This window comes from Ziziphus jujuba, chromosome 5 (genome assembly GCF_031755915.1).
Source record: "Ziziphus jujuba cultivar Dongzao chromosome 5, ASM3175591v1".
NCBI classification, from domain to species: Eukaryota; Viridiplantae; Streptophyta; class Magnoliopsida; order Rosales; family Rhamnaceae; genus Ziziphus; species Ziziphus jujuba.
In genome coordinates, this window is record NC_083383.1 from 32311800 (window position 1) to 32455978 (window position 144179).

Below are 144179 nucleotides of genomic sequence, written 5' to 3' on the forward strand. Positions count from 1 at the left end.
GAACATAAGATATATGGATAATTGGCACATAAGTATCTTTTAGTGAAGACCATGAAAACCAAATTTTATATGAGATTATGATGTTATCTTCCAATCTTGGTGCATTTTTCTTAATCCCAAGTTTCACAATTATTAAATTAGAATGATTTAAGATTTTTTCCTTAATGCCTTCCCACATGCCAACGAAAGCAAAAAGTGGTAGGATGTTTTTAAAATTTTCTTATAAATTATGTTGTAATATTATGAGATGCTTTAAACATTTAATAAATTAAAAGAAGGTTCTCTGATATTCACATTTCTATTTGACAGCAAATTTTGATTTTCCTTCTTGTGTTTGAATGTACTGGACGGTCATAGTATTTTAATGATATCGGTTCTTTGAGAAAACTGCTCTTTTATGATGTTCAAACTTCAAAGTAATCTTTGCTTGATACTTATGGTAGTAAAACTTCTATATTGGGATGAAAAATATATGATTTTTTTTCTAGTGACATCTTTTGACATGTCCATTCAGGCTCTCCTGGTCATCGGAAAGCTAAAGTAGTAGAATCCAAATATGGAAGGGAGGTAAGAATATCTGCATTTGAAACTTATTTTTCATATGCTTTTCTTTTATTTCAAAAGTTGTTTAATTCATTGTGATAAGCTATTACATTAACTGCTGACATTTTGTTATTGATCATTTTCATGATAATCTTCCTTTGCTTGAGATGGTGAGATTGGATGGAGAGGTTTAGGAATCAAAGAAAATATAAGGAATTTAAAAAGCTTACCGAAGAAAAAAAACAACCTTTTTGGCTCTAGGAATGAAAGGTTTTCATTTGAAAGGCTGGTTTATCTTAATATTTCAGCTCATATTGTTGTGCTGCAGATATTCCTGTGTCTCGTGGCTGCTTTAGTCTGAATATCATCTTATAAACAATTTAATTTTCTAAATAACCGACACACTGGCATTTTTATTTTTATTTTCCTTTTTGAAGGCTAAGATGAGGAGTTCATCCTGGTGGGTCAAGTATTTTGTTCAGACTAGCTTGGAGGAGAATGAAGCTACTATCAAGAAGTTTAAGCATGCAGCGACAAAGATGTCATATGTCTCAAAATGCCAAATTTTTTACCTTATGCCATTCCATTAACATTTTGAATATATTTTTTTTAAATTTTTTTATCAGTCTTGAAGCACTTGGAGGTGCTATTTTTGATAATTCATCTCAGACGATTTTTTCTGTAGGAGACTATCAATCTTTCCCCTCAGTTGTATTGTTCACAAGAATATGAATTGTATTATTTTATTTAAGTTATTATTTTGAAGTTAAAGCAAGAATGAGTGTGGTATGTGTTCAGAAGGGTCCTATTTTGTTATCTGAGTACGCTGATTGTTATATAAACAGATACTTTGGTACTCTCAGTATCCGCTTGGTTTCTCAAGTTGTGAAACAAATTTAATATTGCATCCATTCTTAATCTGAAAGGGGAGAGAGCATATAGAGACATTAGAAGGAAATAAAAACCAGCTGTTAAATTTTTGCTTTTTTTGGAAGGGACTATATCTTAAGTGAATGAAGAAGTGTTAATATATAGGTTAGAAGGTACTTGAAGAGGTAATTTTTCTGGAGAGGTAATTTAGGTTAGCAGGTACTTGAAGAGGTAATTTAGGTTAGAAGGTACTTGAAGAGGTAATTTTTCTAAACCTGTGAGATTGCAGAGAGGGAAAAAAAAAATGCGAACCATACAATAATGTATATATATTATAGATGTTGGTAAGTACTCTTTTACTTATTTGCTCTTTTCTATTATGGAACAAAAAGAATGAAAATGAAAATTAGTGTCTCTCATTATATCTCTATGATGCTTGCTTTTATCATCTTCATTCTTTAGCCTTTCCAAAACAAAATAATTTTAATTTGATACAAGGACTTTTGCTTAGTTGTGGCATGGAACATAAATGGTTCTTTGTCCCCCAACATCTGCTTAATTAAGGTGGGACCTCTGTTCTTTGCCTCTTTTTTTTGGCATTACTAAGTTTCTATAAAGATCTAAACGAGCTCTGCTCCTTGTGTGGACAGTCATTCTCCTTCAAACGTAACAAAATCCAATTGTCATTTGTTGTAGGGGCCAGTTGGAGATAATTTATTGGGCCTGGATGACAAGGGCAGGTTTGTCTATTAACGTACTTATGTTTCATAATTATCTGCTATATTTATTCCTACCCTTCGTTTGAACAAGCCACTTTTACCACCAGCGCAGCAGAAAAAAGCCAATTCAACTATGCTGTGTTTTGATTTACCTTTTTATAGTCTCGTAAGGTCCTATACCTCTGTAATGGCCATGTGGCATATGGGACCATTGATATAGTGCCTATAGTACTAATAGTATCTAGCAGGAGATATCTTTTTAATTCATCATTTAAAAAAAAAAAAAGGCACTTTTAATGCTTAAATAGACCCCATCCGTATAACCATATGCCGTTATGATATAAAATCTCAAAGCCCCAAACTTAATCATATAGATGAAAGATTAAAATTCTTGGGACTATTTGAACTTGTTTTAATAGTATGCATTAAAATTTAGTTAGTTTTAGATTGGAAAATATTCACAGCTTGAAAGCTTCTTCCAATCTCTTTTAGATTTGCATTTCTCCTTTTTACAAGTCATCTATCGTATTGTGTTAGTAAAATATCATTCTGTGTTCAGTATTTTGTAAGTTTCTTACTGTTACAAGGATGCTATTAATGCCCAACGGTAATTACCGATGCATCATCGGTAATTAACATTTGTCCATCGTCACAAAAGAATCACCACAATTCCATCTGACAGCTTCGATAGTGTGTGTTAAATCTAGCTTTACTAATGATAACCATTGACAAAATTAAAGAAAAAAGACATTAAGAAGTGAAAACATTTAAATAGTGTTATCCAAAACCAAATACGAGAGAAACAAACCTTAAGAAGTGAAAACATTTAAAAAAAAAAATCAATATGGATGGTGCATCGGTAATTACCAATGTCGACGGTTTCATCAGTAATTACCTAAGGCCCTTCGGTAATTACAGTTGACAAATTTTTGACTCCCACAAGTCCCCTAATGTGTGTTTTGTGCAACAACATGCAAAATATACATTCATCAATGATCCTAAATAGCAAAATCCCCATAAAGTTCAAAAAAAGTTCTAAAATTGCCAAAAAAAAATTGATTACCATAGGGCCTTTGGTAATTACCGATGAAACCATTGGTAATCAAATTGCCCTTGCTGAAAAAATTACCGAAGTTTTCATCGGTAATTATCGAAGGCCTTTCGGTAATTATAGTTGATAAATGTTTTGACTCCCACAAGTCCCCTAATGTGTGTTTCGTGCAACATATGAAGAGAAATAAAGGGTTTTCCACTTTTAAATGAACTTTGACATGGATATGTTAATTCATACTTTATCAGCCACTTTTAAATGTTCTTCTTAAAAAGTGATATAGTTGAAAATGTTGGGGTACCATTCCTCAAAACAGTTTTATGCTTGTTACTTATCTTATGGACCAAATAATGATAATTTTGATAGATTTTCTAGTTAGCATAGCATGGGTCTGATAAAAAATCCTTTGAAAATTGAAGCTAATTTAATTATACATTACATGTCAGGGCTTTGCTTTAATTAGCAACTGAAATTTGAATTATGTAATACACTAGAGGAATATGCTTTTCTTACAAAATTTTTCATGATAGAGATATTCTTTTTTGTTATATCTGCAGCATTTTAGAGGCTTAAGTTTTCCTACTATTTCGTTGGTTGGTCCAAATGCTGCAATCATCCATTATGCGTCACAAGCAGAAACTTGTGCTGAGTTTAATCCAGATAGCATTTATCTTTTTGACTCAGGAGCGAAGGCTTGTTAGCTATAATTAACTATTATATGTACTTGACTGGTAACAATTATGTAAAAATTACAAACTACATTCATGCACTTATTTTTATTAAATATTTTAGCTAGATAGACTATGTTTTCTATTGATACATTTTTAACTTATAAGTGGTTATCTTTATGGGCATTCATTCAATATTTACATCGAACAACTGATATAAGAAGGACAGTTCATTTTGGAAAACCATCAGAACATGAGAAACCATGCTATACTGCAGTAAGTGCTAATCTATTTTGTTTTTCCTTTTTATTATCATTATTATTATTATATTTTTTTCAAGTATTGCAAAGTAATTTTGTTTGCTTCATTTTGCAGGTCCTCAAGGGTCATAGTGCACTTGGGAATGCTTGATCCTAATGGAACCAATGGTATTTTATTTTATTTTTCAAATAATGTATTTCATTTTAGGTGAAATGTATTGACCATATTCTTGTAAGTTTGTGATAGGAAGGTACATGTGCATTTTCCTATAGGGAATGCCCTAGACATTCTTGCTCGAGTTCCACTATGGAAAAATGGTCTTGATTATCGGCATGGTACAGGCCCAAATGGAATTGGGTCTTACCTTAATGTTCATGAAGGCAAGTGTGTTTTACTACTTCTTTCCTCTATTATTTGTGTTTTGATTTGTTTTACTACTTCTTTCCTCTATTATTTGTGTTTTGATTTCAAGGCTGTAGTAAGTTTTCCTTCTTCTTCTTTTCCCCTGTTTAATTCATTTTACACATTGAACAGGACCCCATTTAATTAGTTTCAAACCATATGCTCGAAATGTACCACTATAAATTGTGGACTTCAAATTTCTTGTTCCATTGGAGCTCAATTGTGGACTTCAAATTTCTTGTTTCAGAACCTCTTTACTATGAGGACAGGAGTTCTAGTATAAGGTTGGAGAATGTCCTTATAAGGTTGGAGCTCTAATTGTGGACTTCCATTTTATTTTATCCAATAAATTTTATTCTACATCTTCATAGATCGAGTATGATACAAACAAGAACCGAATAACATTACTACTAGGGTCAGTCTTAAACGACATTGTTTTGGCCTTCGAAGACAAAGAAAAATCACAGTTATAGTGTCTTCCCATTCAATTTGTTCAAAGATATGCCATAACACATAATCAGCTCTTAACATGTTATTTTTTCTTCCCATTTAATTTGTACTTAAGTCTCTCATCCGCTATGACAATCTGCAACTCCCTTCATAGAGAACCCTTAAGAATAATGCAATGGAAAGAATAGCTTAACAATCATTCTAATTGCATACTACATAGATTGAGTATGATACAAAATTGTATTCGAATTTTGTTAATGCTAACTTGTAATTTTTTTGTCATGTGTCTTTTAAATTCGAATCAATAAGAATTTGTTATCATTATATATTTTTTTGGCCACTGTGTTGTTGGTAGTATTTATATTTATACCATATATACATATGTTTGTCCAAATATTTATATTTATATTTTAGCCTTTTACATATATGGTATATTTGATGGTTTGTTGTCAACAAGAAAATAATGCTATGGCAAGAATATTGTATTGGTGGCCTCAATTTATATTTGTTCAATTTTTTCAAAGCAAATCATCACAATTCAATCCGACAACCTTCAATAATGAGTGTTTCTACCAAGAACATGTTAAATATAACTTTCTTAATGATTCTGACAAAAGAATTGGAAAAAGTGAGAAAATTACAAACAAAGTGGATTACCGAGGGTAATTTTTCCAGCAACTACAAATTGATTACCGTTTGTTTCATCGGTAATTACCGAAGGCCCTACGGTAATCAAATTTTTGTGCCAAATTGAGAACTTTTTCAGAACTTTTAGAGTTTTTTCTCCTTAGGATCATTGAAGAAAGTATTTTTGCATGTTTTTGCATTTAACACACATTAGGGGACTTGTGGGGGCAAAAAAATTGATAAATTATAATTACCATAGGAGTTTCGGTAATCACCGATGAAACCTACAGTAAGTTTTCAAGCAAGGACAAATTGATTACCGTAGGTTTCATTGGTAATTACCGAACGCCCTATGATAATCAAATTTTTATGCCAATTTGAGAACTTTTTTCATAACTTTGTCTTAGACTCACCCACTTTGAATCCCTCATATGTTTAACTCATGCAACCTTGCCTCATTCCACCGTCACCATGCAATTTTCCAAAGACTCATATACTAATGTAACATGCAAGGTCAGGAAACTATCAAATGACATATTTAACAACCAAAGAATTAAATAGTGGGCCATTAAATGACATATTTACCAGGGGAAAAAAAATCAAAGAGTTGTGCAAATTTATGGTTCAAATTATGAATATATTAAATACTCTAAATTATGCAGGATTGTAGAGTTTCATTAATGATGTTTAACTCTCAATATCTGGCTAACATTGAAAATGAAAAGATCAGTCGTGTTTTGATACTTAATTCCCTTAAAAATGGTGATCTATGGAAGGAAGGACCTAAGTAACCGTATGATCATTTTTATAAACAAAAAATACCAGAACAAGCATGACAATTATGAGGAATGCATAAAAAGTTGATTCCAAGTATCTGGAAGTCCAGCAATACACCAATGGTTACAGTCCATGCGCCTAAAGCCATTATAAAAGCCAGGATGTGCATCTTTTCTGAGTCGTGATAAAGTTGTTATGTCCAGCAGATGAACATGTTTTCTCATTCCAGTTAATACATCTTTCACCACATATAATGCCTTGGGCAATCCACCTCGATAACTGATCCACTTAGGAGTTTTGTCTCATTTCCACAATTTGTCACCCCTAGCTCATTCCAATCCCTTGCCATTAAATATGAAAAGAAAAAAAAAAGAAAGAAAAAAAAAAGCATTAGAGAAATTCACAAAATTAATTTTTGGTTTTCAAAAAAGAAAAAATTGGTGATGGGAAAGAAGTAAACTTAATGGCAGTGGGTAAGAGAAATTCCTTGGAAGATGACTTTGGTTTTACTATGATTCATAGTAGAATCCACCCACTTAGCCCATGTTGTCAAACCCTTATGAAAAGCAACCATACAATTCATGTCTTTGAGATTTTGGTTACCATATTGAGAATTTAAATGCTCTCTTTCTAGTCCTCAGGAACTAAAGTGAAGGCAGTTCATAGGGATGCAGATTGGAAAAAACAGGAAAACAAACGTAGGAGAGAAAAGAAGTTAATCACATGTTTATAGCAACTTCATTAAAACCTCTATGAGCAACAGAGCATTTAAATTCTTTTTTAATCATATGCTTATAGCAATTTCATTAAAAACTCTATAAGCAACAGAGCATTCAAATTCTTTTCCTCTTTTGTTTTCTTTTACCTGGTATCACCTCTAACTAGACCCCATTTGTACCCAACAAGGACTGATTCCTTAAAGCCAATATTAAATCCCTCTTGTGCTACAGCTTCTTCTCTTGCTGTGAGACCATCACGATATCCACTCTAGTAATACACCAATTGTTACATGAAATTCACTGAAAGGGTGTGGGGCCAGCGATTATTACTTCTAGACCAAAACAAAAAAACAAAAAAACCACAACTTCCATATGTTAAGGAGGGACACTACATCAACCTCATAATCAAGTGCACAACGATAACAATATGCACCTGACCTAAGGCATTTTCAAGCACATTTTTGGAATTGTAACCAATAATATGGGTTTCTCAATCTGTAAATATCAGTTTATCATGGAAGTCTTGAGTGCCATTAGCCTACAATACAAAACCACAAGCAAACTAATACCACATCTCCGCAACCAACCTCAAATTCATAAAATAGGAGTAAGTATAAGAAAGTTCACCTATCCTATCCCCAACTGCATATTTGTAATCAACTTGAAAATTAATAATGTTCCACCAGTCAAGCCTAAGAAATTCCAACCTTGGCTGAAAACTAAACAGAAAGAAATTAAGGCAAACTAAACAACATAGATAATATACCTCATGGTCCATATAGTAGGTATAACGTCTTTTTTAAATATTAACTAATTGTAAACAAAAAAAGAAGAAGTTAACTTATATAATTCGCCATAGAACATATAACTAAAAGGATACCATAAGAATCACTTTGGTCACATCGGGCACTTGGCATAAGATCACTTTCTATTTGATGCTGCAAACTTTCCAAGTGAAGCTCCTCTGTAAAACTATCGCTCACCTTCACAACCATAAACAAGAAACCAACATAAAATCAAAATGAAGTTATGTAATTAAATTATGATATCTAGCAGGATGGTGAGTGTCATATAAACAAGAAAACAAATGATTCAACATTTGAAGCAGATTTTAACCATAACTGCTTTCTACTTATTCTTCAATTTTGTTTTTTTGGGTTTTCTTTTCTTTCATTTCCTTTAATATTCTATTGCAATCAGAAAATTCAACAAACACTTGTGAAGTGTTTCTGACCTTAAAGCAATATAGAAACTGACCCTAAAGCATACTCATAATATTTAATCACACCACTACATTGTATAACCTACTACTACTTGATTTCGACTAGTTTCCTCCATTCCAATCATCGTCTTCTCTTTTCACCAATTAAGCAAAAACCCAAGCTAAAAAAAAAAAAAAAAAAAATCAAAATACACAGATCCTTACCTCAAACGCAATTTTTCCTTAGGCTTTCATATGTTTGCAAGAGAAGAGGTAAGAGATGCAGGGAGATGGAGCATGGATTTTTTTTTTTTTTCTTAATGAGATTGTGTGTGGTTTTCTGGGGAATGAAGAAAAATAGAAAAGCTGAGTGCAGAAACTAAAGACTGTGGTTTTCTCGGACCGAAGGAATGAAGAAAGGAAAGTAAAGTAATTTTTTACTTTCATTTGGGATAAATTGGGAAGCAGAGGGCAGATAAAAAAAAAAACTAAGAAATGAAGGGTATATTTCATTAGAGGCCTTGAAAGAAGAACATTGGGCCAAATTCCCCTTTAAAATAAGGGAATTTGGCCCAATGTCCCTTTTAGAAGGGCTATGATGATATATACCCCTTCATCCGTCAACCTTTTTTTTTTTTGCCCTTTAACATCCATTACATCCTTAAAAAAATTTTAAAAGATCTGTATGTCCTTTATTTTAGATTTAATATAAGGAAACCTTTTGTGGATCCTACGATTTGGCTTCTGGGATCTCATAAAAAACCAATGCTGAGATTAGAAAGAGGACCAAATCTAAAGACAAGATGTTTGAGTTCGAAGAAAGCAATGTTCAGATCTTCAGGCTAATGCTTGACGATGCCCATCTTCAATCCTGCCTTTATTTCTACGAGTATCAGAATGCTTTTACCTTCTCACTTGTGGTTGTTTCTTCTCTGCTGCTTCAGAATACTTGAATGGTGGATCGGAAGAATCTGGATCTTTAGCAAATGGTGGTTTTGTTCCAGTTCTACTAGGATTTATGGTTGTTTTTAAGTTTCTAACGTTGCTCGCCAAGGTTTCTTTTGAAAAATTAGCGTCAAGGAGGCCGGAGAAGCGTGAATAGAATCACCAAAAATTCTAAAAACATTATCAAATTAGCAAAAAAATTTGATTACTGTAGGGCCTTCGGTAATTACAGATGAAACCTATGGTAATCAATTTGTCCTTGCTGGAAAAATTACCGTAGGTTTCATCGGTAATTACCGAAACCCCTTGTGGTAATCACATTTTACCAATTTTTTAGTGCCCACAAGTCCCCTAATGTGTGTTAAATGCAACAACATGCAAAATATACTTTCTTCAATGATCCTCAAGAGAAAAAATCCCAAAAGTTCTGAAAAGGTTCTCAAATGGGCACAAAAATTTGATTACCGTAGGGCCTTCGGTAATTACCGATGAAACCTATGACAATCAATTTGTTGTTGCTGGAACAATTACCATAGATTTCATCGTTAATTACCGAAACCCCTATGGTTATCACATTTTACCCATTTTTTGGCCCCCACAAGTCCCCTAATATGTGTTAAATGCAACAACATGCAAAATATACATTCTTTAATAATCCTAAGGAGCAAAAATCCAAAAAATTCTGAAAAAGTTTTCAAATTGCCAAAAAAATTTATTACTATATGGTCTTTGGTAATTACCGATGTAACTTACGATAATCAATTTGTCCTTGCTGGAAATATTACCGTAGGTTCCATCGGTAATTACCGAAACCCCTGTGGTAATCACATTTTACCAATTTTTTGGTGCCCACAAGTCCCCTAATGTGTGTTAAATGCAACAACATACAAAATATACTTTCTTCAATGATCCTAAAGAGAAAAAACCTCAAAAGTTCTGAAAAACTTCTTAAATGGGCACAAAAATTTGATTACCGTAGGGCCTTCGGTAATTACCGAAGGGCCTTCGGTAATTACCGATGAAACCTACGATAATCAATTTGTAGTTGCTGGAACAATTACCATAGGTTTCATCAGTAATTACCAAAACCCCTATGGTTATCACATTTTAACAATTTTTTGGCCCCCACAAGTCCCCTAATGTGTGTTAAATGCAAAAACATGCAAAATATACTTTCTTCAATGATCCTAAGGAGAAAAAATCCCAAAAGTTCTGAAAAATTTCTCAAATTGGCACAAAAATTTGATTACCGTAAGACCTTCGGTAATTACCTATGAAACCTACGGTAATTAATTTGTCCTTGCTTGAAAAATTACAGTAGATTTCATCAGTAATTACTGAAACCCCTATGGTTATCACATTTTATCAATTTTTTAGCCCCCACAAGTCCCCTAATGTATATTAAATGCAACAACATGCAAAATATTTTCCACTTTATTTGACAGTTAATGAGAAATGAGGGTAGATGAGAAATGGAAGATGGTTCCATTTATTCGACACTTTCATATCCATTTATTTAAATATTTTCCACAACTGCACAATTAATTCCATCATGACTACTCTCTTTTGGACATACTACCATGGAGTCGCATTTTAAAAGAGATTGGAAGAAGCTTTCAAGCTGGGAATAGTCTCCAATTTAAAACTAACTAAATTTTAATGCCTACCATTCAAACAAGTTCAAATGGTCCCAAACTAGAGAACCAATATATGAGAACTCAATTACCATCCATTTAAATTCTCATCCTTCTTATTTCTTGCTTTTCCACATCTCAAACAATATGGAGAATTTAATAATAAAATTGGATCCTTACACTTCATCTTGACATGAGAATCAAGTAGAAAAACTAAAAACTAAATCTGAATTAGCAAGAGAAAAATATACAAGTGTTTTGTGAATAAAATCTAGAGAATATTACAACTCCTACAAAAGGTTCTGTTGGTATCAGTCCTAATTTGACCCAAAGTTCCCCATTAATGTCAAAATCTTGAACACCAATTGGCACCACAATTGGTATAATGCCAAACTTTAGTGACAGCATTAAAAGCATACGGGGGCACCTCCACTATAACGGAGACCGATTTGATACCTGGATGAAATCAAATGAAATATCTGCGGTTAGTTACAATATTTAGCATACAAGTTTCAAAGAAAATAATTAAATACCTAGAGTATCCATTAAGAAGTATAAAGGTTCAAATCTAACAATTGGGACAACAGCTCATACCCAGTAATAATAGAGGAAAGTAGTAAAACACACTTGCCTTCATGAACATTAAGGTAAGACCCAATTCAGTGGCCTGTACCATGCCAATAATCAAGACCATTTTTCTATAGTGGAACTCAAGCAAGAATGTCTAGGGCATTACCTGAAGGAAAATGAACATGTACCTTCCTATCGCACAGTCTTACAAGAATATAGTCAATACGTTTCACTTAAAATGAAATACATAATTTAGAAAATAAAATAAAATACCATTGATTCCATTAGGAAATTGACCATTCCCAAGTGCAATATGATCCTTGAGGACCTGCAAAATGAAGCAAACAAAATTACTTTGCAAGACTTGAAAAAAATATAATAGTAATAATGATAATAAAAAGAAAAAATAAAATAGATTAGCACTTACTGCAGTATAGCGTTTTCAACTATATCACTTTTTGACAAGAAGTATAAAACATTGGGGTATTATTATTTTATTTTGTTTAAGAAGTTATAAAATTCTTGAGAATGGTTCAGATTATATTAGTAACAAAAATTCTGTGTATGACATTGGAATTGGATTGCACCTTGTTATTTATTGTTTCTGGTGTTGGTTTAGCCATCGCATTAATTAACCATTTCTTTTATATATAAATAAATTATATGTTTATTTTCCTTTATAAGTACTTCTTTATATCTATTTATGCATAAAACAAAATAATGGGAAAGGCAAGTATCAAGAGATACTTTCTAATAATTCGATGATAATATATTCATAATTATCATGATTAGGTTCATCCTCAGTTTTCTTAATTATACAATAATGATAAAAAAAAAAAAAAAAAACTTTGATTTAGAAAGCAAATGGTAAGGTCACGCTTAAAGCACCACAACCACAAAAGAAGCTGGGAGTGTCCAATTGGCTGCTTTAGTACTTCACCAATCAATACAAGAGGATGATAAAACCTAAAAACATTTTTGGCACAAATTTTTCAATCACAGCCATATAACTTCCATAAGGCTTTAGGTTCCTTAACCTTTTGAGTGGATGTGGGAATATGACGTCCAAATTTATAGCATCTTCTTTGATAATGTTAGAGAGAAAAAGAAATTATTCTGATAGGGGCAGGAACTCCGTCAACAAGGCAACCTGTCCTCGTCGGTCTCTTTTACTTCAATCATCTTTTTATTTTTATTTTTATATTTGCTGCTACAAGCAATTCCTTTTTCTATATGCCAAGAGAACTTCTCTTTTTATTCCCTCCATAGAAAGTGTCTGCGTAACCATATAACATAGAAAAAGATACGAAGTAACTTTACGACCTCACACTTGTTGGAGAATTTAAGTATAAGTTGATAAAACGCTTCCAAAGATGAAAAAAAATCAAAAACCACCACAGGCTTCAAGACGTATCATTCTAGTACTAGCCAATACTCAGATTGAAAATCAGATAAGACATAGCATCAACATTCAAAAATAGTGCTACTGATCCTCTGATTTGCAGGTCCAACCAACAAATAGTACACGGAAAAATCGACAAAGACGCGTCAACAATGATGAAATAAAATGTCAATGCATAATAACCAGCATGGCAGGTGAACCATACCTATAAAAAGGTAAGCAGCACTGTTCCAAGCCCCAAGAGACTCCAACCTATTCCAGAAATCACCCACATCAATGCTGCTAAAACCTTCAAATGCACCTTTGAAAACCATAAATGTTGCTGATGGAAATCCCATAAATTGCAAAACAAGATTACGAGATACTCTTGAAAAGTTTCTCGAACTCGGAACTCTAAGATCAAGCATCAAGGGATGAGCCAGTAAACACATTGGGACAATAAGTAAACCCCAAATTTCTGCTGTAGCAAAGTTAATGACTAACATGAGACATAAACCAATGAAGGCAACTGAGATAGTCAATGATTTCAACATAATCAGCTGCTGGAATACCAAATTTCCAGAGGGGGTTTAAGGATCTAGCCACTTGTCCTGCTGTTTCGAATAATTCTCCCAAAATCTTTAGCCATTTGGAGTCAAGTACAGACCACATCTTGTCCACCTTTGCCCACAACCCTTGCCTATGTACAGCTAAATAGTTCACAATATTGATGAGGTCAAGGTTTGGCATCTGCCCATTTGATGCCTCGGCATATATGCTAAGGCTGTCCCCAGATTGTTCCTTTTTATCCACAACCTTAATGACAAGGGCTGCAGCCATAGTCCCAGCACGTCGAAATTCATCGTATATCTTCCTTTCAGCAATTGGGTTCTCTTCCACTTCATGCACATTATTGATTTCAAGACATATTTCCACATCTGTTGTGCGCAATCTGGTAAATAGTGGTGTGTGATATTCTCTTAGCCATGCAGCAACTGCTGCATATTCTCCATGCTGGGAATCAGCACCCAGCCAAATAAGATCCTTGGCCAGCCAAGTGACACGGGTGAGCAAGGAAAATACCGAGTATGCAATGCCCAAAGACAAAGCCTCGCCCTGATTAATTTTCGCTGAATTGAAAGGTGTTACAAGGACAATTGCTTCCTTCCCATCACCACGTGGTGCTTTTATTATTCCAACAACATTGGTGCTGAACAACTGATATTCTGTTCAGTTTTTCCAGAATCTGGACCAGAAAAAAATGTAGCGGATGAAACTGAACAGCCTGAGGCCGGAACTTGTGATAGTTAACTTTGGCACCCAAGTCTGACATATACTGTGCTATCAATCTTTGCCTCTCTCTGAATCAAAAGATTTAAGAGAGAACCAAGTAAGAACACACTTGCATAGGATTTCTTCTTTTCCTAGATTATCTACATTATTAAGTCAAGCTAAGGGAAGCAATAAAAACGCATTTGCAACAGAGAACATAAAAAATATCCCAGGAAATAGGAGAGGTCCCATAGTGCAAAGTGCATATAATTTCCTGCAACTATTTTGCTAAATGTCTTGAGAAAGTTGAATAACAACGTATTAGAATCTCTAATGCACTAAGTTACAGCAATAACACCTTTAATATACATCAGCAACACAGAGAAAGAATTAAAAAGAAACATTAAATTTGTTTAACCAAATTTCCAAAGCATGTAAAGAGAAACACACTTCAACTCACATCAAATCCCCTAGATACATGAGCTTGGCTACAACAAGTTGATCTAGATACTTAGAAAACCAAGCTAACTTCAATCTTATTGTTCAACAATCTTAGAGGTGGGTACCCTTATATATATATATATATATGCATGTCCAGTAATAATCATATAAAAATTTAGAAAATTTGCTAACATAGTATAGAGGATTATTCAGTGCTAGAGCTATAAAACTATTTTAAAGTAATTTTCTAAAAAAAGGAACTAGCATTGTTTCATACTGCAGATACAAAATTGAAGCGGTTAAATTAGAATTCACAGAATTAAACCGAATAAGGAAGCACATACATTCCTGCACCTCGAGATTTGGAATTGAGAGCAATTACGTCCTTCACCCATTTATTTGCCTCCGATACATCCTGACTGGAGAGCATGGGATTCCCAGTACCTGTTCAAGTTCACATTAAAAATAATTCGAAACAATCACCACAGTTAAGCAAACTTTAACTGCACTTTGATTTTTATTTTATGGTTTTTACAAGGAATTGAAATTGACCTGGCATGAGGGCATTTTCGAATATGTAAGTGTTCTTGGCAAGAAGTGGGAGCAGCAAAAGAGCCAAAACTCCAGCAGTACAGAAAACAATGCTGAAAGCACCCAAAAAGGAGGAGGAAAAATCCCACGTCTAATCAAAATATTTCCGGCACCATATTAAAAATTGGATCTCAGTCGATTAAGAAAACCAACAACATACAAATAACAAAGAAGAAGGAGTACCTGAAGAGGAGGCTGTGTGAGAGAGGAGCAGGCTCTGGGTTTTTTAGGAGAAGAGAAGAGCCAACTCTAGGAAGGAGAAGATAGGAGCCGGCTCTGAGGTTTTTTGGGGAAGGATGAGGAAGGAGAAGAGAAGAAAAGCACTTCGAAGGAAGTGAAAGAAAGACAGGCAAAAAGTAAAATTTGATATCAAGGGTACTTTAGGAATATTCAAAAAGAAGAGGACAAAACAAAAATAAATCATGAATCGGTGGTATATATTGTTAACCCCCTTTCAAAAGGGGTAATGGACTAAATTCCCCTTCAAAATATAAGGTTGGCGTTTGCCCATTGGAATTTTAATTTTTAAAATGAAGTCCCAAAAAGTTTTAAAAAAAAAAAAAAAAAAGTTTGGTTATGAAAAAACGAATAGCCACTTTTTCATGTGCCTTGTCTATTCCGTACAGAAAATATGTGTCCTTGATCTCTCATGGCTGTCATTTTCTGGCTCATAACTGCCAATTAATTAATTATTATATGTATCCTTGAGGTTAAGTATCGACAATTAATTATTAATTAGTGAAGATACAATTTATAACTAGTGTTAAGATATATAGACATATAGATAAATATATAAAGGAAAATAATACTCACGAGGGTGTGTAAAGGAGGTACTTAAGGGGAGGGAAAGTGGAGAAGAAGGACTTGGGAATGAGCTCAAAATTGCAATGTCCCAAGTTATTCATGAAATCAATAAAGAGGACATAACCATACATGGATGCCATTGATGAAGTTTTAGTAAGAACTGTTGTTCGGATAGGTACTGCAAACAGCATTGCATACGCTATGTGCTCGGCGAATGGATGAACAATAGCTGATGATAATTAATTAACTTCATTAGTAATTTTCATTAATTATTAGCAGAAAATGTTTGGCGGTGGATTATGAGTGGATACTCTTTCAGGAAATGGGCTCGGTGACAATGGAGGAATGGTGGTGGGAATGGTAACGAGAGTAGAGAAAATGGTGGTGAAGAGCTCTGTGAAACCAGTAGTAGACAAACTCCACCGGCCCCACATAAAGCAAAGCTGTGATTACCACTCCGTCTGTTCTTCGTACTGGTTGTATTGCTCCCCATGGAATTATTTTGTATCCTATGTAGAACAAGATCGACGCGAACAATATTTGATCACCCCTGTCCATCCATAAAGAAGAACATATTTATATATATTATATAGTCTTGCTATGGTTGGCAAAAATATTACCCATCATAACAAAATTATTATTAGCTTTCGAATTTAATTCAAAAGTTAAAATTTAAAAATATAGTTTTGGATTTAAATTGAGTTTAATGATATACTAAAATTTTAAAAAGTCAAATTTTACTATTTCTAGACTTATTTAAACTTTTAAATATATTTTTAAATATATCAATGGTTAAAATAATAAAGCTAATAAAGAAGGTTATGAAAGTTACATTAAAATAGTCCTTATATGAGAATTCATACATATAATGTGCATCGAAATATGCTAACATGAGATGCAATGTTTCCCACCAAATGGTAAGTGATAATCACTTATCATTGTCTAATCATCATTATTACATATAATAGAATGATTGCTCGATGCCAAGAGATTGGTTGTCCCCCATATAAATTGGGTGACATTCCTGGAAGTAGCAAAATTATATATAAAAATATATAAGAAATTTCTCTTATATAAGAATTCATTTTATTAGTATTAAAAGACGTTATATATATTATTGGTAAGAGGATAAATTCTAATTGGATAAAAAAATCAATATGTATATATATATATATATATATACGGTTTTGACATGGTAAAAGATTTATGATGAAAGACTGTGAAAAACAGTTATTTATAGTCATCGTCAAATCAAGCAATCATGAAAGACAATAATTTATAATCATCAAATTGAACAAATCATATAGGTCTAATAACTATGAATATCTGTATTTTATAGTTTTCTTCTTTAAATTCTTTAGTATATCGTTTTTATGTGTATATATATATATATATATATAAACTAAATCAATTTTCATGCATGCAACTGTGAAAAAAGATGCATGCATGCAAATTTGATTATATAATAAGCATATACATAATACATATGCATGCATCCATACATGTATACTTATATATAAATGTAAAAGGAATTAGGATTTAATTGTTTTTACGTACCAATTGCTTTCTCTGTCAACCTGATGAAATTCGAGAGGTCTGTGAAGAATCCTAGTTTTGCCTTTGGCAGTGCGATAGCGGGAAAGAGAAATCCAAATCTGGTTGTGAAGCATCCTTATTAAAGCCAATGGTAAAACCAGCAAATACACAAGGTGGAGTTCTCTTTCTGATCCCTTCATTATGTTTATACATAAATAAGCGCTGTGGACCATCCATGGGGCCAATATCACGTATTTTGTATTTCCATCAAAACCCACATGTAACCACACAATCAACATTAATTAATATTCATCAAATTAATTTCCACAATTCATAATTGAATAAATATAATTAATTAATTAATGCAATTCTTGTGATAATGAAAAAGATATAGGCATGCATGATGTAATGTTTTCCATCAAAGATATAGTTTATTTTATTTTTTGCAATAAAAAATATACATGTTATTATATAAATATATAAGATATAAAAACTTAACTACCTTGAAGCTTCCAAGAGGCTTCCATGGCCAGTCACTTAAGATTTCTGGTTTAGAAGCCATACTTGTTATAGCGTCCCACAATGCTTCTGTAGCTTTATCAAGTACTGTCTTAACAATAGGTGCTCGCTAGCTCTACGACTCCTATACATACATACATACAAATGTACCTATAGATATAGGCGTATATATATAGGTGTTTAGCTCCTTGACTTATTGATATTGATTAAAAGTGTAAAAGATGACCATGAATGCCATAGATGGAAACAAAGTAATTTCCCAACGCCCAATTGCAAAAAGGAACGGCATAAATAATGGTGTTAGCTCTGTTCCAAGTATTTGAAATAATATGGTTCTCACATTGCTTTATCAGAGACAAAAATTCGAGGATTCAATATATTTATTTGAAAGGCAAATTAGGTGCCACCTAAATTATGTATTAAAAAAAGGTTAAAAATATTGATGCTATGAAAATAACGTGCCAAATAAGATATTATATATAAAAGTAATCCGACCCATTCATTGAACATATTCCATCTTAGCCACCCATTTTCATGACTGACGCCCCCATCTAGCCTCAAATTTTCAGCTAGATACCTAACTCCAGCTAGGTCTTGGTTGGGATTGTACACCTGGACAATTTGTGATGGGTCATTCAAGCATGTTGGATTTCTGGCCAAAGCATTGGAAAGTCACGTGCTACAATACTCTGCTTGATCATCAACTTGGCTATCTAGCATAAATGTTGTTTCAGCACTTCTAATCCTCTCACTATATATATGCTTAATTTATTTCACCGTATTCAAATTAGTCTCTCTGCTAGTACTTCTATCTTTAAGATCAGAAAGACAACGTTGGTAATTGGGTTAAAAATGTTACGTTCAGTAAATAATTTGATATAATCACTCATTTAATTGTCCAAATTTTGACTATCGTTAGTATGTCCAAATGAATGGATGTATAATCCAACTGGTATGGTTATATATACATATAGAATTGAATAGCACATATGGATGTGCGTTTTTATATTTATGTTATCATGGTGTATTTATAGACCTTGCCCCAGCTTAATCATCCAAGAACAATAAAAAAGTTACTTGTATTGTCCAAAGAAATATCTGGTCCTTTTTTTTTTTTAAAATATATTTTTTTTACTTACGAAAGCTGGGCCTAGACTTATGATTAACAGGCCAATGCCGAATCTAACATTTCGAGGCCTGGCATGTATATAAACTTTTCAGTGCAATTAGCCTTCCATTTTGATGGATGAGGAGCCATCTTTGCTTTCTTTCCTTGCCGTTCATGATGTTATGACTAGGGCATAAAAAAATATGAATATATCCATTCAATAATTTTACCAAAAATATTATACATCCATTCAGTGAAAAAAAAAAAAAAAATCATGGCAAAAAGGTTTGACGCCCAATTTGGACATGGGTTTTTGAAGCTTAAAATAAATATGGTCCAATTAGTCCACCATTCAAGGACTTAAGCCGAGTAATATGGGTGACAAACCAATATGGGCTTAGAGATGTGGATGTTCTGAGCTAGAAGCTCATTTAGAAAACCCATAAAGCTATTCAAAATGGAATATACATGCCATGGAAAACCTACTACTAATTATTACACAATAAATAAATAAGAACAAATAGAAGTCTACTACTCATTTTGTATAAAAAATAACAGAAAACATACACGTACGAAAGCGAATATACACAGAGCTTCATCAAATTTGAAAGGACATTGATTAATTTATATAATTTTGATCCCCTTACAACTTGTAGAGTCTTCAACAGCTCAAAAATTACTAAAAGCACGTAGTAAACTAATAATTATGGTATACATATCACAGTATAATATGCAAGCATATATATAAATATAAATTATGAATAGAAATTAATTAAGACTTATTTATAATTTGTTCAAGTATATAAATATAAATTATGAATAGAAATTAATCAAGACTTATTTATAATTTGTTCGTCCAAAGGATGAAAGCCATGTTGAATGCTTGCTCGCCAAACTTGGTCAATGTTGAAGATGGTGTCCCCACACTCATTTATGTTCCACCCTTCTAAAACATGCAGTATCCCAGCTATGCGCCAGGCACTCATCACTCTTCTTGGCAACCAATTCTGTGTCGAGATATTTTACAAATTAAATAACATATCAATATATATATAGTACAATTTTTATTCTTATTCTTATTCTTATTATTATTATTATTATTATTTTTTTTTTTTTGTAGTAACGATCAATTCAATTTCTTGTCTAAATTTGATCTATATGTAAGTTGAAGAATGGGTCCATGTATATGGAAACAGTTTAATAACAAAATTACCATTTACTCATGCAATAATTCCAATTAGTATGTTCCCATACTTCGATGTGTACATATATACATATATATATTATAATAATAATAAAAATAAAATAAAAGTTGAAGGGTGGTAATTACCTCACAAGAGTGCATGTTTTTTAATGAAGATGGAGTTACCATCGCAGGAGTGGTGAAATAGAAGCAGTCTTCGCGCAATTTCTTTGGAGGAAACTGAGAGAATGGAATGAATATTGTTCCTTTCTTTGCCATCATTTGCTCTTCTTCGTTCCATCCATCTCCCACCAACCATATCTGCATAATTCATTATTCATAATTGGATGTCATCAATTTTCTCATAATTATGAGTACTAATACTTACTGGCATTAAATTTATTTACTGACGTTTTATATGATACCAAAGAATGTGGCACCATATTATTTGTTATCAAAATAATAAAGTCTGACATACAAAAAAAAATGAGATCTTATAAAAGAAAGAGTACGACTTTTAACATATTTTTTTATTATAATTAGATATTTTTATAATTTTATAAAGATATTTAATTGTAATTAAAAAAACTTTAAGGATGTACAATGTAATATTACCTAAAAAAAAATTAATTGAGAACGAGAAGAAATTAATTGAGAAACTCGAGATTTGTTGGTGGTGATGGACGAGTGAATTCAAAGAATTCGTTGACTAATCTTGCATGAATTATCATGATCATATATAATGAATTTAGGTGTGCCAGAGAGAAAAAATAAATAAATAAATAAATAAACCTTTTCAGCATAATTTGTTGAAAGGACCAAACTGCTGGTATGCTGTGGACCAAGCTCTTGTTTTAGCTTCTGCATGGACTCCTCCCTATTAATTGTTGCCACCTGCAGACAAAATCATTTCACATATTTATTTGTTCATCCATCACTATGCTTGAAAGAAACTTCATATCCATTGACCAAAAATACAAAAGTTAAAAAATAAAAACCCTTATCCACATATTTGTCTCTTACTATGCCTACACTACACATTCTCTATGTTCTCATACTCATTTCATCTTTTCACTTCCTCTAGTTCCATTTCTTAGTTTTATGTATTCAAATATAGATACCATTGTAAAGTATAAACCACTCAATTAATCTTTTTTCCCCGCCCTTTAAGTTCATTTTCTGCATTTATAATCTAAAAAACTGACATGTCTAATAGAGGATGAAGACGCTAATTACCTCAATGCCCCTTTGACATAAAGAATTGGCAATGGCAAAAGCAACCTTGTTAAGGTTGCCTCGGAGGAGAACCTTAGTTGTCCCTTTTGGAATACTGTTCAGAACAACAGCCATTGCTAAGCTACTACCATCCACCACTTTTATCTTCAGCTGAGGGTTCCTTTTGATATATAGTTCACCATTTCTATTAAGTTCCTCACCCTGCAGCCAATCCAAAGCAGAGCATAAAACTATATATAAAAAATCAAGTGCTAATTGAAGTGAGAATTAAGAAAAGTAGAAGATAATTTTGTTTAATTAATTAGAGAAACTCTTGCCTGATTTAGAAGACCTAGACTTAACACCTTAACTCCCTTCTTATCGGCATCCAATATTGCTTCTTCAATCAACTTATTGATAGCTTCTTTTCTCCATGGTAATAGACACTAACAAAATTTAAAGGCAAATTTTTGAGATACATGTCAAATTAATTGAGAAAATGCAAATTTTTAAGTTACGTCTAATCAAATCAAGAGCCCAGTTACTGTCGTGTACAATCACTGCGAACTGGGTTGTCCCCTGACCAATTGTTAATTAACTAACAATTAAAAATACTGATTTAAATCTTACTTGTAATTTGTATCTTGGTACGACCCAAGAGTGGACTTTGAGGTTTTTGAAAGAGTTGGACTCAGAAATAAACGCACGGCCCTTGATCCAATTGATGATGACGACAAACCAACAAGTGAGGGGCCAGAGCAGCCAGAGATACCATTTACAAGGGGAAGAAGTATTAAAAGGGTTGGAAGCCATTGATGCCAATCCAAGGCGCAAGTGATAGATAGAGTCTGGCGTGGTTAGATGGGTTAAATGCACCACATCTCCACTCTCTTCTTCTCTTTCCAATGATGATTTGTATACGCCATCCGTCGACTCATCCACTGTCCCATAAATGATATCATAAATTGGCATGAACAGTGAGTAATTGCTTCGAAATTGGGTGTGATGCAGTGAGTGAAACCTGATCAACAACACAATTAACAATATTAATTATTAGACCTTTGCTTTTTCTTTTTTTCTTTTTTTGGTTAATAATTAAAATTAAAATATTAGATATTCATAGGGCCTTAAACGATTGTAAAATGGATGGCATCTAGCTTATATAGAGTGTTTCAATATTACCAATATGCTGTCCAAATTAAGCATATGGTTAATCATGTATTTACAAAATTGAATTAATACTTCCGTCACAAGTCTCTCTACTTTAAAAAAAGTTAACTAATAACATTCTGCTATGTCGCTTGAAAAAAGTTCATTGTTTGTACATGATCGTGTGCCATGCTCTTTTAAGTATGATATTTGTTAAGTTTAGAAAAATTGTTCAAGCTAATGACATTCATAATTTATTTGTTTTCTCTTATGATCAATATTTTAATTAGAAGCAGTTAACTGTAAATCTCTCTAAAATACATAACGCTAGTGCCAGGCAAGAACAGAAAAAATCTTGCATCTAGGATATTTGTTTCATTTATTTACGTATATGGGTAGTAGGTAGACATACTAATTATTACATGGAGGAATAATGGAATTTGAATAATTTACATATATATATATATATATATATATAGCTACCACTATTTAGTATGAACCAAACATAAGATAACTAAGTGGCCCACAATTAATTTCGTTCTGAGAAAGATATAATGTGGTGTGACTGATATATAAGACATCCATGTCGTGACACAAAAAAAAAACAAAAAGTTACTAAATAAATAAGAATTCCTTTCTATGACGTTCTTTAAGTATTAACATGTTTTATAGCCAACCACAGAGCGTGATTCTATTTAAAATAATATATTAATTGTTATGTCGATTCGTTTTCCTTGAAGGATCCAAGAGGTTGAGTCTATTTCCATCCAATTAGAGTATAAATATGTAGAGTATAAATATTATGAAAAACATTAAATATAGCACATTCCTTGTATGAAATGAAATGTCATACCAAAAGGTTAATGACTATCATTTTCTACTCGGTTTAATTATAAATTCGATGTCGACCATTCGGTTATTTGTTCATTTCGGCTCAGCTGGTTTATGCTGTGTTATGTTCAGATACATAATTCATGCCCCTTTTTTTTTTAAAATATAAATTCTTCATATAATTTTATTTTCTAAAACGTGGATAATATATATATTATATATGATTCAAAATAAGATTGTGAATATATTTTGTTAAAAGATTGTGAATATATATATATATATATATATCAAAAGTGGTTCATAAATTGTGGTTGACAATGGGATGTTTTGTTAAAGTTGTGCTAAGATAGTATGAACTAGTGTTAGCGTAGGATTTGATAAATATGAACTAGTGTTATCATAGGACTAAAACGGAAGAGATAATAATAATTTTGTTTATCTATTTATTTATTTATTCAGTTATTTATTTGTTTACTTGGTTAAACTTCCAGCTATTTAATTGTTCATTATTTACTCAGCTAAATTATTGTTCATTCATTTATTTATCTATCCATTTATTTACATTTTTGATTAATTAAATAAATTATTTATTTATTTTTGATGGTTTAGGTTTTAAATGTACTACTAAGTAGGGATGTTATAGGATGCTTATCATCCACTTATCTAATGTAATATATATATATATATATATGTATGCATATGTGTGTATATATATAGAGTGTCAGGTTATATGTCAGGACCCCTTCAAAATTCCCCACCGGAACTCTAGACAAGTCCTAATCCCAAGGAAACCTTACCAGACCCTCCAATGGGAAATCCGGCAGAACCTCCCCTAAGAGTTGGACTTACCACAAATTTCCTGCACTGAAAACACACTTCTATATTCATCTCCTTATTCCTCCCACATTACTACAATTTGATTCCACAAATTACAGCACTTCAAAATAAATAATAGTAAATCAATGCGTAATTAATAACTAAATGTCCAATACAGTATACAGAGCATTATACAAATAAATATGGAATTAATACAATGACAGATAAAGAATTAATATAGGATGGAGAGGAAAAAGGAAGGAAATGCTTCTCGGACTTTCGGCAATGAACTGAGGCATCGAGTTCGTCCCGGACGATCAACGTCTTCCAACCTGGACCTAGGGGAACGGAATTTAAAAACGTAAGATGCTAATCATCTCAGTGAGTGACCCTATCTACTGCACAAATATAATAGTAACGATAATCACAGTATGTTTGATTAATTAAGAATAAATAAATAAATAATAATTAATTGGAAGTAATACTTTCTCTCAAAACCCTCACTATTCACTCCGTTGGAAAGGTTCCCCTTTTAAAATATTTTCGTAAAACCCGTTATTCGTATTTCCTGAAAACCAAGGAATCAATTAATTTAATAAATAATAATTAAATAATCCAAATATAAATAAAATGTAATAAAATATAATAAATAATTCTAGAACATTTTAGGGTTTGAAATTTCTATCTGAAAATTTATACTTGATGCACCACACCATAAATCAGTGATGCCCTCCGATACCCAACGTCCCGAGCATCGACTGGCGAGGAGGTTAAAGAGAGAAACTTGCATACGGCGCTTAGGCGTCCCGACAGCGCCGCTGCTGAAACCTCCATCCCAACCATGGAGGCGGACGGCTACGGCCAATATTAAACTTGCCTACCCTTGGTCCAATAGCAACTCACGGAAGACATAATAACTTGCGCGCTAATCCACATATACAGCTAGAACACCAATACTGTATGAGTGCGTCTAAAATAATAACCCAATTTTTCAAAAATTTACCGTGGGAATTATACCATTTTTCAAACTCACCATCCCACATTTTTCTTTAACATTTCCAGAACAAAACCACCGATAACAATATACAAATAATTTTTCTCGTATCACACGGTCCATCAATTAATACTCCACGGGCATAATTATAAAATTTGAAACTACCAATTTAAACCAACCATGCCCAAAAATAATATTAAAATCCAAATATAATTAATTAAATGAAACCACCTTGCTCATGCGTAATAAATACAATTAAATCACAATAATAATAATAATAATAATCAGGAATTTCTTAATAACCCAAAATTCCGTTTAGCATCAATGGGTACATATATATATAAAATAATATTTTTTTCCCAATTATATTTAAATTCCACCACATGAGCAAATTCTAGATATCAAATTAACATGACATAAATATAATTAATCACCCCAAAATAATTTTAAAGGTGGGTCACTCACCTGAAGCACGCAATTAAACCAAGATCCTCCATGGGATCAATTCCACGACGCATCCGTGCTCCTAAAACAACAATGTTACACAACCCAAATAAATTAATATTTTATTCGGATAAATAATACCCGGTACCCAGGGGGTTAAGCACAAACGTTAACCAAAATTGATGAGTAATATACCGAATCGAAGCTTGAGTGACGAGGATTACGACTCCAGTCTTACTTCCTGGAGATCAGACCCGAGGTGGCCGAAATCTCGCCGGAAAGCTTTCGGGATTCAACTCTTCGATTCTCTCAAACCGTCGCGAATTGGAGGAAAGGGACACCGGATTTGGATTCAGGGGGTCAGAATTAGTGGGAAGGGACCGGCGATGCAACTGGGTACTCGCCGGAACTGGATTTTCCGGCGAGTCGCGGTGGTCACTGGCAACCATCGCCACCGGCGGTGCGTCCGGTGTCCGATGGCTGAGATTTTTGGGAGTTTTGTAAATCGAAGGGAGAGGGTTCCAATGGGACCAGCGGTGAGGCAAACGGAGGCCGGACGGCGAAGAGATGTGGGTTTGAAGATTTTCGGCCCTTTGCCGGAAAATACTCCGATCCCGGCGCGTTGAAGGTCTGGTGGCCGTGAAATTTGGTGGGCTGGCCGGAAATGGGTCAAACAGCGGTGGCCGGTGGTGGAGGGGAAAAATTGCAGCCACTGGAAAACGCTCCGATCCCGGTGCGTTACCGGCCGGTTGGCCATGAGATTTGGGTGGCCGATGGGAATTGAAGAGGCGGAGGCAGTGGGGTGGCGCGTGTGGGCAAAGGGTGGCCGAAAAACGGCTAAGTGGTGGTGGTCGGTGGTTTTCTCTCTCCCTCTCTCTCTCTCTCCTCTCTCTCTCTTTCTCTCTCCTCCCCCCTTCCGGTTTTGCCAAAATAAAAGCCACCGAGGGTGACACTGTTCACCCACGTGGAGCTCTCAGATGTCGACATGTGGCATAACTGTTCACTCAAGCCAGATATATTAAAATATTACGGCAGTCAGAAAACTTCACACGTCCATAACTTTTTAACCAGATGTCCAATTTAAGCGTGCCGCTAGTCTGTGAACTCGTATCGACGAGCACTTTACAACCATACAAAAGTCAAAGCAAAATTCTACAACCATAAAAAGTCAACTCCCGGCTCCTTTTGGATAATTTGAATCTCGACTTGTTTTGCCCATAACTTTCAAACCGTAGCTCCGTTTTCGACGTGCTACTAGTCTACGAACTCGTGCCAACGTGTACTTCGTAACAGTACCTCAGTCATCCTAGAATTCCAACTGGAACAAAAAGTCAACTTTTGACCGACTCGGTCAACGGTCATCCTCGATCAAAGTTGGAAAACTTCCGTTGTACTTTGGGACGGGGTGTTACAATCTTCCCCCCTTACAAAAATTTCATCCCCGACATTTTATACATCACTAAAACGCATAAGAATATTGGTTGCGGATTTATGCCTCGAGCTTCCATGTCGCTTTCTCAACTAGATTAATTCACCACGAGACTTTTGACTTGAGAAAATAGTCTTATTGACCCATACGCATTCTTCATGACTTAAAATCTATCTTAGTTGCTCCTTACGTGATAGGTCTTCGATGCCCTTTCGTAGCAACAATACGTGAATTACGCTGCATACACATGTCTGCTTTTTCGAAAATACTAACTTGCCCACCACCAAACCAATTCTTCCAATAACCTCGTAGAAACTAAGGTAACGAGAACTTAGCTCTCTCTGTCAACCAAAGCGTACGACTCTCTCCTACGGAGATAATTTCAAAAAAACTCAATCTCGGACTTCGAATTCAAGATCTTTTCCATGCACATCGGCTTAACTCATTTGTTGATTCCTGAGCGGTCTTCAAACTCTCTTGGATGACCTTCACCTTATTTATAGTCATCCGTAGGTGTTTGCATCCAATTCACGTTAATCGTCCTGTGGTGCTTCTCCTTACCTACTTCACTCCAATATAGTGGGGTTTGACAATGCCTTCCATATAGAATCTCATACGAAGACACCTCGATGCTCGCTTGGTGGCTAATATCGTAACGAATCCTATAGATGGAAATTGCTCAATCCAGCTCCTTTCGACATTGCATAATGCACGGTCTCAACATAACTTCCAAGTGTGAATTCTGCACTTTGCTTGTCCATTGGCCTATGGTGAAAGGCGATGCAGTTGTTAAGTCTCACTCCAAGTGTATCTGTATACACACAACTGTATAGCTCTTCTTCCGAACCTGAGCAGCTTAACTTAGCAAGTATGATAAAGACCTCATCCACTATCACTACACTACGATCACGCCTAATAGTGAATTTTAACTTTCCTCTTGTGCAACTATCCTCCTCATGACCCCTAACTAAGGATATTCAAACTAGGCCACGAGAACACAATCTACAAGTCTTGGTCATAGTCGAACGCTAACAATAAAGTGCTTCTGAAGCATGCATCCCCAACCAGCTGCAACATGTCTATTCCAAATATAGTAAAAACTGGCACATGGTTTTGAACTAAGTTCCTATTGTTTAACTAGTTTGGGTAAACAACCAAACTAGCTTCACCTACTTAGTTCCCCTTTGTATCTGCTTATGAAACTTGGTTTGAAGCATCTTTGGTCATCAATAAATATTGTTCCAAGATCTAGGAAAGTTCTGGAACCGGATCATGGGCTAAACAGCTCCAAAACTGGCCCATACTCTGCATACTGGGCCCATCAGATACAGCAATCTGTTTGGAATAGAAAATGGACTTTCCCATGTCATTTTGACCTGAAATTTAAACCATAGACTTCTATATATGTCTGTAGACATCCCTAAAAATTTCATCCCAAAACTCCATTTGCAACCTGAGATATAAGATAAATAGTGGAACTATGTTGCTGGAAATTATGAATCCAGCACCATAGGCATTTCAAGCATAACATTCCTACTCTTTTGTGCATAATCTTGCCTATAATTTTGCATACATAACTTAGGCACAAAACATTATCAAAATATACCTTGCATAAATTAAAAACATACAAAAAAAATATAAACTCATAAAAGAAAAGGATTTGATACCAAGGTGTACATGCTAGCCGGTGACATGCACCATCAAGTGGCAAAATTGCCACACTTCAACACCTAGTACTTACAATTATAAAACCCTTGCTCTTCATTGATTAACCAATAATCTTAACCTCGACAAACATCAATCTTTCTTTTAACTAAATTCATCAAGGTCATGAATAAAATTTTTCAACATCCAGATACCATTCTTGAAAACCCTAAGTTCTCCCAATTTCAAATAAATTCCACGAATCCACACTTCAAGCAATAAGGAATTTAAATCTTAATTCTAGCATCACCACCAATACTATGAACAAATCACTAGATCCTTAACCCATAAAAGTATTCCACACTTCTTAAATTCTAACTACGTGCCAAAAATCATACTCCTTATCATTGTAAATTATCACCAACAATATCAACCACCTTGAATCGAATAAGCACCACCAATACGAACCTTAAATCTCCAAGGAAATAAGATATCACGATCTTAGCTTCTAGAATGAAAATAACCATGCTTAAACATCTAACCGTGCCTAAGGAATCATCCTCATCTCATTAACCTCATTAACAACCAAGTAGAACTTTAATCGCTATCCGGATCTTGTTTGATTCTCTAAACGCTGTCGTACCTTCTCTTTGTGAACGATAGTTTAAGCACAAAATCCATGTTTACATCTTCCCACTCGACATGGAAATGGGAAAAGATTGAAACTACCTCAAACGTTTCTATTCCCCACTTTTACTTGTCGGTGACTTAAGTACCTTTATTTGAATCCTGCAACTCCCTTTATCGTGCCAAACCATAATGTCATCTAGTGAGCATTCCATACATCTTTGTATCCTTGGGGTGTATCGCATACATTGAATCATGTGCTTCCTTTAGGATCTCCTTTTTGAACTCAATGATATCCTACTTTGGATTCTCAATTGGCGATACTTAAATCTTAAGTCGCTCTTGGAAAAATATAACATAAAACAAATAATAAAATATATTTTTCAAATATACCACCAACATAAAATATACACAATTTATCAACCCAAATTAAATTTCCAAACTTCTTTAAAAATCAAAATATAATTTATGAAATTTACTAATTAAATCAATGAAATAATAAATAATAAGAAAATTATTTTAATTAGTTTAAAATACCTTAACTTGCATAGGCAATTGTTAAAACTCCACATTGGAACAATAATAAAAACATGCATAAATGCATAAAATCATATCTTAAAATCCATAGCATAAAATGAAATGTGCACGCTCGTAATGGAGGTACGTATGATACCTTCTAACATGCTATGTGATCCATGATTCCAACTGTCGTCGGCACTCCGCTACCAATACAAACCAGGGTGGTTGCCTATATTGGCCGTCCGATCCCCTGGACTCATAGGTGACATGATTATGGGGCTAGCTCTACATGGACCACATTGGTTCGCCGCCTCCGTATGATGCAATATATGCAGTATAATATCAAACAATATAACATACAAATACATGTACAAACATAAACAAAAAATACTTGAATAAAATACCTTTAATTTCAAATATCACTTTGAAAAGTATTTAATTTTTAATAATTGATCGGAAAAAATATCTTGACACCTTGAGGTTGATCGACACACATCCGTACTCGACAACAAGTATCGATTATGGATGGTGACCTTGCTAAATCGTTGATAGCTGATACACACCCTTAGGCAATCATCCTTCTTCTCCATGAATGAAACAAATGCCATTCACGATGATAAGCTTGACCTAGTGAAGCCTTTTATTCACCAAATCTTGCAGCTAAGCCTTTAAGTCCTTTAACTTTAATGAAGTCGCACGGCATGGCGGTACTGAAACAGATCGATGTCCAAAGCCAAATCAATAATGGTTCGATATCCTTTTTACGGTCGTAATCCAGATAACTTGCTGGGAAAAATGCTTTCGAATTGCTTCCCACTATTAGCGGTTCCAATGCTCACCATCTTCTTTGGCATCAACCACCTGGGCCATAGACCCTTAACAACCATTCTCCGATAGCTCCTTACAATGAGAGCAAAAATTAACCTCCGTAAAGGCTTCCTAACTCCTCCACGAAGCACCACTTCAGGTAAGCTGAATCACTTTAACTTTACTCATTTATGCCAGCGGTCCATAAACATAAGATGCATAACTACTCAATCCATATCTAGGGTTGCTTTAGATCCCAAAAAGATTCAAAGATTGGATCTGCCCCGATTACTTGACCTTCAAAAGAAAAGGCAATCCTCGACCATTGACTAGGCCATAGGAATTCTCTGTTAGGATAGATGATTCTAATTGACACCCTCGAAGATTAGAGTTAGTCAAACTCGGGCAACGAATTTGCTTCGAGACAAAGGGAAAGAATGCTTTAAGACAGGTAAAACGAGAGAAAAGACGCGGATGGGATGCACAATAATGCACAGTTCCTTAGGAATACTAAAACCTAGAGCTCTGATACCAACTGTCAGGACCTGTTCAAAATTCTCTACCGGAACCCTAGACAAGCCCTGATCCCAGGAAAACCCTACCGGACCCGCCAATGGGAAATCCGACAGAACCTCCCCTAAGGGTTGGACTTACCAAAAATTTCCTGCACTGAAAACACACTTCTATATTCATCCCCTTATTCCTCCCACATTACTAAAATTTGATTCCACAAATTACTGTACTTCAAAACAAATAATAGTAAATCAGTACGTAATTAATAACTAAACGTCCAATACAGTATACAGAGCATTATACAAGTAAATGTGGAATTAATACAATGACAGATAAAGAAGTAGTACAAGATTGAGAGGAAAAAGGAAGGAAATGCTTCTCGGACTTTCGGCAATGAACTGAAGCGTCGAGTTCCCCCCGGACGATCAACGTCTTCCAACATGGACCTAGAAGAACGGAATTTAAAAACGTGAGATGCTAATCATCTCAATGAGTGACCCTATCTACTATACAAATATAATAGTAACGATAATCACAGTACGTTTGATTAATTAAGAATAAATAAATAAATAAATAAATAATTAATTGGAAGTAATACTTTCTCTCAAAACCCTCACTATTCACTCTGTTAGAAAGGTTCTCCTTTTAAAACATTTTCGCAAAACCCGTTATTCGTATTTCCTGAAAACCAAGGAATCAATTAATTTAATAAATAATAATTAAATAATCCAAATATAAATAAAATGTAACAAAATATAATAAATAATTCTAGAACACTTTAGGGTTTGAAATTTCTATCTGAAAATTTATACTTGACGCATCACACCGTATACCAGTGATGCCCTTCGATACCCAGCGTCCCGAGCACCGACTGGCGGGGAGGTTAAAGAGAGAAACTTGCATACAGCACTTTGGCATCCCGACAGCACCGCTGCTGAAACCATCATCCCGGCCACGGAGGGGGGCGGCTATGGCCAATATCAAACTTGCCTGCCCTCGGTCCAATGACAACTCACAAGAGACATAATAACTTGCGCGCTAATCCACATATACAGCCAGAACACCAATACTGTATGAGTGCGTCTAAAATAATAACCCAATTTTTCAAAAATTTACCGTGGGAATTATACCATTTTTCAAACTCACCATCCCACATTTTTCTTTAACATTTCCGGTACAAAACCACCGATAACAATATACAAATAATTTTTCTCATATCACACGGTCCATCAATTAATACTCCACAGGCATAATTATAAAATTTGAAACCACCAATTTAAACCAACCATGCCCAAAAATAATATTAAAATCCAAATATAATTAATTAAATGAATCCACCTTGCTCATGCGTAATAAATACAATTAAATCACAATAATAATAATAATCAGGAATTTCTTAATAACCCAAAATTCCATTTAGCATCAATGGGTATACATATATATATATATATAATAATATTTTTTTCCCAATTATATTTAAATTCCACCACATGAGCAAATTCTAGATATCAAATTAACACGACATAAATATAATTAATCACCCCAAAATAATTTTAAAGGTGCGTCACTCACATGGAGCATCCAATTAAACGAAGATCCTCCATGGGATCAATTCCACGACACATCCGTGCTCCTAAAACAACAATGTTACACAACTCAAATAAATTAATATTTTATTCGGGTAAATAATACCCGGTACCGGGGGGGTTAAGCACAAACGTTAACCAAAATTGACGAGCAATATACCGAATCGAAGCTTGAGTGACGAGGATTAGGAATCCGGTCTTACTTCCCGGAGATCAGACCCGAGGTGGCCGGAATCTCGCCGAAAAGCTTTCAGAATTCAACTCTTCGATTCTCTCAAACGGTCACAAATTGGAGGAAAAGGACACCGGATTTGGATTCAGGGGGTCTGAATTAGTGGGGAGGGACCGGCGGTGCAATTGGGTACTCGCCGGAACTGGATTTTCCGGCGAGCCGCGGCGGTCACCGGCAACTGTCACCACCGGCGGTGCGTCCGGTGGCCGATGGCTGAGATTTTTGGGGGTTTTGTAAATCGAAGGGAGAGGGTTCCAACGGGACCAGCGGTGAGGCAAACGGAGGCCGGACGGCGAAGAGATCTAGGTTTGAGGATTTTCGACCCTTCGCCAGAAAATACTCTGATCCCGGCCCGTCGGAGGTCCGGTGGCCTTGAAATTTGGTGGGCTGGTCAGAAATGAGGAGGTGGTGAGGGGTGGTTGGCGCTTGTGGCCTAAAAATGGCCACAAATGGGTCAAACGGCAGTGGCCGATGATGGAGGGGAAAAATCTCTGCCACCGGAAAACGCTCCGATCACAGCGCGTTTCTGGCCAGTTGGCCGTGAGATTTGGGTGGCCGGTAGGAATTGAGGGGGCGGAGGTAGTGGGTGGCGCGTGTGGGGAAAGGGTGGCCGGAAAACTGCTAAGTGGCGGTGGCCGGTGGTTTTCTCTCTCCCCCTCTCTCTCCTCTCTCTCTTTCGCTCTCCTCCCCCCCCCCCCCTGTTTTGCCAAAATAAAAACCACCGTGGGGTGACACTGTTCACCCACGTGGAGCTCTCAGATGTCGACATGTGGCATCACTGTTCACTCAAGCCAGATATATTAAAATATTACGGTAGTCGGAAAACTTCACACGTCCATAACTTTTTAACCAGATGTCCAATTTAAGCGTGCCGCTAGTCTATGAACTCGTATCGACGAGCATTTTACAACCATACAAAAGTCAAGGCAAAATTCTTCAACCATAAAAAGTCAACTCCCGGCACCTTTTGGACAATTTGAATCTCGACTTGTTTTGCCCATAACTTTCAAACCGTAGCTCCGTTTTCAACATGCTACTAGTCTACAAACTCATGTCAACGTGTACTTCGTAACGGTACCTCAGTCATCCTAGAATTCCAACCGGAACAAAAAGTAAACTTTGACCTACTCGGTCAATGGTCAAAGTCAACGGTCAACGGTCAACCTCGATCAAAGTTGGAAAACTTCCGTTGTATTTTGGGACAGGGTGTTACATTATAGTTAGTCATATGCACATATACCTATATTTATGATTTGCAAGATATATCTATTTATATTCACCTACATATATATATATATATTTATACATATGTGTGTGTAGGTGTGTATAATTAAATATGTATGTATATATATATATGTGTGTGTGTGTGTGTGTGTGTGTATTTATTCATTTAATTACTTATTGTTAAAAGTTGAATTTAAAGAAGTTATTTAACCAATTATTTTTAATTTGGTACTTTATAGAATTTCAAAAAGGGTTTAGATACTTAGGTTAATTTAAAAATAAAATAACTTTCGATCTATAGTTTTATTTACGAAATAGGTTATCATAAATTTCAATTCTGATATAAGTGAATATGTCATTAAAGTACGTTTATATATATATACACATTTATCTATGAGAGATAAAAGACTACGTGTATATGATTTTTCATAAAGCTAATTGTTATAAATTATTGATGTATTTATTTGTTTACTTATTTATTTATTTATCTATACTAATCTAGTAGAATTAAAAGTCATAAAAATGTTTTAATATTAAAATGATGTTAATGTTGTCAGGATCCATATAGGATCCCTTTTTGAAACCTTAGATAAGCATTGATTCTAAGGGAAACTCTATCGGACCATCCTACGAAAAATTCGTCAATATCTCCTCTAAGGGTAGAGCATGCTCCAAAAATTATATACATGAAAACACACTTCTATACAGTACTGCCTTATTACTCCCACCTTATTACAACTAATTCCACAGATGGTAGCACTTTGATAACAAAATATAAATATAGATGTACATATATCATAAATAATTTAATAAATGAGGAATACATTTAATTATTCACATCCCCCCACACCACCCACTTAGTGCCGTACTACACCGTATATCATTTTACAAACGTACCAATGCATAATGTAAATAGGAGGGTAATAAAACAGCAACAATAATACTGATAATAATCATAACATCAATAACAATAATAGCACAACTTGTCTGAAGGCTTTCACACTTGCCTAAAGGCTAACATAATTGTCTGAAGGCTTCCACACTTGCCTAAAGGCTAACATACATGTCCGAAGGTTATTGTTTCTATCCGCAAGCTATGATACTTATCCGAATGCGGTAATATGATAATAATGATAATAACAACAGTAAATGATAATGACAATAAAAATAATAATGATAATAATAATAAAAACAAGTAATAATAATGATAGCAATAATGAATAAATAAATAATAAAAACATTAATAATCACAGTAACAATATTAATAACAATAATAACAATTACAACAATTAATAATAGTGACTACAATAATAATTAACACCAACATCAATGCTAAATAATAATAATAATAAATAATGAAAATAACAATAAAAATAATCATGATAGATAATAATAACAAATACAATAATAATAATAATTGATAATAACAATAATAATAATAATAATCACAAATAATAATAATGAGAATAATAATATAAAATAATAAATAATAATAATGATAATAACAATAGTAATAACAATTATAATAGTCTCAATAATTAATAATAATAACTACGATAATAATTGACAACAATTTTAATAATAAATAGCACTAGTAATAAATATGGTAACAACAATAATTATAATAATGATAATAAAAATAAAAATAATAATGATACTAAATAATGGAAATAACTATAAAAATAATCATAATAAATAATAATAACAAATACAACAACAATAGTTAAAAAAAAAAAAACAATAACGATATTAATGATGGTGATGATAATAGTAAATAATAATTAATTAATAAATAAATAATAATAACAGTATTAGTAACAACAATAATATTAAGAATAATAATACAATAAAAGCAACTGAGGGTAATATTAGAAAATCTAATTATAGATGGATGAGATAACATAAAGTAAAATAAAATCTTAAAATCCATAAATATACTATGAAATAGACACACTTATATCATAGGTACACACGATACCATATAATAGGCTACACGATCCATGATATCAGTTGTTGCCAGTACCTTACTACCAATACAGTCTGGAGTGGTTGCTTATAATAGCCATCTGATTTCTTGGATAAGTAGGCCACAGAATTACAAGGCTAAGCTATTCATGGGCTAATCAAATCGTTGCCCCATGCACGGTGTGATACATACAAACATAGTATAGTATATTTATATATATACACACGTATATATGAAAAAGATACTTGATGCACTATATGATATACCAGTGGTGCCAGACAGTACTCGGCATCCTGCATGCTACCTGACAGGGAGGTTAAAGAAAGAACTTGCAAACAGTCGTCTGGACATCCCAACAGCACCAATGCTAACAACAGTCATCCTGGCCATGGAGTAACTGATGCTAACTATATAATATTTGCCAACCCTCAAGTCCATGGCATCCCACAAGACGATCATATATACTTGTGCACTAATAATAGATATAGTACAGAACACCAGTACATATATACCAGTGGTGCCAAACGGTACCCAGCATCCCAAGTACCACTCTGATAGGGAAGTTAAAGAGAGAACCTACAATGGTTGCCTTGGCATCCCCACAGCATTGATACTAACAACGGCCAACCTGGTCATGGACGGGAGTGGCTAATATTCACTATGCATTATACCTGCCTAGCCTTAAGTTCATGGCTTCCTATAAGATAACCATACAAACATGCGCGCTAGTCAACAATACAGTATAAAACACTAGTACTACATGCTGCATCTTAAAAACTATAAAATTTTACAATATTATAAATATCGAAATTTGATAAAATACAATTGAGTTTTTACATTTTTAGTAAATCCATAAAATTTCATACTTTTAACTATCGCATAAATCCAATGACTTTACAAAATTAATTATCTTTACAATAATCTCAATTTCACAATTTCTCAAGTATTCAAATATATTTTTAGGTACTGAAAATTATTATCTTTCTTAAATCCTTAAAATTTAACTTATACAAAATTATATTTCAACCACATAAAATCCACAAATAATTAAAATTCACAAAAATACATTTTGAGATACAAAATAAATCCATTAATAAAGTTTAACCATCGTTACTTCTTAAAGGCCTTAGGAAGAGTTTTCCACTGCTTATGGATGGTAAATAGCTGGTTATGCATGTCACGCATGGGCAATTGTTGTACTGACCTTCCTTTCCACTTACTAGAATCTGTCTCGAAGAACTCACTATAACACCAATCAAACCACACCAAGTGCCCCTCAGCACCCTGCCAACCAAATGCATAGGGTGAGCAAGGTGCTCACCTACAACCTCGTCTGCCTCGACTCAACCATACTATCGGTTCCCATCCGATGGACATAGATTTGGAAAATATTAATATGGGAAAGGGATGGTCGTTAAAACCCAAAATATAAATTTGATGCAACGCATAGACTAGATCAACATAAATTAGCATCATATATTTAAATAGCAATTTTTCATAAATATTAAACACACATATAATATATTTTTTATAACTCAATTAACACAATATATATATATATTTTTACAACCCCAAATTGGTTTTGAAAGGGGATCACTCAATAAAATCCACATATAATTTAATTTCACGTAAATATAATTTATTATGCAAAATAAGCATAACAATAAAATTTACCAAGAAATTCAACAATTAATAATTACAAATGAATTCTCCAAACCCATAAAAATAAAATTGATCTAACAAATATATTTAAATCACTTACAATGGCACAATAAGAATAGTTAACTGTTTTTCTTAATTGGTAAACAAACACAATATTTTTTAAATATTGAGTAATATAGAATATACATAATAGATATGCAAAAAGTATGCGCGTGCACACACACACACCCATAAATAACAAGGTTTATGATAAATATGTTCATAATAAAATTGTATAACAAATATACTTATATATATACAATTTACTTATACTCAATTACTCATTCATATATCTTCACACATACACACACACACACACACACACACACACATATATATATATATACACACACGCATACATATATCTATACACAAATATATATATATATATATATATATCGTGTGTGTGTGTGTAACATCCCGTCCCAAAGTACAACGGAAATTTTCCAACTTTGACCGAGGTTAACCGTTGACCGTTGACCGTTGACCATTGATTTTGACTGTTGACCAAAGGGGCCAAAAGTTGACTTTTTGACTTGGATGGAATTCTAGGTTGACTGAGGTACCGTTACAAAGTACACATTGGCACAAGTTCGTAGACTAGTAGCACGTCGAAAACGGAGCTACGGTTTGAAAGTTATGAGCAAAACAAGTTGGGGTCCAAACTGTCCAAGGGTGCCGGAGTTGACTTTTTATTTATGGGAAATGAGCTTTGACTCATACATGGTTGTAAAGTGCTCGTCAATACGAGTCCGTAGACTAGTGGCACGTCTGATTTGGACATATGGTTTGAAAGTTATGGACCTGCAGAGTTTTTCAAATACTGTATTATTTTAATATTATTTTTAAACGTATAACAATGTGCCACGTGTGACTTAATAGATGTGACCATGTGTCACCATGTTGAGATGTCACATGTCAACCATGGTTAATATCATATTATTTTATTATTGTTATTTTATATAATAAAATTATTTTTAATATTATTTAATTATTTTATTTTATTTTATTTTTATTTCTTTTCTTTTTTCTTTTTTTTCTTTTCCCCACGTGGGAAAAAAGGGCACGGGCCCCTCCTTCTTCTTCTTCTTCTTCTTCTTCTTCTTCCTCCTCCTTCTTCTTCCTTCTTCCTTCATTTTTCTCCCTCCCGCCGATACATCTCTCTCCCTGCTGCACATTTTCCGGCCACCGAAACAACTCACTCGCCGGACGACGTGAAAGCCCGCAGCTAGGCGACATCGGCGGCCAAATCTCCGGCCGAATGGCCAGCGGACGCGCCGGGATCGGCCTCCAACGCCGACGGCGGGTGTGTCGCTGGTTTGTCGATTTTTCAGCAGCCACCGGTCGTGCAACCGGCCCTTTCCCACTAATTTGGACCCTCTGATTCCGATTCTAAGCTCCAATTAACTCAAATCCCATCGATTTGCAAGATACGAGCAGATAAAGACCGGCCGAAGCTTTCCGACCAAATTTCGGCCACCGCCGGTTGAATTGAGCTCAATGGAGGTCGGTAATGTGATCCTCATCTCACAAGCTTTCCATAGACATATAATTTGTCAATTTTCGTTAACGTTTGTGTTAGACCCTCCGGGTACCGGGTATTATTTACCCGAATAAAATATTAATTTATTTGAGTTGTGTAATGTTGTTATTCTAGGAGCACGGGTGAGTTGTGAAATTGATCCCATGATGGATCGTGGTTTAATTGCGTGCTCCAGGTGAGTGACCCACCTTTAAAAATATTTTTGGGTAATTAATTATATTTATTTGGTGTTTAATTGATATCTGCAATTATGCTCATGTGGTGAAATTTAATTATAATTATGGAAAAATATTATTTTATAAGTACGTGTATGTTTATTGGTGCTAAATGGAATTTTTGGGTTATTAAGAAATCCCCGATTTTTATTATTGTGATTTAATTGTATTTATTACACATGAGCAAGGTATTTTCGTAAATTAATTTTGTCCGGATTTTTATATTATTTTTTGGGCATAATTGGTTTAAATATTTTAAGGAAATTATTTGTTTAATTGGTGGTTTAAATTTTATAATTATGCCCGTGGAATATTATTTGTTGGACCTCGTGTTACAAGAAAATTATTTTTATATTGTTATCGATGGTTTCGTACCGTGTATGTTAAAGGAAAATATATGGGATGGTGAAATTGAGAACTGGTATATTTCCCACAGTCATTTTTGGAAAATCGGTACGGTAATAATTAAATTAATAATTATTTTAGACGCACTCATACAGTATTGGTGTTCCGGTGTATATGTGGTTAGCGAGCAAGTATTATGTCTCCCGTGAGTTGCCATTGGACCGAGGGCAGGCAAGTCTTATATATTGCGCATCAGCCGCCCCCCTCCTTGGCCGGGATGACGGTTTCAGCAGCGGTACTGTCGGGATGCCAAAGTGCCGTATGTAAGTTTTTCTCTTTAATCTCCCGCCAGTCGGTGCTCGGAACGCTGGGTATCGGAGGGCATCACTGGTATATGGTGTGGTGCGTCAAGTATAAATTTTCGAATAAAGAAATTTCAAACCCCAACGTATTCAAAATTTATTTATTATATGTTATTACATTTTATTTATATTTGGGGTATTATTTGTTGTTTATTAAATTAATTAATCCCTTGGTTTTCGGGAAATACAAATATCGGGTTTTGTGAAAATGTTTTAAAAGGGATACTTTTCCAACGGAGTGAATAGTGAGGGTTTTGAGAGAAAATATTACTTCAATTGTTATTATTATTTATTTATTTAATTGCTGGTATTAATTAAATTCCTTTATTTGTTATGTTATTAATATTAAAAGTGTTCAGTAGATAGGGTCATTCACTGAGATGATTAGCATCTCACATTTTTAAATTTCGTTCCCTTAAGTCCAGGTTGGGAGACGTTGATCATCCGGGACGAGCCCGACGTCTCAGTTCATTGCCGAAAGTCCAAAAAGTATTTCTTCCCTTTTTCCTCTCCATCTTGTATTAATTCCACATCTATTTGTATAATGCTCTGCATACTGTATTGGACATTTAGTTATTAATTACGCACTGATTTGCTGTTATTTATTTTGAAGTGCTGAATTTGTGGAATCAAATTGTAGTATTGTGGGAGGAATAAGGGGATGAATTTAGAAGTGCGTTTTCAGTGCAGGAAATTGTGGTAAGTCCAACCCTTAGGGGAGGTTCTGTCGGATTTTCCATTGGAGGGTCCGGTAGGGTTTCCCTGATATCAGGGCTTATCTAGGGTTCCGGTGAGGAATTTTGGACGGGTCCTGACATGTGTGTGTATATAAAAATATACATTTATAGATATTCATACATATATTCATATATATATATATATATATATTCATACATTTAAATATATACATACAACTTTCAACAAGCATATTTTGAAAAATATAATGTCCACAAACACACACACACACACACACACACATATATATATAAATATATATATATATATATATTATTTTGATGTGTATATACAAAAGCTTTCAACAAATGTATATTTATACAAAAATATATATACATGTATATATTCATACATCACCATAAATATATATACATATATATAAAATATGTAAAATGCTTGTGTTTACAAATATACCCATGCACGGGGTATACATAAAAAAAAAACACACACACACACACACATATATATATATATATACAATTTAATTTAATTTTCCATTTTTCCACATTTATATAACAAAGCCAAGAGGGGAGAGCACTTGGACAATTCACTTTGGGTACAGGGTGGTAGGAATCCCTCCGGGCGTATTACGGTTTTTCACCGGATCGAAGCAATTTGCAGCAAATTATTTAACAATGACAATTTTTCAAATACATCACCATAATTCACAAATAAGATATCAATGGAAAGCTAAAGAGATTAGAAACACATTACCAACCTTCTTTGGTCTCAACTCAACCGACAATCTAGAAAATGGACAGAAAGTTTCAGTCGAACTTCAACTTGTCATATCTCTCAAACGACAAGGAATTAAGCTGAATAGATTTCAAAATTGAGCTCAGGAGGCAGTCAAGAGGTGGTCGGATCATCAAAAAATCAACCTCGTCGTTGCTGGAGACGAACACCCAATCTGGGCACAGCAGGCGATGGCTCGTTGTGCCATCTAGCTGCCGGTTGAAAATCTAATGGGCACCACCCATGGCCGATGCCTACCATGCCCAAATGGCCAGAATATGGTTTTCCGACGAGGCTCGAGAGAGAGGAAAAGAAGAGAGAGATGGAGAGAGAAAGAGAGAGAGTCGATCCCCCTGTTTTCGTCGCCCAGGGGGGGGTGTGGGGTGGGGTTGGAGAAAAAAGGAAAAAATAAAAAAGAAAAAAAGAAAAAGAAAAATAATAAGTAATAACATAATAAAATAAAAAAAATATAATATAATAATATTTTATTGAAAATGACACATGGCTCTTTCTTGTCGTGTCACATGGTATCTTTATGAACATGACACATGGCATATCCCAATTGGTGACACGTGGCACAAATTAAATCTTTTTTAAATATTCCACTATCTGGTAAAATCAATATCGGGAAAAATAGATACAACTTTACAAACCCATAACTTTTCAACCGCAAATCCAAATTAAGCATGCCACCAGTCTACGGACTCATATCGATAAGCACTATCATATAGTATAGAATTCCACATCAAAATCCATATAAATAAGAAGTCAACTTTGGGCACGCTAATTAGTCTGGGTCGCATCTTGTTTTAACCATAACTTTCTACTTTGAGCTCCGATTTTAGCATACTGCTAGTCTGTGAACTCATGTCGACGAGTACTTTACCATGATACCTCGATCAACATGATATTCCTCCCATAATAAAAAGTCAACCGTTGAGTCCACTTGGTCAATCTCGATCAATCCTGTCAAACTCGATCAAAAACCCAAATTCGAGGCATTTTCTCGGGTCAGGGTGTATAACTATAGTAAATTTCTTAAAAGTTATGTTATGGTTTCATAAATATTTATTTAAATTATTTATTTATTCATTTATTTAATTATTTGTTTATTTGTTTAGAACATTTAATTACATTTTAAAAATATAATTATGGGGAGTCGACGTTTTTGTAAGTATATATATTTTATGTGACCAGTTAGTCTGTAGATATACCATACAATATTGATGTTCTATATTGTTATATTATAGATTAGCGCACAGATTATTTTTAGCCGTCCTTTGTGAGATGTGGTAAGTAAAAGTAGGCAGGTATTTCACATTGATGGCATAGCCACCCTTCCCACGACTGAAGGACTTCAAGTTTAGTTATTTCTATAGGCGTTAAGGTGAGCAAGGGTAGGTAGTTATTTCTACTATGACGAATGTTAGCCAATCTCCTTTAGCTGAAGGAAGGCAGATTATTTAGCATTAGAACCATTAGGATGCTAATAGGGTTGTATGAAGGTTCTATATATTCTCCCTTCCCTATTTGTCAAGTAGTGTTTAGGACACCAAGCATCATTTAGCAACACTGGTATATCGTATGGTGCATCAAGTGCCCTTTCAAATTTATAAATATATATGTGTACATATTATGTTATGTTAGAGTGCATCACACTATACTAGGGTAACAACCTAGTTCAGCTCGTAAACGGCTTAGTATTGTATTTCTCTTGCTTATAAGACCAATGGATTAGATGGCTATTATAGATAACCACCCCTAACCATATTGGTAGTAATATACCTATAAACAGCTGATATCAATTGTAATGTATTTATCAATTGTAGTTATATTTTACCTATTTATGATTATGATTATTATTATGATCATTATTATTATCATCATCATTGTCAAGTGCACAATTGTTGTATTTATCTAAATTAATAATTAAATGGATTTGGAGATATTGTAGCCTTCAAGCAAGTACAGTAGCCTTTGGACCATTATTGTAGCCTTAAGGTAGATATTGTAACCCTCAGTCAAGTATCATAGTATTCATGTGGGTTTTGCTTGGCCTCTCTAATAAAATGCCTGCTCTGTTTGCTTCATTTTTCCTTTTACTTTTCGATTTGATTGGTTTCTGGGATTTTTTTAAAACATTTGTGGGTATTTTTTTCTGATTAATTTTGGGATAAGTTAGAATCGAAATTAGGGTTATGTTTTTTTTTTCTTTATGGATACTCTAGATATTTAATTATTTTCTTTTAAACTAGTATGCTAAATATTTTAACTAACTGCAGATATTTCGTTTGATTTCATGTAGTTATCAAATCGATCTCCGTTATACTGGAGGTGCCCATATGCTTTTAATGCTGTCACTAAAGTTTGGCATTATACCACTTGTGGCGCCAATTGGTGTTCGAGATTTTGACATTGATGGGGAACTTTGGGTCAAATTGAGATTGATTCCAACAAAGCCTTTTGTAGGAGCTGTTTCATGGGCTTTTGTTGCACTTCCAAAAATCAAATTCATGTTGTCACCATTCCGCTTGTTCAATTTAATGGGTATGTCATAAATTCTCAGTCTTTTCTATGCCATATTTGACAGCACAACTGTCATAAAATACACTGTCTTAAGATACTGATTCGTATCTTAGTATAGTTGTTTTTACCTTGTCACTATCTATGTTAACTTATCACACGTACGTGTAAGCAAAACAGCCATAAAGAGCTGATTTTGATAATGGCATCTTATAATTCTGCACTTTAGGAATATGAACTTCTCTGGAAATGATTGTCTGATGGTGTATTTCCTAGTTTCTGTTATAGACCACCACAAATTTTCATTATCTAAACCCTGTAATCATATCTTAAAGTTTATGATCAATTTGTTATTGTCTGTAAGAATTAAGAAATAACATACATGTTGGTTTAATAACGAATGGGTTTTATCATTTTCCTTTTTTCGCCTTAGCAACTGGCTTCTATACTATACGTGATAGAATTCTTACAATTTGTTTATCAATCACGTTTTGGCTAAGAACTACTTTGCGGGATATTTTTGTTATACTCGCTATGCTTGACTGCAATTCAACTTTAATATGACAGGTGGATTTGTCAACATTAGGGAGGCTGTTGGCAAGGTTGAAGGTAAATATTTTTTTTTTTTGTCTTTTTTCTTGTTTGTTTGACATTTTTGTTTTCAATCTGTATGAACATTGCTGGTGATTCGTATGTTGGTTGCTGCATATTTTGTGTTACTTGGAATTTATTCATGAATTTTGGATTTTGAAATCAAAGGTGGAGTGATTATGGATGCATAACTATGTATTTGATGATTTAGTCTCGGATGATATTTTTTTCCCCACAGCTTTCCTTTAGCTATTCCTGTGTAGTAAGGCTTCGACCATGCTTAAACCATATTTTCCATGAACAATGTAGCCTATGATCAATCAATTCATAATGTATTTCACTATTGAGTAACTAACTTTAAAATGCATATTTGCTGCTTGCTTGTTTGAACATTGTTGAAGTGTCAACCCAATTGCAGAGTTATATAAAAGTTCATGGTAGATTAAGTCGAAATTGTTCCTTCTGAAAAAGAGCTTAACTTTCCATGCTGTCACCTCTATTGAGGATTTTAACTTCCTTTTACTTCCAGGTGATTTTTATGCACGGTGGAGGTCCAACGAGCAATTCCCATTCTAGCAAAAGCATATGGTGACAGCATGCACAAAATTCTGCATGTTGGCCCTGATACTTGTTCAGTGGTTTCTAAATTGCTAAAGGAGAAAGAAACTGAAGCCTCGGGTGTGGAACCATATGACATAGAGGATGCTGATAGAAACTGCAAAGCTCTTGTGAAGAAAGGCATTATGCCTATTGCCGACATCAAGTTTCCACTTCCATGAAGTATTTATATCGAACAACTGATATAAGAAGGACAGTTCATTTTGGAGAACCATCAAAACATGAGAAACCATGCTATACTGCAGTAAGTGCTAATCTATTTTGTTTTTCCTTTTTATTATCATTATTATTATTATATTTTTTTCAAGTATTGCAAAGTAATTTTGTTTGCTTCATTTTGCAGGTCCTCAAGGGTCATATTGCACTTGGGAATGCTCGATTTCCTAATGGAACCAATGGTATTTTATTTTCTTTTTCAAATAATGTATTTCATCTTAGGTAAAATGTATTGACCATATTCTTGTAAGTTTGGGATAGGAAGGTACATGTTCATTTTCCTATAGGGAATGCCCTAGACATTCTTGCTCGAGTTCCACTATGGAAAAATGGTCTTGCTTATCGGCATGGTACAGGCCCAAGTGGAATTGGGTCTTACCTTAATGTTCATGAAGGCAAGTGTGTTTTACTACTTCTTTCCTCTATTATTTGTGTTTTGATTTCAAGGCTATAGTAAGTTTTCCTTCTTCTTCTTTTCTCTGATTTAATTCATTTTACACATTGAACAGGACCCTATTTAATTAGTTTCAAACTACATGCTCGAAATGTACCACTACAAATTGTGGACTTCAAATTTCTTGTTTCATTGGAGCTCTAATTGTGGACTTCAAATTTCTTGTTTCAGAACCTCGTTACTATGAGGACAGGAGTTTTGGTATAAGGTTGGAGAATGTCCTTATAAGGTTGGAGCTCTAATTGTGGACTTCCAATTAATTTTATCCAACAAATTTTATTCTACATCTTCATAGATCGAGTATGATACAAACAGGAACCGAATAACGTTACTACTAGGGTCAGTCTTAAACAGCATCGTTTTGGCCTTCGAAGACAAAGAAAAATCACAGTTATTGTGTCTTACCATTCAGTATGTTCAAAGATATGCCATAACACATAATCGGCCCTTAACACGTTATTTTGTCTTCCCATTTAATTTGTACTTACTAATGTAACATGCAAGGTCAAGAAACTATCAAATGACATATTTAACAACCAAAGAATTAAAGAGTGGGCCATTAAATGACATATTTACCAGGGAAACAAAAAATCAAAGAGTTGTGCAAATTTATGGTTCAAATTATGAATATATTAAATACTCTAAATTATGCAGGATTGTAGAGTTTCATTAATGATGTTTAACTCTCAATATCTGGTTGACATTGAAATGAAAAGATCGGTCGTGTTTTGATACTTGATTCCCTTCAAAATGGTGATCTATGGAAGGAAGGACCTAAGTAACCATATGATCATTTTTATAAACTAAAAATACCAGAACAAGCATGACAATTATGAGGAATGCATAAAAAGTTGAAAACAAGTATCTGGAAGTCCAGCACTACACCAATGGTTACAGTCCGTGCGCCTAAAGCCATTATAAAAGCCAGGATGTGCATCTTTTCTGAGTTGTGATAAAGTTGTTATGTCCAGCAGATGAACATGTTTTCTCATTCCAGTTAATACATTTTTCACCACATATAATGCCTTGGGCAATCCACCTCGATAACTGCTCCATTTAGGAGTTTTGTCTCATTTCCACAGTTTGTCAACCCTAGCTCATTCCAATCCCTTGCCACTAAATATGAAAAGGAAAAAAAAGAAAAAAAAAAGCATAAGAGAAATTCACGAAATTAATTTTTGGTTTTAAAAAAAAAAAATTGGTGATGGGAAAGAAGTAAACTTAATGGTAGTGGGTAAGAGAAATTCCTTGGAAGATGACTTTGGTTTTAGTATAATTCATAGTAGAATCCACCCACTTAGCCCATGTTGTCAAACCCTTATGAAAAGCAACCATACAATTCATGTCTTTGAGAGTTTGGTTACCATATTGAGAATTTAAATGCTCTCTTTCTAGTCCTCAGGAACTAAAGTGAAGGCAGTTCATAGGGATGCAGATTGGACAAAACAGGAAAACAAAAGTAGCAGAGAAAAGAAGTTAATCACATGTTTATAGCAACTTCATTAAAAACTCTATGAGCAACAGAGCATTTAAATTCTTTTTTAATCATATGCTTATAGCAATTTCATTAAAAACTCTATAAGCAACATAGCATTCAAATTCTTTTCCTCTTTTGTTTTCTTTTACCTGGTATCACCTCTAACTAGACCCCATTTGTACCTAACAAGGACTGATTCCTTAAAGCCAATATTAAATCCCTCTTATGCTACAGCTTCTTCTCTTGCTATGAGACCATCACGATATCCACTCTAGTAATACACCAATTGTTACATGAAATTCACAGAAAGGGTGTAGGGGCAGCGATTATTACTTCTAGATAAAAAAAATAAAAAAAATAAAAAAAAAACCGATAACTTCCATATGTTAAGGAGGGACACTACATCAACCTCATAATCAAGTGCACAAGGATAACGATATGCACCTGACCTAAGGCATTTTCAAGCACATTTTTGGAATTGTAACCAATAGTATGGGTTTCTCAATCTGTAAATATCAGTTTATCATGGAAGTGTTGAGTGCCATTAGCCTATAATACAAAACCACAAGCAAACCAATACCACATCTCCGCAACCAACCTCAAATTCATAAAATAGGAGTAAGTATAAGACAGTTCACCTATCCTATCCCCAACTGCATATTTGTAATCAACTTGAAAATTAATAATGTTCCACCAGTCAAGCCTAAGAAATTCCAACCTTGGCTGAAAACTAAACAGAAAGAAATTAAGGCAAACTAAACAGCATAGATAGTATACCTCATGGTCCATATAGCAGGTATAACATCTTTTTTAAATATGAACTAATTGTAAACAAAAAAAAGAAGAAGTTAACTTATATAATTTGCCATAGAACATATAACTAAAAGGATACCATAAGAATCACTTTGGTCATATTGGGCACTTGGCATAAGATCACTTTCTATTTGATGCTGCAAACTTTCCAAGTGAAGCTCCTCTGCAAAACTACCGCTCACCTTCATAACCATAAACAAGAAACCAACATAAAATCAAAATGAAGTTTTGTAATTAAATTATGATATCTAGCAGGATGGTGAGTGTCATATAAACAATAAAACAAATGATTCAACATTTGAAGCAGATTTTAACAATAACTGCTTTCTACTTATTCTTCAATTTTTGTTTTTTTGGGTTTTCTTGTCTTTCAATTTCCTTTAATATTTTGTTGCAATCAGAAAATTCAACAAACACTTGTGAAGTGTTTCTAACCTTAAAGCAATATAGAAACCGACCCTAAAGCATACTCATAATATTTAATCACACCACTAAATTGTATAACCTACTACTACTACTACTACTTGATTTCGACTAGTTTCCTCCATTCCAATCATCGTCTTCGCCTTTCACCAATCAAGCAAAAACCCAAGCTAAAAAAGAAGAAAAAAAAAACAATCAAAATACACAGATCCTTACCTCAAACGCAATTTTTCCTTAGGCTTTCATATGTTTGCAAAAGAAGAGGTAAGAGATGCAGGGAGATGGAGCACGGATTTTTTTTTTTCTAATTGAGATTATGTGTGGGTTTTTTGGGGAATGAAGAAAAATAGAAAAGCCGAGTGCAGAAACTAAAGACTTTGGGTTTCTCGAACCGAAGGAATGAAGAAAGGAAAGTAAAGTAATTTTTTACTTTCATTAGGAATAAAATGGAAAGCAGAGGGCAGATAAAAAAAAAAAAACTAAGAAATGAGGGGTATATTTCATTAAAGGCCTTGAAAGAAGAACATTGGGTCAAATTCCCCTTTAAAATATAAGGTTGGCGTCGACCCATTGGAATTTTATTTTTTAAAATGAAGTCCCAAAAAGTTTTTTAAGAAAAAAAAAAATTTGGTTATGAAAAAACAGATAGCCACTTTTTCCTGTGCCTTGTCTATTCCGTACAGAAAATATGTGTCCTTGATCTCTCATGGCTGTCATTTTCTTGCTCATAACTGCCAATTAATTAATTATTATATGTATCCTTGAGGTTAAGTATCGACAATTAATTATTAATTAGTGAAGATACAATTTATAACTAGTGTTAAGATATATAGACATATAGATAAATATATAAAGGAAAATAATACTCACGAGGGTGTGTAGAGGAGGTACTTAAGGGGAGGGAAAGTGGAGAAGAAGGACTTGGGAATGACCTCAAAATTGCAATGTCCCAAGTTATTCATGAAATCAATAAAGAGGACACAACCATACATGGATGCCATTGATGAAGTTTTAGTAAGAATTGTTGTTTGGATAGGTACTGCAAACAGCATTGCATACGCTATGTGCTCGGCGAATGGATGAACAATAGCTGATGATAATTAATTAACTTCATTAGTAATTTTCATTAATTAAATTAAGAGTTAATTAGCAGAAAATGTTTGGCTGTGGATTATGAGTGGATACTCTTTCAGGAAATGGGCTCGGTGACAATGGAGGAATGGTGGTGGGAATGGTAACGAGAGTAGAGAAAATGGTGGTGAAGAGCTCTGTGAAACCAGTAGTAGACAAACTCCACCGGCCCCACATGAAGCAAAGCTGTGATTACCACTCTGTCTGTTCTTCGTACTGGTTGTATTGCTCCCCATGGAATTATTATGTATCCTATGTAGAACAAGATCGACGCGAACAATATTTGATCATCCCTGTCCATCCATAAAAAAGAACATATTTATATATATTATATAGTCTTGCTTTGGTTGGCAAAAATATTATCCATCATAACAAAATTATTATTAGCTTTCGAATTTAATTCAAAAGTTAAAATTTAAAAATATAGTTTTGGATTTAAATTGAGTTTAATGATATACTAAAATCTTAAGAAGGCAAATTCCACCCTTTCTAGATTTATTTAAACTCTTAAATATATTTTGAAATATATCAATGGTTAAAGCAATAAAGCTAATAAAAAAGGTTATGAGAGTTACATTAAAATAGTTCTTATATGAGAATTCATACATATAATGTGCATTGAAATATGCTAATATGAGATGCAATGTTTCCCACCAAATGGTAAGTGATGATCATTTATCATTGTCTAATCATCATTATTGCATATAATAGAATGATTGCTCGATGCCAAGAGTTTGGTTGACCCCCATATAAATTGGGTGACATTCCTGGAAATAGCAAAATTATATATACAAATATATAAGAAATTTCTCTTACATAAGAATTCATTTTATTAGTATTAAAAGACGTTATATATATTATTGGTAAGAGGATAAATTCTAATTGGATAAGAAAATCAATATGCATCTATCTATATATATATATATATACTATTTTAACATGGTAAAGGATTTATGATGAAAGATGGTTATTTATAGTCATCGTCAAATCAAGCAACCATGGAAGACAATAATTAATAATCATCAAATTGTACAAATCATATAAATCTAATAATTATGAATATATGTAACACCCCGTCCTAAACTACATCGGAATTCTTGCACGTTGACCGAGATTGACTGTTGACCGAGTGGGTCAAAATACAGTTGGATCTGAGTATTTACGGATGACCTTGGACAAGGTGAAGATCATCCGGGATCGGTTGAAGATTGCCCAAGATCGATAGAAGAGTTACGCCGATGTGCGTAGGAAGGATTTGGAATTTGAAGTAGGAGATTGGGTATTCCTAAAGTTATCTCCATGGAAAGGAGTAGTATGCTTTGGTCGACGAGGTAAGTTGAGTCCTCATTATATTGGACCTTACGAGATTACGGAGAGGATTGGCCCCGTGGCTTATAGACTAGCATTACCGGAATAGCTAGCCCGAGTGCACAACAAATTTCGTGTTTCGATGCTACGAAAATATATTGCAGGCCCATCACACATACTCGAGACACCTGACATCGAGTTAAGGGAAGATTTTTCGTATGTAGAGCAACCAGTGCAAAGTTTGGATCGCAAGGAGCGGGTGCTACATAACAAGACTATTCCTTTAGTTAAAGTTTTATGGCGGAATCATTTAATCGAGGAAGCAACGTGGGAGCCCGAGGCGCAAATGCGTGACTAGTATCCCTACCTGTTCTAGTGAAGTGCAGAATTTTGAGGATGAAATTCTTATTAGGGGGGAAGGTTGTAACACCCCGTCCCAAATTACATTGGAATTCTTCCACGTTGACCGAGTGGGTCAAAAGTTGACTTTTTGTTCCAGTTGAAATTTCTAGTTGACCGTGATTTCGTAGCGAAGTACATGATGCTCCGAGTTCGTAGACTAGTAGCACGTCGAAAACGGAGCTACGGTTTGAAAGTTATAGGCAAAATAAGTCGAGAGCCAAACTGTCAAAAGGTGCCGGCAGTTGACTTTTTATGGTTGTAGAATTTTGTTTTAACTTTTGTATGGTTGTAAAATACCCGTTGATATGAGTTCATAAACTAGTGGCACGCTTAAATTGGACATCTGGTTAAAAAGTTATGGACATGCAAAGTTCTCTGAATACCGTAATATTTTAATATCTTTGTCTTGAGTGAACAGTGTGTGCCACATGTCACAATTTTTGCCAATCCCATGAGTGAACAGTGTCACCCATGGGTGGCTTTTATTCAGGCAAAAATGCACAAGCCGGCGGAAGGAGAGAGAGAGAGAGAGCTAGAGAGAGAAACCGACTGGCCACCGCCACTTAGCCATTTTTCGGCCACCCTTTCCTCACACGCACCACCCCACCTTGAAGACCACCTGAAAACCAGCCAGCCAGCCAAAAATGACGGCCAACCGACTGCCGATGCCCCCGGATCGAGGCTTTTTCCGGCGGCGGTGCCGATTCCTTCAAACCCTGATTTCTCCCTATTCCGGCCACCGTTTGCCTCACCGCCAGTCCCATTGAGTTACCCATCACCAGATCTACCTTCCCACCAAAAATCACGGCCAGTGACCACCGGACGCGCCGCCGGTGGTGATGGGTTCCGATGACCACAGCGAGTCACCAGGAAAATTGACTTTCCGACGAGTTTCCGGCTGCACCGCCCCTCTTTTTCCACTAATTCCGACCCTCTGAACCCAAATCCGGTGTCCCCTTTCCTCAAATCTCAACGGATTGAGAGAATCGAGGAGTTGAATCCCGAAACCTTTCCGGCGAGATTCCGGCCACCTCGGGTCCGATCTCCGGGAAGTAAGATCGGATTCGTAATCCTCGTCACTCAAGCTTCGATTCGGTATATTACTCGTCAATTTTGGTTGTCGTTTGTGTTCGCTCCCCAGGTACCCATTTGGGAGTTATCTGATTAAAATATTAAAATAATTAGTTTTGTGTATTGTGGATATTTTAGGTGCACGTGTGGGTAGTGGAGTTGATCCTGCGGAGGATCCTGATTGATACACGTGCTTGAGGTGAGTGACCCCCTTCAAAACTATTTTGGGGTGATTAATTATATTTTATTTGTGTTAATTTGATATCAAGAATTATGCTCCTGTGGTGGAATTTAAATATAATTGTGGAAAAAATATTATTTGATATATATATAGATATATATATATACCCATTGATGCTAAATGAAAGTTTGGGTTATTAAGAAATTCTCGATTATTATTATTGTGATTTAATTGTATTTATTACGCATGAGCAAGGTGTTTTCATTAATTAATTGTATTTGGATTTTAATATTATTTTTTGACATAATTTGATTTTGAAATATTTCAAGGAAAATATTGGTTTAAGTTTGGTGGTTTCAATTTATATAATTTTGCCCATGGAACATTATTTGATTGATTTTGTGATTTTGAGGAAAAATCATTTGTATATTATTATCGGTGGATTTATGCTGGAAATGTTAAAGAAAAATGTGGGAGGTTGAGTTCGAAAAATGGTATAATTCTCACGGTGAATTTTGGAAAAAAAAAATTATGTATTTGTTTTATAATAAAATTTGGTTATTTATTTTAGACGCACTCATACAGTACTAGTGTTCTGTACTGTATATGTGGATGAGCGCGCAAGTTATAATGTCTCCCGTGAGTTGCCATTGGACCGAGGGTAGGCAAGTTTTATATAGTGCACATAAGCCGCCTCCCTCCATGGCCGGGATGACGATTTAAGCAGCGGCGCTGTCGGGACGCCGAAGCGACCGTATGCAAGTTTCTCTCTTTAACCTCCCGCCGGACGGTGCTCGGGATGCTGGATATCGTAGGACATCACTCGTATATAGTGTGGTGCGTCAAGTATTAATTTTTAGATAGAAATTTCACATCCTAAAGTTTTTAAAATCATATTTAAATTAAATGTATTTTATTTGTGTTACCATCTAATTATAATTATTTAAATTACATTTTTTGACATTGTTTATTTTGATTAATTAAATCAAATTTTGTGAATTAGATATATTGAAAGTTTTTTCTTTATGTTATATTTCTTCAATGCAAGTGTTCTAATTTATTTATTATATTTCATTACATTTTATTTATATTTGGATTATTTAATTATTATTTATTAAATTAATTATTTCTTGATTTTTGGGGCATAAAAGATGGGGTTTTGCGAAAATGTTTTAAAAGGGGAACCTTTCCAACGGAGTGAATAGTGAGGGTTTTGAGAGAAATATTATTTTCAAGTAATTATTATTTATTTACTTATTTTTATTCCTAATTAATCAAATGTGCCATAATTATTGTTACTTTATAATTGTACAGTAGATAGGGTCACTCACTGAGATGATTAGCATCTCATATCTTTAAATTCCGTTCCTCTAGGTACAAGGAGTGGTAGATGTTCTTCCGGAGTGAATCTAATCTCCATCGCTATCGTAATTCAAGAAGTTATCTTTGTCTTCATTTATTTCAATTGTAATATTTCTTTCATCCTTGTTGTATAATTTCTATACTTAATAGTACTTTATGAAGCTCTGTATACTGTCTTGGACATTTATATATTAATTATGCACTGATTTCTTATTATCCTTTTGAAGTGCTGCAAATTTGTGGAATTAAATTGTAGTAATGTGGGAGGAATAAGGTGGTGTTTATAGAAGTGTGTTTTCAGTGCAGGAAATTTGTGGTAAGTCCAACTCTTAGGAGAGGTTCTGTCAGATTTTCCATTGGAAGGTCCGATAGGGTTTCCCTGGGATCAGGGCTTATCTAGGGTTCCGGTGAGAAATTTTGGACGGGTCCTGACAATATATGTCTTTTATAGTTTTTTTCTTTAAATTTTTTAGCATATCGTTTCTACATGTGTGTGTATATATATATATATATATAAACTAAATCAATTTTCATCCATGCAACTATGAAAAAAGATGCATGCATGCAAATTTGATTATATAATAAGCATATACATAATACATATGCATGCATCCATTCAAGCATACTTATATATAAATGTAAAAGGAAGGAATTAGGATCTAATTGTTTTTACGTACCAATTGCTTTCTCTGCCAACCTGATGAAATTTGAGAGGTCTGTGAAGAATCCTAGTTTTGCCTTTGGCAGTGCGGTAGCGGGAAAGAGAAATCCAAATCTGGTTGTGAAGCATCCTTATTAAAGCTGTCAGAACCCGTCCAGAATTCCTCCCCGGAACCCTAGACAAGCCCTGATCTTAGGGAAATACCACCGAACCTTCCAACGGAAAATCCGGCAGCACCTACCCTAAGGGTAGGACTTACCAAAAATTACCTACACTGAACACGCACTTCTATGTTCATCCCCTTATTCCTCCCACAATACTACAAATTGATTCCACAATTTTCAGCACTTCAAAATAAATAACAGTAAATCAGTGCGTAATTAATAACTACACGTCCAATACAGTATACAGAGCATTATACAAATAAATGTGAAATTAATACCATGATGATAAAAAGCAATACAAGATAGAGAGGAAAAAAGGAAGAAATACTTCTTGAACTTTCGGCAGCGAACTAAGATATTGGGCTCGCCCCGGACAATCAACGTCTCCAACCTGGACCTAGGGGAACGGAATTTAAAAAACGTGAGATGCTAATCATCTCAGTGAGTGACCCTAACTACCGAACACCTTTAATATTAATAATGATTTAATTAATACCAGCAATTAAATAGATAAATAAATAATAAACAGTTGAAGTAATATTTTCTCTCAAAACCCTCACTATTCATTCCGTTGGAAATGTTCCCCTTTTAAAACATTTTCACAAAATCCGATATTCGTACTTCCCGAAAACCAAGGGATCAAACCATTTGATAAATAATAAATAAATAAATACCCCAATATGTAATTAAAATGTAATAAATTATAATAAATAATTTTTGAACACCTTTTGTAACATCCCACATCGGTTGGAGAGGGGCACGAAGCGGTCTTTATAAGGCTGTGGATACCTCTCCCTTCAGGACGCGTTTTGTGAGCAAAACCTTGAGGCTAGGGGGGAGAGAGGGTGTGAACCCTGGGCCAAAGAGGACAATATCAGGTGGTCTGGGCTGTTACAGTGGTATCAGAGCCAGTACCCGGATCGGTGTGCCAGCGAGGACGCTGGGCCCCAAGGGGGGAGGATTGTAACATCCCACATCGGTTGGAGAGGGGCACGAAGCGGTCTTTATAAGGCTGTGGATACCTCTCCCTTCAGGACGCATTTTGTGAGCAAAACCTTGAGGCCAGGAGGGAGAGAGGGTGTGAACCCTGGGCCAAAGAGGACAATATCCTGATGCAGGTGGTCTGGGCTGTTACACCTTTGGGGTTTGAAACTTTATCTGAAAATTTCACTTGACGCACCACACCATATACCGGTGATGCCCTCTGGTACCCAGCGTCCTGAGCACCGATTGGCGGGGAGATTAAAGAGAGAAACTTGCAAACGACACTTCGGCGTCCCGACAGTACCGCTACTGAAACCATCATCCCGGCCAAGGAGGGGGGCGGCTGTGGCCAATAACAAACTTGCCTGCCCATGGTCCAATGGCAACTCACAGGAGAAATAATAATACTTGCGCGCTGAACCACATATACATATACCAGAACACCAATACTGTATGAATGCGTCTAAAATAATTATTAAACCAACTGTACCGTTTTCCAAAATTACCGTGGGAAACATATCAAAATTTCACACTTACCATCCCACATATTTTTATTTAACAAACTGGTACGAAAACTTCGATAACAAATAAAACCATAATTTTCTAGTAATACGAGGTTCAACAGATAAAATACCGTGGGCATAATTATAAAATTAAACCACCAATTTAACAAATATTTTCATAAAATATTTAAACCAATTATGCCCAAAATAATACTTAAAACCACGTACGACTATTACCGAAATATACTTTGCTCATGCATAATAAATAAATTAAATCACAATAAAACCATAACTAAATTGTACCACATGAGCATAATTTAAATACCAATTAAACATAATTAATTGCCCAAAATATTTTTGAAGGTGGTTCACTCACCTGGAGCACGCAATTAACCTAAGATCCACCATGGGATCAATTCCATGACTCACCCCGTGCTTCTAAAACACAATTCACACACAGTCAAATAAATTAATATTTTATTTGGGTAAATAATACCCGGTACCCGGGGGGTTAAACACAAACGTTAACCAAAATGGTCGAATAGTATACCAAATCGAAGCTCGTGGAATGAGAATCACAGATTCGGTCTTACTTTCCGGTGATCGGACCGAAGGTGGCCGGAATCTCGCCGGAAAGGTTTTGGAATTCGACTCCTCAATTCTCCCAAACCGTCGCGAATTGAAGGAAAAGGATGCCGGATTTGGATTCAGGAGGTCGGACACAATGGACAAGGACCGGCAGTGCGACTGGGTACTCGCCGGAACAGTAACTTCCGGCGAGCCGCCGCGGTCGCCGGCGGCGGCGCGTGCGGTGGCCGTTGGCGGAGATTTTTGGTGGTTTTGTAGATCGAGGGGAGAGGATTCCAACGGGACCGGCGGTGAGGCAAACGAAGGCCGGACGGCGGAGAAATAGGGGTTTGAAGATTTTCGACCCCTCACCGGAAAACACTCCGATCCCGGCACGTCGGAGGTCCAGTGGCCGTGAAATTTGGTGGGCTGGCCGAAAATGAGGAGATGGTGAGGGGTGACTGGCGCGTGTGGCCGAAAAACGGCCGGAAAGGGGTCAAACGGCAGTGGCCGGCGGTGGAGGGAAAAATCGTCGCCGAACTTCGCTGCCTCGATCCGGGCATGTTCGGCGACCAACGGCCGTGAAATTTTGGGGTTTCGCCAGAAATGAGGAGAGGCTTCCGTCTGGCCGGCGCGTGTAACGAGAATCGGCCTGAAAATTTGAAGATTCCGGCGGCCGATCGGTTTCTCTCTCTCTCTCTCTCCTCTCTCTCTTTCTCTCTCTTCCCCGAGATTTTTGTCAAATAAAAGCCACGTGGACCAATCAGGTGACGACACGTGGTATTTCACTGTTTATCGACTCAAAAACATTAAAATATTACGGTATCCGGCAAACTTCATGCGTCCATAACTTTTTAACCGGATGTCCGTTTTAAGCGTGCCGCTAGTCTATGAACTCGTATCGACGAGCACTTCACAACCATGCATGAGTCAAAGCTCATTTCCCCACAAATAAAAAGTTAACTCCGGCACCCTCTTGGACAGTTTGGACCTCAACTTGTTTTGCTCATAACTTTCAAACCGTAGCTCCGTTTTCAACGTGCTACTAGTCTACTAACTCGTGCCAACGTGTAATTCGTAACGGTACCTCAGTCAACCTAGAATTCCATCCAGGTCAAAAAGTCAACTTTTGACCCCTTCGGTCAATGGTCAACGGTCAAAGTCAACAGTCAACATCGGTCAACGTGTAAAAATTCCGACATAGTTCGGGACGGGATGTTACAAAAGCCAATGGTAAAACCAGCAAATAGACAAGGTGGAGCTCTCTTTCTGATCCCTTCATTATGTTTATACATAAGTAAGCGCTCTGGACCATCCGTGGGGCCAATATCACGTATTTTGTATTTCCTTCAAAACCCACATGTGACCACACAATCAACATTAATTAATATTCATCAAATTGATTTCCACAATTCATAATTGAATAAATATAATTAATTAATTAATGCAAGATGTGATAATGAAAAAGATATAGGCATGCATGATGTAATGTTTTCCATCAAAGATACAGTTTATTTTATTTTTTGCAATAAAAAATATACATGTTATTATATAAATATATAAGATATAAAAAATTAACTACCTTGAAGCTTCCAAGAGGCTTCCATGGCCAGTCAGTTAAAATTTCTGGTTTAGAAGCCATACTTGTTATAGCGTCCCACAATGCTTCTGTAGCTTTATCAAGTACTGTCTTAACAATAGGTGCTCGCTAGCTCTACGACTCCTATACATACATACATACAAATGTACCTATAGATATAGGCGTATATATATATAGGTGTCTAGCTCCTTGACTTATTGAATATTGATTAAAAGTGTAAAAGATGACCATGAATGCCATAGATGGGAACAAAGTAATTTCCCAACGCCCAATTGCAAAAAGGAACGGCATAAAAAATGGTGTCAGCTCTGTTCCAAGTATTTGAAATAATATGGTCCTCACATTGCTTTATCAGAGACAAAAATTCGAGGATTCAATATATTTATTTGAAAGGGTTATTAGGAGCCACCTAAATTATGTATAAAAAAAGGATAAAAATATTGATGCTATGAAAATAACGTGCCTAATAAGATATTATATATAAAAGTAATCCAACCCATTCATTGAACATATTCCATCTTAGCCACCCATTTTCATGACTGACGCCCCCATCTAGCCTCAAATTTTCAGCTAGATACCTAACTCCAGCTAGGTCTTGGTTGGGATTGTACACCTGGACAATTTGTGATGGGTCATTCAAGCATGTTGGATTTCTGGCCAAAGCATTGGAAAGTCACGTGCTACAATACTCTGCTTGATCATCAACTTGGCTATCTAGCATAAATGTTGTTTCAGCACTTCTAATCCTCTCACTATATATATGCTTAATTTATTTCACCGTATTCAAATTAGTCTCTCTGCTAGTACTTCTATCTTTAAGATCAGAAAGACAACGTTGGTAATTGGGTTAAAAATGTTACGTTCAGTAAATAATTTGATATAATCACTCATTTAATTGTCCAAATTTTGACTATCGTTAGTATGTCCAAATGAATGGATGTATAATCCAACTGGTATGGTTATATATACATATAGAATTGAATAGCACATATGGATGTGCGTTTTTATATTTATGTTATCATGGTGTATTTATAGACCTTGCCCCAGCTTAATCATCCAAGAACAATAAAAAAGTTACTTGTATTGTCCAAAGAAATATCTGGTCCTTTTTTTTTTTTAAAATATATTTTTTTTACTTACGAAAGCTGGGCCTAGACTTATGATTAACAGGCCAATGCCGAATCTAACATTTCGAGGCCTGGCATGTATATAAACTTTTCAGTGCAATTAGCCTTCCATTTTGATGGATGAGGAGCCATCTTTGCTTTCTTTCCTTGCCGTTCATGATGTTATGACTAGGGCATAAAAAAATATGAATATATCCATTCAATAATTTTACCAAAAATATTATACATCCATTCAGTGAAAAAAAAAAAAAAAATCATGGCAAAAAGGTTTGACGCCCAATTTGGACATGGGTTTTTGAAGCTTAAAATAAATATGGTCCAATTAGTCCACCATTCAAGGACTTAAGCCGAGTAATATGGGTGACAAACCAATATGGGCTTAGAGATGTGGATGTTCTGAGCTAGAAGCTCATTTAGAAAACCCATAAAGCTATTCAAAATGGAATATACATGCCATGGAAAACCTACTACTAATTATTACACAATAAATAAATAAGAACAAATAGAAGTCTACTACTCATTTTGTATAAAAAATAACAGAAAACATACACGTACGAAAGCGAATATACACAGAGCTTCATCAAATTTGAAAGGACATTGATTAATTTATATAATTTTGATCCCCTTACAACTTGTAGAGTCTTCAACAGCTCAAAAATTACTAAAAGCACGTAGTAAACTAATAATTATGGTATACATATCACAGTATAATATGCAAGCATATATATAAATAGAAATTATGAATAGAAATTAATTAAGACTTATTTATAATTTGTTCAAGTATATAAATATAAATTATGAATAGAAATTAATCAAGACTTATTTATAATTTGTTCGTCCAAAGGATGAAAGCCATGTTGAATGCTTGCTCGCCAAACTTGGTCAATGTTGAAGATGGTGTCCCCACACTCATTTATATTCCACCCTTCTAAAACATGCAGTATCCCAGCTATGCGCCAGGCACTCATCACTCTTCTTGGCAACCAATTCTGTGTCGAGATATTTTACAAATTAAATAACATATCAATATATATATAGTACAATTTTTATTCTTATTATTATTATATATATATATATATATTTTTTTTTTTTTTTGTAGTAACGATCAATTCAATTTCTTGTCTAAATTTGATCTATATGTAAGTTGAAGAATGGGTCCATGTATATGGAAACAGTTTAATAACAAAATTACCATTTACTCATGCAATAATTCCAATTAGTATGTTCCCATACTTCGATGTGTACATATATACATATATATATTATAATAATAATAAAAATAAAATAAAAGTTGAAGGGTGGTAATTACCTCACAAGAGTGCATGTTTTTTAATGAAGATGGAGTTACCATCGCAGGAGTGGTGAAATAGAAGCAGTCTTCGCGCAATTTCTTTGGAGGAAACTGAGAGAATGGAATGAATATTGTTCCTTTCTTTGCCATCATTTGCTCTTCTTCATTCCATCCATCTCCCACCAACCATATCTGCATAATTCATTATTCATAATTGGATGTCATCAATTTTCTCATAATTATGAGTACTAATACTTACTGGCATTAAATTTATTTACTGACGTTTTATATGATACCAAAGAATGTGGCACCATATTATTTGTTATCAAAATAATAAAGTCTGACATACCAAAAAAAACGAGGTCTTATAAAAGAAAGAGTACGACTTTTAACATATTTTTTTTATTATAATTGGATATTTTTATAATTTTATAAAGATATTTAATTGTAATTAAAAAAATTTTAAGGATGTACAATGTAATATATCCTAAAAAAAATTAATTGAGAACCAGAAGAAATTAATTGAGAAACGAGATTTGTTGGTGGTGATGGACGAGTGAATTCAAAGAATTCGTTGACTAATCTTGCATGAATTATCATGATCATATATAATGAAATTAGGTGTGCCAGAGAGAAAAAAAAAAAAAATAAATAAATAAACCTTTTCAGCATAATTTGTTGAAAGGACCAAACTGCTGGTATGCTGTGGACCAAGCTCTTCTTTTAGCTTCTGCATGGACTCCTCCCTATTAATTGTTGCCACCTGCAGACAAAATCATTTCACATATTTATTTGTTCATCCATCACTATGCTTGAAAGAAACTTCATATCCATTGACCAAAAATAAAAAAGTTAAAAAATAAAAACCCTTATCCACATATTTGTCTCTTACTATGCCTACACTACACATTCTCTATGTTCTCATACTCATTTCATCTTTTCACTTCCTCTAGTTCCATTTCTTAGTTTTATGTATTCAAATATAGATACCATTGTAAAGTATAAACCACTCAATTAATCTTTTTTCCCCGCCCTTTAAGTTCATTTTCTGCATTTATAATCTAAAAAACTGACATGTCTAATAGAGGATGAAGACGCTAATTACCTCAATGCCCCTTTGACATAAAGAATTGGCAATGGCAAAAGCAACCTTGTTAAGGTTGCCTCGGAGGAGAACCTTAGTTGTCCCTTTTGGAATACTGTTCAGAACAACAGCCATTGCTAAGCTACTACCATCCACCACTTTTATCTTCAGCTGAGGGTTCCTTTTGATATATAGTTCACCATTTCTATTAAGTTCCTCACCCTGCAGCCAATCCAAAGCAGAGCATAAAACTATATATAAAAAATCAAGTGCTAATTGAAGTGAGAATTAAGAAAAGTAGAAGATAATTTTGTTTAATTAATTAGAGAAACTCTTGCCTGATTTAGAAGACCTAGACTTAACACCTTAACTCCCTTCTTATCGGCATCCAATATTGCTTCTTCAATCAACTTATTGATAGCTTCTTTTCTCCATGGTAATAGATACTAACAAAATTTAAAGGCAAATTTTTGAGATACATGTCAAATTAATTGAGAAAATGCAAATTTTTAAGTTACGTCTAATCAAATCAAGAGCCCAGTTACTGTCGTGTACAATCACTGCGAACTGGGTTGTCCCCTGACCAATTGTTAATTAACTAACAATTAAAAATACTGATTTAAATCTTACTTGTAATTTGTATCTTGGTACGACCCAAGAGTGGACTTTGAGGTTTTTGAAAGAGTTGGACTCAGAAATAAACGCACGGCCCTTGATCCAATTGATGATGACGACAAACCAACAAGTGAGGGGCCAGAGCAGCCAGAGATACCATTTACAAGGGGAAGAAGTATTAAAAGGGTTGGAAGCCATTGATGCCAATCCAAGGCGCAAGTGATAGATAGAGTCTGGCGTGGTTAGATGGGTTAAATGCACCACATCTCCACTCTCTTCTTCTCTTTCCAATGATGATTTGTATACGCCATCCGTCGACTCATCCACTGTCCCATAAATGATATCATAAATTGGCATGAACAGTGAGTAATTGCTTCGAAATTGGGTGTGATGCAGTGAGTGAAACCTGATCAACAACACAATTAACAATATTAATTATTAGACTTTTTCTTTTTCTTTTTTTCTTTTTTTGGTTAATAATTAAAATTAAAATATTAGATATTCATAGGGCCTTAAACGATTGTAAAATGGATGGCATCTAGCTTATATAGAGTGTTTCAATATTACCAATATGCTGTCCAAATTAAGCATATGGTTAATCATGTATTTACAAAATTGAATTAATACTTCCGTCACAAGTCTCTCTACTTTAAAAAAAGTTAACTAATAACATTCTGCTATGTCGCTTGAAAAAAGTTCATTGTTTGTGCATGATCGTGTGCCATGCTCTTTTAAGTATGATATTTGTTAAGTTTAGAAAAATTGTTCAAGCTAATGACATTCATAATTTATTTGTTTTCTCTTATGATCAATATTTTAATTAGAAGCAGTTAACTGTAAATCTCTCTAAAATACATAACGCTAGTGCCAGGCAAGAACAGAAAAAATCTTGCATCTAGGATATTTGTTTCATTTATTTACGTATATGGGTAGTAGGTAGACATACTAATTATTACATGGAGGAATAATGGAATTTGAATAATTTACATATATATATATATATATATATATAGCTACCACTATTTAGTATGAACCAAACATAAGATAACTAAGTGGCCCACAATTAATTTCGTTCTGAGAAAGATATAATGTGGTGTGACTGATATATAAGACATCCATGTCGTGACACAAAAAAAAAACAAAAAGTTACTAAATAAATAAGAATTCCTTTCTATGACGTTCTTTAAGTATTAACATGTTTTATAGCCAACCACAGAGCGTGATTCTATTTAAAATAATATATTAATTGTTATGTCGATTCGTTTTCCTTGAAGGATCCAAGAGGTTGAGTCTATTTCCATCCAATTAGAGTATAAATATGTAGAGTATAAATATTATGAAAAACATTAAATATAGCACATTCCTTGTATGAAATGAAATGTCATACCAAAAGGGTTAATGACTATCATTTTCTACTCGGTTTAATTATAAATTCGATGTCGACCATTCGGTTATTTGTTCATTTCGGCTCAGCTGGTTTATGCTGTGTTATGTTCATATACATAATTCATGCCCCTTTTTTTTCTTTTTAAATATAAATTCTTCATATAATTTTATTTTCTAAAACGTGGATAATATATATATTATATATGATTCAAAATAAGTTTTTCATCCTAATAATATGAATATATATTTTATTATTATCTACTTTTTTATATTGTCATCAGTTTTTTCTTGTTTTTTGAAACAGTTTTTTCTTGTTTTTTGAAAGAAGAAACCACACAAACAGTGACAGTGTATTCTACCATGGCCAGCAGGGATGCATATATAATAAATATATCATGAAAACGCCTCTAAGATCATTACAAAGAAAATAAAGTGATCGACTGAAATTGTAAACATATATATATATATAGGAACATGGAAAAGTCAATATATATATATATATATATATATTAAATTAATTAATTAATTTCCAATGTCCACAACAGATATATAAAAACCCAAGGACGGAAAAATGCGAAGGTTAAAAAAACATAAGCTAGGTTTTGAGAGAGAGATTACTTACGATGGAGTGTACATGAAGAACTTAAGGATGGGAAATACGGAGAAGAGGGACTTTGGAACTAGCTCAAAATTGCAGTGTCCCATATTGTTCATGAAATCAATGTAAAATATATAACCAGCAAAAGATGCAATGGAGGCGGTTCTTGTAAACACCGTGGTCAATAGAGGTATTGTGAAGAGAAGGTAATATACTATGTGCTCAGCAAATGGATGAATCACAGCTGCACCAAATTAATTAATATATATATATATATATAAGATAAAAGTAACAAATTTTGAGGAAATATTATTATATATTAAGTAGTACATACACGTAATTGGCTCAGTGACAATGGAGGCGTGGTGGTGGGAATGGTAGCGGTTGTAAAGGAAATGGTGGTGCAAAGCTCTATGAAACCAGTAGTAGAGGAACTCCACTGGACCAGTATGAAGAAGAGCTGTGATTATAACCCCGTCTGTTCTCCAAAGTGGTACTTTTGCTCCCAGAGGATAAACTGCCACGTAGCCTATGTACAATACTAACCCATTGAGCAATATCTGGTCATCCCTGTAATTAATAATAATATTAATTTATAAAATTAACATATGCTATTAAAAAGTAAGATTGATTCAGTTAGTATACTATTTATATTTACATGTAAGATGTAGTAGGTTTGAAATACCGATTGATTCAGTTAGTATACCATTTATATTTACATGTAAAATATAATAGGTTTGAAATACCGATGACAAAAATTTGCTATAAATGATTAAGGAAAAAAAAAGGTACTAACCAATTCCTTTCTCTGTCAACCTGCTCGAATTCGATACCTTTGTCGACAATCCTCTTAGCGCCTTTGGCAGTTTGGTAGCGGGAAAGAGAAATCCAAATCTGGTTGTGAAGCATCCGTAGTAGAAGATAAGGGAAAATGAGGAAGTGGCCAAGGTCTTTCTCATTTTCTTCTGTCACTATGAATGAGTACGTGCTATGTATCGCCCAGGGGGCCAGAATCACATACTGCTCTCAGTCATTAAAAGGAAAAGTAGTAAACATATAAAGTTCATGGAGATGAAATAGAAAATGATGAATGAAATTAATGGGGTACTGAAGCTTGTACCTTGAAGTTACCAAGAGGCTTCCAAGGCCAATCTGTAAGAATTCCAGGAGTGGTGGCCATAATTTTGTAAACATACACAAAGACGTCCTAACGCCTGCTATATTGCACCATATGTACCAGATCTGATCAATTTCATGCACTATTTAAAGGAGGCCAAAAGCTAGCTTCATGGTCCACCCCAACTTGTAAGCCAGCTCTGAATTAGGAAAACATTTAATTTCAGTGAAATTGCATAAAAATGAAATTGTAATTTATAACTTATTACCGTTATTAATTAAGGCTGTAAAATTGTTATTCTATATATATATATATATATATATGAAGCAATTACTAATTGCTAGAAAAGTAATAGGTTAATTGTGTTTTATTATAAAACATTTCATATCACATTTCAATTTACAATTTGTTTTTAAGTTAGTTCAATTTTTCAAATTAATTCTTAAATGAACTATGAGTAAAATTAAAATTTTGAAAAAATTGATCAGTTTTTTCGATTTACAAACAAGATGAGGGAAATTTTGATTAATAAAAAAACTATTTAATTTTCTCAATTTTATAAACTTTTTTATTAGTTATCTTAGATATTGAATTAATACGAAATAAATTGTTTGTAGTAAATTTTTTTCTCATTAGATTAGACAATAAATAATCACCCTTATCCTGTTCTTTTTAATCAATTGGATTAATTATCCCATTTAAAAGGATGTGGGATTATGTCATTAGAAATTATTGAATGGCGTTTGTCGGCACTGACCAGCATTGACCAAATTTTTACCGGTGTTGACTAACTGTTGATCAGTATTAAACAATCGGAAGCCTCACGGAAATTACGCTGGAGTTTGGCTAAGTCGGAGAATAATTTTTAATTAAGTTTTTTAATATTTATATTACAAATTATTCAAAGTAAAAAAAAAAAAATATATATATATATATATATTATAATACAATCCATCTAATTTTTTTTTTTTTTTTTTTTTTTGTGTTAGAAATAAGTGATAGGGTGACTATCTTATCTCATACAATCCTACACTTGCAGTTCAATTCAATATGGGGATCTAAGCGGTTCCTAGAGGTTGGGTCCTTAATTTCATGAGCTAATCTGCTGCCACCTAAATTAATTATTGTATCTGACACAACTGTAGTATATATGAAATAAATATTAATACTTAAAATATAACGTAAATAATAATAATAAAATATACAACGGAAAGGTATATATAATTTGTCAACCGTACTATGTTTTTTTGTTTTTTTATTTTGGGGCTAACAACGGTATTATTATTATTATTATTATTTTTATTTTTTGTTTTGGCTATGCCCCCAGACATCCTTACCCCCCAAGACTCGAACCCAGTGTCTACTGGCCGGGCAATGGTGTGCTTAGCCACTGAGCTCCCACGCGAGTGTAACAATGGTACTATTTTTATCCATTTAAAGTTTCTTCAAAAATTATATATTTAAGGTAAGAGAATGTAATTATTCCAATATATTCAAAGCTTTTTTTGGATATTATTCAGTAAGAGGGGAACTTCTATACAACAACTGTATGTTGAGGTAAGATTACGTAACTATTCCTATATATTTAAAGTTTTTTTTTTTTGGATATTATATATTAAATATTTTTAAATTAATTAGTATGCTAATTTTTCTTTTTTTAATATTTTTGTCAGCTGAGAGCTATTACACATATATAATGAAAACAGAGCTATTATCTGTTACATCTGGTTGCATTACCAATTAATGAAAGTAGGTAAGCACGTAGCAACCACAAAAGTCATTATATCTACTTTTTCCTCAATGTTTTAAATGTCCCAAAATCTAGAAGATATTTCGAGGACCAATTATTATTATTATTATTATTTTTTATTTTTTTTGGGGGGGGGGGGGGGGTGTGTTGGGGGGTTGTTGAATAAGGACCACTTGAATTTATATATATGTGAGTATTAATGTGAATTAATGATAAACTAATTAAAGAAGTGTAAAGCCACTGCAGATACAGCCACGTGGAAGAAAACACACCTCGCACCTATATTCCAAAATAAAAAAGATCAATTAAGGAAGTGTTTTTTTTTTTTTTTTTTTTTGAGTGCGGGTAAAGAGATGAGAATTCATTCAACAAAAGAACCAGACACATCAAAAGAAAAAACATCCGTGAGCCAAGAAAGGATATTCTTAATCCAATTAACAAATTCATCGTAATCTGCAGAGGAATTAAAAATACATAACATGATTATATCTAAAACAAATAAATTTAAACTAATTAAAAATAGAAATTTCAATTCCACTTGGAATCTTTAATGCATATAGTTGGCGTATTAACTAACCTCAAACTGCATGATTGAAGCAAATACGTGTGCATAGATGTACATTGAGAGAGGGTCCTTTATTCTAATCTACTTTGTACACATTCGTTTCGAACTTTTACTACCTTGCTTGCCATCCCTTAATTAAGTTATGACAGATAACGAACATACGTAAAAAAAAAATATATATATATAATGAGATTCACAATTTTGAGCAATCAATGATATTTGGGATTCTCAATTTTGATGACAATTTTCATAATTTCTAGGTAGGAAGTAGATATTTGGTTTTGATAGGAACTAGAATATTAATTTTGGACTTTGTTGCTAAAGATATTTTTATTTTTGTATTATTTATTTATTATTCACATTATCTTTCAATTAGGAGACAAAATGCAGTGTAATTAGCAATCGAAACTAGAAATGTAAGTTACGTAGGAGAAATGAGATCCAAAATTCAAGGAAAGTTGAAAATAATCAATAAGGAATTGAAAGGGCAAAGATATAATTATTAATTAGTGGCCTACAAGTTAGAAAATATTTGAAATGCTTGCACCATTTAGATGTCATGTATATGATGATCCAACCAAATGATGTATATATACTGGGAATAACCCCATACCATACATAGTCATAGACATGATCGATGTTAATTAGTGCACAACTAATGGATCGCCTTTTCTTTTCTTTTTTTGTTTGAATAAAAACTATTATATTGTCTTTCAATTAGTCCATAACCGATCATTTTAAGATATCATATCTATTCCCGAATGCCAATAGCTAGTTATTCTTTGTTGATGGTAGCCAATAGATGCATTATTTCTTGCCCTTATGTCTTTTACATATATGCATGCAGGCTGCTGCTGCCTGCGTTGCAAAACTATTTTTCAAAAGGTATAAAAAGGGGAAGATCGACAAAAAATTTTGATTTGCTTTAAATGTTATTAAAATATTAATTATACATTGCTCTCAACTTTTAAAAATAACTATTTAAATTTTAATTTTTCATTATGCTGTAAATTCATTTATAATTTAATTTGGTCAAATAAATTGATAATGATTCTATTAAAAAACTTATAAGATTTTTTGTAAGGAAAAAAAGAATTGGGATGCGATCAATATTAAGAAGGATATTATGTAAATCAATGATAAAAACAAGATTGTGTGCATTACCAATAAATAAATTGGAAATTAAACGAATATAAAATAAATTTAAAATTGAATGATTAAGTTGTTATTTTTAAAACTTAAAAATCTAAATTATTAAATTCCAAAAATTAAAAATATAAAAATGTAATTAATTCCAACATATAATATTCATATCTTCATTAAATTATCGTATATAGACTCAACATTGCGGTATAAAAAGACGAAAGATAGACCAAAAATAATAACAATAATAATAATAAAATTATTTATTTAAATTAATATACTTTCGATGACACAATATAAAATGATAATGTCCATATCGTCATGAAATTGATTGTATATGGTCATTATTGCAGTTTGGTGCTTATTTATTCCATTTTTCAGTTTTTATTTCTTTCTGGAGTGCAGTGCGTATGTATATATATTATTTATTACATACATAGTTTATACGATGTCATATCTTCCCTAGAAGATTGCACTGTAACAAATACTGATTCTACATGCTCGTTTGGAGTTTGAGTCCCATCCTTGAAGAATATATTTTTATTATTTTTTTTAAAAAAAACCTTTATGATTATCAACAAAGAAATTAAACCGAATACAGTTTAGTAGATAGATATGACAATTTTTTTTTTTGAAACGATAATTATGACAAGTTTATTATTAAAATTTTGTTACATGAAACTGAAAAAGAAGTTTAATTATAGGGATACAGTCTTTATATATGAGACCATTTAATTAATTTCCAAACAAATTAAACTATATTTTGATGAGTAATGGGATTAAAAAAAAAACTGGAACGTACCATGTGTTTTGCAGTTTCTTTCCTTTTTTTTTTTTTTTTTTTTATTCCTTCCAATTTTGGGTAAAAGTATTTTCGTTAGTTATTCTTAGTTATTCGTTTGTAACTTTTACATATATAGTTCGAGAAATTTCATATTTATTTTTTTTAAATTTTAAATATTTTGCATTTGCCAATCATCATCAGTTGAGTACAGTAATTTAATATTAGGTAAAAAAATATATATGTACTACGTATTTATTATATATTATTTTTTATCAAATATTTTGTTATATATAAAATAATATTTTAAAAAATATTAATAGGTTGGGCCAAGTTCAATATTGTTGAAGTGGTGATGAAATGGGTAATTTGATTGTGTTTAGCGGGCCATTTATGCTCTTCTTGACACCTAAGCATTAGGCATTTTTATTTTATTTTTATTTTTTTATTATTATTTTTATTTATTTTTATTTTTTTGGTCTTTGACCATGTCTTCACTTTACCGCTCCACAAATTCTATATGTAGCCATACAATCTCAATTGTACTATAGAATGCAAATACAAAAACACACACACACACACACACACACACACACACACACACACACACACACACACACAAGAGGTATATATATATATATATATATATATATGTATATATATAATATAGTTGGATATATATAATAAAAACAATATAATCTAGTTCATATTGCTATTTTTGTTTTATATTGGGGGATTCGAAGTTGAGATCAATGTTAAAACTATATGAAAGTTAAGTACATCTCTTAGTTGACAAGATAGACATTATTGGATATCCATATACTGATTAAGCATTCTGGTACTCCATTAGCAAATTAACAACGTAAGAAAGAAAGCCATGGAAGTCACTCCATTTTTAGCAAATATTTTGCAGATATGATAGTTTATTTAGATTGAGTTTAGGTTGAGGTAGTGATGGTCTTTAAAGGCTGAAAGCCATGTCGAAGACTTGCTTCCCAAACTTTCTCAATGTTTGACATAATGTTACCACACTCATGTTCATTCCAACCTTCCAAAGCGTGTATAATCCCTGCTATTCTCCAGGCACTCATCACCCTACTTGGCAACCAATTCTGACACACTAATTAAACAAAAAATAATAAAATATCGATAACTGAGATATTATTAATATATATATATATATATATCAAAGCTTTACTTAGTCTAGGATATTGTCCTTTTTGGCCCAGTAAGGGCTTCAAGGTTTTGTTCTTATACAACCCCTACCTGCCAGTTCATTCGGCCCGGGAGTCACACTCGACTAAGATATTGTCGGCTTTGGAAGCTAGGTGGTGAGCCCAAATCCTACCCCGCACGGTTTTTATATTCCAAACGTGTCCTGGAAGTAAAGGGGGAGCCACGCTTATAAGGCGCTTTCCTTTCCCCTTTCCAATCGATGTGGGATAGCATATCTTTTCCCCACTCCTTTCCGGAGCATCTGATCCCCAGTTAGGCCCACCGATCCAAGTAGGCTCTGATACCAAAACTTTACTTAGTCCAGGATATTGTCCTTTTTGGCCCAATAAAGGTATATATATATATAATTATATTTTAAATTGGTTGATAAATTTAAATTAATTTACCTCACAATAGTGTAGATTTTCAAGAGACAGAGGAGTTGCCGTTGCTGGTGTGTAGTGGTAAAAGCAGTCTTTGCGCAATTTCTTAGGTGGGAATTGGGAGAATGGGATAAATATTGTTCCTTTTGAAGCTTTTGAATGTTCCACTTCACTTAATCCATCACCAACCAACCATATCTGCATAACAATAATAAACTATTAATTTTGTTTATTAATTAAGATACCAATCTTCTAAAGTGGTGTTAACTATTAATTACAAAATTTTTTGTTTTGTTTTTTTTTTTTTTTTTGGGGCGGGGGGTGAATAAGGACCAATTGAATTTATATATACATGAGTATTTATGTAAATTAATGATCAATTAATTAAGGAAGTGGAAAAGCCACTGCAGAGACAGCCAAGTTACCAAAAACACCTCGCACTTATATTCCAAAAAATAAATAAATAATCAATTAAGGAAGTGTTTTTTTTTTTTTTTTTTTAAGGCAAAAGGAATGAGATTCCATTAAACAAAAGAACCAGATACATCAAAAGAAAAAACATCCGAGCAAGAAAGCTATCCTCAATCCAATTAACAAATTCATCATAATCTTCAGAGGAATCAAAAATGTTAATATATCCAACGTGATTATTTTTAAAACAAGAAAATTTAAACTAATTAAATATAGAAATTTCATTTCTAGTTGGAATATATAATGCATATGGTTCGCGTATTGACTAATCTCAAACTGCATTATTGAAGCATATACATATGGATAGATATATATATATATATATTAAAAGAGGGTTTTTAATTCTAATCTACTTTATACAAATTCGTGTCGACCTTTTACTGACTAGCTTGCCATATTAATTAATTTATGATAGATAACGTCCATACATCAAAAAAGTACAATATTTAGATTCATAATTTTGAGCAATCAAAGGTAGTTGAGCATTGATGACAAGTTTCATAATTCCTAGGCAGGAAGTAGATATTTGGTTTTGATAGGAACTAGAATGTTAATTTTGGACTATGTTGCTAAAGATAATTTTATGTTTTATTATTTATTTATATTTTTTTTCTATTCAGCTCACATTATCTTTCAATTATGAGACAACGTATAGTGTAATTAACAATCGAAAATTGAAATGTAAATTATACGTAGGAGAAATGAGATCCAAAATTTAAGGAAAGCTGAAAATAATCAATAAGGAATTGAAACGGCAATGATATGGTGTCCTACAATTTAGAAAATTTGAAATCCATGCACTATGTAGGATGTTATGAATATGATGACCCAACCAAATGATGTATATATACGAGGAATAACCCCATATCATACACAGTCATAGACATGATCCATGTTAATTGATGCACAACTAACGGACTGCCTTTTCTTTTCATTTTTTGTTTGAATAAAAACTAATATAATATTGTCTTTCAATTAGTCTATAACCTACCAATTTAAGATATCATATATATTCCCGAATCCCAATAGCTGGTTATTCTTTGTTGGTGGTAGCCACTAGATGGATTATTTATTGCCCTTATGTCTTTTACATATGTGCATGGTCCCTGCTGCCGCTTTGGTCGCAAAACTATTTTTCAAAAGGTATAAAAAGAGGAAGATAGACAAAAAAACTTTATTTGCTTTAAAGGTTATTAAAATATTAATTACACATTTGTAATTTGACTCACATATTTTTATCATTTAAGCTTTTAATTTTCAAAAATAATGATTTAAATTTTTAATTTTTTATAATGTTGCATATTCACCCAAAATTTAATTTGACCAAATAAATTAATAATGATTCTATTTAAAAACTTAATAAAAGAGTACATAGGAAAAAAAAAATGGAATGTCAATCAATGTTAAGAATGAGACTATGTCAATCAATGATTAAAAAAAAAAAAAAAAAACATTTTGGTTCTCATTAATGAAAAGAAAATAATCACGTATACAAAATTGTTACCTGTAAATAAATTGAGGATTGAATGAATCTAAAATAAATTTTAAAACTGAATGATTAAATTGTAATTTTAAAAACTAAAGATCTAAATTATAAAATTTTAAAGATAGAGAATACAAAAATATAATTAATTCCGACATAAAATATCCATATCTTTATGAACTTATTGAATATATAGTCATCGTTGCGGTATAAAAAGAGGAAGATAGACACAAAAAAAAAAAAAAAAAATTATTTGCTTTAATTAATATACTTACGATGACACAATATAAAATGATAGTATCCATCTATATAGTCATGAAATTGATTGCGTATAGTCATAATTGCGGTTTGGTGCTTATTTATTCCATTTTTCGGTTTTTATCTCTTTCTGGAATGTTGTGCGTGTGTATATATATTATTTACCATATGCATATAGTTTATACGATGTACTGTAACAAATACTGATTCTACATGCTTGTTAAGAGTTTAAGTCCCATCCTTGAACAATATATTTTTATTATTATTTTTTTAAAAAAATTAACTTTATGATTATCAACAAAGAAATTAAACAAAATATAGTTTATTAGATAATTATGACAATTTTTTGTGAAACTATAATTATGACAAGTTTATTATTAAAATTTTGTTAGTTGAAACTGAAACAGAAATTTAATTATATGGATACAGTCTTTATATATATGAGAGCATATATGTCAGGACCCGTCCAGAATTCCTCCTCCGGAACCCTAGACAGCCCTGATCCCAGGGAAATACCACCGAACCTTCCAACGGAAAATCCGGCAGCATCTCCCCTAAGGGATTTACTTACCACAAATTTACCTGCACTGAAAACACACTTCAAAAATATCCCCTTATTCCTCCCACAAACTACAAATTGGTTTCACAAATTTCAGCACTTCAAAACAAAAATACAGTAATCCAGTGCAAGATAAATACAACAAGAGTGAAAGAAATAGTACAACTGCAATAAAGAAGAACAGGGTACTTCACGAAGCAAAACAGCGATGAAGATCGAGTCCGCTCCGAATGAACACCGACAACCTGGTACCTAGAGGAACGGAATTTAAGAGTGTGAGATGCTAATCATCTCAGTGAGCGACCCTACTACTATACAATATAATACCACGGTAATAGGTATATAAATGATAATTATTTGGAAATAATATTTTCTCTCAAAACCCTTACAATTCTCTCAGTTGGAAAGATTCCCCTTTTAAAACATTTTCACAAAACCCTTTATCCATATTCCCCGAAAACCAAGACATCAATTAAATACCAGAAGCGGTAACAATTAAATTTTTAATTCCAATTCAGTTTCCAAACATTTTATTTTTAAAACATAGTTCTGAAAATCATTTGATACACCCACTATATACCAGTGGCGCCAGAGTACCCAGCGTCCCGAGGTACTGCCAGACAGGAGGTTATAGAGAGAAACCGGCATACGGTCGCATGGCGTCCCACTGCGCCGCTGCTAACCTGGTGTCCCGGCCAAAGGGGGGTGGCCACCCTCTCCGATGGCATCCACAGGACACCCTCATAATATCACCTGCGCGCTACTCACACCCACCTGCGCGCTAATCATATCCGTGTGCACAATATCCATATCACATATACCATATCACATAATCAGAACACCAGTACGTGCACGGTGCATCTAAAAATCATAAAATCCATAAATTTAAATTATAAAACAAATTTCACATTTTTCATAAACATAGCAGGCATAATCCATCCGCTTGAACCGGGAATTTTCCCACAATTTCTTTGTAATCAATGCCATAAATTCCATGATTTTCAAATCCACCAACTTTCAAATCCATCAATTCAAATATCCACATTTTCCCAATAGCATAAATAATGCTCAAAATATCATAATCAAATCTCATAATATTTCATGGGCATATTTTATAAAAATTGAAATCACCAACATAACCAAATATTTTCCTTGAAATATTTGAAATTCAAATCGTGCCCAATTTAACATTAAAACCACACCAATTTCAAAATCCTCAAAACCATAAATTAATTTCACATGGCATAAATTTGTAGAATTCGCATTTTCTTAAATCCAATAAATTCATAAATAATTCTACAATAAATCCAATAAATATTTGGCACATAAAAATTAAATTCCAAATATTTAAATCACACATAATATATTCACCAATTAAATTTCCCAAAATTAAATTGAAGGTGGGTCACTCACCTGGAGCACGCAATTAACCCACGATCCACTACGGGATCAATTCTACGACTCACCGGTGCTCCGAATCGAAGCTTGTGGGACGAGGATCACCAATCCGGTCTCCGTCGACCTCAATTCCGCCGGAGGTGGCCGGAATTTGGTCGGAAAGTTTCGGCTGGTGTTCACTTCCCCATATCTCGCAAACCGCTTCGAATTTCTGGGATTGGAGGCCATTTTTGGATTCAGAGGACCCAAAATAGGGGGATAGGAGGCTCAATTGGGAGTGGGCTGGCCGGAAAACACAAGAAAAGAGGAGAGAGAAATTTGGCCGGCCGGCGGCTTCTCCGGCCCGATCGGCGCGCGTCCGGCGGCGGCTGGCCGTGAAACTTGGCGGCCGAGCTCGCGAGGTGGCGGGCTTCCTTGGTGGCTGGCGCGTGAGGGCTATGGGTGGCCGGAATTTGAAACACAGGAGAGAGAGGGACGGTCGGGAGAGAAGAAAGAAAAGCTGCGTGTGTGTGTATTTTGGGGAAGAAGAAGGGAAAAAAGAAAAGAAAAAGAAAAAGAAAGAATGGTGTTTTCCCACGTGGGGAAAGAAAAAGAAAAAGAAAAAGAAAAAGAAAAAGAAATAAAAAAGAAATAATTAAATAATATTAATAATAATATTATTATTCAAAAATAATAAAATAATTTATTTTTTTTTTTTTCACATGGTTGACATGTGGCATTTCACCATGGTGACACATGGCCACCTTCATTGAATCACACGTGGCACCTCGTTATGCGTGTAAAAATAATATTAAAATAATACAGTATTTGAAAAACTTTACAGGTCGATAACTTTCAAACCACATGTCCAAATCGGACGTGCCGCTAGTCTACGGACTCGTATCGACGAGCACTTCACAACCATGCATGAGTCAAAGCTCAACCTTGCATGAATAAAAAGTCAACTCCGGCACCCCTTGGACAGTTTGGACCTCAACTTGTTTTGCTCATAACTTTCAAACCGTAGCTCCGTTTTCGACATGCTACCAGTCTACGAACTCGTGGCATCGTGCACTTCGCCACGGTACCCTAGTCAACTCAAAATTCTCACCGAGTCAAAAAGTCAACTTTTGATCCCCTTCGGTCAACGGTCAACGGTCAACCTCGGTCAACATGCACGGATTCCGGTGCGATTTGGGACGGGGTGTTACAATATATGAGAGCATTTAATTAATTTCCAACCAAATTAAACTATATTTTGGTGAGTAATGGGATTCAAGAAAACAAAAACATACCATGTATTTTGCATTTTCTTTTTTTTTTTTTTCAATTTTTGGTAAAAATGCTTTGGTTAGTTATATGGAGGGTTTAAAATATCGATATCGATGGAAATATTGAAAGTTTAAAATATTAAATTTTTATTTAAATATAAAAAATTATTGAGTATCGATAAAAATTTGTAAAAAAAATAATAAAAATTTATTTTAAAAAATAAATTTTTTTATTAAAACTTTAGAATTAGCTTATTTAATCCATCAACTATCAAATTGATTATAAAACTTGCTAAAATATTGAATGAATATTATATTTCTCTTAATCAGTTGATTTATAATAAGTAATAATGACTATGAATAAAATATTATTAGTAAAAATATGTCAAAAATACATATTTAATAAAATTATTTATTAACTAAAATATATAAAACAATTATTACAATTACATATTATTTCTTAAATATTATCTTAATGCCACAAAAAACTTCTGGATGGTTGAAAATCATCAGTTTTTTTCTCATTTTTATTTTGAGATATGAAATGTGAAAATTAATTACGAAAATATGTATCTACTTGATAATTTTGCTTATAAGTATTAATCTGATAAAAAGCTATATTGAACAATCTGAATTTGAAAAAAGTGAAAGCACCATTCAAAACTACCCAAAAAAAGAGGGGGGAAGGCGAAGCTTTTTCAGAAAATTGAAAAGCGTTGACTTTTCTCCCTTTTGGTGGCTTTTATTTAGAAAAAATGTCGCCTTTTGGCCCTTCCCCCTTTGTTTTTAGTAATTTTGAATGATATTTTTAATTTTGTCAAATTTGGATTGTTCAATAGAGTTTTATGTAAAATAATTAATAGACAAAAAAATTAAAATAAATATTTGCATAACAGAATAATCTTTCAAATAAATTAAATATTAACTCATGCAATATTTTTACAATTTTATTAACTATTTTATACAATTATGTACAAAAACAAGTAATTAAAATATGTAGAATCATATCACAATTTATCGTGTAAATAAAATTAGAAGATGAAACATTCACATATGAGCTATATTCTTCCTGTACATATTTATAATATTAACTTGCTTTATAATATTTATCATTTATTTCATAGATATATCTGTACTTTTGTCTATATTATAATTTATATATATATTATAATATTTATAGAAATATTAAATTTATTATGACAAAAAAACAATGGATAAGTAGAAACTTAAACATCAATAATATTTATTAATTTTTTGATAAATGTTTTTTAAAAAAATAACTTTAATATAAATTTTTATAGAAATTTTGAAAATTTCCATATAAATTATAGATTTTTTGACAAAATTGTGAAATAATTGATATAGATATTTAATGGAACTCGATTGAAATTTTATAGAATTATTGAAAATTTTGGTGAAAATTTTGAAAATTTTATTCGTTTCTACGTGAAACCAAAATTTTCTATCGACCGCATGAGAAAACCGGAATATCGTGAAAATTTTTTATTTTTAAAACCTTGATTATACGTATGTAACTTTTACATAGTTTATTTTCTTTAAATTTTAAATATTTTGTATTTGCTAATCATCATCAATTAATTATAGTAATTTAATATTTGGTAAAAAAATGTGTACTACATATTTATTATATATTATTTTCTATCATATATTTTACTATATATTTAGGCAAAATAAATATTTGATAAAAAAATAATGTTTTAAAAGCTATAAATGGGTTGAGCTAAGTTCAATATTGTTGAAGTGGTGATGGAATGGGTAATTTGTTTGTGTTTAGCAGGCCATTTGTTTCATTTTAATTTGCTCTTTGAATAATATAGTTAGAGACGGCGTTGCACTTCTTGAGACCTAAGCATTATGCGCATTTTTTTTTTTTTTTTTTTTTTAGTGTTTTTGGTCTTTGACCACAGGGGAACACTATGAGGTGCCTCGACTCTACCGCTTCACAAGTTCTACATATAGCCATACAATCTCATTTGTACTGTATAAGGGAAATTTACACAAATATACATACATACACACAAAGAGGTATATATATATATATATATAAATATAAATATAAAATATACTTGGATATATATATATATATATAATAAAAACAATATAATCTAGTTGATATTGCTATTTTTGTTTTATATTGGGGAATTCGAAGTTGAGATCTATGTTGAAACTTAAAACTATATGAAAAATAAACACGTCTTTTAGTTGACATGATAGCCATTATTGAATATCCTTATACCGATTAGGATACTGTAGTACTATTATATTAAGCATTCTGGCACTCCATTAGCAAATTAACAACGTAACAAAGAAAGCCAGTCACTCCATTTTTAGCAAATATTTTGCAGATATGATAATTTATTTATACTGGATTTAGGTTGAGGTAGTGATGGTCTTTAGAGGCTGAAAGCCATGTCGAAGACTTGCTTCCCAAACTTTCTCAATGTTGGACATAATGTTACCACACTCATGTTCATTCCAACCTTCCAAAGCGTGTATAATCCCTGCTATTCTCCAGGCACTCATCACCCTCCGTGGCAACCAATTCTGACACACAAATTAAACAAAAAATAATAAAATATTGATAACTGAGATATTATTAATATACATACATATATAATTATATTATAAATTGGTTGATAAATTAAATTAATTTACCTCACAAGAGTGTAGATTTTCAAGAGACAGAGGAGTTGCCATTGCTGGTGTGTGGTGGTAAAAGCAGTCCTTGCGCAATTTATTAGGTGGGAATTGGGAGAATGGAATAAATATTGTTCCTTTTGAAGCTTTTGTTTGTTCCTCTTCACTTAATCCATCATCAACCAACCATATCTGCATAACAATAATAATACTATTAATTTTGTTTATTAATTAAGATACTAATCTTATAAAGTGGTGTTAACTAAGTTAAGTTTTGGCATTAATTATATAATATATTACCTTGTGGGAATAATTTTTTGAGAGAACCAATTTGTTACTCACAGATGAATTTGTACCGAAGGATTTGCCAAGTTTCATGTACTCAACCTCATCCAATGCTGCCACCTGAAGTTGTTTCACATATAATATTTGTTAATTAAGATTTTCTCTGTTTTTGTTTTGTGTATTTTTTGCTTTCATTATTTACTTTTATGTTTTCAAAAACAGATTGGGGAAGAAATACCTGGATACCCCTCTGGCACAGAGCAAAGGCAATGGCATAAGCAACCTTAGTAAGTTTGCCTCTGAGGACAATTTGGGTAGTCCATTTTGGTAAATTGTTGAGAATTACAGCAACTGCTAAGGTACTCCCATCAACCACCTTGGTTTTCAGCTTAGGATGCTTTTGCACGTATAGACCACCATATCTATTCAGTTCCTCACCCTGGTAACATTTATCACAGTTTTCTTTGAGATAGAGACAGAAAATTAACACATATAATAAGACTGTATACATCCATGCAAGATTACAGTCAATTTGCTTAATTTGCAAGCTAAATATAGGAAGTTGAGGAAGTAAATTTCACTTGCCTGATTCAAGAGACCTAGACTTAACACTTTAACCCCTTTTTCCTCTGCTTCAAGTATGGCCTCCTCAATCAAGCTGTTTATGGATTGGCTTTGCCATTGCAACAAGTACTGTCAAATTATACAATAATATCATAAATAAAGTGAAGAGCATTTTTTTAAATATTATAATATATTTGGACCAATTGGACTTACTTGTAATTTATATTTGGGAAGTGACCATGTTTGTAATTTGAGTTTATCAAAGCGATGCCTCTCAACCACAAAAGTGCGACCATAAATCCTAGTTAACATCATTGTCCATACTGTTACTGGCCACGTCAACCATAAGTACCATTTTGAGGCTATGTGCGGCTGAGAGGCCAATGAAGCAAATCCCAGCCGTAGATGATAGATTGATTCCGGTGTAGTTAGATGCATTAGATGCACGACATCTGGCACTTCATCCTGTCTCTTGATTGAAGATTCATATAGAGAATCTGAAGATTTGTCCATTGTTCCATAGATGTAATCGTAGATTGGCATAAACAATGAGTAGTTTGTTCGAAACTGAGTGTGGTGCAGAGAATGAAACCTGTGTTTAGAACGAAATGTGTTCACATAATGCAAAATAAAAGCAAAACGAAAATATTTTTATGAAAGCTAAGTCGCCAGAGACTAGAGCTATAGGTTATTTGAGAATTTCCAACCCAAATTTGGTCCAAAACAAGATTAAGGCAAACTAATATCAATACCTTTTAAAGTTATTATTATTATTATTATTATTATTATTATTATTTTGGTAAAATTTTACAAAGAACATAGACAAAATTATTATATACATATAGGTCACCAAAATATTGCAAAAGGTACAAATTGTTTCTGAAAAATGAAATTTCACATACATCCACATGTCAGCTCTGCAGTATAAATAGACTAACCTACCATTTTTCCAGATTCAGCATACGGTGAGACTGCTGAGATTTTAATTAATTTGCTGATAAATTATACAGCCTTTGACTGCATTTTAGCAAAAGGAAATTAATATACTACTCATGAGAAATAATATCTAACCAATTTTCTTATATATACATGACGATTTCTTTACAGTTCGAGTTCATTTCATATATAAAGTCATCAAATTTAGTTACATTTCGATTTCATTTCATATATAAAGTCATCAAATTTAGTTTTATGATCGACATTTATACACCAACTGATTAATTTTCTATTGTTTTATTTAGTTTGCATTTAGCGTATCATTACTTTTTCCTACTAAAATGATGAAATCAAACCCTTTTTAAAAAGAATTCATGGATCTTTACATTTTAATCGAGTCTCATTTATTTTTCAGAACTAGCAAATTTTGTTATCACATGTTGGCGAATTGAGTGTGGTTATAGTATATTAATTATTTATTAATTATTTGGACTAAATAATATATATATATATATATACAGTCATCCAAATATTCAGATTTTAATTTAAATCAGAATACACATTGATCAACATGTTGTGAAAGATGTGTCTTAAGTAATATATTATTTGGTATTTGTATTCGGATCTGAAACATTTATAGACATATATACAGTATATATATTTAGATCTGCTAACAGGATGTAAAATATATAAATCATTGATAAAGAAAGTTCTAATGACCATTATAATCATGGTTTCATATTGACATTATGTGTGTCCAGTTGAATGTATCTATATAGTCAGTGTCCAAGTTGAAAGATGAATATATATATATATATATATATATATGAAGAGGGATTAGAAGCTTACGATGGAGTATACATGAGGTATTTTAGAGGAGGAAAGGCAGAGAAGATCCAGTTGGGAACCAACTCAAAATTGCAGTGACCCATATTGTTCATGAAATCAATGTAAGTGACATAACCAGTAAAGGAAGCAATAGAGCCAGTTTCTGTGAACACTGTTGTCAACATTGGTATTGCAAACAGCATGAAGTATGCTATGTGCTCGGCAAATGGGTGAGTCACAGCTGCCATATATACACATACACATACACTTATATAAGATATTAGTAACAAATAATTAATTTGCAATTTAGTCCATTCAATTAACTATATTTTTATTTTAGCATTAAAAAAGTTAAGGTGGAGCTGCTTATTAATTAAAGTAGTGCATGGCAACTTACAAGTAATAGGTTCAGTGACAATAGAAGAATGGTGATGAGAATGGTAGCGAGAGTACAGGTAACGGTGATGGAGTGCTCTGTGAAGCCAATAGTAAAGAAACTCCACAGGACCCGCATGGAGAAGAATAGTTAAAATGACTCCATCTGTCCTCCAAACAGGCAGGTTTGTAGCCCCCTTCAGGGTCTTGCTTGCCAAGTAGAACAATGTTGCATTGAACAAGATTTGGTCATCCCTGTCCAAATTATATGTCCATGCATATTGCATTTCCAACAATTAATTAATTAAAAATTAATCACATTAATTCTAATATTTTTATATACTTCCACATATTAGTTATTTATAATTAATTAGCAGCATGTATATATACTGACCAATTTCTTTCTCTATCTACTTGATCGAATTCAAGACCTTTGTCTACGATTCTAGTTCTGCCTTTGGCTGTTCGGTAACGAGAAAGTGTTATCCAAATCTGGTTGTGGAGCATCCTCCACAACATAAATGGAAATATGAGGATATCAGAAACATTTCTCTTATTTTCATCTTCGTGGAACAGGAATGAGTACGTGGCTGGAATAACCCATGGAGCCAAGATCACATACTGCATGCATATATATACCAACCAAACAAATGAACAAATTACTTATAATAACCCACATATACAATATATATATATATATATATATATAGAGAGAGAGAGAGCATTTAGATATACATAGAGGGTGATGATGATTGGAGGCTGGCAGGTTTGAATCGAAGAAGTTAAGATTATATAGTTACCTTAAAGCTTCCAAGAGGAGTCCATGGCCAATCAGTAAGGATTCCAGGCTTAGAAGCCATATTTCTTACTACTACTTAGCTTATAGAGATATTGCTACGATGGTTTTTGCAGCTGTACTATTTTATAAGAGCTAGCTAGAGCCCTATAAATATATGATATTTGCCAATGGCACATACCCTTTTGTCAAATGTTAGCTCGGCACGTGGCAGTTTCCCTTCCATAATGAAAATTTTTATTTCTCACCGTTTTCGGTCGATTCTATATGCTAAGATGACTATTCAATTAGTTTAGTACTATAAATTTAGTTTTGAAAAAAAAAAAAAAATAGGACCAAATTTTCTGGTGAATAAATAGGAGCAATTAATAATTGTGAAGTTGGCAGTGAATCTCAACGGTAAGGATCGCTAACAACAATGATAATTAAATAGCATATTTACCCCAAAAAATGATAAATAGCATTAGTACTCTTTTATATGCAGTTGGATGGTAAGGTTTGTTTTCTAACTTTCCCATTAAAAAATAATGAAGAAGTTGGTATAAACATTGCCATGTGTTAACTTTGGATGGTAAGGTTTGTTTTCTAACTTTCCCATTAAAAAATAATGAAGAAGTTGGTATAAACATTGCCATGTGTTAACTTTACCAAAAAATTAAAAAAATATATTAAAAAAAAAAAAAAAAAACACTGCCACTTGTTGAAGTTCAAACTTCAAACTTCAATCCGATGACGTCTCCATTATGACACATATTCGGCCAAACCAAAAGTAGAGGTTTTCAAAAGCAAACCATTATGATTTCACCAACCAAGTCCATTACTAAGGAGGTCGGCAAGAAATAAGAGAGCCAAAAGCTGGTCATTTAGAAGGCTATAATTTTGCTAATTACTAGAATGGATCCTACTTTCATTTATTTCTCTCGCCTGCTTTCTGCTGCTTGCTTCTACATCTTTGCTTTTCGTCGCTTTCTTAGATTAGCCCTTTCAAATCAATATGTCAATCTGACATGCCCATCGTCACCTTTTTGGTACATTTACTGCCTCTCTCTGCCAGCTAGCCCTACAAGGGTAAACTGATTTTCCATGTATAGTGAACCATCAAGTGTAAAAATACGCTTTGCATAAATATATATGCAAAATCAAATGTGAATCTGACATGCCCATCGTCACCTTTTTGGTACATTTACTGCCTCTCTCTGTCAGCTAGCCCGAACTGATTTTCCACGTATATAGTGAACCATCAAGTGTGAGGATACGCCTGTATAAAGAAATATGCACGTTTAAAAAATCGACGAAGATATCAAAGTTTAAAATAACAAAATTTTGATAGAAATATAAAAAAATATTAAATATCGAAAAAAAAAAACTATAAAAAATAATAAAAATTTATTTTTTAAAATAAAATTTTTATTAAAATTTTAAAATTAATTTATTTAATTTATTAATTATCAAATTAATTATAAAATTTATTAAAATATTAGATAGATGTATATTTTTTTAGTAAATTGATTTAGAATAAATATTAAACGTAGATAAATTATTATTAATAAAAATATATTAAAAATAAAATTATTTATTAACTGAAATATATAAAATAATTATTATAATTATATTATAATTTATAAATGTTATTTTAATATCATATAGAATTTCTAAATGATTGAAAATTATCTATTTTTTTTCATTTTAATTTTGAAATATGAAATATTAAAAGTAGTTATGAAAAAATATATCTTCCTAATAATTTTGCATATAATTATTAATATGCCAACCATATTATTGCATTATTGATTAACTATGTGCATAACTACTACTCTTTAATGGTTGAATTTAATATGGTATCCATGAGTTGATACTTGATGACATTCTATAAATAACCATTGAATAAGATTTATGAAAATGACTTCCAACACTCATAGATCCAAAATTCATAAAAATCAAATCTTTTTCTCGTTATGCCATCTCCATTATAGATTTATCTTTACATATATAGTATTTTCCAACAGTACCGAATTCTTGACCTGCATCTTTACTCTCATGATCTTCATCTTGTGTTGCATGTGTGTAATATTATTCACCAATAAATGGACTTAATCCAACTTCTCGACTTGATGATTCTCTTTGTCCACTAACTCTTCTAAATTCTCCAAAAATATAAAAAAAAAAAAAAAACAGTTGTGAATTGTCAGAATTTTTTTTTTATTTTTCAAACAAACGTTATTATTTCACACACACACACATATTTATATATATATATATATATATATATTTTATCATCCATTTATCTATATTTGTAAAACAAATATTCCCTACAATAAGATTTGTCTAATTAAAAAAATATAATCTATAATTTTTATATTTAATAAATAGAACTTATTAATATTATTCAATTCAATTCATTCTATTTTTCTTATATCACTAAATATCTAAAAAGCAATTAAAAAATAAAAAAATTATTAATGAAATTAATTTGCTAAAAAAATTGACTAAATATCAATAATATTTATAATTTTTTTAAAAAAAATTAAAAAATTCTTTGAATATTTTCAAAATTTCAATGTAAATTTTAGAAATTTCCATTGAAATTATAAATTTTTTAACTAAATCGTTAAGGATTTGATATGGATATTTTATAAAAAATTTCAATGGATATTATGGAAATTCTATCAATTTTCATTTCGAATTTAAATTTTATTTGATCCATTCAAAATATAAAAATATCTAAAAAAATTTAAATAAATATCAAATATTTTAAACCTTTAATATATGCATATGCCTATCGATAACTATCCTCTACATATAGCACAATAATTGGATAATATTCATGTTTTTCACTTAAAAACAAAAATTAAAAATGTGGATATTCTGTGATGTTAATATATTCAATTTTAGCAGTCAGCTTTTATATATGTAAATTGTATTGTGTTAATACTTTTAATTAGGAAAGAATTCAGTGCATAATTATTATATTACATTGGTTTTATATAATATTGTGCAAAAATTAAACTAATTAGTGAAACAAAATTTCTCAAAAATCCCGAACAAATATTTATGTTGTTTACGCTTTTGTCGCTAGTAGTGCCATCTTAAGAAACCCAGTAAAATGATTTAAATACCTCCATGCCTAATTTGTTTATTTATTTTTTTAACTTTTATTTTGTTTCTATCATAGGTGAACAATTCAAACTTTGCAATTTTACTAAGAAAATAATAACTTTACTACTAGATTGAGTTTGGAGCTATTGCAAATTATGAAACAACCAAGAAAAGTTCCATTGAAGTATATAACAATCATTTTTTTCTTTTTTTGTCAATCTAACAAATGTCTAATAAACTATTATTTTAAGTTTGTCTATTCCTTCCATGAATATAAAAAATTGTAAAAATATATTATTTAAATATTATATTATTGATTGTTTTTTTTTTTGGAGAGAGTGATTATTGTAAAATTTAGTTTTATAAATTTGCCAAATACTTTAGATTAAAAAAAAATCCATTTTAAGAGTTCTAAAAGCAACCCCAGTACGTAGTCCTATGTTATTCCTACTAGGACTCCAAAAAAACATATAGCTGAAGCGCCATGGTTATATATGTTTAATGACCTGCAGCTTTTTCTTCTTTTCCTCTTTGATATGTGGTTAATTAATGATCTTCGGTAAATTTATAAGTTGTGTGTGGATTTGGTTGAGAGGCCATAAAATTTATTCTTCCAACTGAGATGGACAAAGGGTAGAAAATATACATTAATTTCCCTTAAAATAAGATGTATTTGCCATGTAAATAAATATATATATATATATAAATGGTCATATGTAATAATAATTTAAGTGCCTGAAATTTTACCCCAAAAAAAATAAAATTTAAGGGCCTGAAAAAAAAAATAATGTGAAAGATCATGTTTTTACCAAAATAATAATAATAATAATAATAATAATTGTGAAAGGTCGCGTCCAACTGAAAGTACAGCCATTTTTACCCAAAAAAAAAAAAAAAAAAAGAAGGTACAGCCTAAGGCGACATCCATTTAATTCCTGTTTCTAGTTACTTCTAGCAATTGAAGGATCCAACCTTTTACAGAAAAATAAATAATAATAATAATAATAAAACTAAAAAAAATAAAAAAATTCGGTTCAAACCTATTTAGCCAAAGAAACAAAGTCAGGCTTCAAACCTTTGACCTGTTCCGCAAAAAATAATAATAATAATAATAAATAAAAGGGTGTCATTACAAAGTGGTGGGTGGCGACAATGCCACGAGACGATAGAGGTTCCATCCACAGGAGCATTTAATGCCTTTTTTATTTTGTTTTTTTTTTTGGTTGAATGCATTTGATGCCATTTTTTGTTAATTTCCAATCTTGTCATTTTGATACGAGAAAAAAGTGATGGGTATTTTTAATTTCCCATATTGCTCCTTTGTAACTTCTTCATCTACACTTTTTTTTTTAATTAAAAAAAATAAAACCTTTTTATTTAACTTTCTTGTGGATTAAACTCTTTCCATAAAACAACTAATGATATTTTCTATCCAAAAATCATATTTATTTTAAGAATTTCTTTTCTTAATAAGATTTTATAATTAGTAAACTTCATTTTAATGAGTACTAACATAAAATTGAGGATATCAATGGATATATAATGCCAAAATAAGTGATAAAAATTAATCCAACACAATCTAATTACAAATATTAAGGATAATGCTGCAAAAAGATAATCTTTAATTTATAAAAGAAATGCTAACTGTGTTTGTCATTTTATGAAAAGCATTTAGAATTTTATAAAAAGGGTTTAGAAATATTTTCATTCTAAAAAACAACAAAATGTGAATAACAAATTTACATGTATCTGCTACTCCATCAAAATTAAAAATTAAAAGAGTATTTCCAAGATGGCAAAGTTTTGTCTAAAAATAAATAAACATAACAAAAATAAAATTTTCATCACCTGCAAAAGAATATGAACAAAAATATCAAAGAACTTATTTTAAACATTTAAAAATTATTAAAAGGTCAATTTATTTATAGTTAAACATTGATAAATACTTACAAATTCACTCGGCATGACACTTTAAAAATTCATCCCATCAGGAAATTCCAGTGACTAAAGATAAAGCTTGTCAAGTGCAAAATTGAAATTCATAAGGACATAAAACATTTTAAAAAAGAAATTACTTCTAACATTTAATGAACACTATAATATTTAAAATTAATACAACAAGAAACTGAAGAAAGGGCAAAAGCTGTACCTAAGAAGTCCATGTTCTAGAAAGGATAACTTTAGCAGTTGAGTGGAAGATGAAATTCAAGAGGCAAAAAGGGTTGTTTAGGAAATAAGAAAAAAAAAAAAAAAAACTTTTGCTAATTGCATAAGGGTAGATTTGGTACTTAACAAAAAATTACAATAAATGCCCGTGGATGAGAGGTTTTATCCCGTGGGATTAACGCTTGCCTGTAAGGAATGTGAGGAAAGTTGTTTTTAGGCTTCCATCGGGAATGGGATGAAAATTGACATATAAGTAGATTTAGACCCACAACCCATAGCTGTCGCTTTGTCAATTAAACTTTATCTTTTTCTCTTTTATTATTATTATTATTATTATTATTATGTTTCCTCTTTAGCTAGGAAAATTCTATAATCTATTTATTTTCATCAATTACAAAAGAAAAGAAAAGAAGAAAATAATAATACCTTCTTGTCTCGAGTAGCAAACTTGCAATACTGCTACCTGAAATTGAATGAGCTCAATTATTTCATCTTGGAAAATGGGTGGAATTCAGACTCGCCGTGGAGTTCAAGTGGCAGAGTTTTCACATCCCAGCCTCTGTGTGTGTGTGCTCGGGATCGGGTACTGGGGGTAGGGGAGCCTGGGACCCAGCCACACTAGCAAACAAAACAAAGAAAAAACACAAAAAAAAAAAAAAAAAAAGAAGAAGAAGAAAGAGAAAAGGGGTTGAATTCGAGCTTAAACCAATAAATGCATTGCCGAACAAAAATTTTGTTGGTGGAAGGAAGTAAATGTACTAAAAAGGTGACGATGGCATGAGTCAAACAAGCTCTACTTTAGGTTACAAACTGTTTTATTAAAATAAAAAATATTTGATAAAAATTAATAAATATTTATGAATAAAAAAATAACTTTTTAAAATGATTGTAGAAAAATTTAAATTTTATGTTTTTTTAGATATCCGTTTAATATAATTGATAAAAATAAAATTTTAATTTGTAAAATTTTATATAATAAATTTTTTTTAAAAATAATTTTTATTAAAAAATAATAAATATCTAGTTGTAAATAAAAAATTTATATTAAAAATTTATTAAGATACATTAAATACTTATTAGATTTCCATATATGTTAAAAAAAAAAAACTTTTTTATAGAAAAGTATAAAATTTGAACTTATCTAGAATAGTTTAAAAAATTATTTTTTTATCAATATGTACTTGTTGATTCTTACCAATTATTTTTATTTTTAACAAAAGAATTTTTGGCATTCAAATAGAATTTGAAATCCCAAAAAAAAGTTCTCCCAAACAACACTAAAAATTTTTTTTTTTTTTTAGTTTATATGAAAATTCAATGAGCATTTAATACAGTTTTTTTTATTTACAACCAAATACTTATTAGTTTTTTAATAAAAATATTTTTTCAAAAAGATATATTATACAAAATTCTACAGACTAAAGTTCTACTTTTATCAACTATAATAAATGAAGCCTTCAAAATTACAACCTTCTTATTCTTCCCTCTATACTACACAAATTTTCCACAAGATTACAGTACTGCAAAAATAAAGAAATAAGGCACAAAATAATAAATAATAAATAACAACATTTAACAGGTCACCACATCCACAATTCAATACCAGAGCATTCTAAAAAATTATTTAAAGAAACAGAGGCATAATAAATACAAAGATAAAGAAAGAAGAGTTCTTCTTGGGTTGCAATAGCGAAAGACGATAGACAGACGAGTTCACAATCAGACGGTCGATCGACTAAGCACCTGTATCTAGGATACGAATTTGAAAATAGGAAAAAAAAAAAAAAACTAAAGAGATTCTAATCTTCCATATGAGTGGTACCAACTAAATATCAACAACAATATTAGATAAAATAAATAAATAAATAAAATAGAATAAATAAATAAATGGATAAATAAATAAAATAAAAATCAATAAATTAGGAAATTAAGAATTAATAAAGGCTAAGTAAGCTAAAAAACTTAAGAAAATATTTTGAAATATGATATTCTCTCAAAACCCTTACTAATTTAATCCATTAGTAAAGTTCCTTTATTTAAAATTGTTTTTCACAAAAATCCATAATTTTGTATCCCCAAATATTTAAATATTATTATGAAAAATAAAGGCAAAATAAGTTAAAGTGAAATATAATAAAATTTAGATAAATATTCCAAAAATATTCGTTTAAAATAAGCTAGCAAAATTAAGGTAAAAATAATATAATATATTATAATATATATTATATTCAAGTAATTAAATAAGTTTAATAAATGAATAATTAGACAATTTAAAACCATAATTTAAATTTTTAATTATATTTTAAAAACATTTCTAAAATACATACAAAGTATTTATCTGATACACCACACTATATAATAAGTGGTATTACGTGGAACTTAACACCTCAAGTACTCCTTCATAAGGTGACAAAAAGAGATACCTGTTTTCAAAAGTACTAATGCTAGTAACTTATTATCATATGATTAAAAAGAGGATAATTAATGCTTTTTGTACAAAATATCTGTCAATTCTTTTTCACTTAGCTTTTATAGGATCACTAAATGATACCATGTATTAATCAATAAATATAATACTACATAATACTAGAACCATATGGTGCGTTTTAAAATAGTGGAATTAATAAATTCATCCTTGAGCAAGAAAGGCTATCCTCAATCCAATAAATAAATTCACCATGATCTTCAGAGGAATTAAATATTTTAATATACCCAACATGATTATTTCTAAAACAAACAAATTTAAACTAATTAAAAATAGAAATTTCAATTCTAGTTGGAATATTTAATGCATATTGTTCACGTATTGACTAATCTCAAATTGCATTATTAAAATATATACATGCGGATAGATATATATTGAGAGAGGGTCCTTAATTCTAATATACTTAATACAAATTCGTGTCGAAGTTTTACTGTCTAGCTTGCCATTCGTTAATTAATTTATGACAGATAACATCCACACATAAAAAAAAAGTACAATATTGAGATTCACAATTTTAAGCAATCAAAGGAATTTGGCGTCCCAACTTTGATGGCACGTTTCATAATTTCTAGGTAGGAAGTAGATATTTGGTTTTGATAGGAATTAGAATGTTAATTTTGGACTATGTTGCTATAGATAATATTATATTTTATTATTTATTTATCATTGTTATTATTATATATTTTTTTCTATTCAGTTCACATATCTTTCAATTATGAGACAACGTATAGTATAATTAACAATCGAAAATTGAAATGTAAGTTATAAGTAGGAGAAATGAGATCCAAAATTTAAGGAAAGCTGAAAATAATCAACAAGGAATTGAAACGGCAATGATATTATGATATATTGGTGTCCTATGTAACATCTCGTACAAAAAAAATATACATGATTAGACAAGTTTGATCAAATTGACTAAGTTTGACCAAGTGAACAATATATGGGTTCAAGTTGACTTTTTCAATAGCCAATATTTTTTATTTGACTGAGGTATCATTGTGTAGATCTGGTCGATATAATTTCATAGACTGACGGCATGCCAAATTCTAAGTTACGGATAAAAAGTTATGGTTCTGAGAAATTTTAAGCATAAGTTTTAAATCAATGTCCAAGCCAGTCTCCAGTTTTTGTCTGTTAGTGATCCAAGGCTTTATATAAACCTAGATAAACGTGTCCAATAGGAAATAAAGCCTAAAATACCCATTTCTTCCCCAAAACCCGAGAAATTCTCTTCTCAGATTCGTGGGTTCGAACTAGGTCGTTTCGACTCGTTTACTGTCGAACCAGGTCACCACCGTTTTGCCCATTTCTGACCAGCCACCAGTTACACACGCCAGCCAACTAGAAAGGTGACTTGAAGGTGAGCTCAGTCGTGAAATTTCACTGTAAGAAGTGGACGGACGCGCCCAGATCGGGCCAGCGAAGTTCGCGGCGGCCGGGGAGGTGGGTCACCGGATTTTCTCATTTGTTGACTGTTTCAAGCCAACCCATGCACCTTTTCCACTATTTTTGACCCCTCTGAACTCATTTCGGTGGTTATTTTATCCAGATTCCTCACCGTTTGAAAGATCAAACAATGGGAAGTTTGGCAGATGCTTCAACAGTGTTTTCCAGCCACCGGAGGAAACTTTGGACCAAGATGAGCATACTGATGAGTTCCTTGTCTCTTGGGCTTTCCGTTAATATAAAGTTTGTGAATTTTGGAGGTCGTTTGATAATTTTTCCATTTTTGGATCAATTAGTTAATTTTTGGATAAGTTAGGAACTGTATTTGGACAAAAATTGGTCAAATTAGTTAAAATTGGAGTTGAATTAGTGAAATTGGATATTATGAGGACCCATTAGGTGGTTCGATTTTGAAATATTAGGCTTCGGGTGAAAATTTCCAATTTTGGGTACTGGGTCCTAAGGACACACGATATAATTGGACTGTCCAGTGTCCAATTTATGCAATTTTGTAGTACTGTAAATTATTTTGGGACATTTGGGTTATACAAGTGTCTCTGGTTTAGTTGTTAGAAGCCTGAGGAATATTTTGTTATATTACAGGCACTCGAGTTGAGCCTAGAGGCGATCCTGCAGAGGAGCAGATGTGAGCATCTACAGTATTGTGAGTGGTTATATCATTTTTAAATGTTTTGGATATATAGTATAATATATATGTGGTTTAAATATTTTACGTATATACCATTTGATTGAAATGTTGTTTTATGCATATATAAATATTTGCCTTCACATATATGTATTATCATTTTATATGACTTTTGATAATATTTTAAGTGCTTTCCAATTTTAGTGGGTCCATAAATGGACTTGTAGTATTTAAATATCTTGGTAATTAAGTTGAGATTTTAAATCATTTTGGTAACTATTTGGTTCGAGAAACCAGATTGAAAATCATATGATTTTAAGCATAATCAAATATTTTATAATTTTATGTGCTTAAAATTGGTTTATGGTGAATATATTTTACTGTGGTATTTCTGGTTTTCCTATGAAATGATGTTTTGAGATTTTTGAAGTATTTAAATAAGCGTGGAAGTTTAAATGTTAAATTATGATTTATGATACAGTATCGTTTGGAAAAATATATATATAATCTTACAAGATTGTTTCAAGGATACTGTATTGGTTATTTTTAAATTGATGTATCATGTAATGCTAATACCTTGGATCAATATTATATTATATTATATTATAGAGCGCTTGGTTTACCACGGTGCCGTGAGGTTTGTTACATCCAACGGTTATCTATTATTACCACGGACTGTGAGGTTGGATTTATCCGATGGTTTATTATTATTACCACGGTGCCGTGAGGTTGGTATCATCTAACGGTTTATTATTGCCACGGACCGTGAGGTTGGGTACGTCCCGACGGTTAATTGATATTTCCACAACACCTTTCGTATATTAAGGGTCGTGAGATGAGTGTGTCCCATGGTTTACAGATTGGTACATCGCTTGGTACATTGTGTACGTTTGAACATATTGTTGATTTACAAATATTGTGGTGATTTCTGCATTTTCACATTTATTTGGTGGAACTGTATTTATTATATTTTATGCTCAAATATTTATATCCTGATTTGAGACATTTTATAATATTACAATGATTGTTCATTTTATATTTGAGCATCGGTTTTATGATATAGTAAAGTGGGATACAATTTTAGGTTTTGTGAAATAATTTTTAAACGGGAAACTTTTCAAACGAGTGGAACGAGAGGTCTTGAGAGAAAGATTTTTCAGAAATAAATTATTAATTTTCTATTATACTATGCCACTCACCGAGATTTCTTTATCTCAGTTTTATTTGTTTTGAATTCGTTCCCCTAGACCCAGGCAGCTAATAACAGTCTACCTCACGCACAGCTTATCGCTTGTTTCCTTCCACTGCAGCAGCCGCATTTATCCTTTTTTTTTATCTATTGTTATCTTCTGGACTTATTTATTACTTATTTGTACTCATAGATGTAACACCCCGTCCCAAATCGCACCGGAATCCGTGCACGTTGACCGAGGTTGACCGTTGACCGAAGGGGGTCAAAAGTTGACTTTTTGACTCGGTGAGAATTTTGAGTTGACTAGGGTACCGTGGTGAAGTGCACGATGCCACGAGTTCGTAGACTGGTAGCACGTCGAAAACGGAGCTACGGTTTGAAAGTTATGGACGAAACAAGTTGCGGTCCAAACTGTCCAAGGGGTGCCGGAGTTGACTTTTTTTTATGGGGACTTGAGCTTTGACTCACGCATGGTTGTGAAGTGCTCGTCGATACGAGTTCATAGACTAGCGGCACGCTTAAATCGGACATCCGGTTAAAAAGTTATGGACGTTTGAAGTTTACCGGATACCGTATTATTTTAATGTTTTTGGGTCGTGAACAGTGAAACGCCACGTGTCAGTTTCTGATTGGTCCACGTGGCATGAACAGTGTCACGCAGGGTTTTAATTTTGAAAAACTCTCGGGGAAGAGAGAGAAAGAGAGAGAAGAGAGAGAAAGAGAGAGAGGAGAGAGAAAGAGAGAGAGAGAGAGCCACCGCCGGCCACCGGATTTTGCCACTGTTCCGGCCGAGTTACTGTACACGCGCCGGACAGAAAGCTTGCCCACCTCATTTCCGGCAAAACCTCCAAATTTCACGGCGAACGGCCGCCGGACGCGCCCGGATCGGACGTCCGAAGTTTGGCGGCGATTTTTCCCCTCCACCGCCGGCCACCGCGAATCGGCACTATTCCGGCCGATAAACAGTACACGCGCCATACACCCAGCATCCTCTCCTCAAGTCCGGCCTACCCACCAAAAATCACGGCCATCGGACCACCGACGCGCCGGGATCGGAGCGTTTTCCGGCGAGGGGTCGAAAATCTTCAAACGGTGATTTCTCCGCCGTCCGACCTCCGTTTTGCTCACCGTCGGTCCCGTTGGATTGCTCTCCTCACGATCTACAAATCTGCAAAATTTCACAGCAAACGGCCACCGTCGGAAATTACTGTTCCGGCGACGGTTGCCGGTGACGTGGCGGCCCGCCGGAAATTACTGTTCCGGCGAGTACCCGAAAATTCCGGCCAGCTCCAGTCCGCAGTGTTCGACTTCCTGAACCCAAATCCGACTTCCGTTTCCACCAATTCGCGACGGTTTGGGAGAATTGCAGAGCCGAAACCCGAAAAGCTTCCCGATAAAATTCCGACCCCGTCGGGTACGATCATCGGAAATTAAGACCGGATCTGTGATTAGCATCACTCGAGCTTCGATTCGGTATATAATTCGTAAATTTTAGTTATCGTTTGTGTTTTGACCCCCCGGGTACCGGGTATTATTTACCCGAATAAAATATTAATTTATTTGACTGTCTGTGAATTTTGTTCTAGGAGCACCGGTGAGTCGTAGAATTGATCCCGTAGTGGATCATGGGTTAATTGCGTGCTCCAGGTGAGTGACCCACCTTCAAATTAATTTTGGGGAATTTAATTGATGAATATATTATGTGTGAATTAAATATTTGGAATTTAATTTCTATGTGCCAAATATTTATTGGATTTATTGTAGAATTATTTATGAATTTATTGGATTTAAGAAAATTCGAATTCTACAAAATTATGCCGTGTGGAATTATTTTATGGTTTTGAGGATTTTGAAATTGGTGTGGTTTTAATGGTAAATTGGGCATGATTTGATTTTCAAATATTTCAAAGAAAATATTTGGTTATATTGGTGATTTCAATTTTTATAAATTATGCCCATGGAATAAAATATGCCCATGGAATATTATGAGATTTGATTATGATATTTCGAGAAATTATTTATGCTATTGGGAAAATGTGGATATTTGAATTGATGGATTTGGAAGTTGGTGGATTTGAAAATCATGGAATTTATGGTATGGATTATAAGGAAATTGTGGAGAATTTCCCGGTTCAAGCGGATGGATTATACCCGCTATGCTTATGAAAAATATGAAATTTGTTTTATGATTTAAATTTATGGATTTTATAATTTTTAGATGCACCGTGCACGTACTGGTGTTCTGATTATGTGATATGGTATATGTGATATGGTTAGTGTGCACACGGTTGTGATTAGCGCGCAGGTGGGTGTGATTAGCGCGCAGGTGATGTGATTAGCGCGCAGGTGGGTGTGAGTAGCGCGCGGTTGATATTATGAGGGTGTCCTGTGGATGCCATCGGAGAGGGCGGCCACCCCCCTTTGGCCGGGACACCAGGTTAGCAGCGGCGCTGTGGGACGCCACGCGACCGTATGCCGGTTTCTCTCTATAACCTCCTGTCTGGCAGTACCTCGGGACGCTGGGTACTCTGGCGCCACTGGTATATAGTGGGTGCATCAAATGATTTTCAGAACTGTGTTTTAAAAATAAAATGTTTGGAAACTGAATTGGAATTAAAAATATAATTGTTACCGCTTCTGGTATTTAATTGATGTCTTGGTTTTCGGGGAATATGAATAAAGGGTTTTGTGAAATTGTTTTAAAAGGGGAACCTTTCCAACTGAGAGAATTGTAAGGGTTTTGAGAGAAAATATTATTTCCAAATAATTATTATTTATACTTATTACTGTGATATTATATGGTATAGTAGTAGGGTCGCTCACTGAGATGATTAGCATCTCACACTCTTAAATTCCGTTCCTCTAGGTACCAGGTTGTCGGTGTTCACTCGGAGCGGACTTGATCTTCCTCGCTGTTTTAGTTCGGCAGTACCCTGTTATTCTTTTATTGCAGTTGTAATATTTCTTTCACTCTTGTTGTATTTATTTTGCACTGGATTACTGTATTTATTTTTTTTAAGTACTGCAATTTGTGGAACCAATTTGTAGTTTGTGGGAGGAATAAGGGGATATTTTTTAAGTGTGTTTTCAGTGCAGGTAAATTTGTGGTAAGTAAATCCCTTAGGGGAGGTGCTGCCGGATTTTCCGTTGGAAGGTTCGGTGGTATTTCCCTGGGATCAGGTGTCAGGACCCGTCCAAAGTTCCCCACCGGAACCCTAGACAAGCCCTGATCCCAGGGAAACCCTACCGGACCCTTCTGTGGAAGATCCGGCAGAACCTCCCCTAAGGGATGGACTTACCACAAAATTTCCTGCACTGAAAACACACTTCTATAATTGTTCCCTTATTCCTCCCACAGTACTACGAACTGGTTCCACAAATTTCAGCACTCCAAAATAAAAATACAGTAATCCAGTGCAGTACAAATACATAAGTGTCCCATACAGTATACAGAGCTTTATGAAGTACTACAAAATACAGAATACAGTAAAAGTGAAAGAAATAGTACAACTGCAGTAAAAGAAGAACAAGGTACTGCACGAACAAATACAGCAAGGAAGATCGAGTCCGCTCCGAGTGAACACCGACAACCTGGTACCTAGAGGAACGGAATTTAAGAGTGTGAGATGCTAATCATCTCAGTGAGCGACCCTACTACTATACCATATAATATCACAGTAATAAGTATAAATAATAATTATTTGGAAATAATATTTTCTCTCAAAACCCTTACAATTCTCTCAGTTGGAAAGGTTCCCCTTTTAAAACAATTTCACAAAACCCTTTATTCATATTTCCGGAAAACCAAGACATCAATTAAATACCAGAAGCGGTAACAATTATATTTTTCATTAACATTTTATTTTTAAAACACAGTTCTGAAAATCATTTGATGCACCCACTATATACCAGTGGCGCCAACAGTACCCAGCGTCCCAAGGTACCGCCAGACAGGAGGTTATAGAAAGAAACCGGCATACGGTCGCGTGGCGTCCCACTGCGCCGCTGCTAACCTGGTGTCCCGGCCAAAGGGGGGTGGCCGCCCTCTCCGATGGCATCCACAGGACACCCTCATAATATCAACCGCGCGCTACTCACACCCACCTGCGCGCTAATCACAACCGTGTGCACACTAACCATATCACATAATCAGAACACCAGTACGTGCACGGTGCATCTAAAAATTATAAAATCCATAAATTTAAATCATAAAACAAATTTCACATTTTTCATAAGCATAGCGGGCATAATCCATCCGCTTGAACCGGGAATTTTCCCACAATTTCTTTGTAATCAATGCCATAAATTCCATGATTTTCAAATCCACCAACTCCCAAATCCATCAATTCAAATATCCACATTTTTTCCAAGCATAAATAATTTCTCGAAATATCATAATCAAATCCCATAATATTTTATGGGCATATTTCATAAAAATTGAAATCACCAACATAACCAAATATTTTCCTTGAAATATTTGAAAATCGAATCGTGCCCAATTTACCATTAAAACCACACCAATTTCAAAATCCTCAAAACCATAAAATAATTCCACATGGCATAAATTGGTGAAATACACATTTTCTTAAATCCGATAAATTCACAAATAATTCCACAATAATTCAAATAAATATTTGGCACATAGAAATTAAATTCCAAATATTTAAATCACACATTATATATTCACCAATTAAATTCCCAAAATTAATTTGAAGGTGGGTCACTCACCTTGTGCACGTATCTCAATCAAGATCCTCCGCAGGATCGACTCCGCTACTTGCACGTGCACCTAAAACATCCACAGTACCAAAACCACAAATATTAATATTTTATTCGGGTAATCCCCAAATGGGTACCCGGGGAGCGAACACCAAACGATAACTAAAATTTACGAATTATATACCGAATCGAAGCTCGAGTGATGCTAATCACAGATCCGGTCTTAATTTCCGATGATCGTACCCGACGGGGTCGGAATTTTATCGGGAAGCTTTTCGGGTTTCGGCTCTGCAATTCTCCCAAACCGTCGCGAATTGGTGGAAACGGAAGTCGGATTTGGGTTCAGGAGGTCGAACACTGCGGACTGGAGCTGGCCGGAATTTTCGGGGTACTCGCCGGAACAGTGATTTTCGGCGGGCCGCCACGTCACCGGCAACCGTCGCCGGAACAGTAATTTCCGACGGTGGCCGTTTGCTGTGAAATTTTGCAGATTTGTAGATCGTGAGGAGAGCAATCCAACGGGACCGACGGTGAGCAAAACGGAGGTCGGACGGCGGAGAAATCACCGTTTGAAGATTTTCGACCCCTCGCCGGAAAACGCTCCGATCCCGGCGCGTCGGTGGTCCGATGGTCGTGATTTTTGGTGGGTAGGCCGGACTTGAGGAGAGGATCAAGGCTGTCAGGCGCGTGTGGCCGGAAAATGGCTGGAACAGTGCCGATTCGCGGTGGCCGGCGGTGGAGGGGAAAAATCGCCGCCAAACTTCGGACGTCCGATCCGGGCGCGTCCGGCGGCCGTTCGCCGTGAAATTTGGAGGTTTTGCCGGAAATGAGGTGGGCAATCTGGCTGGCCGGCGCGTGTACAGTAACTAGGCCGGAAAAACGTGAAAATGGCCGGCGGCCGGCGGGTCCTCTTTCTCTCTTTCTCTCTCCTCTCTCTCTTTCTCTCTCTTCTCTCTCTTTCTCTCTCTTCCCCGAGAGTTTTTCAAAATTAAAACCCTGTGTGACACTGTTCATGCCACGTGGACCACTCAGAAGCTGACACGTGGCATTCCACTGTTCACGACCCAAAAACATTAAAATAATACGGTATCCGGTAAACTTCAAACGTCCATAACTTTTTAACCGGATGTCCGATTTAAGCGTGCCGCTAGTCTATGAACTCGTATCGACGAGTACTTTACAACCATACAAGAGTCAACTCACAATTACATCACAAGAAAAAGTCAACTCCCGGCACCTTTTAGACAGTTTACACTTCAACTTGTTTTGCCCATAACTTTCAAACCGTAGCTCCGTTTTCGACGTGCTACTAGTCTACGAACTCAGGGCGTCATGCACTTCGCCACGGTACCCTGGTCAACTCGAAATTCCCACCGAGTCAAAAAGTCAACTTTGACCCCTTCGGTCAACGGTCAACGGTCAACCTCGGTCAACGTGCACGGATTCCGGTGCGATTCGGGACGGGGTGTTACAGCCTTCCCCCCTTACAAAAATTTCGTCCTCGAAATTTCCGCACGTCACTGGAACAGATACGGGTACTGCTCACGCATCTGTGCTTCGGGTTCCCACGTTGCTTCCTCGACCAAGTGGTTCTGCCATAAGACCTTAACTAGAGGAATAGTCTTGTTGCGTAGCGTGCGTTCCTCGCGATCCAAAATCTGTACTGGCTGCTCCACATACGAAAGATCTTCCCTTATCTCTATATCCGGACTCTCGAGTACGTGCGAAGGGTCTGCAATATACTTCTGTAGCATCGACACATGAAACACGTTGTGTACTCGAGCTAGCTCTTCCGGTAACGCCAACCTATATGCCACCGGGCCAATCCTCTCCATAACCTCGTAAGGCCCAATATAACGAGGACCCAACTTACCTCGTCGTCCAAAACGTACTACTCCTTTCCATGGAGATAGTTTTAGGAATACCCAATCTCCTACCTCGAATTCCAAATCCTTTCTACGCACATCGGCGTAACTCTTCTGTCTATCTTGGGCAACCTTCAATCGATCCCTAATGATCTTCACCTTGTCCAAGGTCATCCTTAAATACTCAGATCCGACCGCATTAGTTGTTGCAAGGAGCCTCTCTTCTCCTACCTCACTCCAACACAAAGGTGTCCGACACTGCCTCCCATATAAAGCTTCATACGGGGACATTCCAGTACTCGCTTGATAACTGTTGTTGTAGACAAACTCTATCAGTGGCAGTTGTTCATCCCAGCTACCGCTAAATTGCATAATGCAAGACCTTAGCATGTCTTCTAATGTCTGGATTGTGCGCTCTGCTTGTCCATCAGATTGTGGGTGAAAAGCGGTGCTGTAGTTAAGTCTTGCTCCTAGTGCATCAGCCAACTTCCGCCATAGTCGTGAAGTAAAGCGCGGATCTCGATCGGAGACGATGGCTAACGGTACTCCATGAAGACTTACAATGCGTTGCACGAACAACTGGGCTAACTTCTCGGGCGAAAAACGTTCTCGTACCGGTAGGAAGTGTGCCGACTTGGTGAGACGATCAATGATTACCCAAATGCCGTCGTACCTTCTAGGTGTGGAAGGAAGCTTGAATACGAAGTCCATGTTGAGTTCTTCCCACTTCCACACGGGAATCGGTAAAGGTTGGAGTAGTCCCGAAGGCTTCTGTCTTTCTGCTTTCACTTGTTGACAAATCAAACATTTTGATACAAAGTCTGCCACTTCTCTCTTCATACCAATCCACCAATAATACTTAACAAGCGTCCGATACATCTTGGTACTCCCAGGATGCATCGCATACATCGAGCTATGCGCCTCCTCCAAAATCTCCTTCTTGAGTCCTGGGATATCCGGAACGCAAAGTCGTCCTTTATACACGAGGGCTCCATCCCTCCTTATGGAAAATTCCGGATCAAGACCTTCTTGTACCTTGCCCTTAATTGTCCTCAACTTAGGATCTTCCATTTGGGTCTCTACTATACGATCCACCAACACCGGTCGTACCTGGAAGCTAGCCATGAGAACTCCTGAAGGATGCATATGCATTAACACCCCCATCTTCTTCAACTCCACCATGAGAGGTAGTTGGATGACTTGGATGTGAGCAAGGGATCCAGTAGCCTTCCTACTCAAAGCATCTGCCACTACATTCGCCTTACCCGGGTGATAGTCAATCACACAGTCGTAATCCTTTAACAACTCCATCCATCGCCTTTGCCTCATATTTAACTCCTTCTGAGTGAAAATATACTTGAGGCTCTTGTGGTCGGTATAGATTTGGCACGTGGCCCCATACAAGTAGTGCCTCCACTTCTTTAGAGCAAAGACTACCGCCGCCAATTCTAAGTCGTGCGTAGGGTAATTCTGTTCGTGCTGCTTCAATTGCCGAGATGCATACGCTACCACCCTTTGATTCTGCATTAGCACGCAACCCAACCCTTGATGGGATGCATCACAATAAACTTCAAAACCTTCATTCCCATCAGGTAAAGTTAAAACAGGTGCGGATGTCAACTTTTGCTTCAACTCCTGAAAACTCTGTTCACACCTGTCCGTCCAACTAAATTCAACATTCTTTCGGGTCAATCTATGAAGCGGCCCGGCAATCCTTGAAAACCCTTCAATAAAACGACGGTAGTAACCCGCTAATCCAAGAAAACTTCGTACCTCCCTCACAGTGGTAGGGCGCTCCCAACTCAACACTGCCTTTACCTTATCAGGGTCCACATAGATACCTTCTGCCGACACGATATGTCCGAGAAAACCCACTTGATTCAACCAGAATTCACACTTGTCGAACTTAGCATATAGTTGATGCTGCCTTAAAGTTTGGAGCACTCTCTTCAAATGCCTCACGTGCTCTTCTTGGCTCCTTGAATAGATCAGAATGTCATCGATAAATACAATGACAAAACGATCCAAGTACGGACGAAACACCCTATTCATCAAGTCCATGAAAGCTGCTGGGGCATTGGTGAGTCCGAACGACATCACTAGGAATTCATAATGTCCGTACCTCGTCCTAAAGGCAGTCTTAGGAATGTCCGACTCTCGGATCCTTAACTGATGGTATCCCGACCTCAAGTCGATCTTGGAGAACACCTTGGCACCTTGGAGTTGGTCGAATAAATCATCTATCCTTGGCAACGGATAGCGATTAGGAATGGTGACCTTATTAAGTTGTCGGTAGTCTATACACAGCCTTAGACTACCATCCTTTTTCTTTACAAACAAAACTGGGGCTCCCCACGGCGATATACTTGGTCTAATAAACCCCTTATCTACCAAATCTTGCAACTGGACCTTTAGCTCCCTTAACTCCGCTGGAGCCATCCGATACGGTGGTAGAGAAATAGGCACGGTGCCTGGAATCAATTCAATGGGAAAGTCAACTTCCCTTTCCGGAGGCAATCCTGGTAACTCCTCAGGAAACACGTCCGGGAAATCCCTCACAACGGGCATGTCTTCCAACCTGACCCCACTTACTCGGGTATCTATCACATGAGCCAAATACCCCTGGCAACCTTTATTCAGTAGCTTCTTGGCGGTAAGGGTAGATATTAACCTCGGTAAGGGCCTTCCAACTCCTCCACGGAATACTACTTCTGGCAACCCTGGCCTCCTGAATGTAACTTCCTTGCTGAAACAGTCTACAGATGCATGGTTCCTTGCCAACCAATCCATGCCCAAAATTACATCAAGTCCGGACAGATCCAACAGGATCAAGTCCGCCTCCATCACTTGATCTTCGATGCAGAAGAAACATTCCTTGATTAACTGGCTAGGCCACAAGGATTCTCCTGCAGGAGTGGCTATCTCTACTAGACATTCTAAAGGAGTAGGGGTCATACCGACCCGAGTGACGAATTCCTTGGAGATGAATGAATGTGTTGCTCCCGGGTCTATAAGTACTAATGCATCATTACCAAATATATTCAACGTACCTGCCACGACGTCCGGTGTAGCTAGGGCCTCCTGCTGCGTCATCGCAAACACTCGACCCTGCCCTGTCTGCTGGGGCCTCCGTCCTCTACCCCTGCTCGGTCCAACAGGCTGTGGGACTGATCCCGATGAACCTCCTACTGCATAACTCCCTCGGGAACTCTGACCCCGCGACCCACTGGCCTGATGTGATGGTGGGCTCGCCCCTAACACTCCCGCCTCTCCATAAGGGCAATTTCTCTTAATATGTCCCGCCTGCCCACACTGAAAGCACACACCCTCAAACTGGCAAATCCCATGGTGTGCTCTATTGCAACGTCTGCAGAATGGCTTGGGGCTAAACCCAGAGTGATATGAGCTCGTGCCGCCGCTGATGGAATGGCGCGCTGGTTGGGGCATACGATAGCCGCCTCTCCTCTGAAATCTGCCTCGAGGGCTGAACCCACCACTGTCTGAGCCTGAACTATGACTCTTCTTAGATGCCCCCTGTCGAGGTACCCCGCTATACGAACCTTCGAACGGTCTGCGCCTCGAGGGTCTGTGTATCTCCGCCTGTCTCTCTAGCTCGAGCGCTGCATCCCTGGCGGACTGATAGGTGGGGTGTACTGACCCAGAAAGGGTGTAGCCGATGCTCTCGTTCAACCCGTCTATGAACCTCACCTTCTTCGCGTGATCGTCGGGAATCAAGTGCATGCAGAACTCTGACAGCTCCCGGAACCTCCTCTCGTACTCTGTCACCGTCATGTTTCCCTGGCGCAGTCCCTCGAACTCTCTCCTTCTCGCCTCACGGTAGGCAGGAGGACAGAACTCAGTAGAGAAGGCAATCTTGAACTGGTCCCACGTATGCCTTCTGCGGGTCTTCTCCATTTGCCACCACTTCCGGGCGTCTCCCTCTAACATGAACCCAGAAATCCTCACCATATCCTTATCGGGGCACTGCATCCCCTCTTCCAAGATTTTCTCCATGCTGGATAGCCACTTCAAGGCTGCAGCTGGGCCTTGGCTTCCATCGAACTCCACGGCTCCTAAACGTCGAGCCTGATCCACGGATCGGTTACTAGAGCTTGAACCTCCTAAGGCTCTAGTTAGCTGAGAGACCAGATCTCTAAGGCTTGATCGACTCCCGGAACTCTCAGCCGAGCGTTCCCGAGTTCTACGTGTGTCCCGCCGACTCATCGTAGTCGATTACTGAAGAAACAAACAAGAGTTTAGAAACAGGGACACTTAAGCACGATTACAAAAGGAAGGACTTTACGGATGGGCTGTACAGCAATGCACAGTCCCTTAGGATTACAAGAACCTATGCTCTGATACCAACTGTCAGGACCCGTCCAAAGTTCCCCACCGGAACCCTAGACAAGCCCTGATCCCAGGGAAACCCTACCGGACCCTTCTGTGGAAGATCCGGCAGAACCTCCCCTAAGGGATGGACTTACCACAAAATTTCCTGCACTGAAAACACACTTCTATAATTGTTCCCTTATTCCTCCCACAGTACTACGAACTGGTTCCACAAATTTCAGCACTCCAAAATAAAAATACAGTAATCTAGTGCAGTACAAATACATAAGTGTCCCATACAGTATACAGAGCTTTATGAAGTACTACAAAATACAGAATACAGTAAAAGTGAAAGAAATAGTACAACTGCAGTAAAAGAAGAACAAGGTACTGCACGAACAAATACAGCAAGGAAGATCGAGTCCGCTCCGAGTGAACACCGACAACCTGGTACCTAGAGGAACGGAATTTAAGAGTGTGAGATGCTAATCATCTCAGTGAGCGACCCTACTACTATACCATATAATATCACAGTAATAAGTATAAATAATAATTATTTGGAAATAATATTTTCTCTCAAAACCCTTACAATTCTCTCAGTTGGAAAGGTTCCCCTTTTAAAACAATTTCACAAAACCCTTTATTCATATTTCCGGAAAACCAAGACATCAATTAAATACCAGAAGCGGTAACAATTATATTTTTCATTAACATTTTATTTTTAAAACACAGTTCTGAAAATCATTTGATGCACCCACTATATACCAGTGGCGCCAACAGTACCCAGCGTCCCAAGGTACCGCCAGACAGGAGGTTATAGAAAGAAACCGGCATACGGTCGCGTGGCGTCCCACTGCGCCGCTGCTAACCTGGTGTCCCGGCCAAAGGGGGGTGGCCGCCCTCTCCGATGGCATCCACAGGACACCCTCATAATATCAACCGCGCGCTACTCACACCCACCTGCGCGCTAATCACAACCGTGTGCACACTAACCATATCACATAATCAGAACACCAGTACGTGCACGGTGCATCTAAAAATTATAAAATCCATAAATTTAAATCATAAAACAAATTTCACATTTTTCATAAGCATAGCGGGCATAATCCATCCGCTTGAACCGGGAATTTTCCCACAATTTCTTTGTAATCAATGCCATAAATTCCATGATTTTCAAATCCACCAACTCCCAAATCCATCAATTCAAATATCCACATTTTTTCCAAGCATAAATAATTTCTCGAAATATCATAATCAAATCCCATAATATTTTATGGGCATATTTCATAAAAATTGAAATCACCAACATAACCAAATATTTTCCTTGAAATATTTGAAAATCGAATCGTGCCCAATTTACCATTAAAACCACACCAATTTCAAAATCCTCAAAACCATAAAATAATTCCACATGGCATAAATTGGTGAAATACACATTTTCTTAAATCCGATAAATTCACAAATAATTCCACAATAATTCAAATAAATATTTGGCACATAGAAATTAAATTCCAAATATTTAAATCACACATTATATATTCACCAATTAAATTCCCAAAATTAATTTGAAGGTGGGTCACTCACCTTGTGCACGTATCTCAATCAAGATCCTCCGCAGGATCGACTCCGCTACTTGCACGTGCACCTAAAACATCCACAGTACCAAAACCACAAATATTAATATTTTATTCGGGTAATCCCCAAATGGGTACCCGGGGAGCGAACACCAAACGATAACTAAAATTTACGAATTATATACCGAATCGAAGCTCGAGTGATGCTAATCACAGATCCGGTCTTAATTTCCGATGATCGTACCCGACGGGGTCGGAATTTTATCGGGAAGCTTTTCGGGTTTCGGCTCTGCAATTCTCCCAAACCGTCGCGAATTGGTGGAAACGGAAGTCGGATTTGGGTTCAGGAGGTCGAACACTGCGGACTGGAGCTGGCCGGAATTTTCGGGGTACTCGCCGGAACAGTGATTTTCGGCGGGCCGCCACGTCACCGGCAACCGTCGCCGGAACAGTAATTTCCGACGGTGGCCGTTTGCTGTGAAATTTTGCAGATTTGTAGATCGTGAGGAGAGCAATCCAACGGGACCGACGGTGAGCAAAACGGAGGTCGGACGGCGGAGAAATCACCGTTTGAAGATTTTCGACCCCTCGCCGGAAAACGCTCCGATCCCGGCGCGTCGGTGGTCAGATGGTCGTGATTTTTGGTGGGTAGGCCGGACTTGAGGAGAGGATCAAGGCTGTCAGGCGCGTGTGGCCGGAAAATGGCTGGAACAGTGCCGATTCGCGGTGGCCGGCGGTGGAGGGGAAAAATCGCCGCCAAACTTCGGACGTCCGATCCGGGCGCGTCCGGCGGCCGTTCGCCGTGAAATTTGGAGGTTTTGCCGGAAATGAGGTGGGCAATCTGGCTGGCCGGCGCGTGTACAGTAACTAGGCCGGAAAAACGTGAAAATGGCCGGCGGCCGGCGGGTCCTCTTTCTCTCTTTCTCTCTCCTCTCTCTCTTTCTCTCTCTTCTCTCTCTTTCTCTCTCTTCCCCGAGAGTTTTTCAAAATTAAAACCCTGTGTGACACTGTTCATGCCACGTGGACCACTCAGAAGCTGACACGTGGCATTCCACTGTTCACGACCCAAAAACATTAAAATAATACGGTATCCGGTAAACTTCAAACGTCCATAACTTTTTAACCGGATGTCCGATTTAAGCGTGCCGCTAGTCTATGAACTCGTATCGACGAGTACTTTACAACCATACAAGAGTCAACTCACAATTACATCACAAGAAAAAGTCAACTCCCGGCACCTTTTAGACAGTTTACACTTCAACTTGTTTTGCCCATAACTTTCAAACCGTAGCTCCGTTTTCGACGTGCTACTAGTCTACGAACTCAGGGCGTCATGCACTTCGCCACGGTACCCTGGTCAACTCGAAATTCCCACCGAGTCAAAAAGTCAACTTTGACCCCTTCGGTCAACGGTCAACGGTCAACCTCGGTCAACGTGCACGGATTCTGGTGCGATTCGGGACGGGGTGTTACATCAGGGCTGTCTAGGGTTCCGGAGGAGGAATTCTGGACGGGTCCTGACATAGACTTCGTTGACACTTTTAGAATGCTCTGATTTTAAATATGGGACTCAGTAAAGATCATGGTACTTATATGTGTAGTTATGACCTGTAGTACAATAGGACGGTTGTAGACTTTACGTTGTTGTGGATTTGTTTATTTATTTATTTTTATATACATATTGAGGTATTATTGTTATGGCTTGTGTTTGTTGTTTACGTTTTAAGATGAGATTTTATTGGATATTTTCTAGAAATTGTCCAGTAGAACTTCACTAGGCTGGGCCATCTGAAAAGTCCTGGGAATGTTCCCGGGACAGATCCTATCATCCTAAAAGTTAGAAAATATTTGAAATCCATGCACTATTTAGGATGTCATGAATATGATGACCCAACCAAATGATGTGTATATACTGGGAATAACGCCATATCATATACAGTCATAGACATGATCCATGTTAATTAATGAACAACTAATGGATTGTCTTTTCTTTTCTTTTTTTGTTTGAATAAAAACTAAAATAATATTGTCTTTCAATTAGTCTATAACCTATCAGTTTAAGATATCATATACATTCCCGAATGCCAATAGGTAGTTATTCTATGTTGGTGGAGGCCAGTAGATGTATTATTTATTGCCCTTATGTCTTTTACATATATGCATATATTGGCTGCTGCCGTCGTCGTCTCCGTTGCAAAACTATTTTTCAAAAGGTAAAAAAAAAAAGGAAGGTAGACAAAAAAAATTTATTTGCTTTAAATGTTATTAAAATATTAATTGCACTTTTGTACTTTGACTCACACATTCTTATCATTTAGGCTTTTAAACATTAAGTTCTCAAAATAATGATTTAAAATTTTAATTTTTTATTATATTGCATGTTCATTCAAAATTGATCTAAACTTTAATTTGACTAAATAGATTAATAATGATTCTATTGAAAAACTTAATAAAAGACTTCCTGAGAAATAAAAAAGAAAAAAATTGAAATGTCGATCGATGTTAAGAATGAGACTATGTCAATCGATGAAAATAATAATAATAATAATAATAATAATAATAATCACATATGCAAAATTGTTACCAATCAATAAATTGAGGATTAAATGAATCTAAAATAAATTTTAAAACCGGATGATTAAATTACAATTTTAAAATTTTAAAAATAAAAAATACAAAAATGTAATTAATTCGAACATATAATATTCATATCTTCATGAAATTATTGTATATATAGTCATCATCGCGGTATAAAAAGAGGAAGATAGACAAAAAAGTTTTATTTGCTTTAAATTAATATACTTTCGATGACACAGTATAAAATGATAGTATCCATATATATCGTCATGAAATCGATTGTATATAGTTATTATTACGGTTTGGTGTTTATTTATTCCATTTTTCAGTTTTTATCTCTTTTTGGAATGTAGTGCGTGTGTATATACTATTTAGTGTATACATAACTTATACGATGTTATATGTTCCCTAGAAAATTGCACCGTAACAAATATTCTACATGCTTTTTAAGAGTTTAAGTCCCATCCTTGAGCAATACATTTTTATTATTTTTTTAAAAAAACTTTATGATTATCAACGAAGAAATTAAACAAAATATAATTTATTAGATAATTATGACAATTGTTTTGAAATAATAATTATGATAACTTTATTATTAAAATTTTGTTAGTTGAAACTGAAACATAAATTTAATTATACAGATACAGTCTTTATATATATAAAAGCATTTAATTAATTTCAAAATTAATCTATATTTTGGTGAGTAATGGGGTTCACGAAAACAGGAACATACCCTGTTTTTTACGTTTATTTATTTATTTATTTATTTATTTTTTTCAATTTTTGGTAAAGGTGTTTTGGTTAGTTATACTATGTAACTTTTACATAGTTCGAGAAATTTCGTATTTATTTTCTTTAATTTTAAATATTTTGCATTTGCCGATCATCATCAGTTAAGTACAGTAATTTAATATTTGGTAAAAAATGTGTACTACATATTTATTATATATTATTTTCTATCAAATATTTTATTATATATTTAGTCAAAATAAATATTTGATAAAAAAAATAATGTTTTAAAAAATATAAATAGGTTGGGCTAAGTTCAATACTGTTGAAGTGGTGATGGAATGGGTAATTTGTTAGTGTTTAGCAGGCCATTTGTTTCATTTTAATTTGCTTTTTGAATAATACAGTTAGAGATGGCGATGCACTTCTTGAGACCTAAGCATTATGCTTATTTTTATTTATTTATTTATTTTTTGGGTCTTCGACCACAGGGGAACACTATGAGGTGCCTCGACTGTACTGCTTTACAAGTTCTATATATAGCCATACAATCGGATTTGTACTGTATAAGGCAAATATATATATGTATATATATATACATATATATATATACACCCAAAGAGGTGTATATATATATGTATATATATATTAGATACTTGGATATATATAATAAAAAGAATATAATCCAGTTAATATTGCTATTTTTGTTTTATATTGGTGGATTCGAAGTTGAGATCTATGTTAAAACTTGAAACTATATGAAAAAATAAGCACATCTCGTAGTTGACATGATAGACATTATTGGATATCCATATACTAATTAGGATACCGTAGAACTATTATATTAAGCATTCTGGTACTCCATTAGCAAATTAACAACGTAAAAAAGAAAGCCATGAAAATCATTCAGTTTTTAGCAAATATTTTGCAGATATGATAGTTTATTTAGATTGAGTTTAGGTTGAGGTAGTGATGGTCTTTAGAGGCTGAAAGCCATGTCGAAGACTTGCTTCCCAAACTTTCTCAATGTTGGACATAATGTTACCACACTCATGTTCCTTCCAACCTTCCAAAGCGTGTATAATCCCAGCTATTCTCAAGGCACTCATCACCCTCCTTGGGAACCAATTCTGAAACACAAATTAAACAAAACATAATAAAATATTGATAACTGAGATATTATTGATATACATACATATATAAAATTATATTGTAAATTGGTTGATAAAATCAAATTAATTTACCTCGCAACAGCGTAGATTTTCAAGAGACACAGGAATTGCCATTGCTGGTGTGTGGTGGTAAAAGCAGTCTTTGCGCAATTTAATGTGAAAGATCATGTTTTTACTAATGTGAAAGCTCGTGTACAACTGAAAGTACAGCCATTTTACCAAAAAAAACAAAAAAGGAAAAAAGTACAGCCTTGGGCAACATGATTATACCTGTTCCCCCTAGCAATTCAAGGTTCAAACCTTCTACTGAAAAATAAATAAATAATAATAATAATAAGAAGAAGAGGAAGAAGGAGAAGAAGAAGGAAGAAGAAGAAGAAGAAGAAGAAGAAGAAGAAGAAGAAGAAGAAGAAAACTAAAAATAAAAAATAAAAAAAAAACTCAAGGTTCAAACTTAACTAAAAATAAAAAATAAAAAAAAATTCAAGGTTCAAACCTATTTACCCAAATAAACAAAGTCAGATTCCACACACACACACACACACACACACACACACACACACACACACACACACACACACACACAAAAAGAAAAAAATTTGATATGAGAAAAAGTGATGGGTATTTTTAATTTCCCACATTGCTCCTTTGTTCTTTTCTTTTAACTTCTTCATCCAAGCTTTTTTTTTTTTTATTATTATTAAAAATAAAATAAAAAGTTTTTATGTAACTTTCTTGTGGATTAAATACATGCCACAAAACAACATACCAAACCAAATAAACCATTTAATTTATTTATTAAAAGATTACAACTTTTACCAAAATGCTTTACAAAAAAAAAAAGTGATATATATATATATATATATATATATTCCATTAAAATAAAATAATATATTCCATGAAATTCACATAATTGACAAATTTATTTTTATTTAAATAACACAATATTATGCAATAATTCACATAAATGACAATTTCATTTTTATTTAAATAACATAATATTTCATATAATTAATCCAAAAATAGTTTTTATAAAATGTACCACTTCCTATCTTTCACAGTATGTACCGCGGATATCTAAAAAAAAGTACTCATTAAAGTAATTTTTTTTCTAGTATTTTTCACGCAATTTACTTGGGAATTTAACACAAATCTTAATCAAAACTAACAATTTATACACCAAAGTGAAGCTTAAGGTACAACGATCGTGAATCGAATTTTACCTGTTAAAGATTTGGTTGGCGGAGGTCGGGATCTCGCTAAGAAGACTGGTCAACTTAATGTTTTCGAATTTCACAAACTAGATCAAACTGAGCCAAGTGAACCTCGGATTTGGGTTCATGAGGGTCGAAATTGTTGGAAAGGGTGGTGGATTGGTCGGGAACTCATCGGAGTTGAGAAAATCGGCTAGTCGCCGCTGTTGCCGGAAAATGTCTCTGGCACCATGGTGTTGGCGGCTATCCACTTTGGTATAAAAGGTGCAATAACTGTGGATAGCCAACACCTTGTCATCGAAAACTTTTTCTAGCTACGGCGGCGACTAGCTGGTTTTTATACTAAAATTAAATAGTTCTGTCTATTAGTGTTACATAGAGTGATATGGCGCAAAAGTCATCAGTCTCTTTGTTCTGATCTTCACACTCATTTCTTTCTCTTTTATTTTCTTTTCATTTGGTTACGATGGAGTCTTCCTAACTCTTCCATCTTTTAATCTCTGCCCCATCAAGTGTTCTCATTCTCTATTGGATACACTTTTTTTTTTTTAATTTTTGTTGGGTTGTTGAAATCTATCCATTTTTATTTTTATTTTTATTTATATTTAATATGCCTCGATCAGTTGATTTGTTACTTTTGTTCCGCTGAACATCTGGGTTTCTTCCTACCAGATAGCAGATTGGAGAGAGGGCTATAAAGGGCTGGAGTTTATCCTCTCCATTAGAGGTAACATACTCTAAAATCTTTTCTCTTTGATATTCTGTTCTCTACTTGAATCATTTGCTGATTTATTTTATTTTATTTTATTTTTTCCTGTTGGTTTTTGTGATGATGTTCATATGTTTCAGCTTGAAATTGACCATCAGACTAGGAGTTTGTGGTGATAGTTTGATCTTGAGCTTTGCATATATATATATATATATATATATATTCCCAAAATTAAATTTCAGAACTTTTATATTGCTATATAGTAAAATGGACTATAAAATAGAGTAATAATATGAAAAGAGACGGAAAGCAATAAATTACAAAGGCGCACATACCAAATTCACTTGCTATCTCATTCCATTAGGTCCTAACCAAGGCAGAGTAGGACAAGGTTTATGTATAACACCGAAAAGGACATTTTTGGCCACCCACAAAAAATTGAAAGAACTTCATTGACATAATTGACAATGACACCATTCTATTGCCACATTACATGACATCAGTAAAAAAATAACTTCTTAAACAAACCAGCAAGATTGAACGCTCAGTGAGCCAGGTAATTTTACATTGTCTTTCGGTTGATAAACTTTCAAATAAGGAACAAATTTCATTGCATATAGAAACTTACATAGTTATCAAAATCAACTATAAAATTGTTCCCTTTGAAGCCTTTGACTGTACTTCTTCACTTAATCCATCTCCCACTAGCTAGATCTGAAACAGTTTATCACAAACATCTGAATGAGTGGCGGACAATAAGGATGTATAAACGTGATAATTAGCACTAATCTTAAGAGGGCATGATTTGCAGCACAGTTTACCTTGTGAGAGTAGCCTTTTGAGCTAATTTACTGGAAAATGTATTGCTACCGAATGATTTGTTAAGTTTGATATACTCATCCTTATGCAATGCAGCTACCTGAAATAAGCTCTATTAATTCATGTAGAAAAGATAGTTGAAGTAAAATTTTGAACTTGAACCTTCTTAAGCGTTGCCTATATACTTCATACTGTAGTAAGCAATTAACTTGTGTTTGACATTTATAACTTTTGAAAACAGAACAGAAAAGAAACACCTTTAGTGGTATATGTATTTGTATATGCATTTGTCTATGTTTGGAAAGATAATGTGTAAATATATTCGAATATGTTGATATATAGATATGGATTTTCCTGGACACCCTTGTTGCACAGAGAAAAGGCAATGGTTATACAACCTTAGTAAGTTTGCCTCTAAGGAGAACTTTGGTTGTCCCTTTTGGTATAATGTTTAGAACTACGGCGGCTGCTAGGCTACTTCCATCCACCACCTTTATTTTCGGCTTAGGATGCCTTAGCACACAATGCCCACCATATCTGTAACACCCCGTCCCAAATCGCACCGGAATCCGTGCACGTTGACCGAGGTTGACCGTTGACTGTTGACCGAAGGGGTCAAAAGTTGACTTTTTGACTCGGTGAGAATTTTGAGTTGACTAGGGTACCGTGGCGAAGTGCATGATGCCCTGAGTTCGTAGACTAGTAGCACGTCGAAAACGGAGCTACGGTTTGAAAGTTATGGGCAAAACAAGTTGAAGTGTAAACTGTCTAAAAGGTGCCGGGAGTTGACTTTTTCTTGTGATGTAATTGTGAGTTGACTCTTGTATGGTTGTAAAGTACTCGTCGATACGAGTTCATAGACTAGCGGCACGCTTAAATCGGACATGTGGTTAAAAAGTTATGGACGTTTGAAGTTTACCGGATACCGTATTATTTTAATGTTTTTGGGTCGTGAACAGTGAAATGCCACGTGTCAGCTTCTTAGTGGTCCACGTGGCATGAACAGTGTCACGCAGGGTTATAATTTTGAAAAACTCTCGGGGAAGAGAGAGAAAGAGAGAGAAGAGAGAGAAAGAGAGAGAGGAGAGAGAAAGAGAGAGAGAGGACCCGCCGGCCGCCGGTCATTTTCACGTTTTTCTGGCCTAGTTACTGTACACGCGCCGGCCAGCCAGATTGCCCACCTCATTTCCGGCAAAACCTCCAAATTTCACGGCGAACGGCCGCCGGACGCGCCCGGATCAGACGTCCGAAGTTTGGCGGCGATTTTTCCCCCTCCACCGCCGGCCACAGCGAATCGGCACTATTCTGGCCGATATACAGTACACGCGCCATACACCCAGCATCCTCTCCTCAAGTCCGGCCTACCCACCAAAAATCACGGCCATCGGACCACCGACGCGCCGGGATCGGAGCGTTTTCCGGCGAGGGGTCGAAAATCTTCAAACGGTGATTTCTCCGCCGTCCGACCTCCGTTTTGCTCACCGTCGGTCCCGTTGGATTGCTCTCCTCACGATCCATTCAGTTCCTTGCCCTGCAAAATATATCAGTTTTCCATCAAAGAGAAAGCAAGAGAATGGATTGTGCTAAACAGTCTAAGTTTGTTGGCTTTGTCTAAAATAGGGATGAAACTTTGTTAGCATCTTAAGATTTTCATAGTGTTTCCACTGAATCAGTGATTGAATTTGAAAATTGATAATCATAGTTTATGTTTATTGATATTTTATTTAAGTTTTAGCAAGGTTACCTAATTCAAGAGACCTAAACTCTACACTTTAACCCCCTTTTCCTCAGCTTCAAGTATGGCTTCCTCAACCAAGCCATTGATAGATTCATATTGCCATTGCAAGAACTACTAGGAAAAAAGCATTGAAGAGTATAAATCATCACATTAAATCAACTAATGGAAATTAAATTAAGAACACAATTTATCTAAATCTTATTTGTATGAACAGTTTTCCTAGAGTGGAATAATAACCTTGTAATTTGTATTTTGGAATAGCCCAAGTCTGTAATCTGAGTTTACTAAATTGATGTGTCTCAACCACGAAAGTGCTACCATAACTCCATGTTAACACCATGGACCACATTGTCACTGGCCACATCAACCATAAGTACCATTTTGAAGTGTGGGGCCTAGAGGCCAATGAGGCAAATCTCAGCTGTGGATGATAGATTCTGGAGAAGTTAGATGTGTTAGATGCACCGCATCTGGCACTTCCTCCTCTCTCTTGAGTGAAGACTCGTGTAGGGAATCTGAAGATTTGTCCATTGATCCATAGATGTAGTCATAGAGTGGCATAAATAAGGAGTAGTTGGTTTGAAATTGAGTGTGATGCAGAGAATGGAACCTGTTGTATTTGTCCAAATACTGACTTTGAATTACATATTCACAGAAGCTGAACAAATGGGTTATTTGGAGCATTATGTTATGTACTTGGTTGATCAATTTTTAATAAATTACGTATTACCCAAATATATATATATATATATATATATATGTCTTATTACCATTTATCTTAATAAAAGTAGAGATGAAAGTTAATTGAAAGAGGGGTTGGGAGCTTACAATGGAGTTTACATATGGTACTTGAGAGGAGGAAATATAGAGAAGAGCTAGTTTGGAACAAGTTCAAAATTACAGTGGCCCATATTGTTCATGAAATCAGTTTAAGTCATATAACCAGAATAGGATGCTATGGAGACAGTTCCTGTGAACACTGTAGTCAACATTGGGATTGCAAACAGGACAATATATGCCAGGTGCGCCGCAAGTGGGTGGGTGACAGCTGTCAAAGAAGTAAAAATACAACTAACTAATCTCTATCAATATTCAGTGCACTGTGTCTCTCTCCTTAATTCCTTGTAATTTTGATTAATTATCATACATCCATAGAGCAAAACAAAAACAGCATGTTATGCATATCTTTGGCCAGTACAAACTATATATATATATATATATATATATATTCTTGTCAGGGGTGGTGTAAGAGATTTGAGAATTAGACGCATCATGTACATAGAGATCAAGTTTCAAACAATTTAGCAACCTGAATAACCACTTCCATCTATCTAACATGTCTCCATAAATTCCATCAAGTGCCATTTAAAAGCTAACATCTGGATACGACAAACATTACTCTAATTTATGCCAAATTCTGTCCCATATATTATATGTATTTGCATCAATCACACAACAAATTGACAAATATATGTAAATATATTAAAATTTCCACACTTTTAACAAAAGCAAGCATGTCATCTATATATATAGTGTTACGCAGTAAGAACTTGGGAGCTATATAAATATTTCTGTAGTTTATCATTCAATCTTAATAACCTTGTTCCACTTGTAACTGATATAAATCTATGTCAATGAAGAATAGTTCAACACAACATCCTTCAATGATCTCACACGATGTAGAAACTTATTTTGCATAAAGGAACAAACCTAATAATAGTAATAATTAGAAAAAGCCAAAATATTAATGCATATAATATTTTTATAATTATAATTAGGCTAACATAACGATTGATTAGTTGAAATTCATGATAGGCTGAAACCCATGTTGAAGAGTTGCTTCCCAGATTTTGTCAATATTGTTGGAGATGGTGTCGTTGTTCCCACATTCATGTTCATTCCAACCTTCCAAGGCATGCACCAGCCCTGCTATACGCCATGCACTCATCACCCTTCTTGGCAACCAATTCTGTTACATGTTATAAACCAAATTTTTATTTAGTTGATCTAATAAGAGACTGATTATACCAAAAGATGATATCAATAGGTCATGACCAAATTGGAAATTATTGGTTAATTACCTCACAAGAGTGTAGATTCTCAAGAGATGTAGGAGTAACCATTGCTGGTGTGTAGTGGTAGAAGCAGTCTTTGCGCAATTTCTTAGGTGGGAATTGGGAGAATGGAATAAATATTGTTCCCTTCGAAGCCTTTAACTGCTCTTCATCGCTCAATTCATCTCCCACTAGCCATATCTGCAACAGTATTGAATTAATATTGGTAAATTGGTAGGAGCCTAAGCAGGATATATATGATCAATTAAGTAATTGGTATTATTATTACCTTCTGAGAAGAACATTTTGAGAGAACCAATTTACTTGCACATGATAAATTGGTAGTCAATGATTTGTTAAGCTTCAGATACTCATCCTCATTCACTGTAGCTACCTGAAATCATGAGCTTCAGATACATATTTATTCGTGATTTTTTTTTTTTTTTGGGTCATTACAATAATACCCAGATACAATCACTCATGTTGAACATAAATTTCAGTTACCTTGAACCATCGAATAAATGCTTTTTCCTTTGATGTTCACACAATTAATCAGTAATTAAGTTGTCATAAATTGTCATTTACATAGTTATCGTTATTGCTTAATTATTTTCTTCTCCAAAAGGAAAGGAAAATATCTTCAACAATTCACCGTATATATGAATTTATATGTGTGTGTGTGTGTGTCTATATTGATGATATTTACCTGGACACCCGTTTGGCACAGAGCCAAGGCAAGGGCGTACGCGACCTTGGTAAGTTTGCCTCTAAGAAGAACTTGGGTAGTCCCTTTTGGTATATTGTTTAGAACTACAGCCACTTCTAGGCTACTTCCATCCACCAACTTAACTTTCAGCTTTGGATTCTTTTCCACATAAAGCCTTCCGTATCTATTCAACTCCTCACTCTGAAAATAAATTTATTATTATTTTTATCTTAAATAGAAATAGGGACAAAAAGTAAATATCTGAAAAATTAAGAAGCAAAAACTTGCCTGGTTCAAGAGACCTAGACTTAACACTTTAACACCCTTTTCCTCTGCTTCAAGTATGGCTTCCTCAATCAAGCCGTTGATAAATTGATTTTGCCATTGCAAGGAGTACTAGGAAAGCATATATATGGAAGAGCAATTATACCCAAATGCAAAACAAATGAATTTAGAAGAACACATTTAATTGGATTAACATGTGTATAACAGTATTTAATTATCTTACCTGGAACTTGTATTTGGGAATAGACCAAGTTTGCAATTTGAGTTTATCAAAACGATGCCTCTCAACCACAAAAGTGCGACCATAAATCCAAGCCAACATCATGGTCCACATTGTCACTGGCCACATTAACCATAGGTACCATTTTGATGATGTGTGGGGCTTAGAGGCCAACGAGGCAAATCCCAACCGCAGATGGTAGATCGATTCTGGTGTTGTTAGATGGGTTAGATGCACGACATCTGGCACTTCCTCCTCTCTTTTAAGTGAAGTCTCATACAGAGAATCCGAAGATTTGTCCATTGTTCCATATATGTAGTCATAGATTGGCATAAACAAGGAGTAATTTGTTCGAAATTGAGTGTGATGCAAAGAGTGGAACCTGTGGATGGAGTATTTATCAAATAATCGCCATTTTTGCTATGAGTTATATTTTACATGTACGTGTAATTAATAATCGAAGTTGATTAAAAATTGAAAGAATGATTGGAAGGCTTACGATGGAGTATACATAAGGTACTTGAGAGGTGGAAATATAGAGAAGAGCCAGATTGGAACTAGCTCAAAGTTGCAGTGACCCATATTGTTCATGAAATCAATGAAAGTTATGTAACCAGTATAGGATGCTATTGAGACGGTTCCTGTGAACAATGTGGTCAGAATTGGAGTCGCAAACAGGACGAAATACGCTAGGTGCTCCCCAAATGGATGAATCACGGCTGCCACATAAATATATTTTTATAATATTTAGTAAAGAAAATTAAAAATACATAATCAAATTACATAATCATATATAAGCCTCCAACAAAAGGGGTCAGCTATTAGGAGTCCAATAGATAATTTATAGAAATTGACCCCAAAAAAATAAAAAATAAAAAATAATGATAACGCACAAGTAATGGGCTCGGTGACAATGGAGGAATGGTGATGAGAATGATAGCGAGAGTAGAGGAAATGGTGGTGAAGAGCTCTGTGGAGCCAGTAATAAAGGAACTCAACCGGACCCACATGAAGCAAAATTGTCATGACCACTCCATCTGCCCTCCACAACGGCAAGTTTGAAGCCCGTTTCACTGTCTTGCTTACTACGTATAACAATATTCCATTCAACAATATTTGGTCGTCCCTATTAATTAGACCCAAATTAAATTAATTAATAAGTGAATTAGTTAATTAATTTAGTTAATTAATTGTAGTTATCAGTACTAACCAGTTCCTTTCTCTGTCAACTTGGTCGAATTCGAGACCTCTATCTAGGATCCGATTGTTACCTTTGGTGGTTCGGTAACGAGAAAGAGTGATCCAAATCTGGTTGTGAAGAAATCTCCATAATAGAAGTGGTAAAATCAGGAAATGAGACAGGTCTCTCTCTTTCTCATTCGCTTTAAACATGTATGAGTATGTGTTCTGAATCGCCCATGGTGCCAATATCATGTACTGCATGCATAACCCATATTTTTAACTCACAAATAATAACGGTATCCATTACAAAGAAAATATTCATATCATAATATGAATTATTACTGTTATTATATTCATTTTTACAACCTTCATATTAAATATTAAATTGGAGGAAATTGAGTAATAGAAATATATATAGTCGGTTGTACTATAAATAGATAACAAAATAATTCTAACAGTATCTAATGCCCTTAATTTGAAGAACTTAGATTGATATAGAGCTTGATAAGCATGCATCTTCAATCCAATCTTGATCATGTGTTAATATAATATTTTTATTTTCTTAATTAAAAAACTATGAAAAATTTTTCAAATATATTCGAAAATAAGTAATATCCAAATATATTTAAGATAATATAATCCAAAATTAGAGAAAATATCATGCACAGAAACTTTCTTATTCCTCAGTACATATGACACCTTATAATATAATTAGTGTCAGCATATATACATGCATCACCATGCATACATTCATGCATAAATATACATACATACAATCCTATATATATATGTATATATAAAGTAGAGCTACATGTTCGTAACATACTCTGCATATGTGATCATATATGGATGCATACATGCACGGCTTTGGCTCTCATAAATAATGATTTTAATATTATATGCTTATTATGGATGGCATGCATATGGAATCAAAATACTTATGTTTAATGACCTTTTGACCTAGACAGAGTGAGTGATAAATATAGCTGAGAGAGAGAGAGAGAGAGAGAGAGAGAGAGAGAGGAGATTGTAATATATGGAAGGAAGACCTTAAAACTTCCAAGAGGCTTCCATGGCCAGTCAGAAAGGATTCCGGGCTTTGATGCCATAGCTACTTGTTTTCTTGCTCTCTATCTCTCTGCAATCTACACACACATACACACACACAGACATATATATATCTATATATAGGAAATGTAGATATGTAGATATTAATTGATGATTTCCTTTCCACAAATGTTTTGGGTTTGTGTATATATCATCTGCGTGCATGTGGTAGTGTTCTCGAATGAATTATTAATGCTAGCTAACCTTGAAATTTCCAGCTACCTCTCTTTGTCCTTATGTCGTCAGCGTGATATGTAGTAGTGTTCTTGAATGAATTATTATTTCTAGCTAACCTTGAAATTTCCAGCTACCTCTCTTTGTCCTTTTATCCAAAATTTGCATGCGATTTGGTCGTTAATTATTATCAAAACAACACGCCCATGCATGTCATGTGTCCGTAAGTATTGCCTTTCTTATATAACGACTAAACTTTTTTTTTTTTTTTAATTACAAATAGAAGAATGGAGATTTTCATCCAAGTTAAATTTTGAATTTTAAATCTAAAAATGTTTTCTCAATAGATTTGCCATCAGACTAAACTTATGAGTACCACAATGACTAAACTTAAACTTCGCATATTAATATAAAAATATTATTTAATTATTTATTAATCCATTTCCAATCAAGAAGTAGATAAATAAATATATTATTATTAATACGTGTTATCAATGACTAATTTTTAAAGTATAATAATGAAATTCACAATTTATCACTAAAAATAGTACTAGCTTAATAGAAGTAAATTTGTGGGTTTGAAAATTGCCAATCGAATTTTGGTATACTTCATTATTGCCTCTAAAAGTCCCATGCTACAATACTGTATGGCATAGGAAAAAAATAAAAAAACAATAACATAATAAAAATCGCAGTTTGTGACCGGGTGGCAAAATCAAATACAGAAAGTATTTTTCCCCTGCACAAAGGAGTGGAAACTGTGCAAATGTGTGGATATTTTAAAAGTATCACCTTCATTAATAGTTTTAAAACTGAAAAACAAAAATAAAACAAGGTAAAGTGAAAACCCTTGAACCTATGAAATTTTCAATATAAGATGACGCTTAACTATGTACTTTTTTATAAAATTAATTATGTACTTAACGCATTAAACTTGTACCGATAAAATTGATATTGCTTTTAAAAAAAAAAATTTAAAATGAAAGTTATTAATTAATTTTGCTGTCCAATCAATGCCAAATATACCCGAACACGATCAACAATACTAACTGTACAATTTTTTAAACAAAGTTAAATTACTTGACTCCATTTATTTCTCTCACATGCTAGAGTTCTTTATTGTTTTTTTGGTTGCTTTCATTTGCCTAAGTTCATCATAATTTCGTGTTTAACTGTTCAGGGAAAAATTTGTTATAATTTCCATAGGCTCGGGCCTACGCTAATTAGCCAAAGGTCATGCATTTTAAACACTCCGATATTAAATTTAATTCCTATCTTCACCCACTTCACTCATCGAAGAAGTTGTCCATCTTATTTGCATGTCCTTTGTTTTCATTTGTAAATTATTTCATCCAAAAATTAAACCCCTTCAACCTTATCCAAGTACATATGTGAAACGATATTTTTCTGACCCTCTATTGAGCATGTTGTAATGGATGTAATTATTAATTTGAGACCCAGAAGATTAAAATTATAATGTGAAGAAAAGTTGGTATTTTCCCAGCCATATATATATATATATAGGTAGAAAAATGGTTATTAAAGAATGAAACAAATATATATTTTTTATTGTAACTTTCATAAATGTGGTTAAAAGTAGACCTGGCAATTTGGATCATGACACGGCGACACGACTCGAAAACGACACGAAATAAATGGGTTTGGATTTATTATAAATGGGTTCGGGTCATAATCGGGTCAACCCGTTTAACACGATTATTAATCGTATCATTTTCGGGTTGACCTGTTTAACTCGAAATTGACCCGTTACGACCCATTTATTAAACGTGTCAGTTTCAACCCGACACGATTATATACCTATTACAACCCATTTAAATTTAATTTTAAATTAATATTTTATCACTAATATAATATTTAATAACTAAAAAATATTATAAATTAAAAATTTTATAAAAATAATTTTCTATTACTAATTTTTTAAAAACAAAAAATACATCTTTAATAAAACAAAAACATAAAAATAAAAAAAAAAAAAATTTCGGGTTAATAGGTTAATTTTCGGGTTAACTGGTTAATAGGTTAGTTTTCGGGTTAATAGGTCAATTTCAGGTTAACGGGTTAATAGGTCAACACGACCCGTTAAAATAATCGTGTTAAACGGGTCGTGTCGGGTTGACCTGTTTATAAACAGGTCGGGTTAGTGTTTTAGGTACCTGACACGATTAATAAATGGGTCGTGTTCGGGTTAGGCATTTTTGACACGATTATTAAACGGGTTGACACGAACACGACCCACCAACCCGAATTGCCAGGTATAGTTAAAAGTATAAGTCTAAGTAACACTTACATTTATCAAAAGCAAAAAAAGCGATACTTTTCATAATCGGTCATAATATTATAAAGGGGACCCCAGATAATTAATGACATCTATTAGTATAACTAGTAATATGATTTTAAGAAGTAGCCTTTTTCTTTTCAGTTTTTGTGATTTAACTATGGTTAACAAATTAGATTTGGTCCAATAATAAAAGTATTAAAAATCTAATTCAAATTTTAAAATTTAAACTTCAATCGAAATTTGAACCATTAGATACTAATTAAATATACATAATAAATATGGTTCCTAATAACTAAATATAACACCCCGTCCCGAACCATGTCGGAATTTTTGCACGTTGACCGAGGTTGACTGTTGACCGTTGACCGAAGGGATCAAAAGTTGACTTTTTGACCCGGTTGGAATTCTAGGTTGACTGAGGTACCGTTACGAAGTACACGTTGGCACGAATTCGTAGACTAGTAGCACGTTGAAAACGGAGCTACGGTTTGAAAGTTATGAGCAAAACAAGTTGAGGTCCAAACTGTCCAAGGGGTGCCGGAGTTGACTTTTTATTCATGCAAGGTTGAGCTTTGACTCATGCATGGTTGTGAAGTGCTTGTTGATACGAGTCTGTAGACTAGTGGCACGTCCGATTTGGACATGTGGTTTGAAAGTTATGGACCTGTAGAGTTTTTCAAATACTGTATTATTTTAATATTATTTTTAAACGTGTAACGATGTGCCACGTGTGACTTAATGAAGGTGACCATGTATCACCATGTTGAGAAGCCACATGTCAACCATGTGTAAAAATCAAATTATTTTTATTATTATTTTAAATAATAATATTATTATTAATATTATTTAATTAATTTTCTTTTATTTCTTTTTCTTTTTCTTTTTCTTTTCTTTTCCCCATGTGGGAAAAACACCTCATTCTCTTCTCTTTTTCTTTTTTTCTTTTTTTTTTTTTTCCCCGAGCCATCAAAACACCAATAGTTATTTTTTTTTTCTCTCTCTCTCTCTCCTTTGACTCTCTTCCTCTCTCTCTTTGACCGGCGTTTGGCCGGATTTCAGTCGTCGGAATGCCACACGCGCCGGCCACCGGGGAAGTCCACCTCGCCGCGATCTCGACCCCGAAATTTCCCGGCCTGTCGCCGCCGGACGCGCCCAGATCGGGCCGGTGAAGCCGGCGGCGGCCGGTTATGTTTTTCCGGCGATTCTCGCCGTTTCCGACCAACCCAGCCTGTCCCATACCTCTATCCCACAATTTTCGACCCCTCTGAGCCCATTTCCGGGGTTAGATTGCCCAAAATCCCCACCGTTTGAAAGATCCCTCAAGTTTAAAACCGGTCGAAGCTTCCCGACCAAATTCCGGCCACCTCCGGCGGAATTGGGGTTGATGGAGACCGGATTTGTAATCCTCGTCACTCAAGATTCGATTCAGTATATTATTCGTCTATTTTGGTTAACGTTTGTGTTTGACCCCCCGGGTACCGGGTATTATTTATCCGATTAAAATATTAATTTATTTGACTGTCTGTGAATTTTGTTCTAGGAGCACCGGTGAGTCGTGGAATTGATCCCATGGTGGATTTTAGGATTATTGCGTGCTCCAGGTGAGTGACCCACCTTCAAATTAATTTTGGGAATTAAATTGTGATTATTATGTGTGATTTGAATATTTGGAATTTAATTTCTATGTGCCAAATATTTATTTGATTTATTGTGGAATTTATTGGATTAAAGAAAATGTGCATTATATAAATTTATGCAAATGTGAAAATTATTTTATGGTATTGAGGATTTTGAAATTTTGTGGTTTTAGCATTAAATCGGGCATGATTTGATTTTCAAATATTTCGAAGAAAATATTTGTTTATGTCGGTGACTCCAATTTTTATAAAATATGCCCATGGAATATTGTGAGATTTAATTATTATATTTCGAGAAATTATTTATGTTGTTGGGAAAATGTGAATATTTGAATTGGTGGATTTGGGAGTTGGTGGATTTGAAAATCATGGAATTTATGGTATTGATTATAAAGAAATTGTGGAGAATTTCCTGGGTTCAAGCGGATGGAATATACCCGCTGTGTTTATGCAAAGGGGTGAGTTTTGTTATATAAATTCAATATGTGGATTTTATGATTTTTAGATGCACCGTGCACGTACTGGTGTTCTGTTTATATGTGATATGGTTAGTGTGCACACGGTTGTGATTAGCGCGCAGGTGGGTGTGAGGAGCGCGCAGGTGATATTATGAGGTTGTCCTGTGGTTGCCATCGGATGAGGGTAGGCCATCCCCCATGGCCGGGACACCAGGTTAGCAGCGGCGCAGTGGGACGCCACGCGACCGTATGCCGGTTTCTTTCTATAACCTCCTGTCTGGCGGTACCTTGGGACGCTGGGTACTATTGGCGCCACTGGTATATAGTGGGTGCATCAAATGATTTTCAGAACTGTGTTTTAAAAATAAAATGTTTTGAAACTGTATTGGAATTAAAAATATAATTATTATTGTTTCTGGTATTTATTTGATGTCTTGGTTTTCGGGGAATACGAATAAAGGGTTTTGTGAAAAGGTTTTAAAAGGGGAACTTTTCCAACTGAGAGAATTGTAAGGGTTTTGAGAGAAATTATTATTTCCAATTAATTATTATTTATCCACGTTATTACTGTGATATTATATTGTATAGTAGATAGGGTCATTCACTGAGATGATTAGCATCTCACACTCTTAAATTCCGTTCCCCTAGGGCCAGGTTGGAGACGTTGATTGTCCGGGGCGAGCCCAACGTCTCAGTTCGTTGCCGAAGTCCAAGAAGTATTTCTTCCCTTTTTCCTCTCTATCTTGCATTGCTTCTTTATCTGTCATTTTATAAATTCCACATTTGTTGTATAATGCTCTGTATACTGTATTGGACGTGTAGTTGTTCGTTATGCACTGGGTTGCTGTTGTTGTTTCTTTCGAAGTGCTGAAATTTGTGGAACAATTTGTAGTCTATGGTAGGAATAAGGGGATGAATTTTTTAAGTGTGTTTTCAGTGCAGGTAATTTTTGGTTAGTCCTATCCTTAGGGGAGGTGCTGCCGGATTTTCCGTTGGAAGGTTCGGTGGTATTTCCCTGGGATCAGGGCTTGTCTAGGATTCCGAGGAAGGAATTCCGGACGGGTCCTGACACTAAATTTTTTGGGCTCAATAATAATTTAATATGATATTAAAATTTTTTTTTAAAGAATCAGCTATGATTTAACATGATGTACCTTACAAGTTCTTGTGATTGGATGAGCTCATTCTATTTATTTATTTATTTATTTATTTATTTTTGCTCTCCGGATGAGCTCATTGTAACTTTGATGTGGTCCAAATCAATTCATCATTATTAAAAACTTGTACATCGAAAGAGGACATGATCTAAATAATCAAATAATTAAGGTGGAAGAAGTCACTTTCTAGTTAATATAGAATTTATTAAAAAAATATACAGACTTCTTGCAATGGAAAAATAAAATTAAGTGTTATCAATTTTATTAATCTTGAATTATATTTATAATTGCACTTTGGTCTTTGATTTTTTTATTATTTTGTTTTTGCACTTTGATTGTTTATTATTATTATTATTTTTTTTTTTGGCATTTTGGTCTCTAAATTATTGTACCCTAGTTTTTAACAGTGTTGAAATATGGGTAGACTTAATGCAATATGGAAAGATTTTGTGGGATTGTCTTAATTCATTGTTTTCTTGTTGTAGACAAGTATGCAATATACTTCAAGATCGTTAAAAATTAGACATAAATAGTTATAAGGACAACAATGTAATTATGATATAGTTTAATCAAAAAATAATTAATATAGACTTTTTTATGTATATACATACATACATACATATATATATAAAGGTGAAAGGATTAGAACTAAGGCACATTGTTCAAGAAAATGATAGATTTTATCACTCAGTTATTTTCACAAGAACAATACAGACTTTTTGATTTTTTTTTTTCACAAGAATAATACAGATTTTTTGAATTTTTTTTTAATAATATTGAATTGTCACTGATCACAAAAGTTTAAACTAATAAAATATGAATTTTTATTTTATTTATATTTTTTTTCTAAAAAGGGCATTCGTAATCAGGATTATTGCATCAAGTATCTAATAAATCTTAGCAAAATGTTTTTTAAAAAAAAGGTTTTATAAGATAAATAGTGAATTTTCACTTCTTTTTTTTGCCTTTTTTGTTTTTTGTTTTTTTTTATTTTAATTTTTTAGCTTTTGGAACAATTTGAAGCACGTTGAAGAATTAAAAATGCAATAAAGTAGTAGACAAAAGAAAAAAAATAAGTAGGAATACAATATTAGATAAAAAAAATATATAACAAAATAGTATGATTATACATGATTTTGACCTTACATTTGTGAGATCACCAATCAATAATCCAAAATTTTCACGTGTATTTTATATAAAATGGTATTTTTAATTTTTAATTAAACATTTTTTTGAATCCTTTTAAACAGCTTAGTTATTGGTAGTAACCCTTTCCTTCCCAATTTATCTAAAAAAGGAAAAAAAAAAAACAATATTATAGAGTTTTGAAATGATATTTGGGTAGGTCATCATACAACTAACTTTTTAATTTAATTTTCCTTTTTGTTTTGGGTAGCATGTACAGCCGCCCATGAGCTTTTTAAGTCATAACTCCTAATCAAGGAATTATGTACGTTATGGTTTATTACATGTGAAAGACTCAAAATTGTAATGAACTATATATGATCTCGTTAAAGCATCTTTAATGGTCTGTCATTACTTTATTTATTGCTAAAAAAATTTGCTACATCAGATAAACTTTTCATTACTCAACTAACTTTTTAATTTAATTTTCCTTTTGGTTTTGGATTGTATAAACAGCCACCTATGAGCTCTTTAAGTCATAACTCGTAACCAAGGAACTATATACGTTATGTTTTATTACATGTGAAAGGCTCAAAATTATAGTGAACCATGTATTATCTCATTAAAGTATCTTTATAATGGTCTGTCATTACTTTATTTATTGCTAAAAAAATTTGCCACATCTGACAAAATGGACAATATTTAGTCAATAATTTCTTCAATGGTTTTGTGAATAAGCTTCGTCAAACTGACATAGTAGGGTAAAAAAAAAAAAAAAATGAGGATGTCAATATAATCCTTTTCTTGTGAAGGGTCTATGAAACATGCTGAGTCGGCAACTTTGTTATTTTAATCAATTTTTGTTTTGTTTTTTATTTTTCCTCCGCCTTCCAATTTTTTCTTCTGCTTCTCGCTTGCTCAAATTTCTTTAAATCTACTCCAATTTATACTTCTTCCTTTTTATTATTATTTTTTTCTCTATTAAACAAATTGATTGTTCTAGGGGAATTTGAACATCATCATCACCTTCAATCAATTACAAATGAATTATAGGACTTACCTCGGAAACCTTCCTAGATCCCTCGTGATATGAACATAGGACGATCTGCTCCTAAACCCGTATTATATTAGCCTGGATCTAATTATGTTCAAGTTCTAATGGAATGGACCTCAACTCCTAACCAATCTGTGGTTAAAAACCTTGGTATAATGTAGACGCTACAATAGTGGATGGAAAACCTATTGATAAGTCAAGCTAAAACAACCAATTTTGTAATGGTGTTTTAGGTGTTCTCAAAGAACAAAGAGATAATTAATCTCACAAGTATTTTCTTAATCAAATCAAAGTTATATTCTTATTGAAAAATAAACCTTTAAATAGGCTACAAAGCCACGAAATAAAACCCTAAAAACAAAGAGAAAACTGGCCACACAAGGAAGAATTCTAGCTTGGCCGAACCTTTCCTTTTTCTAACCTAATTAATTAATTCCCTTATTTTCAATTAGGAATTAATTAATTTACAAACCAAATAATAAAATAAAAACTTTCCTAAACTTATTTTTTCAATAAATAAATAAATACAAATCCAAAATTAAAGATAGTTTCCTAAAACAAAAAGTAAAAACAAATTAGGAAACTAAATATAGTAATTTTCGGTCATGTTGGTAATGACCCTTCTTTGACCTAATTGGGCTCCAATTCAGATTCAATAGTCTTTTTGGAATGCCAAATAAGCTTATTGTGAATTTCCTTACGTTACCCTTGCTTGGAAGTATGAGAAAAGGCTAATACAATAAAGCCAGCAAGGAATACAGCAAATTCGGCCTTTTCTTCCCCTTGTGTGCAAACCACCATGTTGTTTGGCTTTGAAGCTGCTTTGGATGGTTTCTATGATGCATCCACCATATGAATTGAATCCATAAGAATGGGGATCCAATTCATACAGCCCGACCTCCATCTTGGCACTAAAAATGTCACCCGGGTCCGTTTTGGCTTCTATTGCTTGTATGAGTAAAACAGGCCTTGGTTCTTTAGATATGGACAACCCCTCTTGACTATGACTTATTCCTTGTATAAAGACAACAAGATTTTCCTTGAACTTCTTGGCTTGGGCTCTAGTGATCGGCCCCACCTTCATCTGTATTGGATCAGCACCCCAGTGGGTTGTCGGTTGAACTGTCTCGGCGGATTCGCATCACCTCGGGTGGAATTTAGGAAAGCTCCACTAACAATATTTAATCCAAGTCCTATGGAACTTTACTTAAACTATGAATAACCAACGAATACAATATAAAATAATATCTTAATACATAAAGATAAAGCAATAACAACATGCAAATCCAACAACAGTCGATAACTATAGTCCGTCATACTATGGGCCATTACTAAACATATATATTAACTTTCATAAAAGCATTCTAAGAGTATTTGTAAAGTTAAGTAATACAATTGATACAAATAAGTTTACAAAAATAAAGATAAATACTGTTGTTATTGTAGAAACTGCAGAAATAATATATAATGCGCGAGGTAAACTGTCTGCTAACTGCTTAAACTTAGAGGAACAAATTTAAAAAACAAATAAAATATGAGATAAAGATATCTTAGTGAGTGATATGGTATAATAAAAAAATAATATTTTATTTTTGTTAACTTTTTTCTCAAGACTTCTCATTCCATTTTTTAAAAAGGTTTTTCTTTTAAAATTCATTTCACAAAACCTAACTTGTATACCAAATCAATATCTTAAACCAAGTAATAAATAATAAAATTATTTAAATATTATAATTTCAACCAATATGCCATAAATACTAGGGATACAATGATACCCATATAAGTTTATAAATTAATTATGAAAAATCGATAAACCATTAAAATTTATAAACCGGAATCAATAATGAGTGAGAAAGAGAAAATATGGGGTCAACCCATCTCACGATCCTCAACATCTTAAAAGCATCATGGCAAGAAATAAATTATGGGAAAACTCATCTCACGACCATTAGTGTAGTAGAGGCATTGTGGTAACAGGTAAATCATCATAAGAACCATCTTACAATCCTTAACATCCTAAAGGCGTCATGACAATACAACACACTAATAACGTAATAATAGTACTGATACACCAATACTATATGGTACATCAATTAAAAACAACAATACAACATTTATAAACAATTTTTTCAAGATCATATATTTCTATTTTTCCAAACAAATATGATACCATAACCTGAAATTTAATATTTAAACCTAATTATTTATTTTAAATATTCTAAAAATTCCAAATCACCATTTTATGCCAAAATATAATACCAATAGTGAAATACATATTACCATAAAACATTTTTAAGCACTTTGAAATATAAAACACTTAAAAATATAATTTCTAATATACTTTCTCAAAATCAATTATTTTCCAAAATGATCGAAATATAAATTCAAATACCATAATATTTAAATATCAAGATTAACAAGTTCACTATGAACTCATTATACTTACAGATATCACCAATGATTACTCCTACTCCTCTACAGGTTCACCTCCAGGTACAGTATAGGTATCTATAGTACAATAAAGTATTTCTTAGATTTCAAAAATCAAACGAAAGACATTGATGTATACTAAATATTTTGAAATAATTTATACAACCATAAAATTACATAAATTGGATGCCAAATGGTCCAATTATATTGCAAATTTATAGTATTAGGTATCCGAAATTGGGATTTTTTCATCCGAAGATCAGTTTTATGAATTTAAACCTTCCAATGGGTTTTATTAACATTTAATTATTTAAAATCAACTCCAAGTTGTCCAAACATAGTTCTATTTTATTCGGTATTTAATTAATTGTTTCAAAAATGAAAATTTAATAACAATTTCTAAATTCACAAATTATATGTCAATAAAAATCTTATGGAATGGTGAACAAGATGGTAAGCTCACTTTGGTCGAAAAACACTGCCAATCACTTGAAAATGTAAGGAAAATTTTGGCCAAATTTAATGTTGATGGATCTCTCAAACCTTTAGAATTTTGACAAATGGAAGCCGAATTCGAGCTCAGTGGGTCCAAATTAGAGAGAGAGATATGTGGGTTGAGCTAAAATGGCCAAAAAATGGATAACCCACTGGAAACCAGACAGTCATTGCTGTTGAATTTGCAAGCCCAATCTGGGCTTGTCTCTGATGTTGAACCAGCTTAAAAATTGAAGAGTGAGGTCGAGATGGGCTACATGATTGGTTGGCGCATGTCATCAATGGTTGCAAAAAATGTGATGAAAATTGGCTTATCCGGTTGATTAGTTTGTCGGATACAAGTTGACTGATTCAAGTTTATGGTCCTTAAAAGAGTCTTAGGGTTCTCAAAGATAAAATTGGTGTTTTAAGGTTTGTTTACTATTGAGCATGCTTCCCAACATAGATATAGGCCCTTATATTGATGCTTAAAAATTTCTCAAAACTGTGAATTTCCAACCGTAACTTGAAATTAGGTATGTTGCTAGTTCATGAGCTTTACACAATAGCCTACCAATCAAACACAAAACTGACTATTGCAAAAAATCAAATTTGAATCCACAAACGATTCAGCTGAGTCAAAGTTTCAAATTTCAAGCATGTTTCGGGACGTGGTGGTATATGAACTATATCAATATCTCAAATGGAGAAGAAATTCAAAAAAGAAAAAAATGGGCACTGTGGAAATTTGGTTGGAGAAGAAGCATCAAGGCTACTTTCATCTCAAATCACATCCATTTAAACGCCAAAAACTTTAATAAAGATTTTCCAATCACCTATGATTTTCCTTCCGATGGAGAATTCCATGCTATAGTTACCTGATCCTTTTTCAACTTTTTTTTCAATTCAACAAAACCCTTGTTAAAGAGATACCAAAAATTAGGCCTAAAAGACTCGTTTCCAAGAATCCACCAATACCCATTAATTGTAAAGAGCTAAACTTCATCCTTAAAAATATTTAACACTAAATTTTTTAAGAATTTTCGGGCCCTTGTCTTTTAAGACACCTTCACTGCCTTCCTTCACTTTCTTGCATATGTTTGAGTTTTTCCTTCCTAATCGCTTTCCTTTTTCCAGATTTTTCAATTTTTACTAGGCTGTATATTAATATTTTTTAAAATACACTACCCAATTGATAATTTTTGATAGTACATCAAAATTCTGAGAATTTTTCACTATTTGTTATTGGGCGTATTCTTGGTTTCAAACTTCAGTAAAAGTATGTGAATATGGAATAAAAATAATACAAAAAATAGCCACTTAAAATATTCCATATCATTATTCTATTCTATTATGAACATAATTCATTGGAGAACTATTTTGAGCAGACACTGTCAATTAAATAGACATTATGCCATATATATATTAATACCTTTTAGCTCCCATGCCACATAAACTCCAATGGACATAACCATTAGAGCAAATATAGAATTTATTAAAAAGATAATAGAGGCTTCTTATATTAAGTGGCTTATGTCTTAGCAAAATAAACAAATAAAAAGTAGTGGCATAATAAGATACGTAGTGATTTTTTTTTTTTGGCCTTTTGGAACAATATAAAGTACTCTGAAGAATTAAAAATGCCACAAAGTAGTAGAAAAGAGAAAAAAATAATTAAGATGGATTAAAATATTATGTAAAAAAATGAACAAATAAAATGATTAATTAAGCTCAAAGAAGATTCTTAAAATGAGTACTAAAATGAGGTTTTTCTTTTTTCAACCCTTGGATTGCTTCAAAAGTTGATATTTAAAATTACATTTATTAATCATCGAGTCCTAAGAGTTTATTTTTCCTAAATAGGGTTTTAGTATATAACTAAACCCATATTTGAGCACTTTTGAATTTTAAATGGTCATGAAAGGTGGAATTTGGTTTGATAATGTTAACACTCCTTCTCTAAGGGTAGACCTCTAACTCTCTTCGGTATGGGATTTTTTGCTTAAAGCTTCGCAAGAGATCACCTATCCTTAAACTACTCTCATTTGAGTATGCTAAACTTTAAAGTTCTTTTGAACTCTGAAACCAATCGTTCTTAAAAGGCCTTGGCGTTATTAGAGTGAATATCATTATATTTGAATCATCCCCTATTTATCCATCCTTGGACTACTCTCGCTTAAGGATGCTTAACTGTGGAGTTCTTTCGAACCCTGAAATCGACTGCTTTGAAAAGGCCTCGGTGTTATGAAAGTGACTATCATTACATTTGAATCATTCTCTATTTCACATCTGGACGATCTGGGATTGGACATCAGATAGTTTGCTAATATCTCTTGCATCCACCTACACTGGTTGTCACAATCCACCCCCTAGACAATATGGGATTAAACACCAAGTAGCCTGCCAATGACCCTTGCATTTGCTCACATTGGTTGTCATAATTTGCCCTTCTTAGAGCCTAGCATCCTTGCTGGCACACTCCTAGTCAGGTACAAACTTTGATACCATCTTTAACACTCTATCTCCATTGGTAGACTTGTCAATTTTTACCAATATTGTCCCTAATTTAGCCACCATACTTGGTATGAGATGTTTTTCTTAGAGCTTTCCCAAGATATTAACTATCTTTGGATTACTCTTAGCATGTTTAACTTTGGAGTTCTTTCAAACTTTGAAACTAACTGTTTTGAAAAGATCTCGGTATAATGAAAGTGACTATCATTACATTTGAATCATCATAACTATTATTACAATTGAATTATCCTCCACTCCACACTCACATAGTATAATCCACCCCCTTAGGACTTAGCGTTCTCACTGGCACACTTTTGGTTTGGTACAAGTTTTGATACCATTTGTAACATCCTATCTTCACTAGCGGACTTGTTACTCTCTACTAATATTGTCCCATTTAGCTACCGCATTCGGTATAGGATTTTTTGCGCAGAATTTCCTACGAGAAAACTTATCCTTAGACTACTAAGTTTACCCATCCTAGGACTACTCTCAACCTCCATTGGCATACCTATCAATCTCTATCGACTGTCAATCTCTACTGATATTGTTTTTAATTTAGCCACCATATTTGGTATGAAATTTTTTGCTCAGAGCTTCCCAAGAGATCACCCGTCCTTGGATTACTCTCAATATATTTAACTTCAAAGATTTTTAGAGCTTTGAAGTCAAATTGTCCCAATTTAGATACCTCACTCGGTATGGGATTTTTTGCTCAGATTTTCCTATAAGGTCACCTATTATTGGACTACTCAAGTCATCCATCCTTGGACTACTCAAGTTATCCATCCTTGGACTACTCTTAATCTTCACTGGCATACGTATCAATCTCTAAGGTATTTGTTATGAAATCTTTTGTTCAGAACTTCCCAGTAGATTACCATTCTTGGATTACTCTCAGCATGTATAACTTCTGAGATCTTTCGATCTTTGAAGCCAAATTGTCCCAATTTAGCTACCTCACTCGATATGAGATTTTTTGCTTAGAATTTCTTATAAGGTCACCTATCCTTGGATTACTCAGGTTATCTATCCTTGGACTACTTTTAACCTCCACTAGCATACCTGTCAATCTTTACCAAACACTTTTGACCAGGTATAGGTTCTTAGTATGGGGTTTTTTGTTCAGAATTTCTTATAAGGTCATCCATCCTTGGACTACTTTACACAGGTTATCCATCTTTGAACTACTTTTAACCTCCACTGGCATACCTATCAATCTCTAGGGTTTTTTTTCCTCATAATTTCCTATAAGGTCACCAGGCCTTGGACTACTCAAGTTATCCATCCAGAATTTCCTATAAGGTCACCAATCCTTGGACTACTCAAGTTATTCATCCAGAATTTCCTATAAGGTCACCAATCCCTTTGGGGTTTTTTGATCAGAATTTTCTATAAGTTCACCAATTCTTAGACTACTGAGGTTATGATATTGTCCCAATTTAGCTACTACACTTATTATAGGATTTTTTGTTCAGAATTTCCTAGAAGGTCACCTATCATTGGACTACTCAAGTTATCCATCTTTGGACTACTCATAACCAAGCATGCTTAACTTCAGTGTTTTTTCGAATCCTGAAGCCAACCGCTTTGAAAAGGTCCCGGTGTTATAAAAGTAACGATTATTACATTTAAATAATCTCCCATTATACACTCAGATAATGTGGGTTTGGACACAAGTAAATTGTTAGTGCCTTTTGCACCTGCTCAAATTGGTCGTTACAAATAAAATAAGGTGGATCTTACTTGAGATTGACTAATAAAATAATTATAGATAATTTAATATTTTAATAAGGGATCATTTTTCCACATTTTAAAAAATATAATTTATATAAAATGCTAATTTAAATTTTTAATAACGATTTTTGGTAAAAAAAAAAAAAAAAAAACTACACATTTATGGAATTCTATTTTGGTAGGTCATCACTCAACTACCTTTTTGTTTTTTCGTTTTTCTTGTTCTTTTTATCTTTTTGGGATTAGGTTATGTGTATAGCCGCCCATGAGCTCCCCATACCTTGTATTTATTAATGTTTGTAAAGATCAAAAGTAATTATTGATGTTACATATAATAAATAGAACTGAAAATTTCTTTGCTTCTTAACGCTCAACCATTTTATCAATTTAAATTTAGGTTGACAAAACAATTATTCCTCTCGAAATTTTTTTTCAATATTTTTCTATACATCAACAAATTAAGAAGAAAAAAAAAACATATAAGCACGGCATTAGCATGATGGTAAGTATTATTTGAGTATAAAATTGTTTAATTTTGTTAATAAAAGAGACTTTGCATATTATTTATTCTACTACCAATGGATATATTGAAGAAAACTAAAGATAAATAAAGTAAATCCTATTATTCGTTTTTCTTTTTTCACAAATTTTTAAATTTTGAAATCCAAAATTCCATTTATTGTTTGATAATTTTTCGTCCACATCACACAGAAATTGTAACACCCCGTCTCGAACCATGTCGCAATTTTTGCACGTTGACCGAGGTTGACCGTTGACCGAACGGGTCAAAAGTTGACTTTTTGACCCGGTTGGAATTCTAGGTTGACTGAGGTACCGTTACGGAATACACATTGGCACGAGTTCGTAGACTGGTAGCACGTTGAAAACGGAGCTACGGTTTGAAAGTTATGAGCAAAACAAGTTGAGGTCCAAACTGTCCAAGGGGTGCCGGAGTTGACTTTTTATTCATGCAAGGTTGAGCTTTGACTCATGCATGGTTGTGAAGTGCTCGTCGATACGAGTCCGTAGACTAGCGGCACGTCCGATTTGGACATGTGGTTTGAAAGTTATGGACCTGTAAAGTTTTTCAAATACTGTATTATTTTAATATTATTTTTACACGCATAACGAGGTGCCACGTGTGACTCAATGAAGGTGGCCATGTGTCACCATGGTGAAATGCCACATGTCAACCATGTGAAAAAAATCAAATTATTTTATTATTTTTGAATAATAATATTATTATTAATATTATTTAATTATTTCTTTTTCTTTTCCTTTTTCTTTTTCTTTTTCTTTTTCTTTTTCTTTTCTTTTCCCCACGTGGGAAAACACCACCACTTCTTTCTTTTTCTTTTTCTTTTTTTCTTTTTTTTCCTTCTTCTTCCCCGAAATACACACACACACGCAGCTTTTCTTTCTTCTCTCCCGACCGTCCCTCTCTCTCCTGTGTTTTCAAATTCCGGCCACCCATAGCCCTCACGCGCCAGCAACCAAGGAAGCCCGCCACCTCGCGAGCTCGGCCGCCAAGTTTCACGGCCAGCCGCCGCCGGACGTGCGCCGATCGGGCCGGAGAAGCCGCCGGCCTCCGGATTTTCTCTCTCCTCTTTTCTTGTGTTTTCCGGCCAGCCCACTCCCAATTGAGCCTCCTATCCCCCTATTTTGGGTCCTCTGAATCCAAAAATGGCCTCCAATCTCAAAAATTCGAAGCGGTTTGCGAGATATGGAGAAGTGAACACCGGCCGAAACTTTCCGACCAAATTCCGGCCACCTCCGGCGGAATTGGGGTCGATGGAGACCGGATTGGTGATCCTCGTCCCACGAGCTTCGATTCGGTATATCATTCGACCATTTTGGTTAAAGTTTGTGTTTAAGCCCCCGGGTACCGGGTATTATTTACCCGAATAAAATATTATTTTATTTGACTGTCTGTGAATTTTGTTCTAGGAGCACCGGTGAGTCGTAGAATTGATCCCGTGGTGGATCATGGGTTAATTGCGTGCTCCAGGTGAGTGACCCACCTTTAAAAATATTTTCGGGGTAATTAATTGTATTTATGTGGTATTAATTTGGTATCTGTAAAATTGTGCCCATGTGGTGTATTTTAAATATAATCGGGAAAAATATTATTTTATATATATATTTACCATTGGTAATAAATGGAAATTTTGGGATCATTAAGAAATTCCCGATTATTATTTTATGGTGATTTAATTATGAATTATATTGTTGTTTAATTTATTATGCATGAGCAAAGTGAATTTTGGTGGTATTTGTACGTGGTTTTAAATTTGATTTTCCGGACATAATTGGGTTAAATATTTTACGAAAATATTTGGTTATATTTTATAAATTATGCCCGCGGTATTTTTATGGTTGCATTTCGTATTTCGAGGAAAATTGTGGTTTGTTGTTATCGCTGTTTTGTACCGGGTGATTGGATAAAATATGTGGGATGGTGTGTTGTGAAATTTTGGTATACTTTCCACGGTGGTTTTTGGAAAAACGGTACGGTTGGTTATTTATGTTTATTTTTAGACGCACTCATACAGTATTGGTGTTCTGGTGTATGGTGTATGGACACGTGGTAGTGCGCGGTTATTATCTGGTTTAGCGCACGGTTATTACTTCACCCGTGAGTTGCCATTGGACCGTGGGCAGGCAAGGTTATTGTTGTGCACAGCCGCCCCCCTCCTTGGCCGGGTGATGGTTTTTAGCAGTCGGTACTGTCGGGACGCCGAAGTGACCACTGCAGGTTTCTCTCTTTAACCTCCCACAAGTCGGTGCTCGGGACGCTGGGTATCGGAGGGCATCACCGGTATATGGTGTGGTGCGTCAGGTGTAATTGTCGGTGTAAATTGCAATTAAAGTTTAAAACCCCAAAGGTGTTCTAAAATGATTTATTATAATTTATTGCAGTTTATTTATATTTGGGGTATTTATTTGTTTATTTGTTGTTTATTAATTCGTTTGGTTCCTTGGTTTTTGGGAAGTACGTACATCGGGTTTTGTGAAAATGTTTTAAAAGGGGAACTTTTCCAACGGAGTGACTAGTGAGGGTTTTGAGAGAAAGTATTACTTCAATTGTTTATTTATTTATTTATTTAATTGTTCGGTACTGGTTAATTAAATTTCCTTATTTTTATATTATTATTATTAAAGGTGTTTAGTAGATAGGGTCACTCACTGAGATGATTAGCATCTCACACTCTTAAATTCCGTTCCCCTAGGTCCAGGTTGGAGACGTTGATTGTCCGGGGCGAGCCCAACGTCTCAGTTCGTTGCCGAAGGTTCAAGAAGTTTTTCTTCCCTTTTTCCTCTCTATTCTGTATTTCTTCTTTATCTGTTATTTTTATAAATTCCACATTTGTCGTATAATGCTCTGTATACTGTATTGGACGTGTCGTTGTTTTTATGCACTGGGTTGCTGCTGTTGTTTTATTTTTGAAGTGCTGAAATTTGTGGAACAATTTGTAGTTGTGGGAGGAATAAGGGGATGTTTATAGAAGTGTGTTTTCAGTGCAGGTAGTTTGTGGTAAGTAAATCCCTTAGGGGAGGCTCTGTCGGATTTTCCGTTGGAGGGTCCGGTAGGGTTTCCCTGGGATCAGGGCTGTCTAAGGTTCCGGGGAAGGAATTCTTGACGGGTCCTGACAGAAATTCATCCAAAATTTCCTAAAAGCAAGCTGTATATTTAAATTGTTAAAGAATATAATCTAATTTTGATCCACTTTTCTTTAATTCAAGCTTTTGAGAATAAAATATTCTTGCATAAATAAAATAGAAAAAAATAATAAAAAAAAAAAGATGAAAAAAAATCTATAGAGATTCACACGTTGCAGATAGTAGATGATCACTTTACTCAGGGTGCCTTTTTTTTTTTCCTTTCCCTTTTTTAAAAAAAGACAACGAAAGTATTTAGTTAGTTATAAGTGTTTACTTTTTCATATAATTGGAATTACAATCATATAGACTTAAATTAAAAAAAAAAAATTGAAGACGAAAAGAGTTTTTTTTTTTTCTTTTCTCATCAAAAAATAATTTATAAATCTATTGCATATTGTAGATCAATTTGAGAACATTTTATGAATTTGAAATTAATTATGATTATTCTTATCATTTAGTTTTTTTTTTTTCAAAAATTGTGAAAATCATTTAATTGTTCTGTAGTATAATTAGATTTTTAAGTAAACCCAATACCAAAATGGAAACTTATTATTAAAATAAAAATTAAATAAATAAAAAACAAAATGAAAATTTATTATGAAATTTAAAATTGCCGGGAAAAAGAGCTCGATCCTTTAAGCCAATATATATATATATATATATATATATGTATGGAGTTCAGCTCCAACAATTTATACACCAAGACAAAGTATAAGGTACAACGATCGTGAATCGAATCTTACCTATTAAAGATTTGATTGGCGGTGGTCGGGATCTCACCAAGAAGACTTGTTAAATTAATGTCTTCGGATCTCACCCACTAGATCGAACTAAGCCAAGCGAATCTCGAATTTGGGTTCATAAGTATCAAAGTTGTTGGAAACGGTGGTGGATTGGTTGGGAACTCATTGAAGTTGAGAAAATCGGCTAGTCGTTGCTGTTGCTGGAAAAAGTCTTTGGCATCATGGTGTTGGCTGGTATAAATGGTTTAAATGGTTTAATACCTGTGAATAGGCAACACCTTATCGTTGGAGACTTTTTCCTACAACGGCGGTGACGAGCTGGTTTTTATACTAAAATTAAATAGTTCTACCTATTAGTGTTACATAAAGTGATATGGCGCAAAAATCATTAGTCTCTGTGTCCTGATCTTCACCCTCATTCCATTCTTTCTCTTTTATTTTCTTTTCATTCGGTCGCTATGGAGTCTTCCTAACTCTTCCATGTTTTGATAAATTTGTCATAGATATAAGTTTCTAGATATGTAGGCTGTCATTCTAGGTGCAATACTAGCTAGGATCTCAAACTACAATATTTGTGTTAGAGAAAATTTTAAACCTACATATGTGAATGAGAATGTTAAAGAAAACTTTAGTGATAAAAATACATTGCCTACAGCTAATAGTTGCATATGTTGTTGACAAATTGATTTATTATTAATTATATGTTATTGAAACATCATAAATACTTGTCACAACATCGCACTCGAACCACAAAAAAAAATATATGTGGCAATATACGGTCAGTAGTGGCAAACGTTATTTGGTCAATATAATGGCAAATTAAGTTTCAAACGATTTAGGGACCTAAATATCCACTTCCCCCTAACATGTTTCCATAAATTCCGTCAAGTGCCATTTAAAAACTAGCAAATTTTTTTTTCTTTTTTTTTTTTGGGTAAATAACAATGCATTACGCACAAAAGGAGCCTCCAAACAAGAGGATTACAACTTAAGGCCACAGCCTACAAAAGCTAGCAATTGGGTATTGATAAACATTCCTCTAATTTATGCCAAATTCTATCACATATGTTATCTGTATTTGCAGCAAATTAATTATACAACAAATTGACAAATATGTATAAATATATTAACGTTTCCACACTTTGAACAAAATTATTAATGCCCCAATTGCAGCAAATATGTCATCAATATATATATATAGTGTTACATTGTAAGAACTTGGGAGCTATATAAATATTTCTGTAGTTCTCTAATTCAATATTAATAACCTTGTTCCAGTTATAAATTACATATATCTATGTCAATGAAGAATATTTCAACACAACATCCTTCAATGATCTCACATCTTGTAGAATCTTATTTTGCATAAAGGAACATGCGTAATAACAACAATAATTATTATAAAACAAAAGCCAAAATATTATACATTAATATTTTTATAATTATAATTAAGGTAATATAATGATTGATTATTTGAAATTCATGATAGGCTGAAACCCATGTTGAAGACTTGCTTACCAGATTTTGTCAACATTGTTGGAGATGGTGTCAATGTCACCACATTCATGTTCTTTCCAACCTTCCAAGGCATGCACTATCCCTGCTACACGCCACGCACTCATCACCCTTCTTGGCAACCAATTCTGTCACATGTCATAAATCAAATTTTTATCTAGTCCATCTAATGAGAAACTGCTTTCCAAAGGATGGTATTAATTAGGTCATTGGTTAATTACCTCACAAGAGTGTAGATTCTCAAGAGATGTAGGAGTGACCATTGCTGGTGTGTAGTGGTAGAAGCAGTCTTTGCGCAATTTCTTAGGTTGGAATTGGGAGAAGCGAATAAATATTGTTCCCTTTGAAGCCTTTAATTGCTTTTCTTCACTAAATTCATCTCCCACTAGCCATATCTGCAATAGCAATTAATTATTGGTAGATCAATTGGAAGGAACCTAGAGAGGATATGATTAATTATTTAATTAATTAATTGGTATTATTATTACCTTTTGAGAAGAACATTTTGAAAGAACAAATTTATTTGCACAAGATGAATTGGTATTCAAAGATTTGTTAAGCTTCAGATACTCATCTTCATTCACTGTAGCTATCTGAAATCATGAACGTCAGATACATTCATTCATGTTGAACATAAATTTCAATTAGCTTGAACCATCTAATAAATGCTCTTTCCCTTGATTTTCACAAAACTAATCAGTAATTCAGTTGTCGTAAATGGTAATTCACATATATAGTTGTTGTTATTGCTTAATTATTTTTTTCCCCAAAAAGGAAGGAAAAGATCTTCAACAATCCACCATATATATGAATCTAGATGAGTGTGTCTCTAAATTGATGATATAGTGTGTCTCTAAATTGATGATATTTACCTGGATACCCTTTTGGCACAGAGCCATGGCAAGGGCGTAAGCAACCTTGGTGAGTTTGCCAATAAGAAGAACTTGGGTAGTCCCTTCTGGTAAATTGTTCAGAACTATAGCCACTGCTAGGGTACTTCCATCCACCAACTTGATTTTCAGCTTTGGATGCTTTTCCACATAAAACCCTCCATATCTATTCAACTCCTCACTCTGCAAATAAATTTTTTATTATTTAATTTTATCATTAAATGTAAATAAGGACAAAAAGCAAATAAATGAACAATTGAGAAACAAAAACTTGCCTGGTTCAAGAGACCTAGACTTAACACTTTAACACCCTTTTCCTCTGCTTCAAGTATGGCTTCCTCAATCAAGCCATTGATAAGTTGATTTTGCCATTGCAAGGAGTACTAGGAAACAATATATATGGAAGAGCA

The 144179-nt window shown here is 34.1% G+C and overlaps 6 protein-coding genes, 1 long non-coding RNA gene and 3 pseudogenes across 10 annotated transcripts; 1 reads left to right on the plus strand and 9 right to left on the minus strand.

Annotated features, from left to right (window-relative positions):
- Positions 1-6375: 6375 nt before the first annotated feature.
- On the minus strand, positions 6376-8694 carry LOC125423020 (uncharacterized). Its single transcript, XR_009639217.1, has 3 exons — positions 8514-8694; positions 7968-8070; positions 6376-6709 (listed from the first exon to the last, which is right to left on the minus strand). It is a non-coding gene; the product is annotated as an uncharacterized LOC125423020 (long non-coding RNA).
- Positions 8695-12181: 3487 nt separating this feature from the next.
- On the minus strand, positions 12182-15502 carry LOC125423019 (uncharacterized; annotated as a pseudogene).
- Positions 15503-16241: 739 nt separating this feature from the next.
- LOC132803703 (very-long-chain aldehyde decarbonylase CER1-like) lies at positions 16242-18024 on the minus strand. The gene is made up of 3 exons (XM_060817065.1): positions 17968-18024; positions 17484-17719; positions 16242-16476 (listed from the first exon to the last, which is right to left on the minus strand). The coding sequence occupies exons 1-3, from the start codon at positions 18022-18024 to the stop codon at positions 16242-16244; spliced, it is 528 nt and encodes a 175-aa protein (XP_060673048.1).
- A 1576-nt stretch (positions 18025-19600) lies between these two features.
- On the minus strand, positions 19601-58995 carry LOC125423018 (very-long-chain aldehyde decarbonylase CER1). Its single transcript, XM_060817354.1, is given in 11 exon segments — positions 19601-20096; positions 20420-20593; positions 21065-21166; positions 21509-21709; positions 21826-21933; positions 22118-22508; positions 49890-50109; positions 50205-50443; positions 55152-55275; positions 58647-58693; positions 58940-58995. Coding segments are annotated over 11 exon segments (1839 nt in total). The 3' UTR covers positions 19601-19919.
- LOC112489586 (uncharacterized) lies at positions 42406-45789 on the plus strand. The gene is made up of 4 exons (XM_060816984.1): positions 42406-42431; positions 44210-44451; positions 44995-45036; positions 45548-45789. Exons 1-4 carry the CDS (start codon positions 42406-42408, stop codon positions 45592-45594), a joined length of 357 nt encoding a protein of 118 aa, XP_060672967.1. The 3' UTR covers positions 45595-45789.
- A 1661-nt stretch (positions 58996-60656) lies between the features above and the next one.
- Positions 60657-66329, minus strand: LOC107403676 (very-long-chain aldehyde decarbonylase CER1). Its single transcript, XM_048475210.2, has 10 exons — positions 66175-66329; positions 65851-66074; positions 65389-65624; positions 65079-65298; positions 63086-63476; positions 62794-62901; positions 62477-62677; positions 62033-62134; positions 61390-61563; positions 60657-61069 (listed from the first exon to the last, which is right to left on the minus strand). Exons 1-10 carry the CDS (start codon positions 66232-66234, stop codon positions 60893-60895), a joined length of 1893 nt encoding a protein of 630 aa, XP_048331167.2. The 5' UTR covers positions 66235-66329; the 3' UTR covers positions 60657-60892.
- Positions 66330-71241: 4912 nt separating this feature from the next.
- LOC107403682 (very-long-chain aldehyde decarbonylase CER1) lies at positions 71242-84014 on the minus strand. 2 transcript variants are annotated; one of them, XM_060817063.1, is made up of 10 exons: positions 83874-84014; positions 83468-83694; positions 83096-83328; positions 82720-82939; positions 81148-81526; positions 80956-81063; positions 80609-80809; positions 80386-80490; positions 80104-80277; positions 71242-71522 (listed from the first exon to the last, which is right to left on the minus strand). In XM_060817063.1, exons 1-10 carry the CDS (start codon positions 83931-83933, stop codon positions 71349-71351), a joined length of 1881 nt encoding a protein of 626 aa, XP_060673046.1. In that variant the 5' UTR covers positions 83934-84014; the 3' UTR covers positions 71242-71348. The 2 variants fall into 2 exon arrangements, with proteins under 2 accessions (XP_060673046.1, XP_060673045.1); XM_060817062.1 differs by lacking the exon at positions 71242-71522 and adding an exon at positions 79555-79992 and having other exon boundaries at positions 83874-84011.
- A 27588-nt stretch (positions 84015-111602) lies between these two features.
- On the minus strand, positions 111603-117672 carry LOC132803806 (very-long-chain aldehyde decarbonylase CER1-like; annotated as a pseudogene).
- Positions 117673-117903: 231 nt separating this feature from the next.
- On the minus strand, positions 117904-122219 carry LOC107403679 (very-long-chain aldehyde decarbonylase CER1). Of its 3 annotated transcripts, none has more exons than XM_025068333.3 (11): positions 122104-122219; positions 121842-121930; positions 120821-121047; positions 120504-120736; positions 120110-120329; positions 119614-119992; positions 119394-119501; positions 119106-119306; positions 118689-118793; positions 118427-118600; positions 117904-118314 (listed from the first exon to the last, which is right to left on the minus strand). In XM_025068333.3, exons 2-11 carry the CDS (start codon positions 121899-121901, stop codon positions 118141-118143), a joined length of 1881 nt encoding a protein of 626 aa, XP_024924101.3. In that variant the 5' UTR covers positions 121902-121930; positions 122104-122219; the 3' UTR covers positions 117904-118140. The 3 variants fall into 3 exon arrangements, with proteins under 3 accessions (XP_024924101.3, XP_015866074.3, XP_060673025.1); XM_016010588.4 differs by having other exon boundaries at positions 121842-121937; positions 122104-122209; XM_060817042.1 differs by lacking the exon at positions 122104-122219 and having other exon boundaries at positions 121842-122074.
- A 16775-nt stretch (positions 122220-138994) lies between these two features.
- The window catches only part of LOC107403680 (very-long-chain aldehyde decarbonylase CER1-like), a 15192-nt pseudogene continuing 10007 nt past the window's right edge, over positions 138995-144179 (minus strand).

Bases quoted from the DNA above. Each gene is read 5' to 3' on its own strand.
- LOC107403682 (XM_060817063.1), bottom strand. From the start codon at position 83,933: ATGGCTTCTAAGCCTGGAATCCTTACTGATTGGCCATGGACTCCTCTT. The intron at 82,940-83,095 runs GTAAGTTGCCAT...TATATATGGCAG, and splicing joins TGTCACTGAACCTATTACTT to CTGTGACTCACCCATTTGCC. The intron at 81,527-82,719 runs GTAAGCTTCTAA...TTCTAAACACAG, and splicing joins TACCTCATGTATACTCCATC to GTTTCATTCTCTGCACCACA.
- LOC132803703 (XM_060817065.1), bottom strand. From the start codon at position 18,024: ATGGCTTCTAAACCAGAAATCTTAAGTGACTGGCCATGGAAGCCTCTT. The intron at 17,720-17,967 runs AAGGTAGTTAAG...GATGGAAATACA, and splicing joins GGAAGCCTCTTGGAAGCTTC to AAATACGTGATATTGGCCCC. The intron at 16,477-17,483 runs GTACGTAAAAAC...ATGGATGGACAG, and splicing joins GTTGACAGAGAAAGCAATTG to GGGTGATCAAATATTGTTCG.
- LOC107403676 (XM_048475210.2), bottom strand. From the start codon at position 66,234: ATGGCCACCACTCCTGGAATTCTTACAGATTGGCCTTGGAAGCCTCTT. The intron at 65,625-65,850 runs GTTAGTACCTTT...TATTAATTACAG, and splicing joins GTTGACAGAGAAAGGAATTG to GGATGACCAGATATTGCTCA. The intron at 62,902-63,085 runs GTAAGATTTAAA...AAATTTTGTTAG, and splicing joins TACCAAGATACAAATTACAA to TATCTATTACCATGGAGAAA.
- LOC107403679 (XM_025068333.3), bottom strand. From the start codon at position 121,901: ATGGCATCAAAGCCCGGAATCCTTTCTGACTGGCCATGGAAGCCTCTT. The intron at 119,307-119,393 runs GCAAGTTTTTGC...ATTTATTTTCAG, and splicing joins GTCTAGGTCTCTTGAACCAG to AGTGAGGAGTTGAATAGATA. The intron at 118,601-118,688 runs GTAATAATAATA...ATACTGTTGCAG, and splicing joins CAAAATGTTCTTCTCAGAAG to ATATGGCTAGTGGGAGATGA.
- LOC112489586 (XM_060816984.1), top strand. From the start codon at position 42,406: ATGGCTCTTTCTTGTCGTGTCACATG. The intron at 42,432-44,209 runs GTATCTTTATGA...GATTTCATGTAG, and splicing joins CTTTCTTGTCGTGTCACATG to TTATCAAATCGATCTCCGTT. The intron at 45,037-45,547 runs GTAAATATTTTT...TTTTACTTCCAG, and splicing joins GGCTGTTGGCAAGGTTGAAG to GTGATTTTTATGCACGGTGG.